We start from the raw sequence: 144179 nt of genomic DNA on the forward strand, positions 1-144179 counted from the left end.
TTGTTTTCAAATACAATATATGGAAAAATTACTCACTGATATAATCTCTCAAGTAGCCTACATAGTTATTAGAATCGTCTGTATTTTGATCACGTTAAAAAAAAATGAAAATGAAAATCAACATGGTAAACCCAAATATTTGAAGAATTATTTTAAGGAGAATAGATTAAATGTCATAACGTTTCATTAGATGAGCTCCAATCACTTGTAATGAGTGATGAGGGGGAAAGGAACTAAACAAGTACATTGGCAAGAATTACTCCGTTGTCGAACCTCAATTCTACTTTGAGTTCAAGAAGGACTTACAATTTTAACTTTGCAACATCTGAGGATCTCCTCAAGGTTATTCGCCCTCTTTTACGAGAACACACGAATGTTGAATAAGGTTTCTGAATATAATGGAATGCAGTAGAAAAGGAAGTTAACTACTAGAGTATGAAAAATAAAGAAAATATATGAGAAAAATAAAATTCATTCCTCAAACTACAAAAAAAAGGGCGAACTAGAAAATACACCGGATATTCATTACTAAGCAAACATATGCATGTTGTGTTTTTGTTTTGCATGAGTTCAATCAGATCTGAGTAATTGAACCAAAAGCAAAAAGTGTTGCAACTAATGCTGCTCTCCTCTACCTTATATGTTGTACTATGCCTAGAAATGGCCGAAATATCACACTTTAGCATTGTGTTTGTTGTAACTTATATCATTTGAGTTATTTTGATTTTTCTGTCAGTTAATATAATTCCAACAAAACTTATAGATAAGAAACTGTCGAGATATTGTACCACTTGGTACAAAGGAGTCATTGTCACCAGGTAGTAGGTATAAACGTTGTCAGACAAAACGTCAACCGACGGAATGTCTAACGGAAATTATTACATTTCAAAATACGAAAAAGAGTTTCTAAAACATTTCAACTCAGGCATTTCCTACCCTAGATATTTACCCACCACCCTGACATAAACTAACAGTTAGGAACCCTCACAACCCCCTATTTATACGTCGAAATTTGGGGCTATTTTGTGTACCGAATGGCCCCAAAATGCGATGAAACCTACAGCTGTTAATTAAATTATTTTTAAGGGAACCTCTCAATACCCCAAATTATTCCACAAAAATTAATAGTTATAACGTTAATTTACAGCATTTACACTGCAGGCATTTCCTACCCTCACGCTCCCATTCATACCCCGAAAGGTGGGATGTTTTCATGCATCACCGAGTCCCAAAAGGGATTAACCCCACCACCGTCAGATAAGTAACCTTCAAAGTCACCCAACACCACAATGTATATCCAGGAAGTTGAGGTATCTTTTGGGTACCACACAATATAAAAATAAAGGATTAAGGGAATAAAATAAGGATTGTGAGGAGGTCATAGTGGTTTCTTAACTAGTGGCGTTGGGGTTAATCCCATTTTGGACCAGGACGTACTCGAAAACAGCACCAACATTTTAGGGGTAAATAGGCATTGTGAGGGGCTGTTAGTGGTTGCTTAAATAGTGGCAGTGGGTTTCATTCTATTTTGGGGCACGACGGTTGCTGAAACTAGCCTAACATTGAGTTTTTATAAGGGGGTTGGGAGGGACTCTTCCTGGTAGTTTGTATAGAAGTGGTAGTTTGTATAGGAGTGGTAGTGTATATCGCAATAACATTTGGAGGAGCCCCTTATTTTATATTCTACGGTAGACTTTCTGTCGGTCGACGTTTTGTTTATTCGACCTTTTGTTAATTCAAAGTTTTGTCGGTCGACGTTCTGTCCGTTTACGTTTTGTCCACTCACTGTGTCACCAACAGTTGCAATTTCCTTCATAGTTTTTCCCCTCTTTTAATCAAAGATTCACAACAATAATATTTATTAGCCAGAGTAGGATCCTGAAGAGGGTTATGATAGTGAATTTATCCGATCTATAATTAATACTCATCAGTGATTTATACTATAAATCTTATTATACATATATGAATCTGCTATAATACAAAGAAACTTAATCAATCAACACCTTCAAAGGTAGAGTAAATTTTTTTTTTTTTAAATATGTCATTTGATCAAACCCCATTTTAATTTTCAAAAAAAGAGGAATTATTAATAAGAGCACATTTTTTTTGCAAGGTACCTACGTACACTTTTTATATAATATAAGCTCACTGGGATTGCAGTTTTTTTTACATCTCTACAAGTTGGGCATTAGCTATAAATTTAAATAATGTAGAACAACAAGGAGATTCTTGTACTTAACAAATAAAATACTTATGTTTTTATAATTTATTTGCGTCACCTTATTTATTGTTAAAGTTTTAAGACTCAGTCAATTTGAGGACTTTTAACGTTATAGTTTGAATTTTTAAAGAACAAAAAAAGCAATATATATACCTAATGGGACATTTCCTATAACTATACAGACATCAATTATGGACACAATTAGAATTTAACTGATTACTTTCATTCTAATTGTGTCTATAATTGATGTTTGTACACTTATAGACACAATTAGAATCAAACTGATTATTCCACTAATTGACTATATATTTAGAAAACCTTTGAAACATCCGCTGTTGGATATTTTTGAAAGAATATAGTTATACTTATCGCATTTAATTTTTTTTTCTACATAGATAGGAATGAACTAATACAATATCATATCTAGGTATGTGTATTTTTCAATTGGCAATTATAGAAAATTTTACAACATATCTCTATTTGCAAAATTTAATTTTAAAAACATTAAATTGAATGTGGTTAATTCTTTTTTTTTCTCCCTCTCCGCTCAATACAAGACTTACTTAGACTTGTCATCCATGAAATGATTGTTTTTCAAATGTATTTTCAATTTAAAAACAACAACATAACAAGGAAATTTTATTTTACTTTATTGCAAGACTACAAATGAAATTGATCAAGTCTCATAAGTGTTTTTTTAGTAATAAAAAAATGCAACCAAAAAAAAAGTAAAGTAAAGAAACACCTAACACCGGGCCGGCAAAAAGTTTTGGGACATGACTTTTATTGCATTTTGAGGGATTTTGGTTAATTTTATGCAAAAGTTTCAATAACAAAAAAGAACACCTTATTCTTTATCTTTAAAAAATTTTAGTTACCAAGTCTTTAGGATAAATATTAAGAAAAATGGAGCAAAAAAAGGTAGGAAGTGGCTCGTTCAGTCCGCGCCGAATTTAGCAGTTATGATATTGTAAACACCCTTAATTTCTGCAAAACCACCTCTGGGAGGTTCAAGGTTAAGGTCAACAATTGTAAAGGCATCAGTGATTGTCATAGATGTGGAAAGGCGATCAAATTAAAGCCTGGAATGGCAAAAAAATCTTTTTTGAAAATACCGAAGATGATGGACTTGGCAAAACAGGGGTTAGTTAGTGGTTCTACGGTGTCCAATGCCGTAAAAAGCTGATGGCTAGTCTCGCCGACATATTGAACGATCCTTGATCATTCAACAACAACAACAATTTTATCGGTACAAAAAGCGTTACAATAACCTAAGGTATCACGAAACCCGAATGTTGTTCTTCTCGGACGAGAAGACATTTACAGTGGATCCCGTGTACAATAGGAAAAATGATCGGGTTGTATGTTTTGGAAAAGTCAATCGTAACCTCCATGAAGTGTCCATTACCAACCATCCGGCCTCAGTACTTATACTCGGCATTGTTAGATACAGTTTGACTAGCAAAGATTATTTGATGATTTTACTAACAAAAGTGTTTGACTAGGATCGTAGGATCACAAAGCAATCAAACAAAGCCGATTATTGCTTTTGACAGGACGGAACTCCTATACATATGGGAAAAATCGTGCAGGATTGGATGGCAAAAAAAATTAAGTTCAGTCGGAAGTATTTCTGCCCACTGCAGAGACCCTGCCTGAAGCCCTATGAATAAAGTATTTGGTGACGAATTGAAAGTAAGGCCTGTACAAAACGTCACAGTAGTATTGAGTCCCTAAAGCAATTGGTTTTAGCATGTTGTATTTATCTTAATGTGGCCAAAAAATACGTTTTTTTTATTTACCTATATAAATTGGTGACTTTTACAATAAAATTAGACAATTCAAATCTAAAAATGTTCACATCAGTAGTTCTCAAACCGGTGGGGCAAGAACCTTTCTAATTAGTACATGAAAGCGTCACTAGAGGGAGTGGATAGGGGAATACAGCCCCATGACAAAAAAAATGTTTTAAATTATGGTTCTACTTGGAAATCATGATGTTGTCCAAGATGAAAAAATTGAAAACCTCTGATTTTGTAAATGATTGGAAGAAAATATCAGTAAGCATGGAGGAAAAATTACATCTAATGAGCAGAGAAGACAAATGAAATAAAAAGCAAGACTATGAAAATTCAAAAGTATATTAATTTTTGATAATTTTCTATTGCTCTACAATTTATATTAGAGAAATATTTAAATTATAAACTGTACGACCCGATATTTAAGCTTAATTATTATAAAAATATCCCACTAAATAAAAATTAAGCTATGGTACTTGGTACTCCCATATTTAATAAGAGGCGCTTTTTAACAGGAATAAAAAGCTTTAAAATAATAACAAGAGAAAAACTCAATCTCCCCTAAACTCAAATCCATTGTTCAATTTTGTTAATTATTTTTCTCTTCATTATATTGTGAATTAATTAAATACCAGAGAGACACTCGGGACTGAAGTTGGACTTGAGTCCATATTTTGAAGACTTGCAACTCGACATGATCCCACAATCAAAGACTTGAGATTTGACTTGGACTCTATAGCTAAAGTAGTGACTCAAAAGCTAGTATATACTGAACTCACAGAAAGCATAAACTCTATGGATCCGATATTATAATTATGGACTTGAAATGTTCTCAAAAAAATATGATTTCAGGGACTTGGACTAACATTATAAGGACTTTTTCCCCATTCTGCTGAATTCTATTCAACTTTCCACAAGGACTCAAGGAATGTCTACTTGAGTAACATTAGTTTTCAAGTAGCCTTTATTATTAAGACTCATAATATTTGCATACTACTGCATCTTTCAGGATCCTATGATTTTGACTTAAAATAATATCCTGTATTACAAAAAGAAAATATCGGATGTAATCAGCAGGTATTCTCTCTACTAGGATTATAGCATACTAATATTTTTATTTTATCTCGGATAAATATTGTAATAATAACGGAATTCCAATAAATCAAAGTTTTTTGACAGAAGATTTGAAACTATTCCTATTGAATTTACAAAAATTATAATCTAAAATGTGTATTTTTTCAAAACATTCTAAATTTATTATAGACATTACTTACTACTAAAATGGAATTTAATTTTCCGAGTTCGGTTCTTAAATAATTTTAGTCTTCCTTTGGTTATATATAAATTTTTAAATAGATAGTTGAAAATAAAATTTTATAATGTTTGATGAATTTTAACTTAAATAACGAGATCTTAATTAACGAATTGATCCTAATTTACAAATGAATAATGGAAACTTAAATAGAAAATGTTTTTTTCCTCCTTTACATATCTTACAAATGAATTATGGATATTTAATCTGGTTTAATGTCTTACTTTTTTACTTTTTGATTTAGCTGTTTGCTTGAAAAAGATAATTATTTTATTATTATCAATTAGTGAATAAAGAATTATGCTCTATTGTAAAAGTAAATAGTGGTCAAGTTTGGTTTCGATTTACAAAATTAAATATTATGGAATTGAATGCAAGAAATAAGGATTGTTATTTCAATTTTCCGACTTTTTATGTATAGAAAAAATTGATCTAGACTAAAATATAGAATAAAATTATTTTTACATCTCAATATAGATACTATATTAACAATAAAACAAAATTATTCATAAATTTAATAAGAAACAAAAATCAATATTTGGTTTATTAACAACTATAATTAATTATACGAGTATAACATAAATATAAACATATACTATTGTAATGGGTTCTTATCCATAACCAATTATTATGAATGCAGGAAGTAGACAACAAAAACCCTCAAACAAGAATAATCTTCTATTTTGTACAAATAAATTTATTGCACAATTTTTTGTATGTTTTTTTGCAAAGTGTGCAATATCCAAATATTTTTATTTCATTTTCAAATATTTACTGTGCAAATTACAACCATCACATAAAAGCACTTGTTTTTTATTCTTTGTGATTTAAACACATCTGGAAGTTCTAGATCTGGATCAAAAGATGTAGCTAAATCCGTATTTGTTCTATCATCCTTACATGATGTGCCTTATAATAGAATATAAGTAGATTTTAGAATTTTAAAAATAAAGCAACAGAAAATGATAATTTATACCTTCTAATAAATTACTCTAAGATGAGGAATAAGTATCTTGTATCAAATAATTTGTTGATAATGGTAAAATTGACTGACTATCTTTCAGGTTAAATTGATACATGTTGTAGGAGAGGAAGTTGACGAAGGAACAAAATCGTTATGGTTAGAAGTAGATGGAAACACAAAATCGTTATCTTAAGAAGAAGGAATATTAACTAATTTTGTGTCAGATAAGTTAGATTCGTTTTTATAGACTATAAGAAAAACTATTTTTTTTTTTTTTTTCATTACAATAAACCAAAGAAACGACATTTTTAATTAGATATTCCATTATTTCCTCCAGTAATATATTTTGATCAATATATATGCTCAGAATAGATAATGGCAAATATTTATAGGAATAGCTAGTGTTCTATCGGACCATTTTTTAACATGTACAACTCCAGGAAAAGCAGATGTGAAGGTAAATGAGTGAGAATTTTTTATTCCTTTTAGAGAGCAGAAATAATTCTGTAAAACTGTCTTCCATCTATACCACTTCTTGAATGATATCACACTAAATTTAGTAAATGCATTTTCAACTACTTTCACTAAATCTTCAACAAAATCAATTTTTTGCTGATTAAAGTATGATTTTGGAATGACACATTAGCTGTGGTCTGGCGAAAACTTTTTATTAGTCTTCAGCAAGAAAGTGAATAGAAATTTCATCAAATGCACCACAAATAAACATGTATGATCATAACAAATATGACAAACATCGCTGCACCTTCCCATTATACCCAACTAGGGACACACAGAGTTCCAATGATGAATTAAAGTTTGTCTATTGCAATATTTATCGTATCCTTGATCCAAACATGATTGTTTATATTTTTTATATACAACTTCTCTATTCCAAAGACTTGGGAAACGTATGACTATGAGATCATTATGAGATGGTACAAAAATACCATAATTCTTCATTAGGTTCTCCAGATATATTTGATACCTTCTCTCCTTTCATTTATATTTCGATTGTGCAGGTTATTAGATGGATTTCCAGTCAATTTATGATGTTTATGTCTGAAAACCTTCTTTAAATAATGAGTATATAGTCTCTGAACTGTACATCTCCAATAGCCAAAAGGAAAGAAAAGGTTGTCAGACAAACTCTACGTCCACTAATATGGAATTTGATCATTTGATCTCCCTTATTTATCCAGGTAGCAAAATGTCCTAACACATAGGCTTCATGACTCAAAGGAGAAATAGAAGACATTTCTAAGCATTTATCTTGCAGATAAGAAACGTCTTCGTGGCTAACCCAACTAAAACAAGAAGTTTTATTTACAAATGTATCCAAAGGTCCCAGAAAACCAGAACAACCATTTTTGAGGAACCTATTCATTCCTTGTCCTTCTTCAACATCCGCACCGCGAAATGCTACATTTTTATGTTTGGAAGGTCGGATCTCAGAGATAATATATAACTAATCAACAGAATGATAGCGTCAAAGAATTTAACATTATTATAAAGTAAGAGCTTCATTTCAGATAAGCTGGTTAAGATCTTAATAATACCAACATCAATATGAATTCATTCTCATAATACAATTTCCTCAATTTTCATCTGTGAAAGGCTTTATCGGTTTCACTGATGAATTAACCATTACTAAATATCCATTTAAATTAAACTAGAGAGTCTAAGCAATAATAACTTGGCATGTTTTTGTCAAATTTTGAGAAAAAGTTGTAATATTTATGGTTACAAGAATATCCTTCATTTCTAATAACAAAAATAGCTAGAAAAATATAAATCACCTTTTCTCCTTTCCTTCTATTTCTTTTGCATTATCATTTCTTCTTATCATCACACATTTAAACAACTATGTATCAAACATAATTTAGTCTTTGGGTTGAATATGTAATATGTGACGTCAGGGAAAATGCTGTAACCCAATTTCTCAAACATTCTTTGATTTTTTTTTAACAAATTATATTTTTATTAAGAAACCAGAATAAAAATTCAATTAATTATAAAGAAAATATTGATATTCTATATAAGAGGGGGTGTAATTTTTATGCGAATATATGATTCATTTTTGAGAACTGGCGTAGATTTTAATTATCTTATGAAATAGTTGATTAACATTATTTTAAATTTAGAATGTGGCAGAATTACAGAATATAAATTTATATAATATGTTATAATAACATATTATAAGGAGATGATTACAAAAACGAAAAATAATGATAAATTCAATAGTCCATTCATGTTCCTCACAATATATTTATTTTGTTTTAATCAAATTTTAATTTATTTTACTTTTAGGTTAATTTAAATTTGAGATAATAAAAAACTAAGGTGATTTCGATAATTAATACTGATAAAAGAAAGTATTTGATGATTTTTTTGTGTTTCAAAATATACATAAATATAATATACTTAAACAAGGGATCTTTGTAAAGAAAAACCACTGTTTTGTGATAAAAAAGGAAAAATGGTTGTTGCGTTTCCCATTTCATCTTTTGTGTTCATTAATTAATAGGTCGTTGTTAGTTATGCTAATTCAAAAATCCATATAATAACCATACCAATTTGAAGAATGTTTTGGAGGAGAGTAGCTTTGCTGTCATGACGTATTATTGGATCAGCTACAATCAATTGTGATAAGGGAGGAGAAGGAAATAAAATAGGACATTGGCAAGAATTACTCCGATGTAGATTTCAATACTTTCCTGAGCCCAACAAGAACTTACAATGATAACTCAACAATAAATTGATAAATGAAAGGTAGATCAAATATGATGGAGTATTATAAGTCTAAATAGACGCAAAATTAATTCAAGCCCTTATTATGAATCAATGTGCTTGTGATGAATGATGATTGATTATCACAGCAATCGATGAAACTTCAACTGTTAGTAGACATACAGTGCTAAATTCAAGCCGAATGTTTGTTGACCAACAAGACAATGGAAAATATAATACATCCCTCCAGATCTTTTATGGAACTTCCATAAAAACTGAAGAGTTCCATAAAGAAAAATATAATCAAATTTAAAAGACATTGAAGAACAATAAAAAATTTAAAGCATAGGTATATTTTATTAATATACATATATATAACAACTACAATTTAAATGTTTTGATCAAATACACGTTTCTTTCTTTTGTGACAGTGTCAACTACATTTTCACATCCTCCTTATATGTTTTTTTTTATCTCTATGGAAAAGAACAATAAGTACCGGTGCTAGGACTCACAGAACTATTCATCACTTGACCTAGAGAACTGCAGTCTCGATAGTTTTTTGGCCGATCCAACACGACTTGTAACTCTAAATAGGATGTATTGGGTCATTTTGAGAAAATTAATAAAACGTAATTACTCAGCGTTTACTACTACAGTTTGATTTTTTTCTCATTCTACATAGAGCCTGCAGTCTTCTCTTTCTGTTAACGTTAAATTCAAAGCATTAGAGTTTGTTTGATTACAATTTTCGAGGCCACTCGCTCTGGATCACTGGCTCCTCAAATCCATAAAAGATTTCGTGATTCGATGGCTTCCTAACCAATTTGAACTCCACACCTAGGCAAATTTCTTGTATTAGGGCGCTGCAATCCCTGAAATTATGTCTTATTATTTTTGGGTTTTTTTACCACATTCCTTGCAGATTGTCCATTTGTCCTTGAAAAGCCCTTCTGTAAAAAAGACCCGAGATGAGATACGGTATTTCGAGTGCATCTGTTATGGTGTAAGGATAGGATCCCAAACACGCTTGAGGAAGTCTTGTAGTATTTTGTTTCACTCGCAGCCACTTTAAATTTGTCTGTGTGGTCTTGCCAAGAGATGTTGTCCCTAATAGTAGATGCGGCCACTTTAAAGGACTCCCGTCTTCTTTCTTTTTTGGGTTGAATGAGTAATGCTGGAGTTGATTCTTCAGCAGCACCAATAGAAGAAGAACCCCTCTTGCATTTAACACATCTTCCACTGTCATTAACCGAAAATTATTATTCACTTTTTCAAGTAGATGTATGGTAATCAGCTCATTTCCAGCTTATAGTTAGCCAGTATGCTCATCGTGATTCAATCGGAACGCCATTCATTTTTCTCTGTAAATTATCTAGATACTTTTTACTTTCAGCTTCTAGTATCACCCTCTTCTACGGGAACCCTACATGAGGGCCCTCCTCCTCCAAGATAATAAAAGGAGATGCCCCTGTAATTTTAGGTCAACCACTCCTAAGCCTCCACGTTTCTGGGGAGGGAACAAGCGTTTTTGGGAGACGAACAAAATAAATTCCTTTCTTCCCCCAAGTATGGCACGATGTTTCATCATTAAGTATACATCTCAGGATGTAGTTTACTTATGGAATTACCAAATGATTCCAATATTTTATAGATTTTATTATATCGTAAGAACAACAAAGACGAAAGATTGCAACCTTGCTTGCTGCCGGAATTTCCACAAAAGCAGTTCTTACAGCCAAATATGGCTTACAAACAATATTCTACCGTGTCAAAGAGATTTCGGAAAAGCCCTCAGAAGTGGCCGTTTACAAAATTGACAACTGAGGCTCAAGTCAAAGTCTTTACAGAGCAGCCAAATCTTTCCATGTTTGAGATGGCCCTGGATGTCAAGGTCCACCGTGTTAAGGTGCATCAAAGAGACAGGTGGGGTCTCTCTATGAACGAAAGAAAGTACGGTTACTGTCAGTAGAGATAGTGAAAAAGTGACCCACCAGTTCAATTCCCGTTTCTTTTTGTGTTTGCTGAACTCTTGGCCTCAACAATAAACAGACCTGAATCCTCTGCATTTTAAGATTTGGTATCAAATAGAGTCCCAGACGGCAGAATCGACACCCAAATGTTGAGGCTATAAAGTCTTTCTCTGAGCAGGGAGCTGTCACGTCAGAAACCTACATTAAAAGAACTTATAGGAAATTCTACCACAACGTGAAAGCCATTATTACTATCTACAGTGGTCATATTCAACATTAATATCATAATTATAAATTATATTTATAAAATTGCTTTAGATATCAAATGTTATATTCATTCATTTTAGTCTCAAAACTTTTGTAGGACGCGATATACTCTCATTTCAATGTACTTTCTTATGTATAAATGTGCATTACATACTTCGATTGTTGAAGACAATTATTCTCCCCTCCCCTTTTTATTTTTTGCACAATATTGTCACAACAAAAGTAGACTTAAATCCGTAAATGGACCAACAAAATATATGGGTTTGTAAAATCTGTATATGTAGGTTTACTTATGTATTAGTAATAATTATGTTATATTCTCTAATCCTTTAGTTATTTATTCATTCATTCATTCATTATGTAAATTACGATTTAATAATTGCTCATTTATCATAATTAATAATTGAATATAATAATATGTAACTTTATAACAATGTTACAGTACCCGTATACATATATGTATAACGAAAAAGAATGCATGGGCGATCATTAAATGTCACGCGGACAATAATAAAAAATAATTGTTAATATAAATGTACGCTATTTCCTACTTGTTCATTATACATTTTTGTAGTACTCTATTGTAAATAATCGCCCTTTTTTCATTATCCTCACAAAGTAAAAAACAGATAGAAAGAATAATAACTTACTTATATATATATATATATATTAGGGCTGGTACGGTACTAGGCTGTACTGTGGCTCAGTTCGGTACATTTTTACTTTCGGTGCAGTACGCATTAACCTCTTAAATATTTTATTTCATATTTTTTTATTAATTAATAGATTTAGATAGTGAGGTATGATTTCAATCCATAAGCATCCTTTTGTAAAAGATATAATTGATGTTTTTGTTTATACAAAAAAAAAATAATGACTCACTAAATGATAAAATACATCTAAGTTGACGAAAATTCAGGGATATGGTGAGGAGATATTATATATATTTCCAAATGTTTCCCAGTTAGCTTCATGATACCTCACAACTAAAGGTACATTTGTATTAAATGAAATAATTTTTTCGGCAGCTGGCGATATTGTAACAGATAATCGGTTTTGTTAATTACCCGAGAATGTAGATACAATACTACTCATACTTATAATTACGGATGGTAAAATGGTCTAAATCCACATGAGTGTAAATAAAAAGAAAGAATAATTTGGTAACTTAAAGAGACTAAACATCTGCTGACTGAGATCACTATATAAACTATTATGCTCCTTGCTTGCTAATACGTTTGAATTTTTTAAAAGGGAAACATGATTTATAAAAACACTAATATGATGCAGTTTACCACAATATAATTTTCTTTTTTATGTATGATCACAGAGATATTGTCAATTTTCACATACATAGTAGGTATGCATTCATGTTTGAATTGTACACATTTCTGTTAGCTAGGTCATTGAATTCTAGACATGTGAAAAAATTATGCATGCAACATTGCTTGTTTATTTTATTTGCCCTCTTGAAGGTTTTGACTCTTTCTTTTCAACCAATCAAACCTTATATATTCCCCTCATATGGGACTCAAAATTATGCGTGATTATTCCAGGTCTCTAGATTCTATGACTAAGTTTATTTAGAATAGGTCATGTCGTATTTCGTATTCATTTTTATATTCCTAATGTAATTTTATGGAATACTATTAATAGTAATGTGAGATTTAAAGAATTTGCCTTTTTTTAAGCTAATTTTTTTTCTCTCAAATTCATATTTATAAAAAAATTGAAACTGGACCAAGACCGAATTTCCAAAGTTTCATCATAACAAGCTGGTCTTGCACAGGAATGATTTGAAGAATTAATTTAGGATCTGCCTCTACCTTGATCAAATAATTTTAGACCGAATTTTAACACAAGTAATCGAAACTGAAGTAGGACTTAATTAATTGAAATTATAAAGGTCTCAACCCGGTCTTGGTTTTTCAGACCGAGCCCAACACTAACGATATATATTTTTTTTTAATTGTGTGCATGCATGTTCATTTCATTTAAAAAAAATTAGCAACATTGTCTAGTTTATATCCATGTATAAAGTGACACAAAAAGACAAAAAATCCTTTTGTCCTTTAAAAAAAAAGAGTTTCATTATATTATTTTTTGCACAAAAAAAATCAGTGAGAGGAAAATTTATCGGTATTGTACATACACATATATATATATATTTTGTTATTTCCACAAGCGTGCGCTTAGCTTTGAAGATTTAATAGTTGACGATTTTTATATTTTTTTTCACATATATTTTTTCTATTTAGTAAAGATTAATTTATGTTCTCCTGTTGTTGGTATATGTATTTGAGAGTGTTATTATGACTTATTCTAAAGGATATGTCAAACTCTGCTACTTTGTAATACTATTACACTTGATGGAAGGAATTGAGTTGAGGGAAAAAAGTGGATGGGGAATTCGAGGAAAAGAATCGGAATATTATATCATAGCTCCAAGAACTATTCGTCCACATTCTATTTATAAGGTTTGATGTTTACACGTTTAATATTTTCCGTTTATATGTTCATATCATGTTTATCCAATATATAAACCTTGTATATCTAAACAAGGGGTTTATCCACAAGTGTAATACTGTTGAACGTGTGTTCGATGAAATCCATTTTTTTACTATATAAATGAATTGGTGATTTCTATTAATCACACGATTACTCTTAATTACATATTTTTGCGACTCTATACTACTTTTTAAAAAATATTTAAAGTGTTCTATCCTCAAATTGTTAAAATTAAAAAGAAAAAAAAATCAGAAAACCTTAAAATATTGAAGTTCAAAAACTAACTTTTTTTCAAAAAAAAAATCTTGCATATAGCATATTCCAAATTGAAGTCAAATCGATATATTTATAGGAATATACACATAGTAATCATTAAATGAGCAATGTTATCAAATCGTTTATTTATTTGAGCTAATTAAACTCTTACTATCTCCAAATCCAATAAATCTAATCTTTTTTTTAAAGTGGGATATGGATTTGATCTTGGTCTGATAATTTTTTTATCCAAATCAGAGAATATGATGTTTGAGATATTTAAAATCAAAAATATGGTCAAGATCAACCATACTTTTTTATAACAGAATATTTTGTTGCATAACTACATAGTTATCAAATGATGTATCGTAGGCATTCATCTGAAGAGTGGTTTATGAACTACAATTCAAAATGCAAGGGTCTTCAAGACGATTTTTGATCAGATTCTTCATGAAAAGAGGCTCATAACTTAAAACTGGATTGAATTCCAGATCTGAATTTCATTTTTGAGTTTCTTAATACTAGTTTATTTGAAATATTAAATTTTTTTCAAACCGGATAAAAAAAGAAATTGTATATATTCCTTGGAATGACCCATTTACAGTTTTGGAATTTTAAATCTGAGATGTCTTCCAAATACGAACGCTATGTGGCCATTTTGGTGTTCTTCTTTTGACTTTATGAAGCTGCCTTAATCAACAGTTTACGATGTTCCAAGGTTGTTTTTTTCTGGATCTGAAGCCTTTGGTCTACTATGTGATTTTAAAGAGAGAGTCCAATAAAGGTGAACATAACATTATTGACTACTTGCCGGCTTCCTTTCTCGAGGCAGTGGCCAATACCGACAAGGAATCCCTCATCAGGGGTGTGCCATGTTCAGGTTGGAGGCTGTTGTTGAAGCTGTAAGTGAGGTGTTCCAGTGATTGACGTCACCACGGATCCCTACATGAAAGAGTATAAGATTTGTTCATTGCTTAATTAATTGCGGAAAATAAATTGTAATTTACATTACCCTTAAATTTTTCGGCTTTTAAAATCTCCACATTGTATATATATATACTTATACTAATTATATCTTCAGAATAAATATGATTTGGTATGATTTATCACATTCTTCTCTTTTGTAAAATTAATTCGCCAATGTAATAATATAAATTATGGATTCATAAATTTTTGTATGATAAAAAAAAGAAAAACTATTTACATTCTACAGCTATATTCAAAAATGTCATCACTCCACATTTTCTTTCCTTCATAAAAATTGATCCCTAGCCTCGTCATGAAGGCTCAAATAAAACTCTTATGAGTAAATATAAATATAAATGAATCAACTTTTCCCATAATGATAGGTAAATATAAAAAACAGTTAATATCCTATTTAACTTACTTTTAAATCATCTATATTCGAATAATTTGTATTTTTGAGTTGCCTGAAGTTTTAACTCCCTAAAGAGCATGATTTTAAGAAAAAAAACCTTGTGTGGCTCCATCTTTCTTTATTAAAATGAAATATGCATAAAATCATATCAAAACTTTTTATTCAGTTGAATAAAATTTCGAACTAAAAAAATTAACTTTAACAATTAGAAATCTAAATGTGATAATTATATTTTACCTTGGTCTATTTTTACCCTATGAAACATCTCTTAGATTAGATATTTGCTTATTTCAGGTAGTAGTTTAATATTATAATAGTAAAATTATGTGCTTCAGTCTCAAATACATATGTATGTTTTGAAAATAGTTTGCCTCATAAAAAAAGACACATTTATCAACCATTTCTATATTTTGTTTAATAATAATAAAATTTTTAACGGAAACGGAGTTAAAAAAGTTAATTCTTACAGTAATCCCACGGTAAAAATAATTTGTTAAGTACATGGTCCATTTTTTGTACAAAGAATATAATAGTTAATTGATTTTAGTAAGCACGATTAGGAATTATGGATACTCAAAAACACTGGCTGTAATATTTGTAACAATGATAGATAATATGTTATTTAAAAAAAAAAGAGACTTTAGAATGAAAATTATAAATGAAGAGAGTCGGAACTGGTTGATAATCATAAATATGGGGGAAACTGAGTGAATTCGAACGATGGGGGACAACAAACACTAGATTTATTCCAAAACTATCCCGATTAAACCTGTCTGATCCAGTTTAAAATAGATATATGTAGGCTGATATTAAAATGCCTTTCGATAAAATATAATTATATTCCAGTCCGATATTATGTACACAAATGATTGGTTATAACTGTATCTATGTAAACACGGCCTAATGTTTAAATATTTTCCGAACAAAAAACCGATCCAATAATTTTTTTTTATTATTTCGATCTGATATTTTTCAAATAATTAGATTTGCCCGTATCTATGAAAGTATATATTTTGATTTGACGCAATTAGTTTCTTTCACTTGCCAACACCTTCATTTTCTAAGGAATTTTTTTTCTTTTTAAATCAAAACTAAATAATTATTAGTGGCGTTTTAGTAACAGGGCTTTTATTTGGCCCTCCGACTGGTTATTTTGTAGTTTTTAAGAACAAGTTGGTCAATCATCCTGTTCTACACCTTTTTGGTTAATAATTTATTTGAACGAAAAAACTCACTCGAAAGACGCAAATTTATTTTAACAAAAATATTTGAGTTATTTGTTACGGATACATCAATTTGATCCCAGTGTAATAATGTTAGCAAGTATCCCTAAAAGCATTTGTTTTGTCTTGTCACTATTGGTTCGTTAGTACTGTACTAGATCAAAAAGGCTGATTCATGAGAGACAATTTTCCAATTTCGAGCAGATATAACAGCCCACGTCTAGCTCAAACTTAACAAATGCACCGTCACTCATTTTGTGTGTATTGGTTTGTGTGTGAAATGGACTTGCAAAGATTATGAGGGAAGGTAGTTTTACCCCCTCCCTGTCATAAATTTTAGTCAGTTGTCCAAAATCTGATCAAAACAATGTGCAAGTCGACGAACTGACCAGGTGATATAGAGTGATAGCCGAGCATGTCAAGAAAAAACATGTTTGTCACATATTCAGTCAACATTTAGGAATGAGAAAGCTGTTCACGCGTTGGTTGCTGCTTTTGCTCTCGTTAACCAAAAATATGGACATTTCCAGCGCTCTGTTGGCGCAGTTTAGACGCAAAAAATCCGATTAATTACTATATATATAAAACTTGGAAACATCATTAAACGCCTGAAGCAAAAATACAGTCCAAATAGTATACTGCAATGAGGGAACTGGCTACAAAAAAAAGCAAAATGGTTCTTTCGGGTTGGAAAGAGATGGTAACGGTTTTTTGGGACAGTTATGAAGTTATTTTAGCTGATTATCCTCAAAAAGGAAAAACTGCTACAAGAGAATACTACGCATCATTACATGACAAGCAGAAGGCAGAAGATGCAGAAAAAGAAGATCCTTTTTCACCAAGACAAATAAATTAGTCTCACACCTTAGTGGTTGCCATCACGAATATCTGCATTTTACGTTTTGAACTGATTGACCATCTACGTTTTACACACCAGAACTAGCCCAAAGCAATTTATTTTTATTCATTCATCTAAAAATGCGCTTAGAGGACAAATATTTTCGTCAAATGAAGAGGTAATTTGTCAAAAATTATTTTGCTAAGAAAAATATAAAGTACTATTGGGACGGGTTAAAGAGATGGGAGAAGTTTGTAGAGTTTCTAGGATACTATGCTGAAAAATAAAAATTCCGATTTTCTTTTTTTTTATCTTTGTTAGGTGGAAACTTTTCAAATCACCTTCGTAAGTAGTTATTCATAAATGATATGACTTAAGACATGAAACTAACTTTTTAGCAAGAGACAACCTAATTATTTTTGTTTTTCAGATATTATAAAAAGACTTATTATATATATAATTATTAATTATATTTTAACTCTGCATAGTTAATATTTCTTAAAGAAATCCACGCTTCATTAAATGAGTCATTGGACCATCATGATATCTTTTGTTTAATAATCATAAATGTTTGCTATATTCTACAAAGTACCTTTTTATCTTGTAAATTCATAATAGATTGCTTTCAGAGTACGGGGAAAATTATTTAAGTATGAACAAAAACCATTAAATAAACATAACCAAACAAAAAAAAACATAAAGCTTCTAAAAGTATTGTAAAAATATATAAATTGCTTTGTATATTCGTATTATTAGCAAATATAGAATATGTAATTAGAAAGTAATTTTTTTTTAAATATTGAACTGATTATTTATAAGGAACTTGCACAAATTACATAGTTATTACAAATTATGATGCTCAAATAATTTTGAAATCCTTTTTAAATGGTAACATCTGTATTGTAGCCGTTTGTATTTTAGAATTTCATTAAACCTATTTGGTAATTTTTATATTTCTTAATAATTTCTAAAAATATGTTCATATTTTAAAGTTACAAGAGCATACCGCCAATGCTGATTATATTGGAGTATTTCCTTCACTGACTTTACCATTGAATTATTAACCCCAAAAAGACTCCAATTTGGGAGACTTAATTGTTGATAAAGTTATTAAACACTATATTCCCAAAATAAATAACTACTCCATATCTCATATTTAAGTTTACACTGAAGATTAGTTCGTAAAGATAGTGAGAACAAAATTAATTTTATTTCCAATGAATTGTAACTGACATTTACATTCTTATTCAATTTGGCCTCCCTTGGCTTCAAGAACAGCCTCTGCCCTCTTCCTGAAGGCTGCAAAACCTTACATATGTAGTCCTCTGACAAGTTAGCCCATGTGGTCTTGATGGCAACCTCCAAAGGTTTCAAAGACCCTTGAGGTGTGTTACAGGTAGCGCCCTTGTCTAGTGATCTAGGGATGGAATGATCCAAAAAATTAAGATTGGGCGAGCTGGGACCCCATATGATCTTGGACCAAAAAGCCTCAACGTTAATCTCCAGAAGTGTTTGGGTCTTTTGGCTTGTGTGACAGGGAACTACATCTTGTTGGAACAATATTTGAACCCCCTTGTATTCCATCTTGATCCAAGGAACTAAGTGTTTCTGAAGCAACGCAATCTAGACATCAGAGGTGATATAGCATTTTTAGTGATTTATAGCAAGGTGGTTTTTGAAAGGCATAATCCTGGCCTTTGTTCTTATTGCTCGGTAGCGACTTTGCCCACACTTTCTGCAGACTGTTTATTGGATTTAAATCGCTTTTTACTAGTAAATCCATACACAGCCGTCCGGCTGATCTTGAAGTCATGGGCAATCTCAGTTTGGGTCTTATAGCAAGCAAGCATTTTCTGCACAAAAACTCTTTAGGCTTCCATTTTGTTGTCTTTGAAAATACACCAAATATTTATAAATAAAATCAATTGCAAAGGATAATTAGAATATAACACAAATTTACTTTTGTAAAAAAAATTATCAAGTTATGAGCTGTGAGAATTGTTTAAATGTCAATTTTAATATGAAGCATGGAGTATTTCGAGCCCAAAATTTACCTTAATTGATCTATACGTCTCCCCTGAGAGTGAATATCGAAATTGATCAAACTAAGTACAGGCTTACAAACTTAGGCCTTCTTAAAAACAGATTAGATTCTTTGTCAAGAAACAATTTTTCTAAAAAAAAATATGTGAAAAACTACATGTACTAGATTTATAAAGGAAAAAAATCAAACGTTTGTACGAACATGGCGTTACCTCACTATCATACAAATTTACGGTGTATTTTACTGTCTCAGCTGATTATTTTTTCCTCTTATCAGTGTTGAATTTGACTTAACTGTAGTTGATCTTTAAACAATTCCTAACAGTTATTGACTAATAGTTGTTGAGGAACTACAAAGTGATTTTGGTCCCCTTTTCTGTTTCTGTTTGGAAGAAGAAAGATTGTAAGATCCAGTAAAAGTAAAAATGTGAGAAGTGTTTTTATTCTTCAGATAAAACGGCCGACTTCCAGAATGATGGCGTCACGTGAGTTAAATGCACATTGCTCATTCAAAGGCATTAGTCATGTAAGGCTGAATGTGTATTTAGATTATTTTTACGTAATTTAAGAAAGGCCACTTCAAACATTTTTCCTTACCTTATAATAAATTTTCTCAAATTGAATTTTTCTTCAACTTTTCAAAATGAGCTTCATGGAACTTGTTGGAAAAAGTATTGATCAATAAGATAATATTATTTTACATACATACATAAACACAAATATTTAGAACTATTAATTTTTTTATGGGTTATTTTTCCTTTGTATCTGTATTTTTTGCCTTCTGCAATTTTAATCCAAAGCAACTAATAACCCCGAAAATACCGTTTATAGTATTAGTATTGTTGAGCTATTGTACACTATTATATCGATAGATCAATTATTGAATTAAATGGTAATTTTCAATTAATAATTTTGCCAAAAAAGTAATGGAAAATATTATAAAATAAATTTGGGGATATGATTCATTATTAGTATATAAAAATAATGAAAATGTACTAAGGGAAATAACTTTTTGAAAGGTTTTTTTTATTCACTCACAACATTAAAGGGATTGACGATGTATATTTTTCATGATATCCATCACTCACAATTTTAAATGTATTTTCGTCTTACTTGAAATAAATATTTTTTTAAGCTAAAAAAAACAGATCAACCAAAAATGTCTGCATATTAGCGCAGAAACTCGGTCAGAGACAAAAAAAAATCTGTTCAGATTTAGGTAATTTTTTCTAAATCGATATTTTGGTCCAAACAGGTCAAAATCCGTAGACCGAAAAAAATTGAAAAATATTTTCTGAAAAAAAGATCATACGTATTTAAGTATTTTCCTATAAAAAGTAATTTTTTATTTTGTATGGCCGATCAAAATCAATTTTTTATGTAGACCGAATTAGTTCAGTCTGAAATAATTATCTTCATGTCTCCGACCGGTCTAAAATTTTTAGTCCGAAATGCAATATTACTACATATGAACTGTCCAAATAAGCTCAACTCATTCTCAAAACCTTGCATTAAAGAAACACTAATATAAATTATTTGGATACGAGCAACTTTTAATATAAAAAACCGACCATAATAGAAAATTTATCAAATTCACACATATTTATTTTTTCAAAAATAGTTGTAAGAGCATATTCCAGCTCTTTTTTTTTATTTATTATTCATATTATTTTTTATACACTACTCACAATATCTATAAATGTGGACATCATAATGTCATAATTGGGTTAAAAAACCTTACATTAAACTCTATCAGCAAACAAAAGGACTTATTTTATAGAAAAAATATGCCTCCAATTTAATTATGAACTAAGTAGATATAAAAAATGATAGACAATTCAAAAAAATAGTTTTCCATGCCCTTTAGACTAGAAAACCAACATTTTCGTTATCAAATCCGAATAAGAGCAACAAGGCATATATATTATAATTATACAATTAATTTGAACATGTATATTGTTTCATAGTAGACATATTTTGTCTGCACCTGATATCCGACTTAAGTGGGTTCCTTTATATTATAATTAAGAATTTAAATACTCTGTAGTACCCTGAAATCATGTGTATCGTACTGTAATAGTTGCACTGTACCGATTCATAGTTCAATATTGTAGTGTCCCAGTCCTAATATATATTATATTAATACTATATGTATACCGGGTGGTCCATTAGAATTGGAACACTTACTATTTCAATAATTAATCAAGGTTGAGTAATTGAAATTAATTAAATTTCTATAAATTAAAACATAGACAATTAGCTACAAAATAAAACAATTCTGAGCTCTCTAGCTTACCTACAAGTCGAGAAAATGGCACTTGAAAGTGATCGACGAATTTCCATTCGCACACTTTTAGTAGTTGGGTGTCTCCAGGACCACCGTCTACGCCGTAGTAAGTCCAAAACGTTGGAGAAAAAGAAGGGCTCAGTCAAAAAGGCCAAATTGGACCCAGAGGTCAATACCCTTAAGTCCATGAGGGTCCCTGCAAGAGTTATCAGGGTTTTACGCCAGATTGTCCAGAGAGCTATCAAAAAAGTGGGTGGAAAGAGCCTTGTGAGGATGAAAAGGCCACTTCCAACACCAACAATGAAAGGAACCCATCTCCTCCGTTGCAAAACTCTTTTGAATTAGTATTTTGAGTTCTTTTGAACAATTTTTTACACTTTTGGCCCCCTACACCTCCTCGACAACACATTTTGGGTGAATGTCGAAGAGAAAGCTTGATGTGTCTGTCATTCAAACACCAATGCTCTCAATGTCCCACTGTTGGCTTACCATGGCAGAGGACTACATTTGTAGCGTTGCCAGGCATCCAACACCGGCAGGAAGTAATCATTGGCGCTAAGGGCAGCTACATAATGATAAAAAAAGCTCTTACACACATTTATTTATAGTATTGATTTTGTTGAAACTCTATAGTTAATTAATAAATAATATCAAGTTGAAGCAGTACTAGTACATCTTGTTTATTTTTTTTCTTCCAAAAAGGATGCCAATTCGCTTGATTTCCAAAAAATCAAGCGATTGGCCGAAATACATTTTTATGTATGTTTTTTAAAAGTTGACCCACACACTTTTTTGCTATTACACAAGGGTCGAGAATACTCTAGTAATGGGTTAAGATTCATGTCAGGAGCACTTACTGCTCTTTAATGGTCCTGAAATAGTTCAACGATCTCATTGGATCTACTAGAAAGCAAGCCAATCATCTTAGAAAAGAGATGTCGTCAGGGATGCCCTTCGTCTCCACTTCTTTTCATAGGGCAATCAAAGAACTCCTTTTAGGTGTTACAAAGAGGTACAAAGGCTTTGGGATTAGCTTTGAAGGACCTCAGAATATTATTGATTTGTATGCAGAAGATGTAACTTTAACCGTAGAGGCGAATTCTGAGTATCAGCTAATTCCCAGAATAAAAGCCCTACTTAATTATTTTCGGAAGTTTCAAGAAAAAACAGGATTGGCTGTTAATAAATATAACACCTCCATTTTAGTTTTGGGCTCCTGGAAGCCTGAAGAGGATCTTAAAGTTGGAAGTTGCAAGGTTAGAAGAATGGTGGAAATTTTAGATCAAATGGAATAGCAGTGGTATTCATGAAGATAACTGGAACAAAATTCGGACCTCCGTCAACAAAAGAATTTCTTTTTGGAAAAGATTCAACCTTCAAAAAAGAGTTCACTTTTATAACAATTTGGTAATACCTTTAGTTTTATATAAGGCTACATTAAGTCCGCAACTAGCTGAAAAAGCTATTTTAGAAGAAGACAAATGGATTAATTCTTTGTTTTATAAGAATTATATCGAAGCCATGAAAAGACCTAAATCCCATATGGGTGGAGGAGTAGCCCAACTATCTCGTATTCTCCCGAAAATTTACTCCAAAATTTTTGATATCTCGAGTTTGGGGCTCAGCTCAGAGAATACATAATTTGGATACTTACCTTGAATTTAGAAATGACACAACCATTGATATAATTCGGCAAAATATAACTAAAAATTTATTTTTTAGAAATTTAGAGGACCCCTTAATTTTAGAAGAACGCGCAATCACACAACATATTTTAACTGTTCATAATTTAAATTCAGAAGAATTGCTCAACGATTGTGGAATAAGATTTCCACTTGTTAATTCTTCAAAATATTATTCAATGCCATGCCCGTGGCACGTTAAGATGATCCCCCTAAATTTTGATGCAACTGTGACTTGACTCTGGGAGCTGTATAGTAAGCGTTTGGGCCTCCCTATGGGATTAAATATACTAGGCCCTGCAAGGACTGTGGAAAAATATATAATAACACACTTCATGCGTTTGTGGACTACCCTCCATCCTAAAATATTTTGTATCTAAAAGGGCTGACGAATGGGAAAGAAAAATATGTTAAAGGTCTTGTTCTTTTTGGAATTTCAAAGAAGCAGGGTGGAACTTTTGAGGTAACCAAGGCTCTGGACTTCGCAATTCTTAATTGTAAAGCCCTCATCGCCAGCCCACTAATTAACTATCAGCCTATTTGGGAGGATGAGTTGAGAGGTATGTCTCTCTCAGAATGAAAATTCCTAAATCAGGATGTGAGTCATAGAATTTTGCAGAGGAAGAAATCTGGTACCTTCCATCAACTTCACGGAATCATCGAAGTATTTTAAAAAGGGTTTTAAAAAATTTTAACAAATATTTCTCATAATTTTTAATTTGCATGTTTACTGTTGTTTTTTCAAAGATTGATATTTAGTTGAAATTCTACCCTGGAGCATTAAGTATAAACTATAATGTTTATTCTTGTCATTTAGTACAAAAATTTTCTCCGGTTTATTTATATATATATGTTCTATATAATATATAAACCAAATAAAGAATGTTGAAAAAAAAAAAAATTTAAGTTAATATTTAAAAAAAATCCTATGTACTACTTTTGTTGAGTACTTAATACGTAGTGTCCTCTGATTTATACCATACAACACGGTGTTTCCTCGCAAACACAAAAACACCTTATGTATTTAGTAGTCCTCTCGCTTGATACGTCATGACTATTTCATAATTGCTTCTTTTTGATAAATACACTAAGTAATAAGTTATTTTATAATTATGCTCCGTTTCCAAAAGAACATGAATACAATTTCTTGTTGATTCATTGTCGTTTATATAATATATATTGGCCATTTTATTATTTATATGAAGAAAAATTGGAGGTTGTGTAGTACAATAAAGGTAACGACGTGACAAGAGTCAACTTATAAAAATGAAAAAAACAGCTGAAATGGAAATTAAAGTACATCTTTATTTATTTAAAAAAGCGAGCCGTGCTAAATATATTTCCACGCAATTTTGAAGAAAACCACGCTAACTCAACTGAAGTTGGAATCTTTATAATGAAAAATTTATGCAAACACATTTGGCACATCCTGTATTTACTTGGAAATATCAATGATTTTTTGTCATTTCGTCAATTAACCCCATATTTTATTTTGGCTTGTCATTCCATGTAACACATCATTAAAAAAAATATTTTAATGTGTTTGATTCAAATGACTGTGTCTTCTTTTTTTCTATTCCTTTTTGAAACCGAAAATATACCCGTGTACATTGTACATACACAAATATAAATATATGCAAATATTTGATATAAACATTCATAATTGTTTATTCATTCCCAGAAATATCCCGAAGGAACCACAAAATAAGACCCTTCATCAAATGTATGTATGTGCACTTAAAATGTTATTACACTCGTAAATCTTTTTAAAGATAGAGAAATAAATATGTACCATGTTTTTGGATTGTTGTATTTGTAGATAGATACTTGTCTTAAATGTTTTTTCTTTACTTGAAAATATTTATGAATATTGAATCAAACATCTTCGTAAAAAGTTCCTTGCGTACAGTCTGAGATAGAAACGCCGATGGGCCAAAAAAAATTGCCTATGACATTATTTTTATATAAAGATTCAATCATTCTTCAGCTTTTTTAGAGTATAAATAAAACAGACTTAACTTTAAGCCTTCTTTGGTGAAAAAAGTTATTCATAGCGAATGAAAATGGTGGAGTTTTAAACTTTGAATTTGTACATAAATATTTAATTAAGAATCAACCAATAGATCAGTGATTCCCAACCAGTGGGTCTTGAACCTAAATGAGGTCGTAAAACCAATACAATGGGCTTGCTAATTGATTTTGAGACGACTGTGAATATTATATTAAACAAGATATTGTACAAATTTAACTAATTGTCCTTGTTTTATTATCACCATAACACTAAATATATCAGTCCCCTAATCACTCAACTCAACGTCTGAGCCAGTGTTAAATATGTTTGCTGTGTTTAAGCCACTGCTGTTGCTCTTCCTACTATTATTGCCAAATTAGCCTATTTCCAGCTAATTTTAGGCAAGTTATGCAGAATGAAGGTGACTTTTTTTAAAAATTATTGGGTATTTTTATAAGAACAATACCTTGTCAATGGCGATCAATGCTGCTGGGCCGAAGTCAGAGAAGTTTTACAATATTATTGACTCAAAAGTATCAATAATTCCGTATGAAGCGTTCTAAGAGTCTCCTTTCTTTCATTTCTTTTAAAGTTTGACTTATTTTTTTAATTCAAATAACAATACACTTATGTTACACTATTTGTAAAACAAAAAAACCATGAAAATAAAGAAATGCAAATGGGCTTAAGGCTTCAAGTTACATTAGTAGAACAAATACATACTAGGTATAAAGTAGGTCATTTTACAATTTATAGTAAGTTTATTAAATAGAAGTCATTTATTTGATATACAAGTTCCTTCGACCAAAAAATTATTCCTCTAATATTATAAAACCACTTATAAAGCTTCATAATTATCCAAGGTTCGGTTCATGTCTCTGATATTTAGCAAGAGATTATCATTGGTTGTTTTCAACGTACTATGTACAATTCTATATTATATTCTTCTTCTTTTCTTGTATGTGTATACACAATGAACTTCATTCATAACGATCTGGTCTTGTCCAAATCGTAAAAATCATCTCAACCCATGGACATTCATAGTCAACTCTTTGAATAAATGCTCCAAGGGCAAAGGTGCCCTTGGAGGAATAGATTCCGAATGACTAGTTAGAAAGATGTTCTAAGAGTCTTCTTAATTACCTCAAACATCATGACGATAGGGTGACTTGCTTCTCCGATGAAGAATTTACGAAATGTATAGCTACTTCAAGAATAAATCATCTATAATTCATAGTCCCAATGTATGGCAGTTTCTTGTACAAAAAAAAGAATGTGTATATATAATATGTATAATATATTTTAAGAATTGTGCTCGTTTCTTGATTGATTGTTTTAAAAGAGGTTGCTATATTTGAAAGTTTGGGAACCTCTACCAAAGATCAAAACATAGTCATATACCATATCTAGGTGCAATAATTAAAATTATTAAATTGTTGTTTTGTAAGTTTAAGGCTTGGAGTGCTGATTCTATAAATTATAACTAGTGATGTAAATCCGGTGCTATTTTTAGCTGGCCTGTTAATTTGTAATTGCTAATATAAAGAAATAATTTTCTTTTCCTTAGTAGTTGTCATTATTATTTAATTCCTGAGTAGTAAACATCCTTTGCCAAATAGATACAATTATATTCAAAACCTGCTTGAATATTTGTGTGTGTTCATAAAAGACGGAGCCTAACCCTGAAGATTTTTTGCAGAGTTATAATTGTAAGTCCTTGTTAGACTCAGAGTAGAATTGGAGATAGACACCGGAGTAGTTCTAGCAAATGTCCTTCTTTATATCCTTTACTCCTTCCTCTCTTTTCACAGCTGATTGTAGCTGATGTAATGAAACGTCATGAGTATTATTCTTTCTCTTCAAACTGTGTGTGTTACCATATTGATATTCGGTTGTAATTTTTTTTAACATGTCCATTCTACACTGGATTTGCATCATTGACTATAACTTTCCCTTCGCCAAATAAAATTAAGTAGTGGTGTATTCCCCTAATATCTATTACCTACCCTAAAAACTAATTACTTTTCTTATATTCCAGTTAAGAGTGTCCAATGTTAAAAATTATTAGTTATGACATAGCATTTTTATACTCTTTATTAGGAAGCCAGACTACTATCACAGCGACGACTCATCAGTAGGTTAAAACTAACCTGTCTCGTGAAGGTCTAACCCCAGCTCAAGTTCTCTATTAGCAGGAGAACAACTCGACGAGTGGTAAATTCTATTTTGCAGTTATTGGAAGAGCAGACATTTCTCCTCCTCGCCCTGTACTGAAGGAAGAGGTCTCGCCAGCAGTTGCCCTTTTTCTCTACTTGAAGTTTCCGTCCTTACTGTGCTAGCTTCACTCACTAGTCCTCAGCTGGTCCTCACACACTGATTTATGTGATCAGATATTTTACATATCTTTCTGTCTAGGATTCGTTAGAAAAATAACATATTTTCATCATTTTGGTTAAAAATGTTAGATTTTACTGTTATAGCAAACTTCTTCTTTTTTTTTTTTAATTTAATTTTCAACATATACGTGAGGAATGTTCTGTCTATACTAGCCTTGCCTGAACGGCTCAGTCTGTGTAGCCCACCTCGCTACAAGCTTTACCAAAGCTATAACACCAAGTGGTTAAACGACTAGCTTTTTGTCCAGGGGGTGCCGATGTTAACATGAGCCACTTTATTAAAAATATTAATTCCCCCTTTTTATTGAATTTACAAAATAAATTCTACAAAGTAAAGGAAAATCTTATGTTCTCAAAGTTTTATAAATTCAAATCTTAAGATAGGGAATTTAGTCCGTATAAAACTATTACTTAATTTGGCAATTTTCTTTGCATATTTTGTCATTTTTCTAAACATATTCACAACATATTTTGCTTGAAAATGAACACATTTGTCCGACCTTTACTCATCATTTATAAGTATGCACTTCGACACTGCAAGACCTTTTATTGAATAATTGACTTTTTTTCCGGGGATTGGGAGTAGTTGCTTGTAATGCCCCTTATACCAGCCATGTCATTAGTCCTTTATTTAAATATGATAAGTAAACAGAGCCTCCCTTCTAGTCAAGTCATTTAATGATTTCATTGAGTTTATCGGAAAACAATTTCATAATTTGGTTCCAAAATAGTAGTTGAACTCTAAGCCATTGATAGAGAGTAGCATTTCAAAGAGCAGGAGGTCTGATTTTGTAGATAAAAGTGTATAACTACTATAGAGAGGAGAACCTTCAGTAATATAATACGATTAGTACAGAGAAAATGTTCTAAAATTATATTTCAAAATATTGATTATGCATTTTTTTTTAAATACATCAAAAGTTAGAGGGAGTTTGTCATCCAGGCCGAGATATTAACACAGCGACAATCTATTGAAGAATGAAAAAAGAAGAAAGAAAAAGATACCCCACCGTTTTTCCTCTTCTAAACTCAAAAACTTTAGCTTTTATCCACGTTTTTACCATCCCTAGTTATTAATAGCTCAATGCTTGACCATGGGGAGAGGGTGCAAAAATATGAACTTAAAATATTATTATATCTTCTACAGGGAGATATGGTGCACTTTACTTAAAAACTCAAGAGGAGAATAGTTCATGGGTAAAAGCCTAGGATATTCTGAAATGCCTGTCTGGAAATATATATTTGGGAGGGATTACTATAAACTATCATGTTTTTTTTTTTTTTTATAAAGAACACAATCCCTACTAATTAATACATTTTTCATATTGTATATAAATTTTTCAAGTATACAATTGAAATAAAGACCTGAAAAGAATTCGAGTGAATAGGAAAAAGTTTTATCGTATAATTATACCCAAATTTGTACAAATATTTGGCTGTATATTTTTGTTTATTAGCTTTAATATAAACGTTAATTAAACAATTCTACCAAATTTTCCTTTTTCAAAAATCTTTTAATTGCATATTCAATTCTAGTTGTACTTGGTCGACTGATAATGAATCCTTAATTAGTCATTTTGTGTCAAATCTGGTCTTTGAGAATCTTCCGTTTGATTATTTTTTTAGTATTTTTATAGCTTGAAGCTAATTTTTGTTTAAGAATAAAAGTCAGTAATCCATATAAAATTAGTTTTTTCTTTGTATAAAGTTATGTCAATTACAAATGTGTTATTACCAAAAATAAGCAATGATCCAATCCTAAGAAAATGCAATTTAAAAGATAAAAAACCACCTTATATTAAGAGTTTTATTTGTAAAGAAATAACACCTTGTTGTTTCAATTTGTTTTATGTCAAAGGAGTTTATTTGAAGCGTAAATAGTTAAGGTTTTATTTACAAGACTATAAATTACTTCTTTTTTTTTGTCCCGTGTTATTATTTATCATTCTTTAATGTATATTTTTGTATATCTTGAGCAATGTAGAGATTGGCAATTAATCATAATTACTCAAAGTTTTCATAGTACATAATTGAATAAGGATGAAACTTTGTTCAATTTGCTTGAAACAATTTGTTGTTCCCGGATTTTAAGGATTATTTTATATTTGTTTTTGTCGAATAACAAAAAACAAATAGATTTTTACTTTGTTGGTTTACAAATTGAATTTTATTGTATATAAAAGATTCAGACTCATTTTCAACATGAACAAAAGAAATAAATGGAAAAAAATAAAGTATAAAATGATAAAAAAAGATTTACAGTAAGAAAAATTGTTTTCAACATTTATGTATCCAGTTCTGATGCTTACTTATCATAATATTCCATGAAATGATTTTTTATATAGATAATTGTACATATAAGGAATCCGGACTCCTTAGGAAGATTAGAAATTCATTCGTCTATCTCAAACAATGGTGTAAAATTAACTGATTCAATACTCAAGGAAAATTCCCCATCTCATCTAGAAGAATTGATGATGAAAATACCAGGGCATATCAGGTTTGACTTATTTTCTAATCTTGTCTTTTCTTTTTTGGAAGATGTTTATCTGGACTCGATGGAGATATTGTGTTTATTTTGATAGGAAAAGAATAATGTTAGACCAAAGGCTATTGAAGAGAAGGAGTCAACTGTTGACTTTAGTCCTTTAAATTTATTGTTCATTATTTTTTGTGTGACGTTATAAAAGTGAAAAAAAAACTATTCTTTTAAATATAATTTTTTCTGTCAAAATGTTTAGAAATTAAATACATGACACCTTGCAACAATATTTTCGCCTGCAGGCTGAAATCCACATTTATAATTGTTATTTATGACGTAAAACACGAAAATGCCAATTAAAAATTTCAAACTTGACAGCTTTTGCCCTTAAAGCCTTCTTTTTATGTATATTTTTTTTATATGAAAGATCTATATAGATGAAAATCAAACTAAATAACTAATCGATATAAACATTTCAGCATTTATCAAAAAATTGAATCGCTTATTGTTTTATAACTAACATTGTAATTAATAAGTGGGTGAATACTAATCAATTATTTTGAATATGAAGCATCTATAAACTTGGTTTAATCCCCTTACATTTAAATTATTAACTACATAGTTAGTTATAAACTCATAAGCAATTCAATTTTTTTCCATAATATTTTAGTTAGATATGTATAACACAACTTAACCAGATTTTTTTATTAAATTTCGCAAAAAATATTAAAAAATAAATTTACTAAAAATCATTCAAAATCGACCTTTTTTATAGACAATCAAAACTGTACTTTTTATTGACAAGAAATCATTTTAAGTTGTAATATAAGGTTCATTTTTTAGTTTTAGGTATAATATAAAACAATTTTAAAAAATATTAGCTCCCAAATATTTTACAGGATTTTCGAAGGGATTGGCACATTTTGTAGGAATTGTATTCAAGATAACTTAATAAATTTTTTTATCCTTTAATTGCTGGAATGTGTTTTATCAATTTTTATTACAGGTAAATTTCCTCAATTTAGTTATTCAAAATCTTGATTTTTATAAAAAAGGCTTTAAAGTCCAAATTTTTTGGGTTTGAAAATTTTATAGGGCATTTTCGTGTGTTATGACTTAACTAACAATAATCATTGTGGGTTTTAGGCGGTGATTGAAAATGCTGTTGCATACTGTAATATATTAGAATAAAATAGGGCTCAAAGATATGGTGTTTACTATTTTTTAATTATTAAACTACAAATCTCTGTATTTTCCATATTTCTTTAGTTATAAGTTTTAATCTTGAAAAATTATTTTGACAAATTAAAAAAAAAAAAACTCATAACTTTCTACAAACGTATTTAATACATTTATTTGCAAGGAATTAGCAACGAAAATATGTCTAAATACAAATAGGGCATTAAGAATATATTATAAGAAGGACCTACTACTCAAGGTGGGAAAAAAGGAAAAAAAAATAACGTTGATATACTTACATGTATAAATGAAGAAAAAATAATTAATTATTTAAATTTGAGCACTGCAGCTAACAACTGTCTCCATTATGTGTCCAGCCCGTTTATCTAGTAGTCTTTGATTGAACATATCAAGTAATTGACTCTTATACTTACAATTAAATATTATATCCTTAGTTATTATCCCATTGAAAAAATGTAAAATGGTTATAATGAACACTTATTAGGATCTCCCATTGAGTTGATAAAATTTATGTATATTCATTACCCAAAGTGTATTTGTGGGAAAGCAGCAGATGGGTAATAATTTGTACTTATATTTGTACCTATACAAGTACACATCAGCTACAATTAGCAAGTAGAATAGTTGATAAGAACACCCACAAAACTGGAATATGTTTTCTTGTTGTTATACACAAAGGGTTCTAGGACAATTTGTGGAAAGTACCTTACATAGGCTGATAATATTTGGAAGAAAGGATATTTGGTCGAAAAATACTCTATAACCTTACAGAGGCGACAGCAACATTTTATATATATTTTTTATTTTTTTTTTTTTTTGGGGGGGGGAAATTTTGGAAAAAATTCCAAAATCCATAGCTACTTACAAAAAAAATTTCAAAAATTCAATTTTTATAAATTAAATCTTTCAGAAAAAAATTCAAATAATTTTTTTTCCTCTGCTGTATTATTTCCACAAATGACGAAAAAAAAATTTAGTAAAAAAACAATAATTTCTTAAATGATAATTTTTTGAAAACCATTTCAAAAATCCGTACCTACTAACAAAAAATTATATTTTTTGCAAAAAAATATCAATTCGTTTTTCAAATAATACATTTTTTGGAAAAAAAATTCAAAATTAATTTTTTTTTGCTCTGATGCATAATTTGGCCGAATCACGGGGAAAAAATCGAGTAAAAAGCAATCTTTCCTTAATTTGTGGGGCTACAGCCCCTCCAGCCCACACCTGCCGACGTCTTTGACTTACCATTATTATTTTTGGAGCATAGCATTACGTTACATGTGAAGAGTCATTCTTGCATTAACGGCTATGATGTGCTTAATTGGAAAATAGTGAATGTTAATCACCGTCTGGATGTGTCATAGTCAATTCTAGATATATTTTTGGTTTTTGTTTTTTCGACTAAATGTTATTAGGGTAAATTTCTTTCGACAAATGATTAATTTAGGAATGAATGTGTTGATAAATAAAGTTTTCTTTCTTCACAACATTTATTATATTTTAGGAATGAAACGCAGAATCAAACCCACTTGAAAGTCCAACTCTCATCCTCTTCCCTTGGAAAAAAGGAGTATTCAGCCCTTCTCAACTATACAAAAGAATTCCTATCCATTACCATTGAGTCAGACCGACTTATATATACCGGCGGGCAATCCATTCATTTGAGATGTATATTTACAGATTTGGACTTTAAACCCTACAAAGGACAAGGTAATATGTGGATAGTGGATCCAGAAGGGTTTATAGTCAGGCGATGGATCTCCAGATCTCTCAACTTAGGAGTACTTACTAATCATTTGACTTTGCCAGAGTATCCTAAGGTATGTATTAGATAAGTTAATATATAGCTATAAGCAGAATAAATGTGATAACTTTTTACCCAACCGATTGGTTGAATTTATTTTTTGAAAGTCTCTTTTTTATGTTTCATTTTTGTGATAAACTTTTGTAATGTAAGAGAATAATAAAATAAAGAAATCATTTTATCATTTTCTTATAAATAAAACTTTTCTAAAGTAGGAATTTGTTTTCTCCTTTATGTCATAAATAATATTATATAACTTTTTCTTAATAAGTATTAGAAATTTATTTGTTTTTAAGGTTGGATTTTGGAAGTGCATTGTCTCAGCTGAGAGTCAAATGTCTGAAATATCTTTCAAGGTAGAAAAGTATTATTCTCCTCCTTTGGAGGTCAGCGTTTCTTTACCTCCCTTTGTGGATCCTGGTAACCTGAATGGAATGCTTGAGGCAGAAGTCGAAGCTTCTTTTTTGACTGAGAGAATGAGTAAAGGAAACATTTACTTAAAGTGGATGGCCTCCGAAATTGATGACTCAACCCCTTTATTTGAGGATAAAGTAATTCTTTAAATCTTCTAAAGTGATATTTATCTATGTACTATACGAGATATATTCAAAAACAAACAGTTACTTTCTCATTTCTAATTCCAAATTCATGTATCATTCGATTCTCATATATGTCCACAACGTTTGCCAACTTATTTTTTGGGGGAGATAAAAAGGTTACACATCTTTCGGTGTCCTCTGCAATTATCTAATTTTAAATAAACAGAAACAAAAAGCCATTTAGGGGGAAATTCTTCAAAAACTTTTGAAAGATTGTTTATTCTTCAAAAATTTAGTAATTAATACGAAAAACTATTTTAGAAAAATAAAAAATCTTTGAAAAGTCTTCACAAAATTTTCCTAAAAATGCACTTTTTCTTTCCCTTTTTTCTTATGGTAGAAAATGGCAGAGCACACCAAAGACGTCTATTTTTTATTTTGTAAAAACAAAATAACAAAGCAAAATAATGCTGATATTGTCAGGCTACGTTGTAGACATGTGTACCAACATAATAAATAAATAAATTTCAGAATTGAATAAAATTTGGCGTTATAATTAGGAAATAACGGTTTTTTATTAATCAATATACGGTACGTCAGTAGTAATTATGCAATTTCGAATATTTTGTGTAGGTTAAATAAACTTTTATTATTTTTCCTCTTAACAATTTTTTTATAGTTGAATTTAAAATATGTTGCAACTTTTTAATTTTTCCTAATGATTAGAATTTACTTTAACAACTTTTCACAAATATAAAAGTTTTGCGATAATAAAACGATGTCAGGAAAATAGGTTTCTATTTAATTTATTCCATGTATTTTAATTCCTCGTAAATCAATTCCTGGATATTTTATCCCCATTATAAGAAAATATACTTTGTGACGTCATACGGTTTATATTCCTAAAACAAATTGACATAGTGAGTCATTTACGTTCAACACTGTACAGCGAGGGGTCATCCCTGGATTAGTAATGGGATACGTATAATATTTATGAAAGATAATATCTTATGTTATAAACGATTTCGAAATTTTGACATCAAAAGTATTTATAGTGGAGCAGCAATGGAATTTGTGGATATTGGTACCATAGGAAATATTACTCCATCGGCTATAATTGCTGATTGGTCGCATAACTAGGACTATATCCAAGGAGAAGCCAGGGGCGAGAATAATATTTTCCATTACGAGTTGACTAGCTTGAGATGACAGTTTTTTATTTATGAATTTTTTTATAAATTTAATGACTTTTTTTTCCAGTAAAAATTTGTAAATATTTTTTCAAAAAAGATAATTTATTTAACCTTTTTATTATTACTATAGATTTAGAAGTCACAAGTTTAGAGGACACAGGACCCACTTAAAAATAAACTATTGTTAAATTCAATCATTTAGAATGTTTTCAAAATTCTACAGATTTAGAAAAATAAAGTTTAAATTATGTTCATACTTATTTTTTTGGAGTAAAAGCATCTTTTAGGGCGGTCATAGCCTGTAAAGTCTAGTGTATTTACGGCATTACTGCTAATAATATTTCTGATTACAATTAATTTAAAAATATCTAAGCAAGTTGTTCGATCTACTGACCGTCTCCTTCAGGATCTCTCCTTGCAATGTATTACTTAACAACTACTAACTAGTTTAGAAATATAAACTGTATTATGTCAAAAAATATCCTTTCTCCAGATGGGAATGTAATTTTTGGGAATTAATTAATTAGAAAAGTATTCACCGATCACGAAGTAAAGCATAGATAAATATGAACAAAAATTTCATTATTGTCAAAAGTGTACTGGATTTGAACCTCAGAGAACAAAATGGATACCCCTTCAAGAAAGTGTTTTCCTATACAGCTCACTTCTCCCTAAAGGAGCCATAGTTTGGGTACTACCTTTATCAAAAATTGAAAGGGAATTTGGGACTTTAATCAATATTCAGGTGAGTTCATTCATGTATTGCACTCCTTGTCTGTTTCTACAAAATAGCCTTTTATTTATTGGAAGGTGCGTGCAGAAGTGACATATACAGACTATTTCTTTAATGGAACAGAGAAAGCCTTCGCAGAGACACGACTCCTTCCTTCAGATATTCTAATAAGGGGAGTATACAAGGATTTTGTGCCTGGAATGCCCTTTAGAATTCAATTCTTTGTCATTGATTCCATTACTAAAGAAAAATTGTCAGAGGAGGAGCTACTTCAAGGAACATTGAGCATCATTGTTGAGGTTGAATTTGAGGACTCTTCTTTTAAAAAAATACTTGGAGAGTTTTAGTATTGCCGATTATATATACATAATTTGTTATTCAACCTACAATTGAAAGTGTACGATTCATTTGATAGCACGTAATTTTATCAGAAGTATTCATTGTTTTGTTGGGATTTTTTTGCGGGGACTGTTACAGATTTGATTTTTTTAAATTAATAACGTATTCATCTTCTGATTGTTTTCATAACAAAATGTAGCATCAAAAATGCAATAAAATTATTTGCATATATATCATAAACACAAAATAAGCATTTGTCAAAAGTTTGAAACATCCTATAATTTGTACTCTGATAATTTTTTTAAATATTTATGGAATTTCCTGTCCTATTTTATTGATATTGATATTCTATCAGAAGCAACAATCAAATCATTCTCAAAATAGGATTAAAAACAAATAAAAAGTCCCTCAAATTTCATTGTTTACAAGGATCAAAAATATTAGTTTAGAGACAAGAAGGGAAGGAAACTTTCAAAAAAGACTTTTCCAATCATGCTGCATTGGCACAATAGTGTAGGATTTCCTTCTGGAAATCCTAGACCGGTCTGAAACAGTTGTGATTTTTGCTGGATCTAATTAATTCGGTACTTTAAAAAAAATCGATCCAGATTAGTTGGAAGGTAAAATTCCGTTTAGTACAGTCCCAAAAAATAGGTCTTATTTAAAATTCAGTCTTTACCGATTTTACGTATAATTCATTTATGATTTCATATGTATATGAAAATGGTATAATGACGTCATATGAATATAAAAGAGAGTTAGGTCGGAGAATCCCGTGGTCCTTCCTGGAGTACGGAACTCCAAAATCAAGCATTTCTTGAGATGTATGATCAAAATAAAAGTATATCCCTCCTTTGGTTCTAACTCTTGGAGAACAAAGAACCCCACTAAATCTGGTCTTAATGAATTAAAAATCATCATAGCACTTAGCAATTGTCAAATTAAAAGCAAAAATAAATTTATGACTTTGTTTAATGTAATGAAAGCATCGATGGAAAAATCCGTCCTTGGAGTGAGACCGAATAAAACGGTCTCTTAAGTGAGAAATAAAAAATTGGTCACTAAAGTGACACTGAAAAATATTGGTCCACGATCTGAGAGTGCAGTCCGGACCAAAAATTGTTTCAGTAAAAATCACTTAATAGCGAACCGAAAAAAAAATCGATTCTGGACCGAGTCTCATCACAAGTATTCCAGGCCTATATCAAAGGAAGGACACCCCAGTTTCTAGAGAAGATCAGGTTCATAATCCAGATTTCCTTTGGGGTTTGACAAATTTCGTATATTCTTTTTATTTATTGAAATTTTAAGTAAAAGACCAAAATTTGAGGTTTTTGATGACTTTTTTTTTTTTTAGAAAGACAATATATGTCATTATTACATAATCCCTCAGGTATTTAAATTTCAGTTGAGGGATGCAAGAATTGTTTGGAAGAACACGTCCTCTTGCTTTAGTACCGGCAATTATTGAGTAACTTCAACACTTTCGATTCTGTAAATTTTATCAAAAATAAAAGTCGCTAATCAATTTGGGTAACTTTTATTCACTCAGCGCTATACGAATCGATCCCTATTACAAATGACGGGAACAATATTTATTTCTTATTAAAAAATTAACTTACAAATTTATTAATAAAAGATATCGACATCTATGTCGTAAAATCTACCACAAAAGATTGAGGGATTACTTTGTTAAATGATTTTTTTCTTTATCAACAGCATATCAATTTATGTACATAATATTAGTAAAGCCTAAACACAAAATGAATATATAATCGGTGTAGATCTTAGTCTTTCATCTGATTCTCTATTCAAAGAGCATGACCCAGATTATGTTTTAACTAAGGAATATTACAAGGCTTTCATTGGCTCAGGAATCTACGATATGCACTTACAATGTACTCCCTCAAATGCAAAGTATATGCAAATTATTGCAACTTTTGAAACAGAGGATAAAAAAACTTTTTTCAATGAAACCGTTTCAAATGGAGGACATGATTCAGGTAAGGATCAAATAAAAATTTATACATTGAAATATTTGATAATAATGTAGCCTTTTAACTAATTTAACTATCAAATGTACAGATAAGTTATAATAATATTATTGTTTTATTAGAAACTCCAACTTATTTCCATTAAGATAATGAAAAATGGGAATTCCTAGCATTTTTTTTTGTTCTCAAGCAATGCAGATATTCATAAATTACAAATACAATAATTTGGCATTACTTAAATAAATAAAAATGTATAAATTTATGTATATACATAAAAAAATATATATTTATTGAATGGAAATTATAAACTGTTTCCTGCTAAAATACGATTCCTTAATGAGAATAATTTAATAACAAAAAAAAATGAATAATAAAAGGTTTATAATTTTTATTTCGTATTTACAACTTTCACATTGTCATCTTTATTGTATCTTGCAACCTTTACTTAAAATAAAAAAAAAGTTGGTGTTTACCTTATTCATCTTCCCAACTATGCAATTATTATTTTTAAATTGTCAGTAATTGTTCACAAGATAACAAAAACTTATTGAAATTCAACTAATAAATACTCAAAATGCTAAAAGAAGCGTATATAAGTAGACAAATTGACAGCTAACAATCAAATTCCATGTCATTGTTTATATTACTACCGTAACTCCGTGTTTTTAAACTATTCCACAAAGAGATAACAATGATATACTTCACTTAATAATACTACATTAAAAAAATAGAAAGAGTTTTGATTATATATATATATATATACAAAAAAAATCCTGTTCCCAGACATTACTTTTGGGCCCGTCTATAAATTACGTTATAAAATAAGGTTTTGGCAAAAAAAAATTGAATAAAAATTTAGGAAAAAAAGTACAACCAACCAGATGTAGCTTTAAACATTACAACATTTATTAGATATTGGAACCCAAGATCTATTGAGGCGTTAATCTTAGATGTCTGATACATAATATATCTCCCAAGTGTCGAGTGATATGTAAATTTATTTTTATCCAAGAATAAATGGCGAATTTTTGGTATTTCAATCAATTAAAAAATTGTTAAAAATGTCAACCATAGAGATCCTGGATCTTGAGATAATAAAAAAAGTATACCATTATGTTTCAGAATGTTGACAGCATATCTACATAGTATTTTATGATGAGATACATTGCTTTGCTCTAATTTAGAGTGAGTCACTGTTCCTGAAATAAAGGTATACTACTTTAATCATTATTTATTAATACCTAATGACCCCACTTTTTAAACTAGGTCCCTCAAAGGTCAAGCAATAATTTATCACTATGTATATCTTTGAATAAAAAATTTTCACAGAAGTGCCAAGAACATAGCATAAAGTGAAATAAAATCTTAATTTAAAAGCGCCCTCAAGACACCCTGGCACTTGGTTTCCTTTAATTGTAACCAAAAATTTAATAGAACATATATTAAATTACCCAATACGATAGTGATTCGCCAATCTTCATTGCTCATAGAATGCTGCCACTGTCAAATACCCTCCTTCTAAAAAAGTTCCTATGCCTGCGGAAACCAACTGACTAATGATGTATTGAATATTCTGACATGCATTCGCAGATTATTTGTATTTAAGAAATATAGTCAAATCGGTAAGCAAATAAATATTTGGTTAAAAATAACTTTTTTCATACACAAATCTTTTACTACGTAAATTACTTTGCATAAAAGCAGAATAAACTAATTAAAATTGGGATAAGAGCTATTTTTTTTTTTTTTTGTATCAATTTAATTGCTATTTGTGAACTAGCACATGGCGTACCCTTACATTCCTTCATAACAAGGTTTTCTTTTTTGAGAAAAAGTCATCAAATAGATTTTATTTTCCATTCCCCTTCAAACACCATACAAAAAATATGTAAACTGGTGTCACTGACATTTTTTTTATTATTGGAAAAAGTAGCTAAAAGTATGGAAACATTAATGCCAAAATATTGGTAGCGGGTCAAAACAACCCCAAAAAAAATGTCAACCCACCTTTGGTTATTTGGATGATTTTTGGCACACAAGCTCAAATTTATGAGCTAATTAAGTGCACGAAATTTCAGCAAATTATTAGTCGTTCATTTGAAATAGACACTCAATTTTAGCGTCACTTTAATGTCTTATTTCGAGGCGCTACTGTATAATTTTTTGGCTAAAAAATATTACCTCTTGAAAGATAGAACTTGACTATTTTGAAGTGTAAGGATTCTAAAAATGAAGTCAAAAATAGTATATTTAAATGTCTCATGTCCTTAATTATGATTTTTTTTTAAATTGAAATATCCCAGCATGTACTTGATCAAGAATATAAAAAATTGCCCAAGTCTTACGATAATAAAACTTTGACAATGTGTTTTACATATATAGAGGTATCACTGTGCTAAAAATTAGATTAGTTTTTTCATCATAGCTTTCAGGGCGGGATCTCAAAGTTAGGTTACTTTTCTGAGAAAATTATATCCTTTTTATGTACGTGTTGAGTACTGATGGTTATTTAAACACCTCATTATTCAAACTAGTTTGGAAATTAAATAACTATATACGAATTTATATACTTTTTTAAATTATTATTATTTTTTTTCGCTAACGACACTCATGATAATCTAGATAATATCTTGTTTTTATTCATCTTTGAATATGAAGTACTTTTAAAATGAATATTTGTACAGCGTTATTTATTGAATTTAATTTAAAACAATGGCCTACTTTGCATGTTTCTTTTTCTTTCTTCTTTTCATCCTTCATTATAATCTGCCCACTTATGTGAAGGGATATATTTGCTGTATTGGGAGGGTTTTATATGATAATTGTCATACAGAAACTTGTGTGAAAAAATGTGGTTTCAAAAGTGCATATATATTCAATGAAGAACCCCTTGAGATTTTACAAATGAGAAGTAATGTAAACGTGTGCATCCATCATGAGCACGCATTCTTAAAGAGATATGCTGGTAAGGAGAGAAGTTGTTGTGACCCTTTTGGAAAATATAGCAAGAAGAAAAGGAAAGGTCCAGAATGTTTGAGAGACATTTTACTGGATCTGTCAAAAAGACTGCAGCAATCTAAGATTGTAACTATCCATGGTCAAAAATTCTATCCAAACTGCCGGAGCTTGTGTAAAGAATACACATTATAATGATACAGAAACATTAATGGATAGTGATCAAAATTGACGCAATAATTGTGACTTTACTCATGAGGATGTTTAGAAAGAACAATTGAATGAAACACTGAAAGAATTGGAACTCTCTCCTCTGAAGCTTTATCAGGTACCACAACATTCCCGGGTCATTAAAGGGAAGATGAAATCAGAACAGGTGAAAAATAAGATCACTAAAAAGAAGAATTTTCAAACTAATGAGTTTGCAAGTCGAAAGTCCTCCTAGTACCAACAGAAGATATTACTACTGATTTAAAAACCTATGACAATAATTTCCAGTTTAAGGAAAAATATTAAAAAAATGATTTGTTTAATCATAGAATAAATGAATACATCAAATCGAAGAGAGCCCATTCAATTACATATTAAGACGGGTACCCCTTTTATGGTCTGCTGAAAGGTTATAAAGACATTCCCAAATGTGACTAACCACATGGTCCGCAAGTAATGGCAATTGTTGAATGAAAAAGGTATTTTTGCAGCTCAAAAGGAAAAGAAAGGAAAGCAGCTCCCAGTAACAACAATGACACTAGTGAAAAATTTCTATTACAACGATGATTACAGTAGGATTATGCCAGGCAAAAAGGATACAGTCAGTTTCTCAAGGAATGTATATGAGCAAAAAAAGAATCATTCTTTGTCATTTGAAGGAATTTTATGCTGAATTCTGCACTATGCACCCTGATATCTCTATTATTTCCCCAAATTTTGTAGTCTCCTTCTAAAATGGTGCATATTGATAGGTTCATCTGGGTCACATGCTGTTTGTGTGCGTACATATCATCAAAAAACGAATTTTTAGTTAATTCTGGAAAGATAGGGCAGAGTCTTTGTGATCTTACAGAAATGATAGCTTTCAGTAGAGAGTCTCGCTAATGTATTCATTAGCGAAGTCATGAGAGGGACTATAAATTTTAAAAATTATTTTCTACTTAAAAACCTTCAGTATGTCCTTTACTACTCTGATAGGTGTGCGGGTCAGTAAAAGAACTTTAAACATTTTTTGTACCTTGGCCACCATTTTGATGACTTTGGTGTAGGATGTTCCTGGTCATTCTTTGCCACAAGTCACAGAAAGTCACCTTGTGATGGAATTGATGGAACTATGAAATAATTATAGTCTGCAGCGATCATTACAAGATCAAATACTTGACCCAATTAGTTTCTTCAACTTCTTCAGAGATAAGATAAAAGGTATGTTTATCTAGATACAAGGGATGTGGATCATGTCCGAGAAAAAATGAAGGAGCGGTATAAGGATACAAAGATCATTCCAGGTACAAGGAGTTTCACTATTTTCAGCCTATCCCTGGCAGCCCAAAATAGGTGTCAAAAGACTTTCAGAAGAATCTGAGTACTGTATTGAGTTTGATTTTACTTGTCCACCTTCAGTTTTGTAAGTAAAAATATCCCAATTATGAAAGTAGAATTTGGATTAGTGTAATTACCGATGAAGACTACGGAAACAAAGACGTAAAAATAAAGTTTTACGATTCTTATTTTCCATCTCCCTCTTATCATGGGCTTCCTAGGACTTATGTCTGTTGGGTTCACAATACAAATGTTATATATGTGATAAGAACAAGAGAAAGAGGACGACAGTACCGAATCTCAAAAAATGACGAACAAAGTATTTTTAAATTATATCAAGCTTTATAAACATGTAATGGTATATACTATTATCTAGTCATATTTTTTGTTAATTTGTCAACTTCTAATCAATATTATAAGTGACTGCTGTTCAGTTTTCTTTTTCAAGTCTATTTAAATCATAAAATAAGTTTAAGATATAAAAAACACGTACGTAAAATCAACAAAATTTCTTTAGAAAAGTAAGTAACATAAGTTTGAGCTTGTGTACCAAAAATCATCCAGATCTGAGAGGTTCGGGTGACGTGCCCTCGGCGATTTGACATAAAATGAATACTGGTCCATATACGCTCTCTAAATATATGTATTTTTAATAATTCTGTATATTATTTTATCTTGCCTATAATTATTAGGTATTGACATTCAAAAAAGTGCATAAAACTAATGCCCATATATTTTTATCACGCTTAAATATATCATGGATAAAGAGTTTCAATTTTTTTATGTACATAACTTGATATTACCCATAAAATTTTATTACATAACTCTTCTTCATTCCATAAAAAAAGGTCTACAAATTTATATAAGTAGCGCGATTATGGACGTTCTCGTAGGAAATTACATCGTCTTCCATGTAAAGACAAATTTTTACTTAACTCATTATAATTGGATGATTATGAGTAAGGACATTATACTTAAAAGTGGCTCTGAATCCGTGGGACTTCAGGAAAGTAAGATTTCATCTACTTTTAGTTTGGTAGTCTCTTCACAAATGGTTCCCTCCTTTCATATGATTGTTTATACACTTCAAGGCATTGATTTAATATCAGGTTTGGTGGTATTTATAAAATTAATCTTAATATATCCTACATGTATGTCACGTTTTTAGATTTCTTAAAGGTGGATGTCAACCCAATGGGCAATGATTTAGCTCATTTTCAATTTTCTCAAATAAAGGATCATGGAATGTGGACTGTTGAGGCAGCTTGTAAAGGAATTCCCGGTTCTATCTTTATGGTGTCTTCCATGAGAAAGAAAAGCTTTGATAATGGACAAGGAAGAAATATCATAACCAAAGAAAGTTACTTGAAAAACTTTGAGAGAATTCTTACGTTTAATGATCCAAGAGATAATTTAATTATCATGGATATAACGGATCAAGAAATTAGGCACTCATATCTATCCAAGTTTAACGAACCTTTAACAGATAACTGTAATGATAATTACTATTTATCCAGGTAGATAAGAGAGAACAATTAAAAGGCAATCATGGCTAACGAGTTCATTCTAGAGAAAATCGTTATAATGATTTTTATGATTCTGGAGATGGAAATTGGGGATATAAGTCTTTGAATATAGATCACGATGGTGAATTTTTTGTTAATCTGGATATTCCAGAGAGCCCTGATGATTGGATCTTTCTCATAACAAGTATAAGTCCAAATGGTGAAGTCACATTTTTACAAAAAAAGTTTTAGTACAGAGAGGCCGATTGACTTTTATTGTGAAGCTCCTGAATGGATACGAAGAGGAGAAAACTTTGGGGTTCGTTGTATGGTTCATAATAGGTAAGAAAAGGTAAAAAAGGTTCACCATACAAAAAGTTAATACGTTCATTAATGTAAAAGAATGATGGGCAATGAGGAAGTGGTTCTGAAATTACTTGGATCGGATAACTACAGATTTGTTGAGGTTGAAGCTTTTGGCTTTGTGAAGAGTTTCTCTCCAAGAATGAGTGGTGGAGAAAGACATCATCTCATTTTTGTCAGACCAGGTGAAAGCTTCGAAGTTAACTTTCCTATTGCTCCAGAAATTGAAAGTGGGACATTATCTGTCGAAATTCATATGTCAACCCAAGTAGAATAGGTTCAATAACTTAAATAAATGAATATATTTACTAATAGTTCTTAATAATTATTTTAGCTCATGCTTGTGAGTCAAGTGGTTAATGTTTTGATAGAACCCGAAGGAAGCCCCGTTTTAAGACATACATCATTCATGTTAGACCTGAAAAACAGAGGCAAAGTCTACAAATTTGCAAAAATTGTTGTCGATGAAAGCCCCATAATTCCTTATGAAGTTTATAGACGCTTCATTTATGGCTCCGCGAAAGGAACCCTCACAATAAGTGGGGACGTTGTGGGACCCATATTCCCTCAAGACACACCTGTTAGTTCCTCCATTTTATTTCCAGAAGGGAGATCCTACAGAATTCCAACAAAAGGGGCTGAAGTTCATTTATTTAATTTGGGTGCAAATGCTCTTCAACTTCACTATATAAGGTTGACCAATCAAGCCTCCAAGTTGGATAGCTCTTTAATATCCGACATATTTGAAACAATGAATTTAGAATTTTTGGGGGTTTTAAGATATTATAGTGCTCATGGATGGATTAGCACTCATGATTCATCGGATCCATCCGTTTATTTAACAGCATGGGCTCTGTATGTCTTTCATCATGTGGTTTTTCACGATTGGGAAGAATATATTTATTTAGACAAAAACGTAAAAGAAACACATGATCCCTGATAAATAAGTTAACTATAATTTCCTTTCTGATAGATCATGGCTTCATCTATACTATGGCTAGTTAATTATCAAACATACAGAGGAGATTTTATTGAATATTTGTCATTTTTCCCACTCTCCCCATGGCCAAACTTTCATCTGACAGCTTTTGTTCTTATTGCACTAGAGAAAACCTGTTTTCTTCTTAGTGGCAATGAAAGGAGAATATGTTTTATTGCACGATCAAAAGCACAAAATGTAATTGAGGAAAATTTACAGTTCATAAATGATGTGACAGATTTGGCAATCTGCTCATATGCCCTTGTTCTTTCCAAGTCGGATTTATCCACCAGAGCTTACGAAAAGTTGAAATTAAAGGCCATTGTGACAAATGGTAATATTTATTGGAGTCCACATCCCATAACACCCAACGTAGTTAAAAATGAATTCAACCGGCCTTTTATGGAAGCAAAGATTTGCCAAGATCAAGATGCAGGAGCCGTCCAATCAACAAGTTATGCACTTTTGACTTCTCTTTTGATCGCAGGTATGTAACTCTTATTAAATATGGATGTGTTTTTGTTTAAAAATTTAATATTAAATGAAAATAGGGATTTAGCAATTCTAAATACATATTATTAAGAACAAAACGGAAAAGGAGAGGAAGGAAATGTCTTCCATTTTATTCATACATATTAATATCTATCATGATTTTGAAAAAAAAATATATCTAATTGATCATAATGAAGTATAATGAAGGGGTCTTAGCTATTAACATATGTATATTAAGAAGATTAATGCTTTAATTATTCATCATTCTAAATGGAATCCCTTTTTAAGGATCGTCAAATTTTACAAATAATAAAAATATTTTCAAAACATGAACATTATATGTGGTGAGTTAATATAAATAAGAATCAAGAAAAGGAAATCTTCAATTATTATTTTTACTTCATAGAATCAGACCACTCAATATTTCATAGATACTTTTTGGGGTCTATTATAGACTTTGTATTCAAATTTCTGCTAAGATTTAATTTAACCAAGAATGTAAACTATAGTGAAACCTACGTTTGACTCACAAAACTTAATTTGACAAGGATATGACCCCTTTCACGTAAAATTTATCAATTTATAATTATTCAATTGTGAAAATGAGCTTTTGCTACTTTAAGGGCAATTTCTGGGGCATCTAAAGGAAGTAGTTGCTATTTAAGAAATAACAATAATTTTTTTGAGTAATAAGAATAGAATCCAGACTGATTTCATGTAGCTTGCTTTTGTGTTGTCAGATAATATATATTATGTATTTAGGTTCTGGTATAATGACAGAGCAGGATCGAATAATCAAGTGGTTAAATACAATGAGACAGAGTTCAGGAGGATTCATTTCATTTGTGGATACAATCATTGCTCTCGATGGACTCATCCAATATTCTTATAATTCAAGAATGAAGGTAAAAACTCCAAAAACCTTTGATTCGATGTCATCCTATGTGTATTATTACAGATGCGGAAAAAGTTCAAAATATAATTTTATTAGATTAATTTGTGTTTTTATCAAAAACTAAAAAATAATATAGGAATTGTTTTTATTATGAAAAAAAAATTATATTGGGTGCATTTGATGCAAAAGCAAACTAGTTTAATGCATCCTTACACTTTTGCAACAATGGAAGAAATTAATATTTTTTTGAGCTTTTCAATGGTTTTATGTACAGAAGTGTGTATGAAGAGTCAGGTTGAATTTCAAAATAGTATAATTTTTTTTAGATATTTATATCATTCTGTTTGAAGCCTGTTATCATTGATTGACCTTATTCTTACTTTATTTAACTCACAAAATACATATTGATTAGTCCTAAAAAATTTAAGTTTTGTCCTAAATCTTAGGGACGCGTCGGAATTTGACATCGTTTCTTAGAGTAATCTTTGCAAATTAGTGTCATTATATACAGAAACACATTTAAAGGGCACTTTTTCAAGGGCCTTTTCCTGACTGGAGGCCCGTACCGAATGATTTTTCATTTTTTTATTTTTTAGTAAAATTAAAATAATCCCACCTCAGACTTAATGAGACTCTTTGCTCAAAATTTTCCAATATAAATTTTTTTATACCAAATATTATATTTATTTTCTTTTTAAAAAAAAGATCATTGCAACAAAAGAGTCCAACATTTTTTTATTCTAAGCAAGCGGAATTATTTATTTTAAAAATAAAACGAGCCCCTCAGGCCTCGCTCACCTTAAATTGAGCTCTGAGCATATATATCATCCAGTGATAGAATAATCAATCCCTATCCCCATCAACACGGCCTTGTATCACTAGCATACATATTTATACAGTATTTTGATGTTGGCTATCACTTTTTTTCTTCTTTTCCCCTTAGAAGTTTTATGATTGACTGAATTCCAATTAGCTCTTGTTAAGTTTGTTAGGATAACTTATAACAATTACTATATAATAATTCCACATTTGAGAAGAATTGGCTAACCCTTCCAATTGATTGTAGGCCTTTGTTGATCTGTTATTTTTGTAGCAAAGGTGAATTGCTACAATAAAGGTAACGGCGTCCCAAGTATCTAATATTTATACAAAATGATAAATATTTCAATTAAACTAAAATAAAGGATAATGGCAAACTATTATTGTTCATCACCAACAGTTTTAATCAATGAACTCGACTGTTAAATCGAGGTACTTAATATTAGTGAAAATGACGCTTTGTACATAAAGGATGCTTCACAATTTAGTACTTTTTCAAAGGTTGATATCAGGGACGGGACTATTTTAAGTCACATATTAAGGACAGATAGCCTTAATATTTATGGATTAAAATATTGATAAAATTTTTTAAAATGTATCTAAATTGTAAAATATAAGCGTTATTTATTTTACACAGGACGTTACGAATCTGAAAATTAATGTAGATCTTCCACAAAGTAATATCAGCAAAGAAATTACCATTCAAAGTAGCAATATTCACATAACACACATGTAAGTCAATAATCCATATCATATCTTTTTTTTTTAATAAGCACCAAGTCAATATGAACCCGTAATTAGGAAATATTTTTTTGATGGAATCCCTCTTTCGGAATACAAGTTTAAAATGCGGATTTGACTCACTCTTTATATGTATTTTTCTTTTTTATCATTACAGAATAGACATTCCTAATGTGTATGGTCATGTAAATTTCTTCGCAAAGGGCTCAGGACAAGCAGTCGCGCAGCTTAATGTCGAATATGGAGTAGATTTTGAACCTTTCACGGTAAGTTACGCATATATTCTAAGTTTACAGAGTAGGGCTTAACAGTGACGTAACAACAGAGGACACTAAGTGACCATGTTCCCTATTTAAAATAAACATATAAGCATTTAATTATCTCCCCTCTACTACAAAATTGGCATTGAAATGTTAGATAATTCAAGGCCTTTTATCTTGGAATTCCGGATGTTTATGGGCTCAGTCTTAGTGGTGTGTGAGTCCTAACTTATTTGGTACAGTCCATTCCAGTCTTCAAACCACTCCAATAAGTCATTGGGAGAGATCTATAATACCATTGGTTCTTCAGACAAGTTTAAAAAGAAAAAGTTGAGTTGAGTCTCGAAACTTTTTAATGGCCTGTTTTTATAAAAGGCCAAAATTGGATTTTTTTTTTTTTTTAAACATTTATATCAGAATAAATAAATAAAATAATCTCAAACTAGTCAACTCTGAGAAAAAATCATAACCAGGACCTTGGTCAATTCTAGAATTTGGAGTGTTCCTCCATGGATATAACTTTGTTTACGGTAGTAGGTCTCTACTGGTTGTTGGAGCTTTAGTAGTTTACTAAATTGTTAGAATGCCACTCTCTCTAGCAATAGGTACTATACAAGGGAATCATTATTAATATGGGGTTTACCATGACATTGTATATTTAATGTATTGATTATTAGTTAATTATATAATATAATATAGTTGTGATAAGATAATAAGTCATCATTATTGGATTGTTTTAAACATAACACCGAAATGGGCTATTTGTGGCCAATAGCAATGCCGATTTTTGTGAATAAACCCCTTATAACCGATCAATTGGTAAATTGTTTAACAAATTTATCAATGAAAATCGTTAAATAAGCCTTATAAAAGTTTAAGTATGGACAGTCTTTACTTTGCCCCTTTGATATTTTTCCTCTTTACCTTTTTTTATCCTGTTAATTTTGTAACCTTGGATTCATTGTTATATAGAACACAAAAGTTTTTGTTTTGCTTTATTAATTGTTGATATCCCATGCCTGGGATTTATAGATTCTTATTCTCTTTACAAAAAAAAAAAAAAAAAAAAAAAAGATCAGACAATGTTAAAAAAATCATAAAAATTCTGACAGCTAAAGTAATGAAAATTACATCGACCATGAGATACAAAGAGATTCATTGCGGGTAAGAAAGAAATAGGCACTTTCAAAATGACAACTCCTACCACGTCTGGGTTTTCAAAGGGTATGATATTATATGACCTTTTCATCCCGTCTAAAAATATTGTTAACTTTGTTTTTCATATAAAGTATTATTTTTTTATGTAAGAAAATATAAATAAAATTGACAATTTTGTAGGATTACCAATGACAGGATTATACTTTTTCACAAATAGTATTATTACAATTGTACTTGATATACTGACTACGAATCTGTTATTAGTTTTCGAGAATTAAATAACTTATGACAGGATATATAATTTGGTGACTAATTTTGATGAATTTTTAATATAAAAGAAATTTAATAACTTTTTTTTTTGTCGACTCATTTAGAGGTAAAATAGATAGATAATTTTTTTACATTTGAACTTTATCTATGTCACAATGAGTTTAAATCATGAGGAAAAATATTTATATATACATTAATGTATTGATTAATATTATAAAATTTATGACAAAAGCGATGTAGACCTATCATATAATTATTAAACACTAAAATACATTTAATGAAACAATTCCATTGGTTTGTCGATATATCTGTTGAACTTTATAGTACAGATATTTATATAACTATGTCTCTACATTGACATCTTTTTAATACCTACTTTTTAAAACTTATTTCTTCTTAATTTAAAAGGTTCTAATTCAGTTCAATTTTCAATAGATGAATAGAAACATGACTACAAAAATATACAACCACATATATTTTTTTTAAATTTGGTCTATAATTTATGGTCTAACATAATGTTGTGGACTATTTTTTAAGTATTTTCACACATTAATGACAAATATGTTTATTCCATGCAAAAAAAAAAAATAATAATACTTATGCTTTATTAAAACTATAAGATAGAAAATTAATTTTTGAAAATGAAAGAAAAAGATAGATTTCAGGGCAGGCCTAAGGTCATTGCAACTTAAATTGCCACAGTGTCCCCTCCAATTCCATTATACCATGTTTGGGATAGATTTTTGTATTAAAAATATTATAAAGAACCATTGAAAAAAAGACTATATAGAAAAGGTAATTTGAGAAGAAAAATGATATGAAAATCAATGAAGATTCAAAATGAAAAGAGGACATTTACCCTTGCCCCAGATCCCGTTCACGCTAAAACCGGACTTGATCCCAGTTATCGTCATTATCCCTATACAGATTCCTATTTGTACTCATCGCAATCCCTTTCGCATAGGCTCCCGCAATAGTTAAGATCGTCCAGAATGGGATGATCAAATAACCTCTGAGGAGGCACACATCAGAAAAGTTAAGAAGCACTCAGATACATTTAAAACTAAAGAATTTAAATTTACATTAAGGAATGCGTCTGATAGATTGATGGATATTTGGTTTTCACCATTTTTGTATAAGTGAATAATGGAGTTTTTTTTTAAGAACCCACGTGGGAAAATTTACTTTTATAATATGTTTGAACTTTTTATTTTCTTCTGTTTATATTGAAATATTCTTAATCATTTTTTTTATACTTATAGGTGGGTTCCCTTTTAGAACAAAAAGTTATTAAAAGTAGGATCGAACAAGTTGGCCTTTATTAATAATTATTGATCCTTTTAATGTGAATATATACATTGATAAAACTAAGAATTGCTTAGAAAATTGGGTTTTTTAGTTTGATACTTTCTGATGTGATGTTTTCATCTTAAATATTTCCATATCACATTAATAAATTAAAAAAATCAATGTAGTCACCTTGACAATTTAAAGAATGTTTTGGGAGGAAAGCAGATTAGGTATAATGATGTCTCATTGAATCAGCTACAAGCAGTCGTGAGAGGAAGAAAATAACCACAAATCACACTCCGTAGAACATATTGGCTGGAATTACTCTAATGTCGATACTTAACACAACTCCGAGTCCAACAAGGATTTACACTTATAAATAGTGATGAAAATTGGATGTATCTTTTTAGCTTACCCGTTTTATGGAGTCGGTAATCTGATGAATGAATTTTATTTTCATCAGCTGTTGGCATTACTATGTAACTTCCTTTTCTACTACATTCAATTATATTCAAACCCTTATTGAACATTCGTGTGTGCTCGTAAAAGAGGGCGAATAACCTTGAAGATTTGTTGCAGAGTTATAATTGTAAGTACATGTTGAACTCAAAGTAGAATTGAGGTTCGACAACGGAGTAATTCTTGCCAATGTACTTATTTATTTCCTTCTTCCTCTCCCTCCTCGTCACAGTTGCTTGTAGCTGATCTAGTGAAACGACATGACATAATATAAGCCACTCTCCTCCCAAACATTCTTCAAATTGTCAGGGTGACCATTTTGATTTTAGGGTTTTTAACATGCCCTAAATACACAGGATTCGTATTACTACTTATAACTCCCAAGCAAACCCTCATTGTTACTTTTAACTTTTTATGAGCACAAGCACTAATTATTAGCTATTATTTAGATGTTTAGTCTTCAATAATTAAATAATAATGACAAAAGCTTTTGAACATAAAACATCTGTACCATATTAACAACTAAAATTTGAGCTCTGATTGAGAAGTATTACTCGTGACACATCACTTTTAAGCGGGATAAAGGGAATAAATACGACGTAGCTTTAAAATATACGCGTTTGACGTCCCTAGTATGTAACTAATGAAGATGAAAACATTTTTTGTCACAAAGTATGAAACTTGAAATAAAAAATACCGGATTTTCTAAGCAATGAATTAGTTTTATCAAGTAATATAATACATATTACATTGACACTCATGGGAGTAAAATCTGTCAAATGAGTTCAAATTGTTGGATGTTCCTTTTTAAAAAATCATTTAGTGGTCATAGTATCCAAGATTATTATGAAATAGAAAAAATTATCTTTTAAAATATGACAAGGAAAACGATAAAATACTAATTTTAATTATATAAGTAAGGCTCCAATCCATAAGCAATGCCAGTAATTAAGTTCTTGGAGAATAAAATTGTTTCTGGTCTACTCCAACATACGTTATACGAATTTATAATTTTTGGGGCTATATAAACTCCATTGAATCAACTTTTCCACGAACATAAATCTTTTATTACAAAATATATGCTACTTTGGATAACAGAAAAATCCGAATAGGTTTAACTTTTTGTTTTAAAAAAGACAGTTTCTCGTATTTAGATTTAAATATATATGTGAGGAATTATACAAACTGTGAATTTAGTAAGAGCCATTAAAGTTTTCATTTTTAATTTCAGTTGAGTGTGTCAGCCCTGAGAATATTTGAAGTTAATTTTTTTTAAAATCATCATTAAATGTTTATATACAAAAATTACATAGAAAAAGTGTAAAAATTATATATAATTAATTCAATTTATAAATTCTAAAAAGTATCATCTTATACAAAAAAATTAGAAATTGATAACAAATGTTTTATACAAGTCGCAATTTCCAAATTTATCTCATACCTAGTGATGGTGAAATTGATAATCCTGATATATCGATGTGCAATGGTCCATGAGACAATTTATAAAATATATATGATACACACTACATGATTAGTTAAGTAAAAACTATCAAAATCCTCGTGAGAATACATTTTTTTGAAGTATATTTTAGTAATCTGTGAGATATTTTAGTGTGCTTAATTATTATTTCTTTCTATTTTGAAAATTCTAACGTATTAGTGAACAAGAAACACTATAGGTTTATAATTATCTCTGTCGGCAGATTTGTAGAAGTTGCCAACATTTACTTTTATTGTTGATTTATATTCACATATTTTTATATATTCACGTCCTTAGACATAATACACTAAAATTATAATTTGTATAATTCACATTGAGCTTTTTTATTCACACGCAACCTCGATTTGAAAAAGGTAAAGGAAACATTTGTAGAAAATATTGCGGCTAGCCTTATGTATTTTTCCTCTTGCCAATCGTTCATTATTATATATTTGATTATATACATTGAATTGATATTTTTATCAATAGAATAATGAAATACTGTTTCATTTTAGTTTTTAATTTTCTGGTAGAAGATTTATTGAATAAGGAATGCAAGGTTACGTTTCAAAAGTTCCGAAATCAAAAAGAATTAAGTTTATATGACTAAATTAGTCATTAATACTAAACAACTACATTGAATATGAAGTATATTTAAACTGAAGTTAAGCTCCTTGCCTCTAAAATAAAAATTACTTTTTTAGTCGATTACTCATATAATCGACTTAATGAAGTATAAGCGTCGTTTACTTATAATCTATTCTTTACCCAAGGATCTAGAGTGGCGCCGTCTTGAGGCAAAAATAGAGCTCCTTGACTGATAATATTATTTTTAATCAAACAAAAATGTACTCAAGGATATTTATATGTAATAACATCAAATCTTGCTTCCGACAATATAAAAGGATGTTCCATTAAGGAAATTATGACATTTTATTATGTGACCATGAGACACAATTTAAGTATTCAGTGAGTTGATACAATTTGACTGAATTGAGTGAAAGGTATTTTCGTTTGCAAAAAAAAAAAATATTTTTAATTGTCGTGAAAAAGTCATTAAAAAGTTATATTGATTCAACTTAAGAGCCACCGGCTATATACGTCTAGTACTCTCTGATTCATATAATAATACAGTACAAAAATAAAATTGGTAGTGTAATATAATACAGGAAGCACTGTATAAAATTAATGAAGTCTTGCAGGAATTTAATTCAAATCATATTAAAAAAGAAAAAAAGCGGGAAGTACTTTATATAAAAAATTTTTAAAAAGAATGTGACTTTAAATGAGATTTAGCTACGAACTAAAGTACTTCCTGGCTCATCAAATGACATATATTTTTTCTCAATCTGTTATTATTATTTATTTTTATTCTTGAGGATTGGGTGAGTATCTACGAGCGAGAGTGCTCAGGTAATACCAAAGATTGATTGGGGTGTTATCTTCTATATTATTAAAGAAAAATTTACATGTTTGTCGATGCCTAATAACTCCGGGCAATACTGGGTATTATCGCTGGTTATTTGATGTTTTCATATATTTATTGTCTAATCGTAAGTTTAAAATTGTATTTGGGGTACAAGAAAATAAATTAAAAAGTAATACCCCTTTACAATAATTTATGGCGCCCCAAAATACATGCAGACACACCAATTTGCTGAGAATATATATTTTTTAGACTTTGCTCGTCCTCCATTATATTTAATTTTGTAGTTTTATAACAAGACTTTATGGAAAATCTAGCGGAATTTTATTCATTTAAGTATACTGCATTTAGAAAGTGTAAATTCTTCATTTAAAAAGCAAATATGTTTTATTGTAACTTGCACAAAATTACAATTAGTATACAGCACAAAGAGCAAAAAAACTCACCTTGTGTTTTTTTTTTTTTTTTCATATTAGCTCATGTTATTTATGGGGCATTATGTAGTTTTTCTCAAAAACTGCCATGAAAATAGAAGAAATTTGCCAAATTAAGATACAAACCTATTTATTCTCATAGTAGCTAGTCTTAAGGGATATATCAATATGTATGAATTGTACAACAAGAATGTTGTTGATTTATGATACAATTATACCTTTCCTTTTGCATGCATATATATTTTATATATTTTTTTGGAGCTTTCAAAAATAAAACTTCAATGAATTTTTCCATTATCTAATAAAAAAGTTATTTAAAATATTGCAGTATCTACTTAATTATAGATAGTATGCAGATCATAGTTTTTATTCATGTGCAAAAGACCAAATACAACAAATTTTAATACGTTATTGTATGAGGAACTGTAACATATCAATGAAATTTTACTAATTCATGTAGTAACAGAGCTGTTCTCCAGCTCTTTTACTACACAGTCTACCCCCAGTCTATTGGGTATGACAGTTGACATACTCTAGCAGTCTCTGTGTATATCACCTACATTCCTAGAATGCTTTGGGTGAGTTGATATTACTCCTGTTTAACACTTTGCTCCCTTTATTGTATCTTGCAATCTTTCCTACAAAAAATCAACGTTCATCAGAATGAAAAGAGGAACCGAAACATAAAAATCTACAGCCGACAATAAAAATAAAAAGTATATTATGTACGTTTTTGTGAAATAGTGATACTCACTTTAAATCTTTCATTTCTGAAGTCACAGTTTTATTAAACTCAAGTCCAAATAGTTAGTAAGAGTGCTCAGCTCTGATTTTATCATTGTCAAAATTAAAATTTGATCATGTGAAAAGAAATATGGCGCTTAAATAGTCATTCAAAATAATTTTTGCGAGTCGAGTCTTAATCAAATCTGAATCTTATAACTTCAAGTCTGGGTCGAGTCAGGAGTCCTTTCACTTCGAGTCCTAGTTGTATCTAAAATTGTAGCTTAATTAAACTTAATTGCAACTTGATGCCAAGTCCAAAGATATGTATGTCTAATAAAGACCTATCATACGGGGCGTTTTTAAATCATGAAAACTTAAACAAACAAATAATATTACACTAAAACTAACAGTATTGATCTTTGCAAATATAACTATATAGCTATTGTCTACATTATGTAAAACAAAGTGAAAAAATGATGGAATTGCATATTTTTAATACATATTAGGATTAGATATATATATATCTATATAGAGAAAGAGATTTTTGAAAGAAAGTAATGGTTTAAATACTTGAATTGATCAGTTTCATTTTTACAATCAAAAGCACTGCAGTCGTTCTTAATTAAAAAATGGTTACTTTCTTATAAAATTTGGTTTGTTAGACCAACAAGATGACTACCATAAAAAATGATGACGTCAAATGAAAACGCTCTATTCATATTTTTATTATCTCATATGTTTTGAAAATTAACGTCATCAAAGGACATGTTGTTGCTCGTTATAACCATATAGTTTTTGATATCATCAAATGCAAGGTTAATCGAAATACAAGGTTAGAACCTCATATAATCGGGCTTGTTAGAATTTTAATTTGATGTATCGTATAGACTGCTTGGCAAGATAGACAGATTTTGGCAATGCACGCAACCACTCATAGTCTATGACCTCACTATTGCTAGAATTTTCAATTTAATTTATAGCACAGACTGCTTGGCAAGAAATACAGATTTTGAGAAAACATGCAACCATTAATACACTATAACGTTAGTAATAAAACCGTGGTGGAAATCAAACATCAGTCGTACACGCGTTATGGTATAACCTTGTATTTTTGTTGACCTTGATCAAATGGTGGATTTCTCAAAAATACACGTTGGTACTTTTTTTTGACAACTCTGGTAACATTAATTTTTAAAAAATCAATGTTTCCTGTTATTTTATTAGAACACATATTATTAGATACATAGTAACTATACTATTATTATATAAATGAAAATTAATTGGTTATTGTCAGTGTAGAAATGAAAATTAATTGGTTATTGTCAGTGTAGAAATGAAAATGGACCGCATAAAATCCCTTTAGTGATACGGCAAGGCTTCAATAATCACGTTTTTCGTAATTTAGTCATACCACTACAAGTTTCGGATTCCCACTCTGTATATTGACTGTTTTATTCTTTCAATATTTCTTTAGTTATTCATTGATGATAAATAATTTATTAATAGGCTAAAGATAGATATTTACAAAGAGGTTGATTCTTAAAAGTTAGAGAGGGGAAGGGGGACACAAAATGAATGTAATTATTCTCCTAGCTAAATCCCTCTAATATTATTTCTTTATCTTAGATATTGCACCTTATGACGAGTAAGGGAAACATATTGATGCACAATTCATCTCATAATATCTACCGTCCTGCAACGTTTACAAGTTGAAATACTTAAAATTGCTAGAAAGTGTCTTATAGCTCCTTAAAAAAATATATAAGTTTTTTTTGCGCCAATAAATCTAGTTTAAATTATGATTGATAAAAAAATTACTTAATAACACCTCAAACCTAAAAATATATTTTGACATTTGGTGATACAAATAAAACCGATTCAGGTCAGCACAACACTAATATTTAAAAAATATGTTTTAATCATTTATAAATTAAACTTTATCTTCTTCTTTTCAGGATAAATCTCCTAAAGATTACTTTCATCTCACAATTAAAGAAAATTACTCAGGGCGAAATAAATCAGAGATTGAAATAGAAAGGCAAGTCGATTTATTATACAAACTAGCGACATTTTTTTCTATGAGTACCCATTCTACACATTTATATATGTTTCCAGCTGTTTTAAATGGACGTTGACTAATGAATCCAATGCTTCAGGTCCCGCCATGCTAGTTGTTGATATTCCGACAGGCTATATAATGAATCAGCCGGAGGCAAACATGTTGGTAAGAAAGCGTGTTGTGCCTGAAATAGTGGATGCTGATGTTACAAAGAGTGGAAGAACGATTTGGTACTTTAGTCATATTTCGTCAAAACTTCGTTGTTTTAGTCATTCGGTTGGTTCATATTGAAGCCCTTGATATAAATTATAATTTTACAAGCTAATTTTTCTGTTATTTTAATGGTAGGTGAGAAGATATTTCCCCGTTTCGAATCATACTCGAACGCGTCAAGCCATAATTATTGAAACAATAAATCCCGAAAGATTTTTTATTCGCACATTCAATTCAACCTCCCTTCATGTTTTAAGCATTTGTGAAGTTTGTGGGTCATATCAGTGCCCTTATTGTCCCACTTATAGTGGATGGAAAAGGAAACAAGACTTTTTATATTTATTTAAACTGTTGCCGATTTTTAGTTTATTAATTAATTATATATAACTTTGTTTGACTTGTGCTATTTTAGCAACTTTTATCATTTTTTAAATATCGAAGGAACAGGATCCTATTCTACAGCTTACAAAATAAATAAATAATTACTCTTATAATTTTAAAGACTCACAAGAACATGAGGACGACGTTAATTATCCGACTAATTTGAAAATTTACAATATTTATATTTTAAATTTTTTTGTCAGCTATTGATTAGTATACTTTCCTCTTGTGTTTTGAATATTGATTTGCTGAATTCCAATTTATTCTTGTTATTCTGTAAACATATTCCTACTGCTACTGTAGAAATAGATACAAATATTCAAACAGTTTGGGAAAATGACAACATTAGCTAACTACTTCGAGTCAGTTTCAATTCTGTTCTATGTTTTTTTAGAAAATGTTGAAACACAATAGTGATTACAGATACAATATTTACCAAAAAACAATTAGTATATTCTTTATGATTTATGAATGGACAAAATATAGATATATATTTCAAATGTTCATTTAATTAGTCAGATGAAGTTACACGTATAAGTAAAGATTATAGTATTACATTTACTCCATCTGATTTAGAAATCTTCATAGAAGTCCATATACATAAAATACATTTCCTTCTCTAGGAAAGAACAGGGTGCAAAACTACGCACATTGATTTCAAGAGAATCATTTCTCTAGAGTGTGTTGTCCATTGAGCTACTTTGTTCCTTCAAAAAAGATTTTTTTTTTGTTTTTAAAACAAAAAACAGTTTGTCTTATTCTTCTTCAGAAGATAATTTCAAAACTAATCATTGTATACATACCGTACTCAATACAAGACCTTCTCTCCTCAAGAATAATAAAATAATAATAGAAGTTTGAGATTTTTTTTTTAATATAATTTGATAAACTTTGACCTTTTTTCTAAAACTAACCTAAAGTTACATTCTTTTTTTTCAAATTTATAGCAAGTATTTTAGCCTTTTTTCTGTTTTAATATGAATTGAAATAAACGCCTGAAAGAGTTGAATCCTTTATAGATACTAGCATTTCATATTCTGTACAACTCTTTTAGTATATGCTGTAAATGTTGATGAATTATCATATACATCAGAGAGCAATATTATTTTGTGTTCCCTGTATAATATACTCATTTTTTTCGTTATTATGTATAGGTATATATTGTACATTCAGGGAGCTCCTAAACGCCTTTTAGACTTTATAAATATTACAACGTTGTTATTTCTTACATAAAAAATGCCTTTTTTCAAACATCCAAACTTACATTCATACATAAAGTTATACTTTGCTTTATAAACATATATATGGAAGAAGAATTGTCCCAGCTCCATCTATGTGAGTAACAAACACCTATATTTTTTATTAAATAATATTATCATTCAGGGAGTTGTCCTATTTTACCGCATTTGTCGCTTTGTTTACAAACAAATATAAATAAACAACGCTCATACCTCATTGTTTAAGTATCTAGCGAGACATTAATGTTTGAAGTCAAAGAGTAGCTATGCTGTATGTGGAAAACGGGTATGTATGCTAGTTGAGACTACTAGAGAGACTAAAGAACAGCAACTGAACTTTAAATGTTGAAATGATTGGAAATTTTAAGAGGATCAAGAATCAAATAATGAATATTTTTGGTAAAAAAAGAAATTCTACACCTACCACTTTCATTTTCTAATCTCTCTTCCTTTTTTTACATCTCTATTTCTACATCAAGGACTTCACAGTCTCCCTTACAGTCAGTCCCTGCCACATTCACAGCACGAAGGATGAAATAATTCGTTGGCCTCGAAACAACCCAATCGCAGTTTTTTCGAATAAGAGTTGATAATATCTCTTCAAACAAAATTGTACGAAAGAATAACGAGAAATAAGAATTATAACATAATAATGACAGCTGATGTTCTTTCAATGATCCAATTTCATATCATCCTAATTATGTATTTCTTCATTATTTTTAATTTAAGAGGTTCCTGTGGGATAAAAGTTATAAAACTGTTGTTCATGAGGTCCCTTTGGTAGTACGTTGAGAAGAACCATAAATAGGTTAAATTTCTGCAATTTCATATAGAGTTTGGTCATAATGGTTGTACATTAAGATTTTAACATTTTTCTATGTAGTAACACAATATAAAAAATTGAGAACCACCGCTGTAGAATATACAAAGATACTATGTATGCACTTTCTAATTTAAAGGAGCTGACTTTATGTATTTATCAATTCAATAATATATTAATAGATCTTCGCTTGCTTGAAGATGCCTAAACTTCATTTATCTAGCTTCTTTTGATTTGATTTTTATCTTTTCTTTTAGAAAGAACAGGGTTGCGAGTGGACAAATAAGCTCGTAAAGAGAAGTTCTTGACATAGAAAAAGAAAGAGAGAGAGAAAAGGGGAAAAAGAAAATATAAATGAAAAAAAGGAAAGTGAAGTATATTGTTTTAATCTTCTCAAAAAAAAGATACATCACATGTAGACGTACAAGCCTAGAAATAAGCTAATAAGCCGTAAAGTTTTTTACTTCTTTTTGCCTTATGAGTGAACACGTCGTTACTTTTATTGTGTCACACAACCTTTCCTCCAAAAAGAAACAGAAAAAAGGGTCGAAATCATCTAGTAGTTAGCTAAATAAGTCAACCATGCCAACTGCTATTTATTATTTAGTACTCCCGAGACTATCATTCCCATCACAATTTTTAAAATGAATTACATATACATACATATCTATATTCCATATATTTGAATTATATTTAATATTTTATTCGATACGGTATGATAGAATTGTTTATTCATATTTTATAAAAAGCGTAGCTTTACATTTGTATTTCAATATGATAGTCAAAATTTCTTCATAAAAATGATTAATGACAAGGGATCAACGCAAAATTGTATTCTTGTCCTTTTGGAAACGGAGCATAACTCTGTATAACTTATTACTTCACTTATTTATCAAAAATAATACATTATAAAAATAGCCAGGACGTATCAAGTGAGACTAGGGAATCGACAATTGGCAAAAAAATGCATAGAATAATTTTCTGTTAGCAAGGTAACGCCATTTGGTCGATTTGAGTTGTTGGGCTGTGAACAATTCCCAACAATTACAATTTGGAAAAGTAAAGCTATTGAGATGAGTCAAGTAATTTTTTGGAAACATGAGATTAAAAGAACTTAAAAATTCGAAAAATTATTACTTTTAGCTTTTTTTAACCTTGATCTAGTCTTAGACGGTAAAAAAAAGACGAATTCTATTATTCCATAAGAGTTCCTCTTTTTTATCGAAACTTGGAAGGCTGCGTGATTAATAAATTGGTAAAAACGACTAATATCTTAACATTAATATATTTAAGAAAATATTCAAATAATTTTGGATTTTTAAATAATAATACCTTATTTAAAAGAATTTGCTAAATACTACTAACTAATTTTGTGCCTTTTTTTTTTTTTTTTTTTTTGGTCTTTTTTTGCAGAAGAGGTTGGGAGGTACAACAAAAGTAACAAACGTATAATGACAGATTCTGTCTCTAACAAGATGACTGACTTCCCAGAATGATGATCTCACATGAAAACACTATTATACATATTGAAATCAAAATGTGATTAGATACTTTTTAGATGTTGTTCAATTTAATTTGACTAAAAGTATAATATTACATCAACTAGAATGGCATATAAAGCATGGTATATAATAGGAAAAAAAAGTATAATTGAAATGACAGTCACAATATTTTACATACAGTAGTAAATGAAAGGAGAAAGTGGAAATCTGGAAAGGTAAATAAGACATTTGGGAGTATTGTTCTATTTTTGTATTATGTCAAATTGAGTGAAGTCAATAGTGTGACACTAATCAATTGGTATATTTTTAATTAAACCAATCAACGTTCAAGCCAGTGATAAGGAGAAAAAGAAAAAGGAGAAAAATCAACAGCTGACAACAAAATACGCCGTATATATTTTTCTTAGCGAGTTCAAGATAATCAGTGACAAGGCAGGTCAGTCATCCTTTTTTTAACCTCGCCAGGCAGATAAGACGTCAAGGCGATAAATAAAAGTGTTCCCTTGCTTAATTAAACATAATATAGTCAGCTGTTTCTGTTTACAAGTTCATTAATTATATTTATATATCCAGATATTTTATTCATATAACGTCACAGAATCGGTGGTGTGTAACAATAAAACTTTCATGAAAATAGCGTCTCTGACATACCTTGTCTCTAAGTACCTTGAGCGAGGTAACGCTATGACACATATCCTAAAACTTGCATAAATACTCTCCTTATTGTACCTCTCAACTTCTCATTCAAAAAGAAACAGAAAAAGGCCCAAAATCAGTTGGTGGTTTGCCCAATTCTTCTCAACTATAATATTATTATTCAATTATTGAAGGAAATTGTTCAATAAGCAAAAATAACAAGAGCTAAATCGAATTCAACCAATCGACGTTGAGAACACTGATAAGAGGAAAATTAATTTAAAAAAATGGAGAGCTTACCAAAAAATACAGTATAAAATTTTTATTAATGAGGTAACACCATCTATCACAATATATTGATTTAAATTCCATTCACAAAAATTATAAATTTTGAACCCACTTCCATTGTCATCTTTATTGTGTTTGGCAACCTTTTCCCTCAAAAGAAACAGGGAGGGAAACCCATAAGTAGTTGGTAGTTAGGCCATTCTTCCTAACTATGGTAATTACTCGGAATTTTTCACACCTTAACGGGAGCTAATTCAAAATAAACCAATCAATGTGCAGAACACTCATAAGGGGAAAGACTGTAGAAAAATTTACAACTAATGACAAAATCCCTTTTAGTTCAATAACCAAACAAAAATTTCAAATTTGTTAAAACTAAATTTGTGTTTTATTGATATACAAAAAAAAAAAAATTAATTAATACTTTCCAATTAGAATTTCACTCCACTCTATCAATAGAGTTTTTTCACTGACGTCATAAATTACATCATAATTGAAAGAGACGTTGATATTTTTAATACATAAAATGTACAAATTTCCCATAAACCTTGATAAAGCCCCATCTAATGGTTTAATTAATATAAAACGACTAAACACCTGGATTGAATACTACTTGATGCCAATGATAAACACGGATATTTGAAGTAAATCAAAGTAATATCTATCGAAAATCATTAAAAATGGTTAGATCTTTTTTTTAATCGATTGGGAAAGAGAAAAGAAGGATAGTTAAAGAAAAATATTTTATTCTTTCCATTATATAAGTTAATTTGTATCAACAACATACGGAAATAACATTGTATAACGATGTAATAGTATATTTTTAATACATTTTAGGGTTATATAAATAATAAAATAAGGCAAATGAGCAATAAAAAATTTATAGACCGTGAGGTTTAAGTCCTTTGATTTGATACTCACATTTTGACATCCAATAGTTTACCATTTTTCTTAATATTAATGAAAAAGGGTATTCTTTATTATAATACTTGTTTTTTGAAAAAAATATTTCACAAACTGGTACATTACTGAAACTAAAAATATTTGGTACTGGTTAGGGGGTAATAAGCTGAAAAAATATTTTAGTAATGATACATTGCTAAAAAAAGAGGTTGAGAATCCTGGTTTAGGCCCCCAACATGGACAACATCAAAGTTGTGATGTCAAAAGAAACGCTAAACAGTAATTCTATATACTTTGTTGAATATAATATCTTAAGTTTCAGGTAAAAATATTATAATGTTTTGTTTTGTTTTTACATTTACGAAACCTGTTTTTGTACGTAGCTGAACAAAATAAACCTAGGGACATATACTATGTTGCGAGAATCTTTCCTAATCCCTTGTGGATAATATCCATAATAATTTAAGAATATCATTGTTAAGTTTTTGTTTAAGATGTTTAAAGGCTTACTTAAAGGATATAACAAGACATATCATTTATCTATCTGGATCATTTCATTTTATATTTCCATAAATGGGATTTGTATATAATTCAAACATTAAAGTTGCTTATTTTAATATTAATAAAAAATACAGACTGTTGAAAAATAAAAATAAAAACACGTGATCTGATCTTTTTACAAATATCTGATAATATAGCAATATCAGTTGTTTACTGTTCACTCTTGAAGGATGACTAAGGTAAGTTAATAGTATGGGTATATTTATAATTTACCTTCTTTTTTAAAATATAATTTAGCCAGTTTTATATTCGTATTTCCGAAGTTCCTGTTCCTGGAGAGTCAGAATCGGTGCGTTCTACAAATTAATGTTATAAACTCACAAAAACTCCTTCTTCCATTCTTTCAAATTTAGCTCTAAATTTAAAAGGCGTAGAGTTCGAAACAGAGCCCGTGCATTTAATTAAGGATGGAGGTGAACAACACAAAGAGGACTATAAAGAAAAAAATCCAATGGCTCAAGTTCCAACTTTAGGCATTGATGGGATCTACCTAACTCAATCTGTTGCCATAATGGAGTTCCTTGAAGAAAAGTATCCAAATGCAAATAGACTTCTTCCAAAAGATGTTCATGATAGAGCTCGTGTAAGGGAATTAACAGAGGTAATTGCCTCAGGGATTCAGCCCATTCAAAACTTGAATGTAATGCAAAAATATAGCACTGAAACGGATAAAAGAATGGAGTGGTCAAAGCATTGGATCACAAGAGGATTTGAAGGTAATGTTTGAATGCAATATCTGTAAATTTTTATCGAGATATGCAAAAAAAAAATCATTGGTATTTTTATTCAGAGATATTCTTAAACTCATGAATGATCATTATTATTATTTATTATTCACGAATGTAGCCGTTGAAAAGTTGCTCTCAAAATATTCGGGAAAGTTCTGTGTTGGTGATGAAGTATCCATGGCGGACTGTTGTTTGATACCCCAAGTATACAATGCCAATAGGTAAAACATTATCTTGTATGGGATATTTGCTTATCAAAATTTACTATGCAGGTTCAAGGTAGAAATGGACCAATTCCCAAATGTTCTACGTATTTGTGATGAATTGGAAGCCATTGAGGCATTTAAAAAGGCGCATCCTTCTGTGCAACCAGATTGTCCTCCAAATCTATAGGATTGTTATATAAATAATTAATTCATAGATTACATTTGTGGAATTTGTCTTCAAAATAAAGAAACTAACTGTCAAACACTAAACATCCATATGGTTGTAATTGTATACGACTAAGAGTAATTAATATCAGTAAATCGTTTATTATTTTCTAGTTGTGGTATAATAATATTACGCAACAACTTTTACTTAACATCGCTAAACCTAGTATAGTCTATGCGTACGAAAAGTAGTGGGCAAATGATATAATTTAATTATAAAACTAGTCCTTTTAATCACTAGTTTTTGATTGATGCATTGATTTCATTTTGATCAATTACTATTAATCATGCATGACTTATTTCAACTATAATGATCAATCAGTAGGGTAGACCGGGGATAGTTACAACAATCCCTTTTCCTTGCATAACCAAAAAGCTATAGTCACAAAGTTGAAAATTATAATTATATAATACAATGAAGATGACTGTGATAAACGTTTAATTGCTTTGTCCACTTTCTTTCGAGATATTGGATAAAAACTGATTTTGAGCTGTAAAAGTTTTTTGTTTTTTTTTATAGGAATAATACTTTGATAATAATGTAGTCAGTTTTTATTGTTTACTTTAATTTATATCAATTGAGTTATTGATTCTTTTCCGGTCACGAGTAGGGTTTTTACTAAAAACTCTGTGGTTTCAACTATTGAGAGAGAAAAGAGGACAAGACTGAAGACGGGTTAGATTGTAAGGCCTGTTGAGACTGTAATTTCAAAAAAAAAATGTAAAAACACGTTTCTAGCCTATAGAACGGCTGGAAAGTACCCAGTATGTGAATATCCTTGGAACTAAGGCCATAACACCCCAAATTTGAGGAAATACAATGGCCTAGCATTTCTTCATAAGGATTGTTAATCACTGTTCAGACCAGATATATATTTGGGGGAGGGGGGTTGTGAGGGGCTTTTAATTATTTTTTCAAGTTTTGGCGGTAAGTTGCATACCGTTTTGGTACTGACAGTACCCGAAAACATCCCTAACATTCGGGGTACAATTGGGGGATAGTGGGGGCCTCTTAGTAGTTTCTTCAAGTATCGGCGGTGGGTTGCATCCCATTTTTGGGACCCAGTTGTACCCGAAAACACCCCCAACATTCGAGCTACAATTGGAGGGATGTAAGGGGCTCCTAGTAGTTACTTAAGTATATCCGGTACTCGAAAACACACCCAATATTTGGGGTATAAAATGACAATTCATAAATTATATGCCCCGTTTCCTCATAAATTTATACGAAATGGTTTTATACTAAATTGTTTTTATACGAAATGTCCTTATACGAATTGTCCATACACCGTACGCCACTTATAATTACATATATAAGATAAACAAATAAAACATTTACAGAAACAGAACATAGTTAATAATAAAATTAAAAAGATTTTTTTTTTTACTATTTACTGTGATTGATAATTAAAGTATGTCATGAAATTACACAAAAAAACAAAACATAAATAAATATAATATATTTATAAGTATACAGTACGAGTATATTCTATAAAAATGGTGAGTAACAAGTCTCCTCCATAGTGTTTGAATCTGAATAAATGATGTGAACTGAATATTGAAACGAATAATATATTACAAGCATGTTAATTAATTCAACAACATGCTATACTATAATATTTAATCAAATAATATTAAAATCGCATGTTTTATAATAGAAATATAGATCGATAAACACTTACCTAAAATGTTTACTTTTAGTGTCAAAAATTTCAATGTAGAAATTCTCTATAACTTTGCTGCAATTCAAATGAAGACTTATGAGAATTCAATCTGTACAATAAATCCAAATAGTGATATTTTATAACTAATTTGACATATTACTTGAGTGATATTTATTCTTGATCAATTAAGACAAATCATCTTTCTATATAAGATAGGGGTACAAACATTGATGAATTTCGAAACATCACATCACATCAAACTTTCATTATCATCCCCCCTGCATCTTTGGAACAGGCAGGCTCATACTAGTAAACGTTACATATTTTGATTAAAAAATTTAAAGGGAATATCAATTTAAACTAAAAATATACATTAACAACGTATAAGCCTCATTTATTCATATATTTAGGCGAAATATCCCTAGGGCAAAATTGCGTTAAGGCGAAGTGGTTTAAGGCAAAATAGTTTAGAGCAAAAATATCGTTCCCGTATAAGAATTCCTTTGTCCTATCAACAGTATTTTTTTAGAAGCAAAATCAATAAGGCATGAGAGAAATAATTAAAATATATTACCCGCAAGGCTGTGTGACAGTTGTAGTTTGTAGTAAAAAAAGACCCATGCAGAGATGAATTTTCACAGCACCCTCAATGTGACTAACATACACCTATAATTTTTATTAAATAATAAAAAAACTCTCTGTCACTTTGTTTACTAACTAAAAAGTAAATAACGTACAAGCCCCATTGAAAATAATTAAATCTTCTAACTACATTAAAAACACTAGTTGAGAATACACCTATAAATCTAAATATGAAACCAATTTTGCTTTCGTTAAGGAGAAGCTTATATTTTGGAACATAAAATATGATGTATGTAGTAGCCTCAATATATATTCAAAGTGTGATCATTTTGCTTACGGTTATCAAGGCATTTTATTTATTCATATTTTCTATCATGATAAATAAATAAGCTAAACATAAAAATCGGGAACATCTCTCATAGCTTCTGCACTAGCAAATATAAATTTGTATTGAACTGCAATATTTTTATGACCAAAAATATTTGTATTGAAAAAACTCTTATCATAGTACTTATAAATACCAAAGATATTAGTGCATTAATATTTGAGTATGTATCAATAGCCATTTTATTGGAATTGGCATTCAATTATGTGTACTCCTTTTTATAATTTAATTATTCTAGATTCTACTATTAATAGTAGTGGTTCTTAACCCTTTTTCGTATAATTTATTTTTTGTGTCATTCAATCAATCATACAGATTTATTTTCTTCCTCACTAAGAAAAAATTATTTAAGGAATACTCTAGATGTGGAACGCGCACTCTTTTGTTGTTACCTTCCTTTTTGACCAACTAAAAGCTATTTTTTCTATTTGTAGAATAGTATTAAATGAAACATATTATTGAATTAAATAATATTTATTAGTGATGGGACAATTACACAAAAATTCCCGATGCAGAGTCCGATTCTTTAATGTTTTAAAAATATCAATTTGCTTTAAATTTCTAAGAATTACAATTGATAACATAAATACCTACCTTTAATTAATTTAAATGATATTTATAGCTATGTACTGCGAGCTGAATTTTGCAGCATGAGTATTTACAAGTTTAAAAAAAAACACTCGAGGAATTACTCGAGCAATACTCGGTACTCGCTTGAATAATCGTTACTCACTCTAACACTTTTGCTCGCTTAAAAACTTATCAGACAAAAAATCATATTTTTTTAAGAATTATTGAAACTTGTAATTTAAAAATTATTTACTAATTTATTTTCCAAGATTCCCTTAAAGATTAATTAAATCATGATAATAAGTGTGACTCAACAGCTTATATAGTCTACACATCAATATTTTTATATAGTCTTGATATAAATTATAAGCAATATATGTTTTTTTGTGGTACTGATGCTTATAATTATGAATGCATATGATAATAAGTAGAAACATAAAAGTTTTTAGACGGTTAATATTTTTTTTTTTTTTAATATTCATCCTTACAGAGGGAAAATTGATTTTTTTAAATTTATTGAATACGAATACATATTAAAATTTTAACCAGTTAATTCATTTCAAGTTGTAACTACTATTTAATCAAAGAAGATAATGATAGTTAGTAAAATAATATTTCAGTACTGAAATGTTGCAAGTACTAGAGGAATGGGGATTATGTTTGAGCTTAAATCCCCAGGTATATGCCAAATGAATTACTAGATAGTAAATTGAAAATCAAATTTGACCATTCAAATTTATATTTAAAAGCGGCCCCTCCCTCATGTATTTAGAAATATTGATTTATTAATTATCATTCAACTATATTAATGCAGACGAATTTGTCGTATGTCTATTGGTCTGAGAAGGAATTTTGAATGTGTGCTTCATTAACTACGTAATTCGAAGCAATATCGATTACTCCCACTAGTCTAAAAAAAATTAAATAAAAGTAACTTTTCAAACAAACTAGGATATAAGAATACACATTGCACAAAAGACAACCAGTTTCTAAATAGTGTTGCCTATGGGACAACATAAATTCTAAATTTGAAAGAGAAAGGAAGTCAATCTTGGAAGATTTACATTTATAAATGGTCTCCAAAAAGAAAAACAGAGAATCCCAAGTTTTGACGGGTTCTGAGCTTTTGTCAAATTTTGCAAAGGCGAGCTCTCCTAAATCCCTTTACAAAACTTATTCCCCTAAAATAACAATATCTGCATTGACTGCATGTGTTTAGAATATATTTGTTGACGTTTAGCTTGTGTTCAATTTGTTTCTTCTCAGTTTTCGAGGATTTATTATTTTATTACAGTATTTATAAAATGATTAGACTCAAGTAACACATTCACATGGTCGTTTTTTATATCTTGACGGATATATTTAATAATTTTTTAATAACTTAAAAAAGTAATAAATAGTTCAATACCAGTAATAAATAATAATACATAAGAATCGAAATTGGAAATTAAACAGTATTGTCCCGATGTCAATTCCAGAAAAAACACTTGATTCTCGATTTCGATTAATCGTCCTATCACTATTATTTATCAAAAAACTAGCGGTAATACCAACATTACCCAGAGTAATTAGGAAAATTTATAATCAAATTTTGCTTTAACAATATAGAAGATAACTCCCCGAGAAATCGTCAGTGTTCATCTCCGTTTTTCATGAGCACCCTCGTACGTAACTACTTAATCCTCATATCAGAATCATGTGTGTTTTGTCCTCAAGAATGAAATAATAAGAAGAGTTTGAGAAAAAAAAATATAATGGGATGAATGATAAATACTTTAGTCTTTAGAGCGTTTATTGTAATATAGCAGTATTTATATTTCATTCAAATCTTATCATATCTTATCATAATCATCTGTTCTGATTTAAGCTCTGTCAGTGATGTATATACCAAATGTATTAACTGGAGTGTTACTTGGAGAATGCCTATAAATGTAAATAAATGTGTCCTGCTTTCTAAAATCGAGTTTATCCAAGCAAGTCTTAAGGTGGTAGATGATTACTTAGACTTATGAATTTACGTTTCTCGCGATCTGAAATTTAAGAACTATATACACTACATAATAGGGAAGGCCAATCGAAACTTGGGAATTATTAAAAGAAGCTTCAAAACTCGTGACCCTTCGTTTATAGTAAAACTTTATGTCTTCCCGATTTTAATGTACGGATCGGATATCTAGAGTCCTTCAAGAAACTGATTGAATAAGTCATTAGAAAAGGTGGAAGCTAGGCTTAGATCATTTTTTCCATCATTGGTAGATAATGAGAACTAAGAATGCAAAATCAAAAGACTAGGCCTCATCACTTTGTCTCATAGACGTGCTATTAAAAATATAATTACACTCCACTGAATTTTAAACAAAAATATAAACATCCTCCACCCTGGATATTAAATAAAGGCTATTTCTTCCACAAAACAAGACTTTCCACTCACAATAACATCTACCAACCAAAACCAAAGATTGACATCGTTAAGCATAGTTTGTACTACAGATCGACAAGTCTTCAAAATACATTATCTTTTTACTTTTATTAAGAATGATAATTTTTATATTTTATAAGCATTAAATATAATTCGACCTTTAAAGTTTTTGTTTATCGCCGCTGGGCGAAATAAATTAAATAAAAATATACTGAAAATGCACATGAATTTTACTCCATATGAGACGAATAATAAATAATAAAAAAAGCAGAAACAGTGCCCTTGTTATGAATGCACACGCCTGCAATATTTCATTTATCAAAAATATTTAGATGATGTACATCAGGGAGCACTATATATACTATACAGTCTAACCTGACGACACGTTCTATACTACACACATACGCCCGCAATATTTTATTAATACGGCTATATTATTATTTCTTTGATCAAAATATGTTTAAGATAAATATCATGAAGAACTATATACAGTGAACCCAGGTACTAGTTTTCATATATTCAGAAATCCATACAGAACGACAAACTTTTCTTAATTAATATAGATAATATGCATAAAATAAATCCAAAAAAATATTTCAATTATTTAAAACATCCATAACAGGATTGTTTCAATTCAATTTTCTTTTTCATTTCAAAGCTATACTACTCTATAAAAATAATACTCCTTAGTTTGTCAAAAAAAAGGAAGAGAAACAAGAGTACCTATTCAATTTGATAATGTTTCTTGGATTGCCTAATTACGGGTAAGTAAATAAATTAAGTAATTAACGACTTATTAGTAAAAGTTATATGTATATATTTTTAGATTATTCTATGACCAACATTGGCTTGCTAAAATAGACTCAAGATTAAGTACTTTTGGCTTTGTTAGATATACAAGACTGCAAAAACTTGGTTTAAAGGTTCTCAAGTCACTATAGCAGTACATAAAATGTCAGTGAATGACTTTTACAATTTAAAAATTATTAAAGGACTTGTTATAATATCTCATTTCCTGAATATTTTGTTCAAGGGTCCTTTTTTATATACATTGAAAATTTTTTTTTTTCTGTCTATTCAAGTTGTCATTTTTCATCAATAGTTTGAGGGCTTTAAATCCTAAGTATAGAAGAATAAATGTTTCTATTTTTTGATGATTTTTATCAATTTATTGGTGTATATGTAACCAGTGGAAGAGTGGCATGAATTTTACTGGAGAGGGTCTGTATAAATTTTAGGGTAGGAGGTCTAATTTTAAGCTAAAATGCTTATTTTGTTAATATAATGCAATTCTTCCTAGCAATTTAATATTATAATATTTTATATATATCTACATATATGATAGGAATAAAGATTTTTAAAAAATAGCAATCCAACACTACAGATTTATAAATATCTATTTTATTTTAAATTTAGCTCTTTGTTGGAAGATTTTCGAATCTTTCATTGATAAAAAAAAAAGGAATTCCATATTTTCTTTCAATTTGGCGGTCTATCATAATATTATTTTACTTTTTCTTTTTTTTCCTTTTTTTATCAAAATTTAAAAAATATAGAGGGTTGATCTTATCTAGTGTTGAACATTTTATTACTTTCAATCCGGAATGACATTGATGCAAAATCACAGATGATGACAACAAGAAATCTTATCTCTGAACAAAGCAAGCTGAGGCAGTTGGAAAGAGTAATGAAAATTTCTCTAGGCTAACTAAAATCAGGCAAATTTTTGCTCTTTTCTGATGATTTTTTTTTTTACCGTTGATGCCACTGTGAATAAGCAGAACAGCCGCTACAACACAACCAAACATCTAGACAATGTCTCAACTTCAATAGGGCATGTCTTCAGAACAAAAAATCCAGTGGCCTGCACAGGTGAAGTCTGCCCTCCCATTTTTGTGGAGAGGAAAGGAGTGGCTCAATGGAGATACTTACATCTAACTTCTGTATAAGAAAGTTTTACCTTGGCCCAGAATAAAGTTTGGAGCCAACTTTGTTTTCAATCAAGACGGTGCTCCGTTTCATTCCGCCACTAAGACCCAGGGCTTGCTGAGAGATAACTTTCCGAACTTTTGGGATCTCAACATGTGGCCTCCCTGATCTCCAGACGCAAACCCCTTGGACTACTGGTCTGAAGAAGAGGGTTTATGCTACTCCTCATAGGAGTGTCTAGTCTCTAGAGACTTCCATCAAGAAGGAGTGAACCAAGCACGTGTTTGACTACATAGTCAAGGTCTACAAGAGATTTAGGCTTCTTTTTGAGACAATTATTATAGTTGAGGTGTCAAATATTTAATCAAAGTTGTGCCAGCCACTATTTTCAGATTATTTTGTAAAATTCATGTCCTCACAAGATCTCTAGTTTAAATTTTACTCTTGAAAAAATAAAATGTATTTATACCTGCTTCAATGCATTTTATCGATTATTTAAACCTGATCCAAATGTTGAAGATAGTGTTGAGTTCAAAATCGCCTAATACAAATGAGGAATCGTAGAAGTGCTCCACCAATGTTTCCGACTAATAGAGCTTGGTTTATATATACATATGAAGGATGTCTAATTTTAGCTTACTACCCAGGTGAACTGTTTTTAGTACGCGTCCTTTAGACCATGACAAAGGCTTCAAATCAGAACAACACTAAAATTTTGAGAGGTTAAAAGAACATTTTAAGAACTTTTAATTATCGTAAAACCAAAATTTTATCATGGATGAGTTGACTGACATGCTCAATGGTCACAACCTCAACCGTTCCACAATAATATTGTGTTGATATTGAGTAAAGCATTACATAATAGATATTCTATTTCAAAACACCAGCCACCATTGTAGGATGTTGATAGGATTTTTTTTTTTATATACAACAGAAGTGTTCATATTTTTCCTTTGCATTATTTGAAGTTTAATGAGAACCTTCATACTTAATAATAGTATTCATTGACTAAGTTTGATATACTAAATTTATCATTATAGCAAGATGTAGATCAATGTTAGAAATAATCAGCATAATTATGAGTATTGAAAACTACTTTTTGATTTTTTTTTAAATTATAATGTTTTCCTCATCTTGAAAGACTTGGAAAGTTCAAATACCAAAACAAATAAAAATTGGTTCTAGAACTACTTCACTTGTTTGGAGTTGTCATAATAAGAACAAGCAACTTTATTTATACCTTATTATTTTATATAAAGCAAAGTTTATCTGTATATATGTATGAATCTTTGAACCAAATGAAGGCATTTTTTATCTAAGACATAACAATGTAGTCGTATTAATAAATATAGTAGTCGTTTAGCATGCCACATCTACGGATTATACAAGATGCAGTGTATATAGTGATCCCTGGTGTATATGATGTACATATTTTTGATCCAAGAAGTAACAATGTAGTCGTATTAACGAAATATTGCAGGCGTGTACAATGTGTATGTAGCACTGTTTCTGTTTGTTTTTGTTATTCTCTTTTATGTAGCTCATAATTCATATGTATTGTCAGTACATGTAAAGATTTGAATAAAATATAAACACTAGTATGTAAAAATGAATTAACTCTTGCAGGGTATTGTATAAAGCATTGAGAGAGCACTGTTTTTGTTAGTGAGCATACTAGAAATTAAAGTACTCGTCAGTCATCATATCTTCTTTTTTTTTTAAATCTCAAACTGATATTATTATACTTCCATTCTTGAGGTGTGAACACAATATGGATTAATATTCTTCACTAAATAATACTGTTGTCACCTTTTTTGTATTTCCCGAACTTTTTTTGGAAAGAAACAGAAAAAAGATCCAAAGCCAATTCTTTCCAAAGAGAGAATTTATATTCAATCATTGTCCACAGTTTCACAAGAGACAATTCGACATCCATTTATCAACGTTCAGAGAACTAACTAGGTGGGAGATGGAACAGAGACATCGACAACTGACGGAAAAAGAATGTATAAATTATTATGTTAGTGAGGTAACACCGTTATAGGAGGTAACTGTTTCCAAGTCTACAAGAGTTCATTCGGAGAATTCGCCCAACCAAAGCGAGAAACACTAATAAGTGAAAATAAAATTAGCAAATAGACAGCTGACATTTATGACTATACATTTTGTTTTTTTCCAATCTAACTTATTCAAAAATAATATCCACAAGGTACTTAAATGATCGATAATAAAAAAGATTTTAATTAATCAAAGTCTTGTGACCTTGTTTTCATTTAAAAAAGAGAAAGACTTATGTAAATAAGCATGGATACATTCACGAAACTATATTAAGACTAGTAATAAATAAAGGAACATTTAGTGGTAGAAAATAAGTATTGGAGCAAATGAATGCTATCACTATAAATTATCTGTAATAATCCAGTTAAAACTTTAATACTTTGTGCTCCAGGCAGTTGCAAAAAACTAAGGAGTCATCTTTCTTTTCTCTTTTCAAAAAAGATTTTTTTTTTTTTTTTACGAATACATTTTCGCCAATTATATAAATTCTAAAAAGGGAAATATACAATATTATATGTAGATGTTTCTACTTCATCATATAAAACGAGTAAGATAAATTTGCACTTATCAAAATTACAATAAAATTACTGGACATCAATTATCATGAGAGCAAAAAGAAGACCACTAGTAGAAGGGAGCGCTCTTTTAGCATTTTTCTCTTTCGCTCTGTCTCACATGGTTTGTAAAAAGGAAAAAAAAAGGAAATGTAAGGAAATACTTTCTTTTGCTTCAGCCGAAAACTTCTGTCAAAAAAAAAAGAAAGCAAAAGGGGAACTAGTTGTAGGGTGCTCTTGTTATATCTTATATATATATATATTCAACTAGATTCTCAAAAAAAGAAGAGGAAAAGGGTCTCCTCATTCCTTCCATCTATGTATGTAAGAAATGAATAAGACAAATGTGAGAGGGACACAATAGTTTTCACATTGTAGATTAGAGGACTGAATGAAAGGGAAACAATTGAATACAACATTGGTAAGAGCTGAGGAGTAGAGCTCTTTTAAGAAGTGCTTCAAACCTCCTACATATATTATTATTCAAACACTTTACCAATAGTTATTAATTTATATCATAAATAAATAAAAAGTGAACTAACTGGTGGATCAATAACCATAGTGTCTATTATTAGCCTAAAGAAAAAATAGCAAATATTGATGATCCAGAAAATATCAAAAGTGCCATCCAGAGGTGGATTGAACTGACTTTTGCCACAGATATTCCGTCTTTTAAAATACATACATTATAATCCTATAATGGATATGCGAATGATGTGGTATATTGAGCCATGACTGGAGCTCATACAAACTGGACTCCTGATCCCGCCGTGGGTCACTTGCTCCACACACTTCGCCGGTTCAGGAGATTGTCGGATGCAGATGAAGAAGAGGAATTCCTTGAGAGTATTCTTCAATGTCGAGAGCTAAATGCTCTCGTAAAGGCTCACAACGTCATACTTTTTTGCAATCAGGAGCAATGTCCAGTCGTTTCCAACGGCTGTCAAATTGCTGGAGATGTGATGGAGGATATTCGTCCCTATGCTCTAATGATTGAAGAATGTCGTGAGCTCTATGGGCTCTTGACTACACCCCATGTCAAAGTAATTCATTTGAATCAAGGAGAAAAAGTCCGAAATTATATTTATTTATATATTTCTTCCAGAATCTACTTCTTTCCCACGATACCATTGCACAGAGAGATTATTTGCCTAAGCTGTGCAACGTTCCTTATGAAGTGGACGAAGATGAAGATACCATCAAAATGGTTCAGCTTATTAAAAGCAACGATCCTTTAGTAAGGCTTCATTCATACCCATGATTTTCGCATCTTAATCATCTACTTATACATAAATATATCTATAATTACAGGGCGATCAAAAAAGCACAGAGCCCATTGTGGTAAGTTTTGATTTTCTATATATGTTTTATCATAACTTGTTTTTTAATGAAAGCTCTAACAGTACATAACTGCATCAATAGGCTACATCACACATGTAGAACATACTACGACTATAGATACGTGACAGTATCTAATGATTTTATAAAATTTATGAGCAGCCATTTCTTTTTTTTTAAAGATGAGTTTTTATATCTCAACTACAATTAATTTGTATCCTTTATTAAGAATTTACAACATTAGAGATATTTTATCGATTAATGGTTTTTTTCTGCATTTTATATTTGATACTTATATTAGTATTAACCTATGCAATAAATGTTTTAAATGTTTTTTGATTTAGTTTAATTTATGTCCTACTAAAATCAGTAGATGCCTTAATAGTACTTTATTTAAAGAATAAGTATTTATCCTGTAGATTTCATTTAGAAATCTACATGTTAATGCAGATTTGTAAATGAAATCTACTTCGTATCTTTAAAAAAAATCGTGTTTTGAGGATATTCATATCTCAAGTTATTACCATAAATGTACAGTCAAACCTGTATTCACTGTTCAGGCAAGAGAAACTGAAAGAGCCGTCCCTTAGGGAAGACGACCTCTTTAACTAGGTTTCTAATTTTCTAAGAATTATAAATTTAAAAACTGGAGATAGCCGCTTAGTACGGAAACACAATTAAAAAGGGTGGTCGTTAGATCAGGAGGACTGTATAGATTATTATCAGAAGTAACCGTCATTGCTCTGAGTTATTAAGCGTCGATGAATAAACAAACTTTGCTAGATTTGCTTTATTAATATAGAAGATGACTCCTTTAGAAATCTGAAGTGCTACTCTACGTTTTTAATAAGTACACTCACACAAAAGGTTTATAGAAATACAAAGTTATACCATAACGCATGTACAACTGATGTTTAACTTCCACCACGCTTTAATATTGAACTCATAGTAGATGAATGGTTCCGTGTTTTGTCAAAATCTGCTTATCTTGCCCAGCAGTTGGTACAATACATCAGATTGAAAATTCTAGCAAGCCCACTGACATGATGGGCTAACCTTGACTCACACCTAATTACTCATCATTTATATGTTCTCTCCTCCAGAATAAAATAATAATAATAGCAGCTTAAAAACATTACCGAGGTTACCCACAACAACAAAACTTGCACGCTAAAAATTGCTTAGAAGATTCAACCCTAAATATATGTATTGCCTTTTGTTTAATATGACGCACTGAACTTTAGCTACACACACTAACGCATCATCTAGAGTAACATTCATTATTCTTTTTAAGTACTTCCACTTTCTTTTCTTTTTTAATAAGACACGCTGAGCTATAGATACAAACTCTTGTTGTTAAAAATGGGTCATCGTCAGACAATCAAACCAACAGACAGACAAACTTTGGTTTGATAATATGGATACACCTAGTATCCAAATAACTAAAAAATTGCCCTCCTTAGTACAATTTCAAACGTTCAAGACTTCTTAGTATAAATTCAAACTCTTTATATCTGTAAACATCATTAAATTATGAATATATTGTGTGTCATACTTTAACTAATAAGTAATTATTAATACATTTTATAAATGTTTCACTATTAAAAAGTAATTTTAATACAATGTACATATTTTTAATATAGATTATTTCGTCACATTGATGTTTTTTTTTTTGCGCGTGACAAACTGGAAACACATTTTATCTCTTTATTAAAAAAACATCATCTAGCAAAATAAAAAATATCCTTTAACTCAAATACATATTTATGTATACCACAACAGTCAAATCTGGTCTAACAGTTACCTGATTTATGTGTGGCATCACAATAACTACCCATATACAGTTCCCGCGTAGGAATTTCATAGCATTAAAATAACTGTATTAAGCGTGTCTCTAAAATCCAAAAACAGCGTTCACGCAAATTTATAGATGAACCTGATTTTCACTTTATTAAATGTACAGAGACTGTTGAGTACAAGACAAAAAAAGAAGTGACCTGTTACAGGCTTATACTGCCAATGTCGGGCACAACAATAAATCCGAAAAAATCTTAATTTTCGTTTGTGGTATAAATGAGATATTTTTGAAAAATATTTTGCTAAAAAAATTATTTGATATATGATTTTTTTTTCTCTTTACTTGAAGCAATACATTAATTTAATCTTTTCTCCAATAGCCTTAGTCTCCCACTTAATATTATGAGGCTATAAAAATCAAATTCTAATCACTAATTACTTCATATGAGATTACCTAAGCCACAATGCAATTTGACCTTCAACCCATTAAAAATATAATTATCATACCTACTTTTTTGGCTCTCCTGTAAGTATCAATTAAAGTCAGATACATTGTTCTGCCTGAAAAGGGTATGAGGTACCCTCTCTTATGAGTTGATAAATATTAAATATGTATCCATACATCGAGGGTTGTATTCAAATTGTAGAAACTCAAAAATTACAAATATTAGTGTTATTGCATATATGTAATCCTAGAAGTCCTAGATTTAATGGCAATACTTAAATACAGATAAATTCATACTGTTGAAATGAGTTTTAGTGATCCATGTTATAGTAAAAATTAGAAAACACCATTATTCATGATGAAATAATGGATTTTCTAACCTTAATCATGAGTAGTAAATATTTGAGTTACGACAGTTTGGCACTCACCCTATGGTCTATGAATGAATTTGTTTCTGCATTTCTGTCCTTCCCTCACTATCTATCTGAGAACAAATTTTATCCCATTACTTGCCCTAACGTTACAACACAGATTTGACTGTGTATGTAAATAAGTGGCTTTCATAAAGAACATGAAACAATTTTTATACAGATTCGACAAGGAGGAAAAATATTTTGTATTTTTCCCTTCATTTTATTTTTGTGAAATATCATTACGAGTACATACACATGTATATAATATTTATTTATTTGAAAATGTACTTTTTTAAAGTCCTGTTTGTGACATGAATTAAATCCCTGATCTCATAAATAATAAAAAGCAACTGCTTTGAAGTCAGCTTTTGAAGACGTTATTTTGTGCATTTGAAATTTTTTTTTTAAATTTTAGGTTAAATGTCTTGACTCTTGATTAGAATTAAAGACGGAAATAAATGGATAAAGTGTTGTGAAAAGAGGGGGGAAGAGAAAATCCTAGGAATGTTATTGAATCTTAAATAACTTAATATTAAGTGACGGAAAAAGTAATTTCATATTTCCTGCCCTTTTTTTCAACTAAGTATATCTTGTTCAATATTGGTCACATCGGATCATACGATAAAGTGTTGTAAAAGTGTGGAAGTATAATACAAACACTTTTGGGACAGTATTGCACTTGACGAGTGAAGTCGTGAATTATCGTGCGTCGAGTATGGAGATCTCAAATGAAGGAATTCGCTAAATTTTGCATTTTTACTCCTGAAAGGGAAAAACACCTCGAAAGTGACTACGAAAATTTGGAATGTATACGAGGCAAATAATATTTTAGTTCTTGTTGCACAACAGTGGTTCAAACCATTTTTTTCAATCATTTTTATCCTCTACTGTGAACAACTCGACCGTTTGAAGCTGGTGATCGAACAGAAGCGGCCAGCTTCGGTGAATAGGAGACAACAAGAAATCATCAAGACATCGCCCAGCCGCACACATCATTGATCACGCGCCTGAAGCTCCGGGACCTCGGATGGGAAGTTGTTATGCATCTAACCTTCAGTACACGTACCTGGTGTATGTCCGAGTTTTTACCAATAGAGACAAGGGCCTCTACATATAGGGCATTACGAAGTTGAATTCTCTATGGCAACCAGTTATCAAACAGGTCAACGCATACTTGCCTTAAATCAGATGATTGCATGTAACACTTCTTATAAAACATTGAAATTAAGCGAAAAATACAAAATGACTTTGTTCCCAACCTTGTGATTTCTATAACGTGCAGACTCTTTAAAGATGTGTTTTAGCAGTCTACTTTTATGGTTACTGTATTTATGTATTTTTATTAAATTATATTTTGGATTCGAGTCAAAACGATCAAAGAGTTTTTAATTTATGTTTCGTGTTGAGTTTGTGTTTGTATACCAATATTTGAGTTCCAGTTTTTTGGGTTCTCTCTTTTAATACATTAACGATAGTAAAAATTTTGAGGAATACTTGAATTTTTGATTATTTGAGTTCAAATACAGTCAAATTGTCGGTTTTATAAACGCTGTATTGTTTAAGATTCTAGTAATACTCGAATCTAATTAAATGATAAATGAATTTAAATTACTGTCACTAAACTAAAATTATAATCTTTTCTTAGGGGGCTACAATCAAAGCGGAAGAAGCAACTGGCAGAATACTTATTGCCCGCGTCATGCATGGTGGAGCAGCTGATCGATCAGGGCTAATATCAGTTGGAGATGAAATTATTGAAGTAAACGGTATCAATGTGGAGGGGAAATCTCCAAATGACGTACTCAGAATCTTGGTATATATATATTTTTTTTTTTTAAGAATTATTATTTACTACATATTTTTAATTTGTATGAATTAGCAAATGGCTCAAAACACAATAACGTTCAAGTTAATACCCAATGAAAATCGGCAAATGTGCCGTGAATCTCGAATTCGTTTAAGGGCTCTTTTTGACTATGATCCTAGTGATGACAAGTATATTCCTTGTAAAGAGGCAGGTCTTCCTTTTGTCAAAGGAGAAATAATTCATATAGTGAGTCAAGATGATCCATACTGGTGGCAAGCAAGGAAAGAACAAGATCGGAATATGAGAGCAGGTCTTATTCCCAGTCGTGCACTTCAAGAAAGACGAATCGTGCAAGAAAGAAACGAAATTTCAAAAGAAGATCAAGGTAGGTTTTTATTAGCAGTTGCAGAATCCTAAAACACTATTACATCAATCACGCTCCTGTGTCTTCCTTTTACCTCATTGTCCATCACTCCACCTTTACTCCAGGTGTTCCTGCTTCCCTCATTTGTGGTGGTTTATTCTCCAACTCTTCATCCAATAATTATAATACAATGCCTGATCCCTCTAGTTATACCCTATGCACTGGCAATGAGCTTTCTATGAACGGAAAAATTAAAAAAGTAATTTATGATTTAACAGAAAATGAGGAATTTGATAAGGATGAAATTGCTACATATGAAGAAGTTGCGAGACTATTTCCTAGACCTGGATCATATAGGCCTATTGTATTAATTGGACCACCGGGAGTGGGTCGAAATGAACTTAAAAGAAGAATCATTGCTTTAGATCCAGATAGACATAAAGCAACAGTTCCACGTACGTACTTAGTCTTGGAATTATTGGGTCAAACGTTATTAATTAATCATCTCTATTTTACAAATTTTGAGAGGTTAAGAGTCAACTTTTTACAGTTTTTCTTTGAACAATGTTGTACAAGATATAGTTAGCTGTCGATTACTAATAAAAACATTGTCCTAGTTGCCACCATTAGCACACAGTACGAGAAGAGAATTGATATAGCAGCACTCCTCCGCACGTAATTGTCCCAGAAGACCATCAGGGAGCAGACTGGGGTCTCGACGAAAATGATTTACAATGCCTTCCATGCATGTAGTGTGTACTTCTTGTACTGTGTGCTCATGTTAGCGACAACTACAATGTTTTTCTTTGCCATTGAAAGCTAATTATATATTCTACAAAAATGATTGTAGGAAAATTGTAAAAAAAAACCTCTTAATTTCTTAAAATTTACATAATAGAGATGAGTAAACAATGACGGTTGGCCCTGTAGTTTTAATTTCCATATCCTCATTTCATCTCCTTCTTTTTATTCAGATACTTCCAGGCCAAAAAAACCGGGTGAAGTGCATGGCACGGACTACTATTTTACAACAAGAGATCAAATGCAAGTTGATATTAATTTAGGCAAGTTCATAGAACATGGAGAGTATCGTGGAAATTTGTATGGTACTTCAACTGATGGGATACGAGATCTTATTCATGCTGGAATCCAACCTATCATTTGCCCCCATTATCAGGTAAAGACATTCCTTCAGTTTTTATATAAGAGCCGTTATTATACTTCTTTACATATATAGGCTTTAAAGATGTTGAGAACTGCGGAATTAAAGCCCTTCATTATATATATTGAAGCCCCTCCTTTTGAAAGATTGAAAGAAACAAGGCATCAAGCATACGCACGCTCCACTTTTGATGAAACTAGTTCTAGGGCCTTTACGGTAAATATGTTTACGTATTAGTTAATTAAAATATATGTATGAAACGTTGTCTACGGGACTGAGATTATTGAGACATTCTTTGTTGTAATCAATGGCAGAGTGGCGCAATTTTCACAAGAGAGGCCAGGCGTAAGTTTTAGTGCCCAACAATTTACAAAAGTAGTTAAGTAGTGCTTAATTTCTTTGATAATTTCACCTATTTATTTAAAAAATCGAGTGTTTTTTTTTCAAATGACCTTTGTAAATAATTTTCCCCCCTAATATGACATCCCTCAAACTTTTCTCGTAGTACCCCGAGCCCCCCTACCACTCGGCCGAAATTATAAAAAAAAGATTTTCTCATATTACATATTTCCCTAGGATGAGGAATTCGTCACCATGATTCGTTTAGGACAAAAAGTAGAATCGCATTATGGACACTGGATTGATTTGACTATAGTGAATGAAGATCTGAATGAGGCATTTGAGCAATTAGTCAAGGCAATTCGGAGATTAGATCAAGATGCACATTGGGTTCCTGTGTCTTGGGTGCAATGAGTTATTAAGTATATCATTTGGACATGGATGTTATCTACCGCATATCAATCGCTACTTGGCATAATTACAGCAACTAAAACTAACATCTATTTAATTAATTCAGAGTTCCCTTTCAAAGAAAAAATAATGTGATTTGCAAAAAGGTTTTTTTTTTTTTTAATTTCAGTTCAAGCTAAAATATTTATATTTACTAACATATGCGCTTTATTATGTGTTCATGACATTTTCCTTCTCCAATTCAAGAACATAGGTACTATACAATGTTGATGATAAAAAACATGTAATTTTCAAAGCTTCTCAAGAAAGTAAACCCCTCCCCCCCATTTTCTGAAAGGATCACCTATACATAGAGGAATAATTTGTCAATAATAGCTCATTAATGCATTAATTACTACAGAAACAAAAATCGGCTTTTTACCCAAAGAAAAAGAAGAAACATATTCAATATTATGCCACACACTACTACAGAGTAATTAAATATTATATCCTTTTTAGAGAATAAAAATTTTAAGGTTCATTGTTGTATTTTTTATTGATAATAATATTTCATATTCTTATGAGTTAATTAATTATTTCAATTTTATATACTATTTTAACATACTATATATATAATTATTATGAATACATTTAAAAAAATCAATTCTTTCCAATATTTTGTTGTTTCTTAAAAATATTTTTTCTATCATTATTTTTGTATGATTTTATCCCTATAAACATACAAGATATACATATGTACATAGTCATATTATACATATAATATATCATTGTCTTCAACTTAGAAATGAATACAATCGTATAGATGCTCTCATTTATTTATTAATTAATTATTATTGACTACTAATGCTTGTTCCAGATCTTGACGCTTAATTAATTTTTAACTAAAAAACTTTGCTTCATTTCAAAATAATATAGTAAGGAGGTTTCCTGTTTGCTTTCAAGCCTGCTATATAATTACTCTCAGATTATTATTTTTTAAGCATCATAATGTATTAAAAAGACCCCCGTCAATCATTTAAGCTTCACGCATGTGATTAAACTTAATTTCTATTATAGGGATGAGTTGGAAAAAAAATCAAATAAAAGAGTCAGATCTGTATTATTTCATTATCTTGTTGTGAATTGTTCTTATTCTTTCCGACTAGATCACTCATATATTCAATATCAGGGCCGTCCGCAGGGGGTAGGTTGGAGGGGATGTAGCTCCCCCTCCCAAATTAAGGAATTGTTGCTTTTTACTTGAATTTTTTTTTCAAAAAAATTAAATTTTTGTCGATAGCTACGGATTATTGAATTTTTTTTTATTTTCAAAAATTTAATAATTGAAATTTTTTCCCCAAAAATTAATTTTAGAAATTAATTTGAAAAAAAAAATTAAATTTTCTGTGTGTAATTTTTGGAAACTTTTTCCCCAAAAATTTAATTTTTGAATTTTTGTGAATGGCTATGGAATTTTCAATTTTTTTTTCGAAAAAATTCCAAAAACCCCTCCCAAAATATAATCTTGTGGACGCCTCTGAATATTCAACCTATATTCAAAGAAAGGCACTCCAAATTCTAGGAGGGACTGTGACCAGGAATTTTCATTGCAGTTAACTAAGTTCATATACCATTCTTATATATTTATTCATGAAATTTTTAATGAACTGAAAAGTAATTGCTTAGTGCAGGCAAACTTTTAAAGCAAGTTTCGTAATTTGGAACCATTCAAAAGTTGAAAATAGAGGACAAAAGATACAATTTACGTCTTGACGGTAAAGGGTAGCCATTAATTCTCAGGTATAGAAGGAGGGAAGGACTCCTTCACCGAAGGACATAAATGTTAGGAAAACATTCATATATTATGTACAAGCATACACATATAATTAAACTCATCAAGAGAGGATCTATAAAGGTGGCTTCAATAAAGTCCTTGTACTCATTCAGTACACATAATTTCTCCTTTTTTTGTTGTTATTATTGCACTTCACATTGAAATTTATTTATTTTTGAAAATAAAAAAGTTACTACATTAGGAAAATAATAATAAAAAAAAGGAAGAAGAAATGTATGCTAAATTCTGCGTAGGCACTTCAGTGAAACCACCTTTAGATCTATAGCTAGTGACTCCTCCCAAGGTTAATAGAAATACAAGGTTATACCATAACGCGTGCACGACTGATGTTCGACTTCCATCACGCTTTTAATATTGACGTCATAGTAGGTGAGTGGTTGCATGTTTTGTCAAAATCTGTTTTTCTTGCCCAGTAGTCTGTACGATACATTAAATTGAAAGTTCTAGTAATAGTGACGTCATAGACAATGACTGGTTGTGTATTTTGTCAAAATCTGCTTGTCTTGTCCAGCAGTCGGTACAATACATCATATTGAAAATTCCAGCAAGCCCGATTGCATGATGGTCTAACCTTGTATTTCTATTAACCTTGACTCCTCCTTTGTTTTGTACTCAACCGTTCAAGGAAAGAACTTCATTTTGAAGCCTTTGGTCTATGCAAGGTAATTAGAAATACAAAGTATGTCAATTACGCATATTTGGACTGATGTGTGTCTTCCACCATGCGTTTTCCTTTATCAATGGAGCGTGACGCTATAGTCGATATACTATTAAATTCATTGATTGAATTCACGGATACTTATGAAGTGATTGATCTTAATAATTAAGGCTAAAATGTTTGTCAGTTTTTTAAACTAAATATTCCTTAAAAATAAAATATTATACAGGGAAATTATCTATATTTGAAAGTCTAAAAAATTTATAAATTACTTCAAAACTTGCAATAAACATAAATTGGAGTAGGATTAAAAGTTGATATTTAATTGAGTCATCTTCTTTTTTCCTAGCTAATTTATATTTTATACAGCTCTTATTCAATTTATTAATATATTTTTGTCGAATAAATGTTCTAATACTTATAAATTTTTGATAACTTCATGAGGTTCATTAGGGTATTTAATATGAATAATTTTTATGAGTCTATCCATAACAAAGGGTTTAGTTTCTACATAGTTGCCATGGAATTTATTAAATTCATCTTCTATTTTCTTTGAAAAGTTTATAAATTATTTAGATGGTTAAATTAATCCCCCCATCCCCTAGAGTTTTTAGACATGGACTAGGAGGAACAATAAGATATGAGATATGGATTCCTAATGTTGGGAATTTGGGGAGGAGATTTTTGGCCGCATACCCTACAACGTATATAAATCCCTCTTCCTGGTAGATGATTTTGTTAGGATTGGAATACTTGCAAAATCTCCTACATTGTAGTTTTCACTTTTATCTTCACTACCAGATTCTGGGTCCTTGTATTCTTCTTGTTCTAAAAAAAATGTAAAAATCAAAATCTTCAATGTCTTTGAAAGTGTCCTCTGTTATAGATTCATGATTTTCTCTTAAATATTTTTCATCGAATATACCCTCTGTGACTTGTTGAATCATGGAATGAGACTTATCGTCATTTGGAAAATTAACTGGAGCATTTTCAACAATAATTTTTTCAGAGCCACTGATTACAATAATACGTAATTGATCTATTGATTCAATAACATTAGGATGAGAGTTAGTTCGTCGAAGATATCTAATTTTGGAAAAAAAGGTTTTCAAGGCAATCTTGATTTAGGCGAGATGTCAATACATAGGGAAGCTGAAAATCATTTTTTAAATCTTCATACGACGCCATCATAGACTTTGTTGAAATAAGTATACCTTTCTGGTAAGGCTTTAAGATAGATGACTTGGATTGGATAATTTGACTATTTTGATTTCTTTAAATTTGTTTCATTTTTCCTACCACATTTATCATTGAAAGAAGAATTCTCCTTTGCTCCTCCAAATTTACCTCATAACCATAACCAAAACTTTTATTTATTATAGGTTCACAACTGCTCGTGACTTCAAACCATTTATCTACAAGTTCGATGAAATCAGCAAATTTTTGTTTAGATTGATCTTCCTCATTTAAAAGTCAAAAGGCACTAGCTTCTGTATGAATAAACAATTCAGTGACTGGCCGAACCCGTAGTCTGGCATTTCCACCTACAGGTAAATGATCAAAACTTAATTTATGACATATTCGAAGCTCCTCAATATCCTTATCTAATATTTTTCTAATTGTATCGATTAAAATTAGAGTTCCATCCTCTAATTGAAAGCCCTGATCAATGAAATGATTTCTTAGTAACTTCAGTAAGTGAGGGACATCTACACTCATATATACGTTCATCTTTGTTGAATGGATTGGAAAAGTATGTTTTATCAGTAGAAAATCCTAATTCTGTCCAAAGGGAGACATTTTTAGGTCCCATATCAGAAACCATTTCAATAATACGAATTCCATTATTTTCCAATTCTAAAATAACATTGAAAAGTAGCTCCTTTGTTACGAGACAATCATAGTCGAAGAAAATGGGTTGCTTCCTAGGACTTATCAATCCACAAATTAATATAACCTGAATTCGAGACATATAATAAGAATAGTAGTATTTATCTGCGAAAAATAAAATATTATATAGAAATAGTATCGATATAAATTTTTATGATTTCTGGAAAAATCCTTGTATTTTTTTGAATGATTAGACGATTAAATTTATGACTAATTAGAGAAAAATACCTTTTATTTTTTAAATGGTCGTAATACCAGCAAATATATTGTACTACTTGACTATAATTTTTATTGATTAATTGTTACTGAACATCATTGAAGCAAATGTTTAAAAAAACAAAAACTAGTACATATTTATATATTGTAATTTAAAGTTATGTCATGGATTACTTTAGTAATTCAAGGTTAAGTATACATAACAGAAAAAATGCAAAAATACCCACAAACTTAACTCAATTTGTGTTCCGATATGAAAAGTTCCACATACATTCGGCCACGATATGAAGTAATTTTTTATGTAAACATACAAAAATAATGCTCAGATCCACGACTTTATTAGCCTTTTTTAACTAAGGCCTTCAATATTATACATAGATCTAACTAATTGGAATATCAAACATATAAATACAAAGGGGTATACCAAATAAATCATTATAAATTTAAAAGCAACAAAATGTTTCTGCGCGTTTTTCAATATATTCGATGAAATGATAACTGTTTTGTTGGTTATGTAAATGTTTAGGAGTTGATGATTGAATCACACAGATTAACAATGAATCCCTGGAGTTATAAAGTGGAACTTCTTATTCGTTGACATCATCATGGATTGATAAGCTGGACGGAGCTTGAAGCATGATCACATATTAATGTATAAATTCACACAAATGTCAACCGGATAAATCCAAGTTTTATTGCGGGACTCCATCGCCAGTCACTATATAAATAGAGGTATACTAAGGTTAATAGAAATACAAAGTTATACCATAACGAGTGTACGACTGATGTTTGAATTCCACCATGCTTTTAATATTGACGTCATAGTAAATGAGTGCTTGCATGTTCTGTCAAAATCTGTTTTTCTTGCCCAGCAGTCGCGTTAGTACGATACATTAAATTGAACATTCTGGCAACAGTGACGTCATAGGCTGTATTCGATACAATAGATCAGATTGAAAATTCTAGCAAGCCTGATTACATGATGGGCTAACCTTGTATTTCTATTAACCTTGAGGTATACTAGGAAAACTTATGCATTTAATATAATAGTAATTTATTACTAATTAGTATTAAAATGATGACTAAACAATATTATATTATGCACTCTTCACATCGACTCTGACCTCAGAAAAATAATCCTTCTATTTAGGTTGAAGAGCGGTAGGTACAGACTACAGTACACCAGTTTAAAAGGAGGGCTGGCCCGATGTATGTTATTGGCATACCTTGTACTTCTAGTTACCTTAGGTCTATATAAGTTTAAAAAAGTAATCGTTGAAGCAGGTTCATCAATGCAGGGTAGTTTCATTATATTTAAACAAATTTTCAAACAATTTCATACCCACTTTACTTTTGCATAGAGTATCATTAAATATGATCACCTAAAAAAAAAAAATTTAAATTGGCCAAATGGTTAGCAAGATATGGCCCTTTTTAAAATCTTAATCACTGGGTAGTGCTCACATATTGAAAAACTTTAATAACTGATTTTAGAGGTAATAGTTATAATAAAAGTATACTTTTGGTAACAAATTATATATTTTTCGGAGTGAGGAGCTTGAATTTGATGTTATAATCATTGTAAAATTAAGGAGAAGAATTGATTTTCAATGTTTTTATGTTTCAAGGGTCATATCTTTGGGACCCAATTTGAGGATTAAGAATTGCACGAAATTTTGCAGAGATAATATTTTTGATTTTTTCAAGAGTTCCATATTCCACTAAAAATGTATTTATGTTAGTTAATTCCTTCAACTTTAATTCAACCAAGCAAATTTAATGTTAATTTAATATAAAAAAATTGAAAATCATTCCATTTCCTTAGTTTTATACTAATTATACCATCAAATTCAAGCTCGTCACCCCGAAAAACATATAATTTGATACCAAAATCATACTTTTACCATAAATATGACCTCTAAAATCAAATATTAAAGTTTTTCAATATGTGAGGGCCACATAGTGGTAAAGTTTTTAATAAGGTTCATATCTCGCTAACTGGTTGGCTGATTTCAAAATTATTATTTTGGAAGTGTAAATTTAACCACATATATGCCATTTAAAAATATTTTTTTTACATAATTCAACCATAAGTATATTGCATTTGCTGAAATATAATGGAAATACCCCTCAAGGTTAATAGCCATCATGTAATCGGGCTTGCTAGAATTTTTAATTTGATACGTCATACCGACTGCTGGCAAGACAGACAGATATGACGTCATCTGGTATAACAGCGGTACTCTAACACTCACAGTCAAGGAAGGCGATATATAGCTACTCTTGGTAACCGTTATACTCTTTGACGTCACCGTGACTGCTGGCGGGGGATTGATTTATACAATTTTTTATTTATGAAATTCCTGCACGGGAACTAGATAGGGGTTCTTATTGTAGTGACACACTTAAAATCTGGTGACTGTTAGATCAGGTTTGACTGCATATCTCAAACCCAAAATCTGAAATTATTATTTTGTTGAGAAGACAAAATTATGTTATTATCACCCCCTCAGTAGTCACAAATGTAGGGGCCACATTTAATGATTAATCATTGTTAAGCATAATAGTTGAGGATGTAGTCAACATTCTGCAGTTGTTTTAGTATAATTATGTTTATATATATATCTATACTTAAATTGAAGGGAGGGGTACTATCATCGTTTTAGAGGGAGACAACTCCCTTATGCCCCCATCATAGTTATGAGGCTGAGTACTGCAAGAGTGTTTAGTGGCGTAAGAGAGTGGCATTAAGGAGTACAATATGACATAATCCCAAAATAATAAGACTATAAGTCCATGGAATTCCATGATAGAAGGCATCGAACTATCAAGCGTAAAAATTACATTTTTTTAGAAGGAGGGAGAGAGGCCCCGGTAATTTTGCATAGTCTTTACATTTTTAGTTACACAATAATCCCAAACACTTTAGTTAATTAGTTCCCGGATATAAAAGACTATTTGAGAATGTGAATGCTACAAATTACGTTTAATTACTTTCTAATGTCATAATTGGATTTTCTTTACTACTTAAATAGGACCTTGTTCATTGAAAACCCGTACTATCACAAACACCGGACGACTATATTTTGATTTCCAAAAAAAGACGCGTGGTCAAATCAGTAGTAGCTTAGGTCGCGCGTGTTCATATTTTGAATATTAAAAAAATTAAAGAATATATTTATATTCTACAATTTTTTGATCTAGTTATTACTTTATTTTTTTAATTTGATTTGAATTTGAATTCAAATCTACCAACTCCACAGAAAAACAGGATATATTAAAAAGATCTACGAAAGACAGGATACAATATAAAAATAGAACATTTGAGGGGGGAAAGAGGACAATTGGTCACACTAGACTAAACAAAGTATTGCTCTGTTCACAAATGTAATGTCAATTTGTGAGCACAGCAATACCCTATACCACGATATACTACATTTGAAATACGTACTGCACGAAAGAGGAGAGATTAATGGAAAAATTAATTCCTTTAAATAGCTTCTATGTTCATTTCAAAAGTATCCGTGATAAACTGAAACATTTTTTCTAGATCCTCAATTTTTTAAGTATAAAACCCCTCCTCAGATAGTCCTTCATAAAGAAAAATGAAAGCGAATTATAGTGTATTTAGTAAAATTGTAAGCATTTTATAAGATATTTATGTGCATAGTCCATGCATATTATGACAAATCGACTAAAACATAACTTTTTTGAGTTGCTTCAATGGGTAATTTTATCTTTATATAAGGAAAAGAAAAATATATTATGTTCTTTCCATTTAACTTCATTCTGTTATATTTGCATACATACATATAATATAATGAAAGGATATTTGAGTACCACGAGACTTTAGATTCATAAACATCAATATATTTGAAGGGCTTTATATATGTAAAGGTATATAGGATTTACTCTAAGAAAGCATACTTGTTTAGATGTACATATTTGCATGACGAGAGAGAAAAAAAGTGGAATCAACTCCAAGAAACAATTGGAAAAAATATAATTTGTATTATATTGTAAAGGTGGAAGATCACACTGTTTTAAACCAACCTATCCAACTCAGTAATAAGTAATTTTAGTGAGATTGATATTACGATGTAATAATGATTAATGTAATATGTTGTGTACAAGTGGGGACGAAAAAAAAAGAGATGCCTGATTTTAACTGAAGGATTTACAATACTTGGGATAATACAATAATTGAATATTCATATGGGTGATCGATATGATTAGATTTTTGATTATTTTAATAAAAATGACAAAAAGAATAAGTATTGTGGAGAACATTATTTAGCACAAATACCCTGCGTTATATTACTTATAAATACATATTAAGCGTGTAATTTAAATAGTTCAAAATGAAATGATAGTATCAATGTATAGTAGGTATTTGACACTTGATGAAATTAAATATTACATTTTAAGACAAACAAATTGTACTATCTACTTATACAAGTTGCAACTTGTACAGACATCGCATCTTGAACACAACATAAGTATATGTATATCAATGAGTAAGCCCTTTAGAGTACTTATAGCTTTATAAGTTATAATTATAACATATAAAAAGAAGAGCATCGACCTTGAAATGAGGACCACTACTACGGGCGTGTGTTGATCGCTGCTTTGATGGAAAATACAAAAGAAGCTGATTTGAAATTGTCTGTAAAAATAAGGAAAGAGCCCTTTTAGTTATGCCCCATATTACGATAGAGGTCGCTGGTGATGGAAGGGATCAATAGTATGTAGTAAGAAGAAGAATGATTATTTGAAATAGAAGAAGAAAAAGGAGCGAAGTGAGTGAGTGTTTTTGTATGTACAGAAAGAAGAGAAGGAGCAATACTAAGTAATTACAAAGCAGAGCTGCGCGCGCTGAGCTGAGCTGAAGGGATCGTAGAAGGAGAGAAGAGAAGAGAAGTGAGTGCAGAGTGAGTGAGTGAAGAGACACCACAACTTTCAACTACGTAGCCCAGAGGATAGAGAAGAACTGGGATTGATTGGAGAGGACTTGTGATGCTTGTTTCTTAGTTGGATGGACAAGTCCTAGACGAAGAAGTGGTGGAGATTGAGGGTAGTAGGGTGGACTGTCGAGGAGGTCCTTGCTGACGAAGATGCCTGTGTGTAAAGCGGAAGCGCACCGTGCTCTGGAACTCCTTGAAGACTATTACTCCCGCTTGGACGAGACAAAGGAAAAGGAGTTGAAGGCGGCCATCGAGCGGGTGATCAAGATCTTCAAGTCGCGTCTGTTCCAGGCCCTGCTGGACATTCAGGAGTTTTATGAGCTGACGCTCATGGATGAGGACAAGTCCAACTCTCTGAAAGCCTCTGAAGCCTTAGACATGGCGCAGCGGTGGGAAGTGCGGAAAGGGCCCTTTGGATATGAGGACAAGACTTGTGAAGTGGGTGGCTCGAGTGTGGATCCTCAGCACCATGTCCTCATGAAGGAAGTCTTTGCCAAAAAGAACCTTTTGGAGTCCATGTTCGAGTATGAAGAGATTTGTTTGGACAGAGGCACCTCTGGCTTGGGCTTCAGCATCGCTGGAGGCATCGACAACCCTCACGTGCGAAATGATACGTCAATTTTTATTACGAAACTAATTCCAGGAGGAGCTGCTGCGGTGGATAAGCGCCTTCATGTGAACGATATAATTCTGAAAGTGAACGATGTGAATGTGGTGAATGTGTCTCACAGTGTGGCTGTTGAAGCCCTCAAGCGAGCTGGAAATCGCGTTATTTTACAAGTGAAACGCCAGCGTCCCGAGGCTGAGCGTCTACATAATGGAGGGGATCATCTGGAAGTCGAGCTCTTTAAGGGAAATAAAGGGCTAGGGTTCACAATTGCCGGAGGAATCGGGAATCAACATATCCCTGGCGATAATGGTATTTACGTTACCAAAATTATGGAAGGAGGAGCGGCTCATTATGATAGCCGGATCTCAGTAGGGGATAGACTAGTTGCAGTTAAAAATCTTCCGGACGGAGATTTTTATTTAGAAAATTGTACCCATGAAGAAGCAGTAACAGCACTTAAAAAGTGTAGAGACAAAGTATCTTTGATTGTAGCAAAAACAGATACTCCCTATCCATCGTCTCCCACTCTAGGAGAAATGAACCCTCTACCCACACCCTTCATTGGTGTTGGAAGGAATGAAGAGGAAGAAGCCATTTTACCTCAAGTAACTCCTCGTAATGTTACTTTAATGAAGGGCCCTGCTGGGTTAGGCTTTAATATTGTTGGAGGAGAAGACGGGGAAGGGATTTTTGTCTCCTTTATTTTATCTGGGGGCTCCGCTGATGTAAGCCGTGCTGTGCGAAGAGGTGATAAAATTATTTCCGTCAATGGAGTCGATTTGTCTAATGCTACTCACGAAGAGGCTGCTGTAGCCTTAAAAAATGCTGGGAATACTGTGCATTTGACACTTTGCTATCGTCCAGATGAATATGAAAAATTTGAAGCCAAGATACATTCCCTTAAAAATCACATTATGTCTGGTAGTATGTTAAGAATGTCTGAAAAACGTAGTTTATTTGTTAGATCCCTATTTGACTATGACCCTGGAGCTGATGAAGGTGTTCCAGGAAAAGGTCTTCACTTTAGTTTTGGAGATATACTTTACGTAACAAACGCCTCAGACGAGGATTGGTGGCAAGCTAAACGAATAGATGCTAATGGTAAAGAACTTGAATTAGGTATAATTCCTAGCAAATCTCGATGGGAGAAGAAAATGAAATCACGGGATAGGAATGTGCATTGGAGTTCTAAATCTAAAGTGAACTCCAAAAGGCCATCGATCAACAAAAGATTGCCATTTATGAAAAGTAGAGAAGAAGATAGCGATGGCGGTGGAGATAGTGGAAGTTTGGCAAGTACAACGGATAATAAGGATCCTGAAGAGCCTCAAGTTACCTCCTATGAACTGGTTCAACAAATAGAGATTGAATATACAAGACCTGTTATTGTTCTTGGTCCGTTGAAGGACCGTATAAATGACGATTTAATTTCTGAGTATCCTGATCAGTTTGGTTCATGTGTTCCTCACACTACCCGCCCTAAAAGGGACTTTGAAATGGATGGTCGGGATTATCACTTTGTTCATTCTCGAGAGTCCATGGAAGCTGATATTCAGAATCATAAATTTATCGAGGCGGGGCAGTACAATGATAATTTGTACGGAACCTCTGTCGCTTCTGTCAAAGAAGTCGCTGAGAAACGGAAACATTGTATCCTGGACGTGAGTGGAAATGCCATCAAGCGTCTACAAGCAGCTCGTCTATATCCCATTGCCATATTTGTCAAACCCAAGGATCCCGCCTTCATAATGAATGTCAATAGGATATCTGAAGAACAGGCAGACAAGAGTTTCAATAGAGCTTCCCGCTTAGAAAACGATTTCTTAGAATATTTCACATCCATAGTTCAAGGTAATAGTTACGAAGAGATCTATGAAAAAGTTAAAGTTGTTATTCAAACACATTCCAAAAATTGCATATGGGTTCCGGCTAATGAAATGTTCTAATAATAATGTTTCCTCCTCTTTTTATTTATTATCATCACTTTTTCCAATTTTTTTTTTTTTTTCGTGTATTGTTTCCGAGTACATGGTTGAATTTTCTTTCCCTTTTTTTCTGATGACGATGATGACATAAGTCTTTTACTGTAATATTTACTTTAAAAAATCTTGTTATTTCTCAACGAAGTTTAAGTGTCAAATACATTGTTATATTGAATCTCAATAATAATAACATTAATATTAATAATAAAGATATAAACAACTATTTAGGATTACGCTTGTTGTTAATTAATCTAATTATATTAATATTCCTTTTCCTGGTTGATCCTTGATATTTAGTGCTCAACAAAGTACATAGGAAAGTATGTACAATTAAGTATATAGTTATTGCTTCAGTGACATCTATGGGGCGCGGAGTGAGCGAGTTTAAGGCGAGCAAGGTGTCTATTTTTATCCTCTCCTTAAGATATAGACTTTCTCTATTATGGAGGTACTGTAGTAGTAGTAGTAGTAGTTGTATTTCAAACTTGTTACCTATCATGGGTCAAAAAGGAAGCAAGGATCGCCTGAGTAAACAGGACCTCGATTTCTTAAAGACAAGTACTCGATACGACGAAAACACCATCAAAGAGTGGTATAAGGGATTTAAATGTGATTGTCCTGATGGAAAGCTCACTCCTGACTCCTTTATGCAAATATACAGCAAGTGCTTTCCAAGTGGGAACGCCAACGAGTTTTGCGATCATGTTTTTCGAACCTTTGATACCGACAAAAATGGATTCATCGACTTTAAGGAATTCCTTTTAGCCATTGACGTCACATCCTCTGGGTGTCCTGAAGAAAAACTCAATTGGGCGTTCAGGTATGGAGATTTTCCCCATAATTACTTACCTTCTCTTACTCGTTGTAAACATTGTATTCCTGTTTGACTTGCTGTTTCATTAGCATGTATGATGTGGACGGGAACGGTCATATTGATCTCGCAGAAATGACTAAGATAGTTAAATCCATTTACAACATGATGGGTCCTAATCAAGTTAACATGGATAACTTTGAAACCCCTGAGGCGAGAGCCGAAGGAATCTTCAAGAGAATGGATGTTAATGCAGATGGAAGAGTCACTAGACAAGAGTTTGTTCGATGTTGTCTAGAAGACCAAAAATTGATTGAGCTTCTTACTCCTCGCGCCTCTTAAATATTTAATATACCTACAAAACATAGCCATTCGATAACAAACCTACCATTATTATGATTATTACAACATATGTTTGTAATACTTTGATATATAATATTTATGTATATTCACACAATTCGCTTAAAAAACAACCAAACAATTCAAGCAACCTTCTACTCAAAAAATAATGTACAGTTATTGTTGTATGTAATAAAAATCTTTTCCTATAATATATTATGTCATTTCTAGGAAATAAAATAAGTCTGTGATTCTTTATTCGATGAATGCTATTTCATTATTAATGTATAATCTACTTATTTACACATACATAGGACATGACTCTAGGTTAGGTATGTGCAATGTTTTCATTATTTAATGGCAAAGGAAAAAAAACTAACAAGTAAACTGAGAAAGACTTGGCCCTTTTATAAAAAAAAATTAAGTGTGTATGTATATAGTTTGCACATAAACACAACAAACTTTCCCAATAATAATAGTAATACATTAGCCTTTTTCATAGCCGTATATATAAGTTATATCATACACTATATACATCCATTATGTTTAGTTAATATAGTTACTACTACTTTCTCGAACGCGTGACAGAAGAATTTGTTTTTATGCGTTCTCGAATTGTATCTCATTTTTCAATCTGTCCAATTATTATGTCCGTATTATATGCCTACGTTTTGCTTGCTTACTTATAAATAAATATTAGGTAGCTCTCTTCTAACCAACTATGTAGTAGGCACATGATGGTATAAATATTAGGGCTCCCTTTTATTGGATAAACTCCCTCATTACTTAAGAAGGAGTATGCAAACAGTAAAAATCATATCCCCCTCGCTTCATTGTCCCTGTTTCTCCTGTTGGTTTTAATGCATATTTATATATGTATACACTCTTCTTTTCGCACCTCGCAAAAACCATTTTGTAAATATATATGTACACACACGCATTTTGTAGACTAGGAAGAAGCGTTGGAATTTTTGGAGAAAGGCTAACGAAGGATTTTCTCTACTTCCCTCCTTTTAATAAATAGTTTGAACCAAAAAAAAAAAAAAGATATTACTTTAAATTTTTCCATTTTATACAATCGACGTTCAATTGAATATAATCATTTCATGCATACACATATGCCTTTCTAAATACATATGAATTTCGACATAATATTTACATACGATACATATTTCTATATCATTTACTAACATTTCCTTCTAATACTTTTTTTTACTCTACATATGTAAAAAATGTTTCACTTGGTAAATTTTATTTATATTTATGTTATAAATGGATGGATTTAGTCATGAGTTCATAATTAATTATTTAGGAACTGGAATACTCTGTTCGGGACTGGCCTTATACCAATGCAGCTGCAGTAGGCCTAGCTTTGAAATAGATACCCGTAAGAATAATAAAAGACGACGGATTTTAAGAAGAAATTTTTTTTCTAAAGAAACAATAGAAATGACAAATTTCATTTTAAGAAAAGGTCATTAAAAATAAGTGGGAAATTTTTTTTTCTCTTAAAATAACCATTTGAAATTACTTTTCTAAAAAATTAGATTCTAAATTAAATTCCTGACCATCCCTATCCAAATTGGGTGAGGACCCCATGCAATCAGTTTCTCAGAGGACTCCGTAATAGTTCAGGCCGGCCCTTACTTCATTTAGCACAGATTCGATCTGTCCAGATTTAACTGAGTACAATTTTCGAAGCATTGTTGCAGCTTAAGAAATCATGAGCCCGCTCAATAGGTCTCTCATTTTTTCTAGAAGAATATATATAAAGTTCTTCATATATATTCTGTACATTTTCCATATAATGCAAATGAGCTAAAGAGTCATTTTAAATCTCGAGTGTACTGCTGCTCATTTTTTAAATTAGTTCCCCCTCTAATACATGTATTTCGAGTGCCGCTCACTATTGTAAAAATAATACTATGTAATTAGTTGGTGGCACAGACACGCCTAGGCTTCCGATTAACCTTGCCCTCGATCCCCATAATTTAAAGTTACTCTGCTATAAGAATACCTTATGTATCTAATAGTCACACTATTATATATTCATGGAACTCATTAATGACAGAACTGTTTGGAGTATTGTTGTAAGGAACTTAAATCAAATGTAATATGTTTTTAGAATGAGTAGCTCAGACTCACAAATAATAATTGATGACTCTCCTTCTAAATCACATTGTCAAAGAATTAATTTATTCAAATCGTGCCTTTGCACAAATGAAAATAAATATTATCCGATGTCCACAAAATTTTTAGCCTTGAAAATATCCCCGTTCTATTAGGTGTTTCCTTATTGTTTTGCAAATCTATGCCTTACATATATATTGTAGAGTTGATGGATGTGTAATACTATAAATATGGAAAGTTTGTTCCCTAATAATATGTGATGAAATCAAATGTTAAATAACGTCGTTTGGCATTAGCACCTTTGCCTTTGTATTAGTTCTCGTGGTCAATCGACTCTCTTTAACAATATGTCTCTACCTAAATAATTATATGTTCTACGTACATATTTTGATTGACTTGACCACACGTACGGATGTCAATAATGAAATCAATGATAGTGATTTGTAATATTTTGTTTGTATTTCACTGACTGCTTGCTACTTGGGGACATATACAAATTTAATGGGTGTATTAAAAATTGAAAACACATGACCCTTTGTTGCAAATATGAATAAAAATAAATGGGAACTATTCTAAGAATTCAAAATTTATCCCAAAATTGTATCTTTCATAGATAACTTTTTCTTTTTAGTTACAAATATTATATACAAATAATACACATTTTCTAAACATGTTATGACTATGTAGAAAAAGTAGTGGTAGATTCGAGTTCTACTCGATCTCCAAAAATAATCGTCTGCAGCAAGGTTAATTGAAATATTTATATTAACCTTGGTCTGCAGTAAAGGACTTTAGGCAAAGAGTGAACACTCAAGGCAAGGAAGGTAGGGTTTAGTTGTTCTCAACTCTGATTGGCTTAAAATTAGAAACTGCTACATGTTCCTCCAGCTAGGCGGGCAGCGTGTGTGGGGGGGGGGGAGTGAGTCTCCGGCCCCCTAGTGAAAAGAGAAGAATAGCCCTTATTCTTATGTGTTAGAAACATAGTTTTCCTTATTTTTAGATTGAATTGTTTATTTTTCCCTTGACCGCTCTTTCCTTGAGTCCTTTAGTCTGCAGAGTAGAGTAGACAATTTTCTGAAAATTACTCGAACTCGCCGACATATTATTTGAAAAACTCGACTAAACTCGAACTCGAATGATAAAAACTGGAAATATTCGAGTATAGATTGAACAATTCAAAAAGAGGAGTTGGATCAATTTCTACAACTGATTTCAGGGGCGTTCGTAGGGTAGGCACTGTAGGAGCTGTACACCCCCCTCCCCTCCCACCCAAATAAAAAAAAATTGTATTGGTATTAATTCTATATTACATAAAATGGGAAAACATGGATAAATTTATTTTGAAGGATTTATTTTCTAAGAAAACAAGCCCCCACCCTGAAATATAATCCTGCGGACTCCACTGGATTTCTAAACGATCACATGATCTATTGAAGTGGCAGAACAGTAAACGAAAAAATGTATTTCCAAACTTTTTTGAACAAGCCATGAAATAATTATCCATTCCAGCAACTTCGATGCTGAGGGAGAGGGTCTTCTTCACTAATGGGTAAATATATGTATTTATACATATATGGAAAATAAAAAATGCTTTCCTTTTATGCAAATAAATATTTTATGAAATGATTAACATTATTATAATATACATAATTGACTGCTTTAATGAAGTAGTCAAACTGACTTAATAGTTGAGTTTTATCAATTCAATAAAAAAATATTTTTCTTTCCCTAATCCCTCTGCTAAAACTTGACCGAGTTCGACAGTTATAACTCGAATCCAACACTAATAAAAAGTAGTCTTTTGGGTCAAAATATCCAAATTAAAAATATATAGAAAAAACCCCAAAAACTTGGCATTAAAAAAATATATTTATTATTCAAATTATGTAATTGGGTAATTTCTTAAATATAACAGGCGACAACATCATTAGTTAGTTCATCATGATTCATTCTTATTTACTAGTTGAAGGATGAAACATGGAAACCTTAGGAAAGAAGACTTGCTTTAATATCAAAAATATATATTATATTCATGTACGTTAGTGTGTTTCTATACAAAAGGACTACATGTAAAAGAGTAATCATGACTAAGTAATGAAGTTTCATTCCCATTGATTAATCTGTTTCATTGACTCAGAAAACAAGACTGAATGAATTTCAGCCTAAATTTTAGTTTTCATTATAATACAATATATATATATAATATAACATATTATATTGTTATTGAGTTATATAATTTATTCCATTATATAACAGAATAATTAAACAGAAGAAAAATACCATCATTGACGTCTCGAGGAATCGATTTTTACCTTCTTTCAGGACCGACAAGTGGGACTAGACTGGACCACAGTCAACGGTCCTAAATAAGGTCCAACACAACACTTTACCGCTAATATACGAGTATATATAAAATAAAACAATTTATATAAGTAATTGTATTATGGAATTGATAATTTTTGGAGCTAACCCTCCCCAAATGATGAAAGCTAGAAAATCCCCTAATATACACCTTTTCATTTTTCCACAGAGGATAAGAGCCTTTTCTTAATATAAAATATTTGTTCATTTTTACTCCACTCCGAATGACGAGTTTTCAAAAGGCTCTCCAAATTTGTGTTCTACTTTTTTTCAAACTCATTGCATAAATAATCTAATTAACGACTCTAAAATTCCAAAGGGGGTACCCCCACAACCACCCGTGGCACCTAGAAAATTATATAGCATACATTGTACCTATATTACTTTCATACATCATATTTATGAAATTGTTCTAGTCACAGCATTCTGCACAGTCCTAAAGACTACCTGTCATTTGCCTTTTCTGTCAGTACTAAAACTGATTATAAAAAGAAGAAATAAAGTTTAGTGACGTCGTTAAGGATTTTACTTATTCAGTTTTAGGACTGAACTGGAGAAGACTACTGTTTTAGTCCTAAATAAGGATTGACACAACACTATTTGACCCCACGAGTCACCATTGGGTTTAATAATTATATATTTGTGATGGTGTATTTCACATTTTTTAATGCATTTAATTTTCTTTATGTATGTTATCATGGGCTTCCGCAGGGGGTGGGCTGGAGGGGGTGTATTCCCCCCTCAAATTAAGGAATTTTTTTCTTAACTAGAAAGTTTGAAATTGTTTACAAAAAATTTAATTTTTTTAATATTTTTACAAAAAAATTAATTTTTTGAGAATTGCTATAGATTATTGAAATTTTTTGGAAAGCAAATTAATATTTAAAATTTTTTTTCCAAAAATTAAATTTTTTGTAAACAGCTGGGGATTTTTGAATTTTTTTCCAGAAAATTTGGTATTTTAAATGTAACTGATCAAATTTCTTGATTTTTTTTTTTAAAAAAATTCCAAAAACCAAGCCCTCCCTTCTCACCCTATATAATCCTGCGGACGCCCCTGGTTATCTGTCCTACTCCTTTATAATTAGAAAATAAAGTATTAAATCTCGAGACCCTTCATTTCTGTTGGAGGAAAGGAGATTTGGGATAGGATTGATATTTGGGTACAAGAAGCTGGAACATATGGTCTACCTTTAAGGAACACCCTAATGTACAGCACACGTACGATTAAGGATTATATTGATATGTTTATAGACGAAAGTTTTATTCATACTTAATACTATAATACATATTATGTATAAGTAACGTGGCTTATGTTATTATATAAAATGTATAACGAACACAATATCTAAATTGACACTTATGAATGTATTGAATTTCTAGTTGAAAGTAAATGATGGAACCAAATATGTATACTGAGTCTCTTATAATATTATGTTTATAAAGTCATATGCATACGTGCATACATATTATTTAGATACGTTTCAGCAATCCGAAAGTAAATTATTCTCTTTTTTTCCAAAAAAATAAAAACATTATGCATAAATTAAAGCCTTCATATTGCTAGGATATTTTTTTCCTTTAAAAAAAGTCATGTTCAAATTTGAATACAGTTTGTGCAATTGATGAAGTTTCAAATGGTGTATATTTATTAATTTTTAATTACAATGAATTACTCCGAATAGGATTTTCCTTTTTTTTAAGAGTAAAAAAGTCTAATGGCTAGTGATGTAAATCGTGTAGATTTTTTAGCTGGGTCTTTTTTTGGAATTGGTAATCTGAAGAATGAATTTTCTTTTCTATAGCTGTTGTCCTAATTATTATTTAAGTCCTTGAGTAGTGAACTTATTTTCCTACTACATTCAATTATAATTAAAACAAAACCTGATTAAACATTTCTTGTGTGCACTTAAAAGAGGATTAGTTGCGGATTTATAATTGTAATCCCCTGTTAGACTCAATGTAGAATTGAGGATCGACATTGGAGTCATTCTTGCCAATGTCTTTGTTTATTTCCTCCCTCGTCACAGCTAATGACAGCTTAGTTGCGCTGTTCTCAAATTCTCTGATCTAAAAATTGATAGGGTTAATTTTCGATATCTTTTTTTACATGCCCAAAATACACACGATTTTCATAACTATTAATTGCCATACTATATTCAACTGACAACTATAGACTGATTGAAGGTGTAGTTGTTGCGTATATCTAGATAAATAGCTGCTAGTAGGGTATAGGTTATGGTTATTGGTATATAGATGTTTTTATTTTCCTTAAAAGTTTAATTTATTGTAACAAAACATAACATTAGACATCCTACTTGCGACAATTGACTGTAAAATAAATTTGTTTTCTCTCTCTTTTTTTCCACATAGTCACTTTAACTTTCTCTGTGACTGGTTGATGTACAAGAATGGCCTCTAGGGCCATTTCTATCCAATCTATCTAACCAATTTTCAATTTTTTATAGGATTTCAAATTGTAAATACAAAGAGGAAGTCGAAATTTTCATCGAAAAATTCAAATTACTCAGTCCCTGTTGAATAAATATAGTAAATATTTGCATTACTGAAGTTAAGAGGAAAAGTTAAATCAAATAAAGTTTAAATTGACTTCAAATCTATTTTTTAATGCTTAATATACCTAGCAGTAAATAGGGTTATGTACAGGCTTGTTGTCGTTTACCTTTTTTAATCGTTTAGTTCACTTTAAGCGTTCTTCGTTTATCTTTCATGGACGATGATTATCAACAATCCTAGTTAAGTATATATATATCAGTGGATTCTCTGCATAAGTCCTTAACATGACCAAGGCATAATGCAGATCTTTAACAAAAAGGAAAAGCTCATTGGAACTTGACATATTTTCAGTGTTTAAGAGTTTTTATTTAAGATTTGTTTCCTTAAACTGTGCAAATAATCACGTTTCAAAAACTGCATATCTTCATCTCTGCTGCCAAATGGTTTCACAACAATTTATTTTATTATAATTTTTCAATACAGACTAAAGAAATTTCAGAAATAATATAATAATTTTTAAAATTTGTCATAGCACATAATCTGTTACTTTCATTTTTTCCTTTTCTAAGGGGAGGAAAATAATTTACAGCATTTGCAATGATTTTATCAACTTTGTAACTATGGAATTCCTATGGTAATTCAATACTTTTTTTAAAATCAATCTTTAAATAGCTCTTTTCACATGAATTTTCAGGGAAGGTATTTTGTAGCAGGCATCATTTTTTTGTGATATGCTATGTTCATTTTTTGACTCGCGTTATTGTTAAGAGTGGGATTTTTGTAGAGAAATATTGCATATTTAGTCTCCTTGCGCTCTACAAAAGACCCATTCCTTCTCATTTTTTGATCGAATATGTGTCAATGAGTGAAAATAATTTAGATGCATGTTTTTTTGTTTCATTATTATTTCAACCGTCATCTCTCAAACGAGCTAATTGTGATTGGTACTCTGAGACAGGAGAGGACAAGCTTCTCCGGATTTTTCATGTTATTCCAATTTCTGCCCCTCCCCCTTATTGTCGTTACAAGAACTTTTTTTTGAGGGGGGTTATAAATTTTGACACTTTGTTATGAAATGTATTTCGAAGTTTGAGAGCAATAAAGAACTGTGATTTCGAAAAGAAAAAAAATGACGAATATAATTTCTTTTTTTGGATAAATATATTAAAATGTTGAAAACAACTTTACAAAACAAGATATTTTAAAATTTATCAACATAATTTTTGTTCGGGGGGGAGTTTATTATATTGTTATTTACTACCATCTAAAGCATTATAGCCTATTTATAAGGACTAAGTGCCACATAAAACGTGTTTTAGGACTACATACGGCCCAATGGTCAGAGATTGCACTCTACATGAGTTCAGTATTGGTAGCGATGTGAAAATTGTCAAAATTCTTATGAATGTAAATAAAAAAGAAAAATATATGTCGGCAGGTTTGATTGACGACATACTTACTGACAAAAATCTCTATAAGATCTATAGTCATCCTTACTCCCTAATAAGTCATACGTTTGAATTTTCAAAATGGGGAGAAATAATAGGGAACCAAGTATTTCTTTTTTTTTAATGCATGCTCATGAAGATTTTGACGATTTTCACATCCCTAGGTACCGGATAATGATATTATCGTCTGTATTATATACTACCTTCCATGAAAATCACTGCATTCTACAAAAATATTCATTAACTCCGCGAACGAAGTTTTATATGTTTTAGCTCCTGTTTCTTTGTTACGTCACCAGGATTACTGCTAAAGTTAAGGATCGATTTTGATCAAAATTGGTACGAAGATTATACATGTTCATAGTTAGAGGCCATTAAATTTTGAGATGTCAAGGTAACACAAAACGTAAAAAAGTGCATGATCGACCATAACTTTGGAACAAATTGAGATACATAGCTAAATTTTATTTTAGGGGTAGGTTTTGCACTCTACAGAGTGCCCACTCTAGTTGGTTCTTAAATTATTCCAAGGCTTTCTGTAACTTATTTAAGGGGAAATGTCAAAGTTCCAACTGGTGATCAGTAAATTACTAGAGTCCTTCATGAAAAGTTGTCATCGAATAGAGTAGAAAATATCTATATATGCTTTTAAATGCACTTAACTTACATACTTTATTATGGAATTCAGGCATGCGTATCGATGTAAATTGAAATTAGTGTAAATTTTATAGCATCTATAAAAAATAAAGTGTAATTCGATTACTTTTTTTTCCATCCTTTGAAAGTGTTACAATCTATAATCGTGTATACTACGTATATACATTTCACATACATACTATGAATGTCAGAATGTATATGTTATATCAATATGCTTTTTCCATGATTCTCAACTTACATTGCGAGTAGTAAGCCAATTTTTTTATTTGATACATATTATTTTATAGAATATATAAGAAGGGAAATAAATAAGAATATGATATTTAGAAATATCTAAAAAACTGACTTTATTAGATAATAATAATAATTAAATTAATAATAGTAGTAATAACTTTTTTTTTTTAATATGATACAAGTTATTATTAAAACGCCCATTCACTTGAGGTAATTCAACTATAAAAGAACATACAGGAACAATAAAAAATCAACAATTGTTTTGCGTGGTTGTTTCATCCATGTCCAATATTCAAACACACGATTACATATACAAAAAAAAATATTTTGTCACTTTTATAAAGGTCCATAAATAAAGGTGTAATTTCACCAGTTAATGAGATTCTTTAAAGGAACACGATAAGACAAGAGTACTGAGAAGTTGACTTTGAAAATATGACTTAAAATTGAGATCACTTGTTTACTATTTTTTTTTGTTTGTTTGGTTTTTATGCAACTTTTTTTAGTTTATTTATGTTTTTTTGCACAATCACATTAATTGAGCTATAAAATATTTGTTTCCGTTTTTGGTTTGCTTAAAATGGTCCAATATCATTATCTATAAGCACAAAAGAAAGGAGAAGAAGTATTTGAATGATTAATTAATTATTATTGTACATATGAAGAACTTAAAAGATGTTTACCTGAACCCAAGGAAGACAGAGACCCGGCAGTGCTTCCACCTCCTTCATATGCGTAATTGCGGAGGTCATCAAAAGGTGGAGCACTCGGATCATTATCTGCTCTGCTTTTATGATCTTCTATGAAAGATTCTACGTTTGAATTTGCGACTGGCTTACTAACATCTGTAAAAAATTATAATAGAAACAAGAATATAGATACCTAATTAAGTACATATAAAGAGACTCCACTAAGGATCCAAGGTTTGGTTGGTAGAGGGTTTGTGAATGAGTAAACATAATGTAAGTATATGTTTTCCCCCATTATAATTCAAACTGTCTTATCGCCTCTTTCCTTTGAGTCTCTTTGAATACATATATGAAAAAAGACAACGTACAACTAGATTTTGCCCTTGGCAAAGAATGATGACCTGCCCCTGCAGCAATCACAGTAGCACCACTTTTGGCAGCGTGTGCATGATGCGGCTGTGAAGGATCAGACGGTACTGGAATCTGAAGTGGCGTTATGTCAAAGGCTGTCATATCATCCTCACCACCGCCTTCATCCTCATAATTGATTATGTTTTCCCGTACATCATCATCTGGATTGGGATACTTAATTTGAGCTTCTCTTCGTCGATTGTACACAACAAAAACTAAGACTAGAACTAAAGGAAGAGTTTGAACATTAGAATTATCATGGTAATTAAAATATTGAGAAATAAGAAAAGAAAAAAAAAAGAAGATGCGTGCCATGCGTACATAAAAATACATATATCAAATTAAATTGAGGCTTAGAAATTAGAAAACCAAATTAAAAAAAAAATTATATATTATTTGTTTCATGATAATAATAGGAAGACCATAACTTACTTAAAAGAGCTCCCAAAACAAATGCGAGCATAATAATGAAATCAGTTCCACCAAAAATGAGGGACGTGACCTCTATCTGACAAAGGTTTCCTTCATAACCGAGAGGACAAATGCAAAAATCTTGCTGGTCAATGTGGCACTTACCACCATTCTCGCAATTACATTTCTTTTCCTCCATGCACTCGGTAAATCCGATTCTTGTCTCACCAGATCGGCAACTAATTTACGTGAAACGAAAACAACAAACAAACAAAATGATAAAACTAATAAATAATAAGCTACAACTAAATTAAAATAACATACAAATACTTAAATAAAAAAAAATAAAAAATTTAAAAAGCGGAAAAATTAGTCTTGTATTTTTTTTTTTTTAATAAAAGAGAAGAAATAATTAAAGAACCCCAAAACATACCAAAAAAAATAAACAAACTAGGTATTTAAAGAAAGATTTGAGCAACTTAGTATTGGCGCCTCTTATGAATGAATGATCATGCCCATCAAAAAGGTGAAGCAGGATTTACTTACTCAAAATGGACAATAGGCACAAGAGTATTATTGCCAGAGCCCCCATACTGAGGCGAAGAATTTGCTCTTCTTGCATTAGTTCACAATTGCTCCCAGAAAATCCGCTTGGACAATGACAAATGTATCGTTCTGCTGTATCACGATTGACACATTGTCCATTATTTTGGCAAGGATTATCGAGACATTCATTTCGGTCAACACAGCTCTTACCATCAGGTGTTACACGTTGTCCTCGAGGGCATCTGATATTAGTAGGAAAATTAGTTTAATAAATAGAAAGGACAGAGGAAATAAGAACATTAAAACCACAAAAGTAGTATCCCAATTAGATTAGATTTAGTAGGGAAAAATATTATAGAGTTCGACAGAAATATAAAAGCATAAAATGAAATTCAAATTATGATATCATAGGAACAATGCACTACATAATTTAATTTAATGATGGTCAATTCTTCACAGAACCATTGGAACTCGGAGTAAGGGTAAGGATAAGTATTTGCTCTCCCTTCCCTTATTTAATAATGTTAATTTGCCCTCTAATAAAGTTTTTATGCTATAAATTGTATATGCTCCTGTTTCTATATTATACAGAAGTATGTATAATATGAAAAAAAAGAAAAAGGAAACAGTATTATTAGTTCTTAGTTTACAAAATACAGGGATGTCCAACCTTTTTTTCATATTTAATGAGTTAAATTATACATTTAAGTAGTGTTGTGTCAGTCCTTGTTTATTCGGTTCAGTCTAGTCTTAGGAACGGTCCTTCGAACTATTAGTACTAGAACTGATTATAAATAAAATTCAGAAGGAATGAAGTTTAGTGACGTCATCAAAGACCGAATTTAATAAGTTTTAGGACTAATATGCAGGACTGAACCGGACTGAGCCTGAACTAGACGGGACTGCAGTATTAAGTCCTAAATAAGGACCGACACAACACTACATTTAAGTACATTATTTTAATTTTAAATGTACTTACATTTAAAATTAAAAAGTCCAAAACAAAACCAACTGAATTTTTAATAACAAGTAATATATAGAAATACTCCATTCTGTCCGTGTTTTTCATTTCAAAACTCTTTCAATAATAAAATCCAGCAATGATTTGCGAAAAGTATTAACTTTTAGTTCATAGCACTGACAGGCCCAAATAATCCGGACAGTCTGCTGAGCTAATTACCCAGACTATTTGGGGTATTACTGTACAAAAAAAAAATATTTTTTTTTTCACAGCATGAAATTATAATTTGAGCGAGCCTCATAAAAAGGGACCAACATGCCTCAGGTTGGAAGTCCCTGATCTAATAAAAGTACATTAATTAAAGAATGATTCAGAATCTAAGACATTTCAGTATATTTTCTTATTTAATCCATAATATGTATGTACTTATCTATTGTTTTTCATCAATAAACTCTTTCGTCATATTTTTGAAAATTTTAAAACGATTTGAGGACATATTTCTCAAAGAAGGTGCTACACTTAAAAACCATTCCAAGATAGGACTATACTCCTTTGGATTACTTTTTAACAAAGTTACAATTTCAAACAGAAAATTAAATAATTTATCAGAATTATTTAATACATTGATATTATGTGAAGGAGATGTCTCAGAGTTGGCATTTGTAGTGGTAACCAGCAGCTGATTTTCCTCTGAAATATCAAAAGGCGGTTCCGAAGATTCAAAGGAATAATAATCAATAGAACTTGGAGTGAACGAATCATTTTTTTCATTTAGAGAATCCCCTTGAATAATGGGCGCAACTGATGGCCCCATAATTGGTGCTACAGTAGCTTTTGTATCAAGTTCTCCATGCACAGCACTGGCATTAAAATATGTAAATTAGATTTCAAATAAATTATTTTCATTAGCAATGATAAAAAGTAAAAACATGGATCTTTCAAAAAAAAAAAAAAAATACGATTCCTTTAAAAAAACCCTACATATACAAATTACTTTAATACTGAAATACTCACGAGCACTCATATTCCATCCACAAGTCCACACATACAAATGGTTTCGGACAAATTACATTTGCACAAGGATTATTTGATGGGCAATTTCTTTGAAGATTTCTAGCCATAGTGGCTTGTCCCCATTGAGTTCCATTAAGTGCAGGTGGTAGTGGAAGGTGCTTCCCTTCAAGACGGATATCGTCCATACAACCTTTAGCATAATCAGAGTATACCTCAAATGTGCGAACCCCAGTATATTCAGCTTTTCCACCGGCATAAACACCTTCCTGCTTGTCAACCGTCATCAACTGATGGCCATCAAATATGAACGAATCATTATATCTGCGGCTCTCTCCTCCATCCAACGTTAAAATGGCAGCCGAACCATATCTTGCCACTTTAACAGTATGCCATTGGCCATCATCAACATAAATCGAAGAGAGCCAAATTTCTTTTTCCTCGGTTCTCAAAGAGTTTAAGTTATAGCGAAATCTTAATTTGCTTTCCTGAATCTATAATCAATTTGATAAATTATTGTTAAATAAATAATACTGGTCATAAAAACAAGTTACCTCAAGGATTCCATATTCTCGATTATGTTGATCCGAAACTCTGAACAATTCTCCATGCTCCTCCCTTGTACGAAATCTTAATTGAATTTCTGTAGCAAAACTGTCAGGTTCAAAACTAAGTGCATATTTAACATAACTTTGAGGATCAAATGTACTCGGCATAGTTTCATGTGAGCAAAACTGTCCTGTCCAGCCCGGGTTACATTTACAAGTAGGATGTTTCAAGGAACCGACACAGTGTCCATGCTCTCCACATCGTGAACCAGGGTAATTATCATTACATGCCTTTTCCACTGGAATACATCCTGGTTTGGAATATCTGAATAATCCAGGCTCAGCAAGATCGTAGAGTTTGGAATTGTGAATGATATTTCGTATGCAGCCATCAAAAGGTTTTCCAAGAGGCGTGTGACTCCATTTATAATGAAGAGGATCAAATTGTTCAGCAGCCATACCTCCAATTTGTAATGGCGTATTGACGTTCAAATACTCATTGAATGGAGGAACATCCCCTTTAACTTGACAACTACTATCATCAAACTCAGTAGGAGATCCATCTTCATGTTCTACTACAACCGAAGAACGGCAGAAATCTAACACCATACGCACTTGCTCACGATCCCAAAATATATCTATTCGATGCCAACTTCCATCATCTAATCGAGTTTTGGTAGGTTCGATTCTAAGCTCTAGTGTTCCTGAACCAAAGTCAACCAAGAGCCTCGGATGAGCTTTAACTAATTCAAGAGATATAAAATCTGATATTAATTGTTCTTCGGGTTCTGGAGGAACAATGGGACCATTGTAAAGCAGAACTCCATCTGGTTTTCTAGTTAAAAATTCAATTGAGAGATGAGATTGCTCACATAATTCTAATGGAGGATACCAGGCCCATCCTTTTCCCCAAAAGGTTCTTGTAGTTTGTTGGCATCTTGGACCTTCATAGCCTCTTGGGCATTGGCAACGAACTCCCCATCTTCCTTCTAAACACCGACCTCCATTATAGCATACATGAGTTAGACAACTTTCGGCTTTTTCAAAATTTCTAGCTCCACAAACACATTCGGCAACTACCTCAACCCTAACACCAACTAAAGCAGTCTTATTGGAATTTACAGTATATGGTAAGTTGGATATATCTAATGAATTTGTACAACTTCCTTCACAATTTTCATTTTCATACAAACATTCATCAATTCCAACCATGGTTATATTTATTCCAAGTTCTGATTCAAATTCTTCTCTGTGACGCAAAAGAATACCATTAAGTTTAACTGGTTTATAATATGCGGATCCTCGAACCGAAAATCTAACATCCGTAGTTTCTGGATATTTTGAATGAATCATGACACTAAAAACGTCAATATCGTCTATTTGAACTTGCTCAGGTAAGACTGAAGCCAATTTTTCTTTAAAAAGCTGAAGTTTACTCTTCACTACTTTTTGTTCCTTCCAAATGCGCACAAAGTCTTCATCAGTGAGACCCACAATTCTAAATGATCCTGAATTAATTACCGCTTCGTGCGATATTTCTTTGACTACTACTGTTACATTAGCAGGTACATCAGTTTGAGTGTGTTTACGGTCGTAGACTTTGAATCTCAGAACGTAGCGGCCCTCAAGTATTCCATGTTTCATTGTAATAAGACCCGTTTCTTTGTTAAGAGAAAAGTAGGGATACTGAGGCTTTCCATCACTCCAGCTGAATGTTTTGTCGGGCAAGTCCCAATCATCTCGATCATAAACATAAACTGAACCAATTCCACTCGATGGAGCCTGGCCCTAAAATTTGACATAAATTTATAATAGTTGTTGTCAACTATGAAAATATAGTAATGAAAATGAATATATATATATATACATACACATATATATTTATATATATGTATATTGATTGGAAATACATTATACTGTATATCTAAGATGAGAAATGATTGTATTGCTTTACCATATAGTTATAAACCATAATATCCTTGGACCCAGGTTGCATTTTATTGTCATTAGAATCACCTATCACCACAGTTAGAGTAGAAGTTCCAGACATGGATGGGTTTCCGCTATCCTTAATGACGATAGGAACTAGGTACTCCTTTTGCGTTTCACGGTCAAATGATCGCAAAGAAGATACAACAGCCATTCCATCACCATTAGCACCCTCTGAAAAATTTGATAGTTGAAAGTATTAATAAAGCTAACGCTAGAAATAAAGGACTACTCTTACTTGGATCATGCTCCACTTTGAAGGATGCTCTAATGATATCTTCTGCATTAGGATCCATTCGAAATGTAAAAGAAGGTCCATTGCCTTTGGATCGATCGTCATCATCAGTAGCGAGCACTTCAACAACTTTACGAGGAGCACTATGCTCAGGTAGAACAGGTCGATAATTCTTTAAGAACCGAGGAGCATTATCATTGATATCATGAACAATAACCGTGAGCGTTGCAGTAGCAGTTTTGGGTGGATCTCCGTCATCAATGGCCAAAATTTTAATTTGATGGGCTGGAGATGTTTCACGATCAAGTTGCCTTTGAATCGAGACTGTGCCATCTTTAGCTATAGAGAATTGTCTTCTCCTATCAGATGATCTGTCAATTGAATAAGTGACCCTACTATGTCCACCTTGATCTGGATCAGAAGCTCTGAACCGCTCAAGTGATTTTCCTACTCGGGCGTTTTCTCTGACCAAAGATTCGATATTTGATTTTTCAAACACTGGCTTATTGTCATTTATGTCCCTCAATTTGACAACGACCCATGAGTACGCAACATGATACTTATCGTTATCATTATCTTCTCCTTTGTCATTGACTTGAATTCGAAATCTAAAACCCTGTCGCTGAAGTTGATCCTCAAAGTCGAGTGACTGAACAACTTTCAATGATCCGGTACCGTCATTATTACGAACCATAGTAAACTTATCTGCACCAAACCCACTCGATTCAATTACTTTATAATGAAATTTATTGCTTTCATCTTCATCATGAACTGTAACTGTCAGTATAGGAGCATCAGGGAGTAAATTTCCATCTATTTCATCCACTTCAGTCATCCACTCGTCTTTTGTAAAACTAGGCGGCATATCATTGATATCTTTGACTCGTATGGAGGCTGTTCCAGTACCTTTGAGCCCGCCCCCATCCATTGCTACTATTTGAATAGAATAATCAGGGGTTTTTTCACGATCCAAGCAACACACTGCGGTTTTTATTACTCCGGTTTCTTCTTCAATTTCAAAAATAGGAGTTCCAGTATTCTCATCGATAACATTTTTCTCAATAGAATATTTTAGTTTTGCATTAGTTCCTTCGTCAACATCATCAAAGTCAGTTGCTGTCATCGTCATAACCATCATACCAGCAGTTCCATTTTCCGTTACATTGCCATAATATACTCCATGAGTGAATAACGGTGCATTATCATTGATGTCTTTCAAATTAACTTGTACATCCGCATAGCCAACCAGGCCACTTCCTCCATCATCTTGAGCAAAAACTGTGAATCTCCATTGAGGTCTACCACTAGGCTCATCTCGATCTAATTGCTGGATTGTAAAAAGATCAAGTGAAAGTATTCCGTTTACTGAATAAGAATCACTCAGAAATAGATACCTTGAGTACAAAAATTTCTCCTGTTGTTCGATTGATATCGAATTTAGATTGATCCGGTTGATCGGCATCAATTCCTTGACCAGTGAGAAAATAAACAATGTTATGCTCCCTATCTTTATCTCCATCCGTAGCAGTAACCTAATAAAGAATTATTATAATCAATGAGCCTTACTTGCATGCAGGAGCCGTAAAAAATTAGATATAAGCTAAATGAAAAATACAAAACAAATGACTACTTACAAATGGTCCATCAAACTGATTGGTTTTAATAGTGAACAACAAAATAAAAAAATAGCTCTATCAACATCTAAACTTGCCTGTAAGATTGCTTTTTTAGGATTACAGGTTTCTTCTGAAATAGTGGTAACATAATGATCTTCAGAAAACACTGGAGGTAGATCATTTTTGTCTCGTATATGAATTACAATTGTAGATTCTACTTCATGCATACTATCAGATGCAGCGAAAGTTAATGTATACTAAAAATCAAATCACAAAACAAACAAATGATTAAAAATAAAACTACAATGAGACAAACGAAACATACAAAATAATAAAATAAAAATGCATGCACTTATGAATAGAGGTGAGTTTGGAATATCATCCGAAAATAAATTATATATAAAAAAAAAAAAAAAACATAACGCAAAAAAAAAAATATAAAAGCTAAAAAAATCAAAAAATCCCGACAGTCTAAATTGAGCAAGCTTGTTTAAGCCATGGATTTAATAAATCAAAAAATCAAAATGAAATCAAGGACCAAACTAAAAATAATAAACCAAATTATTACTAGCTACGATTAAGAACTAAACATTCTTCATGCTTTTAAACAAAAGCTTAACCTGAAGAACACGTTTGGGTAAATTTCTATCATCTTCTTCAGTAATTTGAGTTTCATAAGTTGGCCGGTCAAATACTGGAGGGTTATCATTTACATCATTCACATGAATGACAATAGTAGTGTAATTTTCATTCAAATTATCCGATGCCACAAGTCTTAGTTCGTACTAAAAACATTGAAAATGAAAAGTTTGACACTCTGTTAAGATCATTAAAAAAATGATTCAACGAATAAAATTAACATTTTTGGGATGAAACAATTACTTCATGACTCTGAAAATTTAATGTCTTTTTCTTACTCGTTTCCTGGTTTCATAATCTAATGGTCCTGCAACATATATTGCACCCGTCATATTTTTCACAGCAAACGCTCCTCCAAAGTTACCACGAGTAATTTCGTATCGAATTCGAGAAGCTATAAAAATAATTTAAATCGGATATTGCGCCACGAAAGATTATTTAAACTAAAAACTTACATTCATCTTTGTCATTTGCTGTTACAGTTAACACTGTATGCTGAATATCTTCATTTTCGTCAACTTCAGCCTCATATAAATGTTTATCGAAATAAGGAGGATTGTCATTTTTATCAGCAATACCAATACGTATAAATTTATTAACTGAAAAAAACAAACTTTTGTTAATAAGTATCTTCAATATGTTCAATATTAGCACATATTGCAAATGACTAACCCGAATTAGGTTGTCCTCCAGAGTTTGGTCTAGCAGAAGGTGCTCCGTCTCTAGCTTCAACTTCCAAAGCGTAAGCACCTTGGGATTCCCTATCAAAAATAACCTTTGTTGCAACCTCACCAGTCTGGCTATTAATCTTAAAATAGTTTTTCCCGTCACTATTTTCAACAATGTAATAGTACACCTTAAAAAATGACACGGTTTGCGTAATAAAAAAACACATCACACATAGGATCAAAAGGTCTCACTTGATTATTAGGAAAAGTGCCGTCCTTATCTATGGCGTTTACTCGAGTAACGATTGTTCCAATAGGTTCACCCTCAAGAACAGTTTCCTGCTCTCTCTCAGTAAAAAGAGGGATTTCATCATTCACGTCCTCTAATACAATGAATATTGTAGCTTCACTAGCTAATTGTTGGGCTCCATTGTTCTAAATTAAATATTTGGTATTAAATAAGGAAAAATCCCTAGGTACCTAATAATAATACTTACTTCTACACGAATGGTCAAATTATACTCTTTTATTCTTTCATAATCAAGAGGGTGATTAACTTTTACATCAGCGTAGGTCCAACCATTTTGCTGCCGTTGTTGCAAATAGAAAGTATCAAACTTATTTGTTTGATCTGTGGAACCCCTTATCAAGCGATAAAATACTGTTGGATTATCCTCAATTCCAGAACTAGTATAAAAAGAAAACAAATAAAACAATACTCACAATTTTATGAGCTTATTCTTCCATTGGAGTTGTAAATTTATATAATTTGCATATCACTTACAACTACAATAGAAACATAATATTTGAGTTTATCTACAAAGGATCAAGACAAATCATAGGAAATAAATTGTAGATTGATTCTGCTTTTGCAAATTATAGTTTTCAAGTTCTTTCTTTTTCCTTTTAGATAAACCTTTTTTAGGGATAGAAGCCACAGACAAAAACAGATGAAATAATGTATTTAATTTAAGTTTAAGCTTCTATCAATTTATGTAAATACTAAAACAAAGTTGACATAATATAATATACGTAATAAAATCAAACTACACACTTATCAAACACTATATACAAAAGAAAAACTCACAGTATATGAATGTTTTAATATAAGTATCCCTGAAATAAAAAGGTTTATTAAATCTAAATACTTCAAACTACAAAATTTAAATAAAAATCAACATTAATTATTTAAAAAAAGGCAAAAAAATCACAATGACATAAGTTATAATAAAGCGTAATAGCTTTGCAAATACAATATCTGTTGTTTCAACTTTATTGATCAGCAAAGATGAATAATTTAGTTATATATTTTAAAATATATACCAAAATAATTTTGAAGCCATTTTCATGTCATTTTTAATGAAAATTGCAATTAAACATTATCAATAATAATAATAGAGCCCGACAGATAGATCGGCAAGTCTACAAAATTGTCCAAAGTTGCCGATTAATTATTACCAAGAAGATTTACCTAAAAATACACAATCTGACTTTTTTAAATAAAAAAAAACTCAATCAACAAATTTTTGTTCCATCAAAACATAACAAATTAAGTATTTTTTCATTTTTTTTCTCTAAACTATTGAAAATTCAAAAAGCAGACATTTAAAAAAGTATTACTTATCCCACAATGGAGTAATATTTTTGACCCTGACAATCAATATAATATTGGATAATGTGACCTCATTTTTAACTGTCATAATTTTTCTTTATGAGTTTTTGAAAATTAATGATATATTATCTACATAATTCTAGATTTTAATTTCTTAATATCTCAGCAAGGATCGATCAATTTTACTTCGATGAATAGAGTAATTACTAGTGCCTGGTTTTGGTTTGAAAATCCTAGACCAGTGGTTAAAACCTTTATAATTATTATGAGATCGAATTGTGTTTGTCCAATTTGGACCTAAATATCAATCCAGATCGTTACCGAAGTGGGAAAAAAAATTATGGACAAAGTACACGGGGATTTTTTTTCGTTTCAATTCAACCTGCGTAGGTTCGATATTCTCGATCGCTCCTAGAAAAGGAAATATACATTAGTTATATGGAAATAAAGAATATAACTAGATCAGATGGAGTAATTGGAACACTATATTTTTTTTTAAATCAGTTCAACTCCATCTGACTAATGAAAGTAACATAAAGAAGAAAAAAAGCTAGAATGGGCACTTAGTAGAGCGAAAAACCTCAACCTAAAATCAAATTGAGTTATGAATCTCATTTTGTTCCAAAGTTATGGTCGATTATGCATTTTTTTTACGTTTTGTGTTAGCTTGACCTCTCAAAATTATATGGCCTTTTACTGTGACCATATATTCTCTTGAAACAAGTTGGATCAAAATCTATCCAACACTTTTGCCTTAATCCTGGTGACTAACAAACAAACAGAAGCAAAATATAACTTTTCTGCGGGGGTAGAAATCGGTATCAAATAAAGAGTCTTAACACAAGTAATTATATAGTTGGCGAAATGGCCATGCTTGGGCGCTTTTGCTTGATTATAATTTTTAATGAGAAATTTGAAGGTAAAAAATTATACCGGTTAATCAGTTTTTAGCTCCCAAATAATTAATCGGTGTCGGCCCTCAAAAAATTTCATATCGGTCGAGCCCTAAATTATGTGTACAAACTTAAAATCTAAATGAATACAAAATACTGAAATTACATACATTAATACGATCTACGACTACTTACAATAAAAAAACCAAAAAAACAACATCCGAACTACTTAATAATAAGTAAATGATAGTATGAAATATAATGTGATAACGAAGAAATATTAGATATATAAAAACAAACTACAGAATATAAAAATACAATTAATTGCATGACACAGAAACCTCAAGTCATTCATAAAAATCAATTAAGAGTCGTATCTTATTTATCTTAAGGATGGTAAATAAGTGACAAACTTAGAGATTTGAAGGTAAATATTAAATAATGTGTAGTATAATAATGTTTTATAATGATGTAGAGTTTAAATCCCAAAGCTACGACTAGATACAATTAATATACAGCATAATATTAAAATTAACTACAAGATTACAAAATTGCTATTTCAACTTCAGTGCACTGTCGTGTAGTCTAGTCAAGTATTATGTACATAGATAATTTCTATGAGTACGTATGTACATAAGGTGAGAATTCTTGGATTGGATTTTTTTTTCGAAACTTCAAACGTTCCTTAAAAAAAAGGATTACATCTTTTATAGTTAAAGAGTCAAGACTGGCTGAAATTGAATAGCGTTGAAAAGGAAGGAGCAAACCCATTATTGATATTAATTAATTAAAATTAATAGGAATATTATTTAACTACAAAGCACTCCCAAACTGGACAAAATAAACAAGAAAGGAAATCGTCAAACCGTGCAAAGAACACTTTGTTAATACACCCAAATATTTGCGGTATAATTTTTTTTTTTTTTTTTTTCAATTTCCAAATAGACAGACCTTGCTTTCACAGTAGTAACAGTTTCACCAATTGCTGTATTTTCTTTGACATAAATGGGTCCGTAAACAGCTTGATCCCAAACTGGCGGTTTATTGGATCGATCAACTACATCAATTTGTACTTCAACTGTTCTAGAACGAGGAGATGAACCCCTATCCTCAGCAATTGCTTCCAATTTATAGGATTCTCGCTAAATGTGTATGAAGGTGAATAATGGGTGACAGTCAAAATTAGTGCATTTCCAAATGTTAGATAAATACAATGTTAACCATACATATTAGTTAAATACATAAAAGAAATCAACTCTTATAAAATATGGGTATGCAAATGTTATCATGAAATACAACGGATATTAATACAAACTTATAATCTAAAGTTCCGTTAGTAATAGGTAATATATATATAATTATATCATAAAACTTAAGTCTAAATTATTTAGAGTACAAACCTTGCCCTCACAGTGGTGACTATTTCACCTGGGGGCGCATTCTCTCTCACATAAACAGGACCATAAGTTTGCTGCTCCCAAATTGGAGGATTGTTATTTCGATCAACTACATCAAGTTCAACATCCACATCAGCATGTAAAGGAGGAGCTCCCATATCTGAGGCTTGAACACGTATACGAAAAGTTGCTCGCTAAACCAAATAAGGCGGTTAGATTTTTTTTTTCAGGAAAAAAAGATAATAATTGAGTTTGTTCCTCTCTGAACATCTTTTGAAATGATTTGATCTTATGTACTAGGAACTTCAAGTCAACTAAACTTAGTGCTGATACCTAAAAGTCGCATATATGTAGGTAGATGGTACACTTTTAACAGCGTTCCTTAAAAATAAGACATTTAGGAAGACGAATTGGCCGATAAATACCGAGCGCGAATAAGTATTAAAAGAAAATATTATCCTAGATTTACAAATAATTCTATCTACAAACATAAAGAAATAATTAAAATAATAGGTACGAGGAATCAAAACTACAGTACGCTGTCTAATGAATCTTCTATTAAATGTTAAACATTTTGACAGGAGCCCTTTATAACAAAATGGTAAATAAGTAAAAAAATATATTGTTCATTCCATCAGAAATTTACACTTAAATTTTTATAATTCTCAGATTTGAATAAAATTTGGTATTCCAAACCATTGGGATTTAAACAAACGAGTTGTGAGCTCCTTTTCAACATGAATTTGATATAAAATCATCTTGAATACATTGAGTTTGGATTTGTAGTTAGCAAATCCCGTAACTGATGGATTCATAGATGATATTATACTCATCATTGATTAGTCATTGACCTATGCAACTATTTTTTTTTAAATTCCAAAATATTCTTAACCCTGACCACATTTTTTGACCTTAAAAATCTCAAACATCAAATCCTCTGATTTGTATTTAAAAAATTATCAGAATAAAGTTAGACGAATATCTTCCTCTATAAGTTATATTTGAGTTGTCTATGGTTAAACATATTTTTTTATAAAATAACTTTAAAGAATTTGTTTGAGTAGCTCAATAGTTATCCAATAAGGTATTATACTCATTCATCAGTTGTGAAGTTTACTAATTAAAATCCAAACGCAAGGGTCTTCAAGACGATTTTGATCAAATTCATTATGAAAAGGAGCTCAGAACGGAATTTAATTTTTGAGTTTCCTGATAATAAGTGATTTGAAATGCCAAATTGTATTCAAATCATAGAATAAAATAAATTCGAGTTTAAATTTCGAATGGACCATTTTTTTAAATAATTGATGTGATATTCGATTAACTTATAAGTAAAGCTTGTTACTTGTTTCCTAATGTTTAGCCATAAAGAATATTTTAAGTTAATATTAATGGAATTAAATTTTTAATATAAATAACTTTTTGAGGGGGGAGGTGGTTAAATAAAAAAGTGTATTGCTCTTTTAGTTGGAATAATCTTGCTCCATGACTAGTTACAATTGAATAAAAAAGTGGAATGAGTAATACACGTACATTTTTGTGTGAAAAAGAGAAGGAAATTGTAAATTTTTTGACACTCAAGCTAAATACAAAAAACTAATCAAATCAGTAATGAACTTACGTCGAGTGGTTTTCTCAGATAAATCCAACCAGACTCTGGTTGAATATCAAAATAGTCTAAATCAGCAGGATCAAAGGGTGCTGTGAGACTATATATTATTGCTCCATTATTGTCTGCATCTTCATCCGAAGCAGATACCCTTAAAATATTGGTTCCTACATTCGTATCCTGTTTTACGTTTTCGACGTATTTCTATAAATAATACATTGGCATAAAAAACCCGAACAAGTATTGATTTATTAATAAAGCACCTGTCTGTCAAACAATGGAGGATTATCATTGACATCCGTTATTTCTACTGTAAAGGAACATACTCCTTCAAGTGAGGGCTCTCCAGAATCAACAGCTTTAACCGTCACGCTCACAAATTTTCCATCCTCCCCTTCTCGATCAAACACTTTATTCGTAAACAGTTCCCCAGTTTCTTCATTTACATTAAATTTCGTACCCTTTTGATTGGGCTGTTGAACAATTGAATAACGAACTTGTCCATTTACACCTTTATCTTTATCAACTGCATTGACTTTTATCACAGGGGCTCCATTCGGGGCTGATTCTTCAATTTTGGGGGCATACGAAGAACAATCTTGGAATATAGGCTTGTTGTCATTGACATCAGTTATGAATACAACCACAACAGCAGTAGAAGTATGAAGGGAAGCTTGATCTACAGTCATCCCAGACTCAATACAGCATTTTCCATCATCCATCGCAGTAACATTTAGTTCGTATTTATCCCGATCTAATTTGATATCCCCAGAAATCAATCGTATAACACCAGTATTTTCTTCGATACGAAAGAGTCCCGATTGAGTCATTCCGCCAACAAATCCAAACGTAACTCCATCACCGTCCTTATCTGAGGCAACAACAGTTGTAACTAAAGTATTAGGACCGGCATTCTCGTCGACATTTGGAGTGTAAACTTGTTGTGAAAATTTAGGTTCTTCGTCATTTTTGTTTTCAGTATAAATCCTAACCGTTGCGGTTCCTGTTCTAGGAGGTTCGCCCTTATCTTTTGCTGTGACTATGAATTCATAATTTGCATTGTTACTATCAGCATCTAAACGTAAGTTATTGGAAATGACTCCATTAGAACTAACCATAAAATGGTCATCAGATACATAATATTCAATATTAGCATTTGTGCCAGAATCTGAGTCTGAGGATTTGACCTGAAGAATGGAAGACCCAATGGGAATGTCCTCATGTACATTATGGGCTTGATAGTCTGGAAGCTCAAATTTTGGAGCATTATCATTGACATCAGATACCCTGATCGTCAATTCAACTGAAGTAGAAAAACCTCCAGAATCTTCAGTTGCGGTTACCAACAATTGATAAATATGAGGTTGTCTCAAATCCTCAAAATCTAATTCTTTTGCTAATTTTACAATTCCAGAAGATGGTCCTATATTAAAGGTTCCTGCTCCTTGTCCCTGAGCTTTAAGAGTGTAACGTATTTCTCTTTCTGCAAAGGATTTGGCCTTTACAGAAATAATATCTGAGTCTTTCTTTTGGCTTTCTGGGATTTCAGCTTCATAGGAAGGCATATAAAATTGAGGAGGCCTTTTCCCACCAACAATGGAAAGTCTTTCTTCTGGAGTAGATTGAAACCGACGGCCATTACGCCCATTTTGATCTTCGGCTTTAACATAAAGAACATACTCCATATCCAATTGAAATGGTTCACTACCCCTAGACCTCACAATACCAGATCTTTCATCAACTTCAAAACGACCACCTGTTCTATCTCTTACGAGAAAATAATGAAGATTGTGATCTGTATCAGGATCTTTTGCTTGCAAAGTGAAAACTGGTGTGTTTGGTAATGCATTAAGTTTCACTACAGCTTGCATAGGAAGAGGCCGATTAATAAAGTAAGGTGGCTCATCATTGACATCCTTCACCTTAATGATCACTCTTTGATTATCCGTATCTAAACAATGACAAGACAAAAAGTGGATTGAAATATAAATGTAATAAAACTATACTTCAGAGAAAATCATTACACGCTCACAAATGATATATGTTAGGTATGAAACTAGCAATAAATATTATATGTACTTTGGTATGCATACATCTACTAATAACCACTCAAACTTTTTATATTAAGATAAACAAAAAAAAAAAGTGAAAATTATAGAACAATTAACTTACAATGCAATCCTCTCCATTCTTGAATTTGATAAGCATGAAAATAATACAATAATAATAAGGACTAAATATTATGTCAAAGCATAAATATGTAGCATCAATTAATCAAAAAGATATGGTTATTTTTAAGTACATACAGTAGAACTATTGGGATATTAAAAAGTTGTATAGGTACAAGATAAGTACATAATATGCATAAATACATTATTATTCATATGTAACTAAACATTTTAAAGCAATATTATATGCAGTAAAAAATCGAATTTACATATAAAAAAAGTGTTCTTACCGTTATGACCAGAGCCTCCAACATTAGTAATAATAACCCAGAAGTCGATATTCTTTTCTCTTCCTAATTCTTCATAGTCCCACTTTTTCTTAACACGAACTGCTCCATTTGGTTCGACAGTTACCCAAGGATTTTCGTCTCTAATTTTAAAAGTTTCATGCTCAGATTCCTTCTCAAGCTGAAACACAATTTTCCCCTCTGGTTCACCGTCAGCTTCTGTAAATTCGGCTCTTTTAGTAGGACGGACAGCCCTTGTAACCCGTCGCTTCACTCTTTTACGTTGCTTTAAGGCTTTAACCCGATGTTGGAACTTTTTTTCTTTGTGAGTAATTATAAGTACACGAGCAGAGGCAAAGCGTTCGGTATGATACTTTTGATATGCAAGGACGGGAAGAGAGATAGTACTATCTTGGAGAAGATCAGGACGCGTAACGAGAATTTCCCCTGATAATGGAACTAATAAACAACACTTGACATTTGCATCAGCAAAACGATAGAGGATTGTATCTCCGTCAGCATCAAGAGCGTGGATGCTTCCAATTAATGTATTTGGTCTCATATCTTTCCTAAAGTTGAAGGTATATGTGGACCTTTCAAAAATAGGTATATGATCATCCTCATTCTGGACATGGATCTCAAGGAGTGCTGCATCGCTATTACTATTATTATGGAATGATAAACGAAGTCTATATAATGGTTGTCTTTCGTAGTCTAGGGATTTGGTGGATATGAGGGAAAGCGTGAGATCTGAGGGATGAAATATGACATCGAAAGGTGGAGGATTGTTGCTCAAGTCCAAATCCGTGAGTTGGAATGGAGTATGTAAAGGACTTGAGAGAAGAGGCAAGGGACGGAGGAGTGCGGGAGTTCCCGGAGGATCGTTTTCTTGAATATATCCCACATAGTGATGATGGAAGAGTGAAGGGATTTTCCGAACTGAAAGGGACACTTTCTCTTCAGAGCCATTGTTTCGAAGACAGAGTCCAACTTCGGAATAGTGAGAGAGGTTTCCCTGTCCAAGAACGAGGCTCACTCCATGGTCCATAAAAACAAGTCCAGGAGGCTCTGAAATTAGTTCATGCCGGTATTTAGGAACGGAGAATCGATGAAGAACATCTCCAGGCTGGGCTGAGGCTGACACTTGAATAGGATCTGAGGCCTTTGTCAAGGAAAAGCAGCAGAGGGACAACAAGGCTAAGGAGTCCACTACTAACAACAGGGAGATTCGCTTCCTCTTCATCCTCACTCTCATTCCTTCTTGGCGCCAAGGAACTCTAATATAACATCATGCACTTTTCCGCTTTTCCAATCCCTTATTATTAAGTCCCGGAATTCCAAATCCGATTTTCAATAACACAACTAATAATAACAAAACACAAAAGTCTCTTTTCACTCAAGAAAAATAAAATAATAGTATTGTAAGTATTTTTCTTTTTCTGCTTCTTTCCAAGTTATGAGCAGCACTGATAGTCTACAAACTACAGCTTCAGCTAGCAGCTCTGAGTGGAGTTGCCGAGCAGGAAAGAGAGAGCGAGGAGCTTCTATTTTCTCTTTCATTTCTCCCAAAGAGCGGCCCAACTCTCATCATTCCCCAAAAAACAGGCCACACTTTATTGACTTTTTTTTTAATGTTCACTCCTAGCGCCCTCTACATTGACTTTCATTTCTCTAATTTTCTCTCTCCAATTTACCTCTACTTTTTGAATTGGAATTACCATCATGGAAATGTACACTTTTCATTCCTTTCTTATTCATTTTGAACCTTAAGGTTAACCTATTTAATCTCTAATCAAATAACTTTCTTTGCATGATGCTTATTCGCATCTATACATATGTAGCCCGTCAACACAAAAAAAAGCTAGAATGATTTTTCTCAAAATAGAGTGTGGATTATATTTGTATTATTCGACCTATTATCCTCAATTTCTATCAACAAATTATTCATAATAACCCTTTGTAGATGCTGCAAAGGGTACTTAAAGTAGTCTAAATTGATTGTTACAATCAAAAAAATAAACCAGAAAGGGATAAATTTTATTTGAAAAGGCCAGATCAGTGCTAATATCAGTCTTTTAAATCAAATAAAGGGTATAAACCATACCAAGAATTTGTGAGTATATTAAATGATCCCACAAATTAGAATACAAAGCCTATAATTAATTCAAATACGTCTATGACATATTGCGGTATATATGAAGTAAAAAAAAAGATGGGGATTTTTACCTTTGCTTTATTTTTGTTCAAGATCGTTTTTATGTTGATACACTACATATCATAGAAAATTCATTCAAAAACAAAACAAAAAACTAATGATATATATTTTATATTAAAGTATTTTTAGATATGTGTTACATTCGAATAGTAGGGATTTAGTAATTTAAAATGTATATAACTGAAAATATTATATTATACAAGGCTTACATACTTATCTTAAAGTAGATGCTAATATATGAATAATTAGACACAAAATTTACGTCCTAATTGGAACTAATTAAACTTCAATCACAAAGATTATTAAGTATACTGCTTCATAAAACACTTGCTAATATAAAAACGAAAAAATAAATTGTTGCTTTTTTTGGGTTATAACGTATTGATTATAACGTCTGTTTAAAATATGTTTTATTTGTAAAGACATACTTATGTTTTTGCAATATTAATAAGCGAAACTGGAATAGTTTATTAGTCCAAATCTTTAGTCATTTTATTCAAAAGATTAAAAAAAAGTTTAATCGTTCCAAAAAACTTATGTGAATTGATCTATCATCTGTGTCACAAAAGCTCACCGTGAGGAAAATTAGTTAAAGATTACCTATTACAAAAGTCAAATATAATTATCCGACTTGTGTTCAAAAAGTAAGGTGACTTTTCAAATTTCGTGGAAAGGAACATTTGGTAGAGTCGATTTTTTTTTTTTTTATGTTAGTACACTCGCAATGAATAAATATATTTTCTGTTTCAGCTATATCATATATATAGTTTGTTTGTGAGAGGCATAACGGTTATACGTATTTTGCGCGTTCGGCGATTTTTTGCTATCTCGATTGGACTTTGGTTTCGATATCATAACAATATGATTCGTCACCAGTTATGGACCTTTTGAGAAAATCAGGATCATCATTGATGTTTGTCAACAGTTCATGAGCAATGCTCATGCGACGATTCTTTTGGTCAAAATTAAGCCGTTTCTGAACAAACTTCGCTGACACTCGGCTCATGCCCAAAAACGTTCAAAAAAAATTATGGCACGAGCCAACCGAAATGTCAATATTCTCAGCAACTTCTATGATAGTCATTTTCTTCACTCCTGCAACGTTTTCATCTGTTCTTGACAGGATTGGATATCCAGAGCGAGGCTCGTCATTGGTATCTTCACGAACAACTTGGAAGAGTTTGTACCACTTTAAACATTTTTTTATTACTCAGAACACTTTTACCGTACATGTCACTGTCAACATTTCAAGTGTTTCGGAGCACTTAATTAAATTTTTTACTCAAAATTTAATGCAAAGTCTTTGATCCACATTTTTTCAATAGCAAAAAATCGCCGAACATGCAAATTACTTCTAACCTTTATACCTCTCACAAAAAAACTATACGTTTAAAAATAGCTAATTCCAATTCAACCAATCAACGTTCAGAACACATGTAACGAGAAAATAGGCAGAAAAAAACTCCGTGAGATATGTTTTATTGTTTATTGATATTGTTTAATATGCCGCGCTTTAATTACACATGCTCGTTGTTATTATCTTAAATCAATTAGTCAACTAGTTCTAATATATGAACCGAACACTAATGAATGAGGCTTCCACGGAAAAAAATAATTCTAAAATTCTAAAAAATTGCAAACACAGATACTAAAGGACTAACTATTAAACAATATTTTTAGTATATCTTTCGAGCATTAAGATATATAAGACCTTTTTACAATCAACTCTTTATATGCCTATTAAAAAGTACCAAGATTTTTTTTTTCTCTCGAAATCTTAATTATCTTTCTTAAATCCAATAAAAATTTAAAAATGAGTTATGGTCAAACTTCCAGATAAACTTTGCTTTTTTAATTAGTCATTCCATGATAATTTTTACTAGGAAAAGGATGTGACTAAAATTTATTATATGGGTTTTTAAAAGTAGATTAGCTCAGAAATGAAATTTTGAATCTGTAGTTCAATCCAACAATTTTGAAGTCTTAAAAATGAACAAATTAGCATTTTGATGAATTTTTGATTAGCGATATCTCTTAAACAAAAACAATTATTATAAAGTTTGACATATCATTGAAAAGATATTATTTAGTTTAAAAATACTGTTGGAGTATATATTTTTTTTTATGAAAAAAATAAAAATGAATAAAAAATAAACCATGACTTTATTTATTTACTTTAAAATTTTCAAGGTATATAGTGTTTGATTTTTTTTAAATTTCAACCATAGAGAGGTAAAAACCTTATAATTAAAAAAACAAATAAACTGTAGACTGGAAAACTCATAGTCTTAGGAATAATGGTGTGATTGATAACAATCATAACTTTATTTAAAAAGTTAAAAAAAGTTTTATCGAACACAATCTTTTATATCAAAATATAATAAATGTACAAAAATACTATATAAATAATGTTATGATTTTATAAATCATTAACATTATTCCTATATCTGTGAATGTTCCACTCTACTAATCATTCACTTATCCAAAATTCATCAAAATGCTAATTTCTAACTCTTTAAGACCTTTGAGATCATTTGGATATTTGTCAAATCCGTTTCCTTGTGAAAAATTTTCATGGGATAATCCTAATATAGATTAATTAATTTCGAAATATTAACACCTCCTTTCCCCTAAAGCAAAGTGTCCTTTTTTGACAATCAAAAAAAGTTAGTCTAATTTATGTAAAATTGAAACAATAACTAATGGCGGTTTTAAGGAGGGGGTATTTAGATTGTAATAAATAGAAGCCTTGCACATATCTTTTAATATTTAATAAAAATGTTATTGAAAAAAAAGGAAATGTCCTTTTTTTTTTTTAATATATTCAACAATTTTATTTGAAAATAAATAAAATTTTAATTTCTAAAAAAAGTGAGGATTCGAAATCATTTTCTGTAAAAAAGATTCAAAAATTTATAGCAAAATAGTTCCTATGTCCCTTTTATCTAAAGGACTCAAGCGAAAGAGTGGGCACTCCGTAGAAGAAGACCTTCTCTTTGGTGATTGGCTTAAAATTGTCAGCTGCCATAAGATCTATTTTAAAGGTCTTGACGGGAATTTATGTACTGTTTTATGGGCTTAATTTAATTATTTAACATAATTAGCCAATACTTATTAATTGCAATATATTTTTCATATTGTTAACGTGTAGTCTATTGTATTGTAAGTATAAGCTAATTATATTCGATAATCATTTAATATTATAATATTATTTTGTCATGATGACTTTCCTGACACAAGTGAATATGAAATTGATCTTATATTGATGATGATTCTACGTAGACCCGTTATATAGTGTTGTATGTATGTATAAATATTATTAAATTATCCCCTACAGAGAGACACTCCTATGTAGAAAGAATCACCTGAGCATTCCATCTGAATGCAAAAACAACTTTGCATGAGTGTTTTCAACTTGGATTTTTTTTTTACCATGAAATAATATATTAGTATTATATTCTATCTTACATAAATCAAAAAAATAAATCATAGGTTGCATAGGAAAATTATAATGTGAATATATTATTTGCAAGCGGCACTATACAAATATGCATTAAAATAATTGTAATATAGAACTACTTCATATTTATCAAAAGATTCCCAAGGGACGCATAATTGAAAAAGATAATTGAACATTTTTTTTTCTTTCAATTTCTCTATCCTAATTTCCATGATGTTAAAACTTATCGCAAGTTATACATAATATTGTAACAGTGCAGTGAATTTAGTTCAAGTCTTTAATCAACGGAAGGGGGCCTGATCCCACGTATTTTTTGACAAATTTTTCATTTGGGAGGGGGATACCCCCCTGCGGACGCCCCTGATCAATGTTGAGTCGTTCATAGTGACTCCAATCCAAAGTAGTGGATAATTCAAAATTATCCACCACCTTGCTCCAATCAGACTCCTCCAATAAATAAACACTGTAAATTATATTATACGGAATTGAATTTTTGGTTAACTTATGAACGCTTCAAAATTTTGTAAATAGAAGGATAAAATTAGATTTATTATGAACTTGTAAGGCTATCTATATTTGTTAAACGGTTCCGGTATTTACCACTTTTACAGATCCATAGCAATTCGGAACTCAGATAAAATTTTATCACCCTGGCGATATATATTGTATTTTCTTTATATATTCTATATTGGAATAAAAGCACAATATTCGAGACCGATAAGCAATATATTGCAGTTTCCGTACCGGTTCAAGAACCGCTAGAACTGCAAGACCCCTAAGTTTGGCTTATTATTCCTAGAGGTAATAACTATAGAGTATTAATAATATAATACTGTATTATATATTTAGGTAGGCTATATCAGGGTAGGTAACAAAAAAAGAAAATAATAAAAGATGTGTTGCGTGATTATTTTGGTATGCTAGGTACCGAAATATTTACCTCTTGTTTTTAAAAATAATCATATATGCTTTAACACAGTAGAATTAAAAATAAAGTATATTTTTACCCTTATGTCTATAACATTATTAAAGAAAATTTATGAAGAAAAAAAATCTTGCATAAAGTGTAATATGAAACAGCATTCATTTTCTTTTTTCAAATACATATAATCCTATAATGAAGCAATTGCATATTATCACTATTGATTTCAAAAATTGATATTTATCTGTGAGGAAATATTTCCTACATTATTATATGGTATGCAGTATGTATATAATCGTGAGAAGGATCATGTTTCAAAGTGAATTTTAATTACATCAATATTAGTAGTATACAACCACGGGTTGTAATTGTTTAGATGAAAAACATCCCATTTTAGCCCTTAGCTTTCTAATTATGTCATACGTCCTCATATTGCTTTCCTTTGATCGTCACAAACAGTCAAGGTAAGAAGAGGGTTTCTCGAAATATCTTTATTCCAACCCATTTAAAGAGTAATTATTATCATGTATTTAATAGCGATATGTTAAATACATGATCTAAATACACTCTGAATATCGTAATGGATCAACACTAATCAGTTAGACTTCAAGACATTGAGATAAAATAGATTAGTGTGTTTTTTATTACATATCAGCTGACTCTAAAAAAGAAGGAATCATGGAATTTATTTTCAAGACGAAGGAGGCAAAGTATTACAACTATTTTAGCATGTGGTGTAGTTACTTGTTCATCTATGTAAAAAGGCATTCGCTAAATTAACCTTATAAGAAAACCTTTCAAAGTGAACGCACGTGAAGAAAATACAAAATACAGTTATATTAGATTTAGTAATTTCAAAAAATAAAATCGTTATGGATATTCCGATTCGTGAAACGCTTCTACTTTTTATGCTATTTTATTCGAACAACAATGTCGCTGGATCATCCTCTTCCAATCAAAGTAAGTAACAGATGACATTTACATATTATTATGTATTTCAAGAATAAGGCTCAGGTCCAAAACATTGACGAATGAGTCTTCCGACTGACAACTCTCTAATTGTTTTGATTCAAAATCAGTCTTCTTTTTGGCCCTTAAAACTATTTCATCTGCAGTCAATTATGTATAATATTAAATATAATATGGCATATGCACTTGTTTTATAGGTATTGTGATATCTTTTGAAGACCGACTCGAAATCATTGATGGAGAATCCACAAACGTGATTGAATCTTTCTCCTTATCTCCAACAGTTAACTATATTGTGAGTATAACCTCAGATGGACATAAATTATTTTTAAGCGACTATCGGGATGAGGGAACAACTATCTTCGAAGTTAGTCTTGGAAAAAAATTACAAATCCTTCCTTTGGTTGAACGTAAGATATTTTTTTATCATAAATCCTTCTAAGATCAATTAATTGAAAATATCTTTTCGCTTTTAAGAAAATTCCCTGAATATGGCCGAAGGAATTGCATTTGATTCAAAGAGCAAAAAGCTATATTTCTCAGACTCCAGAAAACGTCAAATATCTTCAATTTTATTGACGAAAGAAAAAAAACTTCAGAATGTCATAACGATGGATTCGCCACACGGAAAACTTAGGGATGTTGCAATTGATTCATGCAATCGCCGTTTATATTGGGTCAACTGGGATTCCAACCGACCAAGAATTGAATTTTTGAATTTAGATCTCAACTCCTACAATTCATCAGCGACTCAGATTTTTATTGATTCCAATTTATCAAAACCTAGAAGTTTAATCTATGATTATTGGGATCTTAGATTATACTGGATTGATACAGATGAAAATCATAAATATAAAATAGAGCGAGCATTTTCTGATTCGAGTGGAAGGACAGTTGTTTGCAAGGGAAATGATAATTCTCCTTATGACATAACTGTTACTGAGAATCATATTTTTTGGTCTGATTGGATGAACATGGTAATTTGGCGAGCTCATAAATTTGGTGATAAATGTGAACTTACAGCTGTGAAACATTTGAAGTCGTCTAGGCCCATGGGGATCGCATCTCTTTCATTTCCTAATAAGTGCATTGAAAAAGAGTCTGTGATCAAGTATTCCACCGAGTTAGTTGAAGAAACAAATGATAACATTATGAAACCTTCAACAGTGACTATGTCCTCGGAAATATGCCAAAATTACTGCATACATGGAAATTGCAGTCTGTCTGCAATTAACTTTCCAATTTGTCATTGCCAATTTGGTTATAGTGGATCTCGCTGTCAAAATGATCTCTGTCATAACTATTGCTTGAATAAGGGAATATGTCGCTTTCCTACATCAAATAAAGGCAAGCCAATTTGTCAGTGTATTGGTGAATTTAATGGAGCACGATGTCAGTTTGATATGTAAGTACTACCCTGTAGGTATTTTAATAAGATCATCTAAATTTAAAGGAGGATCAATGCAAATACTCAATTAAGTGTTTAGATTTTATTTATTTGTTAACTTGTTCAGCATGCCTAGATTTCATTTTCTTTGCGACGCCATTCTTTCAAAATGGCGCAAGGACAAATTTGCATGAGTGTATATTAGTAAGTACATGGATTGCTTTAATGTACAAACTTAAGCGTTTAGTTCAAAAAGTAAAATAATATTTTCTTCCTGATATAATATTTTCTTATATCGCAATAGTTAACAATTAAAAATACTACAAAAGTAGTCAGAAATTAAAGTAACCTCTAAGTAAAATTAATTGTAAAAATGAATTTATATATTCACAGTTAAGGTATTCATTCAGAATTAATCGGAATTTGAAAGCATAATTGCATGCTTTAAATTTCAGGTCTAAGGATCGAAATAATGTTCAACAGATTAAAGAATCTCCAACTTCCAAGGTTTTCCTCTATGGATTTGTTCTAACTTCATCATCTACGGGATTATTACTCCTGTTGCTCACTGCTATTACTGTCAGAACATATAGGGAGAAAAAAGGAGTGTATGTAAGACAAAAAAATAGTTTATCAGAAAAATTTATTGATACTCCAGAGCCACCAAAGTCAGAAATATGTATTGGAAAGACGACAAATTGTTCTTCTTTTGTGGACATTGAAGATTGTTGCCAAATGACTTTATGTGACACAGTAATATTTTTATAATTTTTGCTTTATATTTTTTATATTATGACGATTATTTATTTACAGCCTTGTGTTGAGGCCACATTTCGTAAGCCAAGACGAAGAGGGTTAAGCCACGGTGATGACGATAAAGCAGTTCTTCTGGATAATGATTCGCTCGTTAACAAAGAAGAAAACCTTTTTTAAAACTATGATTCTCAAGAAATCGTACGGTAACCCTTAGGCAATATGTGCTTTATATACATGAGAGGAGAGATTCCTTCATTCCAGCTAAAAACATTGTAGTAGTTAAACCAAAGCATTCATTGATTATTTATTTTCCAAGATACATAATTGGATAGTAATTTTGAAATTGAACCGAGTTGATTTTCACTCACAAATATTCAAGGTTCAATGATATTTATAAATACCTCCTATTTGTGATACGAAGAACCTGATGACCTTGATATATTATATATTCGAAAAAGGAAAAATCACGGTTTCATTATGAAGTACATAATACTCCAAATGTGATACATATAATGTGTTATCTTTCAACGCCTTCCGCCCATGTCTTCAATCTGTAAGCATATTTTGTAGTCCGCAATGCTACTTTCTCACCATGAAGACAAACCAAATAATATACTACACATCATTGATTTTTCAAGAAAGAAAAACAATAAGATAGTTTAAGTAAACCATCATCATTAGTACCTACTGAAAAACTGACAGACATGGACTTGTAGCAATTCTACTTTCTATTAACAAAAATTCAATATTTTTCAGCAAGTTTGAATTTAATTTAATGGATAATATTTTTTAAAGCAAGTATTGATACTTTGTTTATTACTTATATGCGATTGACTACGTAACCAGATCATCATCGTACGTGTTGGTGAGGAATGTTGATTTAACCAAATTTACCCCTTTCTTTTTATATATACAAGTACCATAATTTATACATTTTGTTCTTTTTCATGAAAAAATTTATATATTCAATGACGGGTGATGTTCTCGTTTTAAGAAAACAGAAATACTTGTCCATTGCAATTCATTCAGTCGAAATACATAGTATTACTTTTATAGTCATAAGTATATAAATATATATATTTATAGTAGAATAAAGACGAATAATTAATTATTTAATCTGTTCATTCATATATGTGTTATGCATGTTCACTCCTAAAATAGTCTACATGAACTAGGTTACTGTATTAATGTCATATAGTATTAAAACCTATAAACCAATATCAGTAATAGATCTGTCATTTATAGAGTAAAAAAGAAGAACAGTAATCATATTGATCGGTCTATTAATGTTGAGTCATCCGTAGTTCCTCCAACCATATCCAATTATAAAACCGTGATTACGGTACTGACATGCATATATTGCGCAAAGCCAATGAAGTGAATCTTGACATTGTTTATCATAAATAGTAATTTTTCGAAAAAGTTGTATTAATATTTTCTAACCATTGCATTATAATCTAAAAGTATATATTTAGCAAAAAGTTATTAGATACCTTCAGTTTATAATTTCTCCCTTTTTCCAAAATTTCATGGGCAATGAAATTGCATAGATCCGTTTATTAGGTACATACAGTGCCAAAAATTCTCAAAATTGGGGCATTAGACTCACTAATGAATGTAGCCTGTGTTATATTACTATATATCTACTGGTATGATTCAAGTATAATACGTAATTATAAATATATTGTTTTTTGTAGTTCTAATTTGTGTAAATGCATTCAAAGAAGTTACAAAAAGAGGTCATTGAACACAAGACACTTTATATATTAGTAAAATGATGAATAAGGAACTTAACACTTAATCAGCTGGATAGGATCCAACGGTTTTAATTCCTTTGATGATAATTATAATGAAAAAAAACTGTTCTTGAAAGTTGTTTTCATGTATCAACTCTTAGCAAGAAGTTATATCGGTGCTTAGAACAAGTACTACTATTTTTGTATATATTTATATAACCCATTAGTCGCTCCTATTTTGACATCATAATATGACATTTAAACGATTTAATAACGTACGCGTAGGAGTGAATTAAATGGTGTGCAATAATTGCATAGAAAAATATCATCATAATATCTAAATCAATTTGATCTTTATTTTCATAGATCAAGGATGACAACAACATTAATACAAAAACAAGTTAATTTTGGCAACAACTAATATTAAAAGCTTTCAATTCTGTTAATTAGAACAAAAAATATATAAGTATGTATGTATGTATCAATTAAAATAAGAATAGAGCGTTTTTCTGACATCATACATTACTACATATTTGAAGGAAACGCCATTTTGAGAGCTTAAAGTTGAAATTTTTACTAAATAAAATATTGATGAAACAAGAATAAAAAACGATTTTACAGGGCAAATATATAATACAATTTTTGATAGACTGTAAAGTTTATGTCCTTTTATCGATTAGTCCCATTTAGACATCGATAGTTATTATCCACAATTATCCTTAATATTATTGAAAAAAGGGTTTTCATTGTTAAAAACACTTATTTGTTTAGGCCTCCAAAATTCCGTGCTGACGTCACGTGAAAACGCTCTATAGTAAATATATGGGAAAATACATAGGCATATTAATATAAATATATAATCATGTGAAACCTAAGCTGGTTTGTTCTCTGATTTCCATAAAATTACTAAGATAAATTAATCATGATTTTTGATTACTATCGCATTGTGCTCCTGAAGTTCGAGTGCTTTTCTATAAAACTCTTGAGGATTCGCAGTATTCCATTGTAAGAGGAGCTCTTCTCTCAACGATGGATCAACATGGTTAATAATAGACATTTTCTTCAAGTCTCCTTCAAGGTCTTTAATGTTTTTCAATAACATGTCTGCTCTTGAACAGACATTGGAGAGATTCAAGTTTTCTTCTTCTGTGCATAGATGAAGTAAATCTTTTAAGTCTTCGAAACCGTTCTGTGGTGCCGGATCAAGGGATAGATAATTATTCTGAGATCGATGATGATAAAGCGAAGAGAAAAACTCTCGTAATGTTCTTTTTCGAGAATGTGTTTCCTTTAAAGGTTTATAGCGAAAAAAATTATTGTTGAAAGAGGGGAGAAGATTAAATTTACTCTCGCTAAATAATTCAAATTTCTTCATTTTTAAATTAGCTAATGAATGATGATAATATTCTTTCCACGTCAAAATATAATTCGAAGACAAATGTATGAAACAAGTTAATACTTTCACACGTCGTCACTCGTTACCTTTATTATATCACGCAAACTTTCCTTCAAAAAGAGACAGAAAAAAGGCCCGAAATCATCTGGTAGTTAGCCAAATAAGTCAATCCCACCAAACTGCTATTTATCTCTAATATACTCCCAGACTATCATTATCATATTATATCTTCATCATTTTTTAAATGAATTTCATATTATTAAAATCTACATAGTATTTTGTTCGGTACTGTATTGTAATATTGCTTAGTAATATTTTATTAAAAGTGAAGTTATCCATTAGTAATTGTGTATCGATAGCCAAACCTTCTTTATAGAAATAATAAAATGGCTAATATATTATATAAACGACAAAGAATCAGCAAGAAATTGTAATCCTGTTCTTTTGAAAACGGAGCATATGTATGGAGAATAACGTATTACTTTGTGTGTTTATCAAAAAGAATAAATTATGAAATAGCCATGACGTATCAAGGGAGAAGAGGATAATCGACAGCTGCCAACAAAAGATATTGGGTATTTTTTCGTGTTAGTGATGTAACGCCGTAATTCATTCTCGGATCCTGTTCATTCTTTCGAATTCTCCCTTCTGGGAAATCCAGTGTTCCAAGTCAGAGAGTGGCAGACGGGAGTTACTAATAAGTGATGACTCATATTGATTGCTCATTACTCATTAGTGTTGCAGTTTTCATATCTTGATTTTAAAGCTTAGAGTTATGAAGTTTAATAATACATTGTACCTGCTTGAATGTATGTAGTTTCTTTTAGTTTATATGATCAAATCTGAGAGGAGAGCAGTTATTTATATAATTATAATCAAGAACAGAACATGAAAACCCCAAAAAAACCAATTTCTTATTCAAATCCTTATCATTTATGTTTCAACTTTCAAGATATTATTAAAAATTGCGAATTCATATTCTAGAATAAGAATTACGTTAATGTTTCCAATCTTGCCTACTATTAATAATATATTACAACTGAGTAAGTACATATCTTTTGTTCACGATTTAATTTATATTTATTCATATTCCTGGTTCCAATAATAAAATTTTGTTTTTTTATGATATGCGCGTCAATGGCCCCTCGAAAACAGATTGGTCAGAAATCAAAGGGTGAACTCCAGTGTATTTCATTGTCTTTATTTTAATTTTAAAACGTTTGTATTTACTATGTCCAGGGGCGATTTCATTTTTTGTTACGTTTTTGTTTTGTTTTTGGGGCTGATAACACAGGGGAATACAAATTTTTACCAATAAAATTATGCCAAGAATATAATTGATCTTTGAGCACAAAATCCAAATCTAATCTCTTAGTTTTTCTCTGGGTAGTCAGGTTTCAGAAAGATTTGAGATTATAGTAATTCTAGATTATTATCGTTCAGAGACATTTTTCATCTTCAAGACAATCACCAAATTGAAGTAAGATGAATAAACTGATGTATAAAGGTCTTTTCGGATTATAAAAGTTTTTTTATTGATTCTGTATCCTCTTCTGAACTAATTTTTAGGCTGAAAAATGATGAAAAACGACACTGTTCTTGAGAACATTATAACATATTCATCATTCATAGTGATAAGGAGTAACATAGCTCATATCATAGAAAAATATTCCATGTTTTATTCAAAAAAATAACTATTTAAAAAATAAGGATCTCCAAGGACTTAAGTTCGATTTGGTATTTTTTGAGTGATTCCAATTTTTGGGCAAATCGACAAAATTATTTTAATATTGTATATGATTTCAATGTCCTCATAATGACGTCAAAGCCTGTAATAATTAATAATAATGTAAATATTATAACATAATACTGCACTTCGCACAAATTCTAATAAAATAATTATTAATTAGGTATATTTTGAATATTTAAAATGATCTACTCATGAATGGATCTCTTCTTTGTTTATATCCTGGAATTCCCTTTCCCAATGAACGAGTCCACTCTACTTTTTTATGAAGCCTTATAGTTTTTCTCGGATGGATTTTCGTCCCGTCGTCCCTTGTAGAATACTGAGTTCTGAATAAGAATAATTTCATCTCTTGAGATGGATGATCAAGTTAGAAGTATCTTCCTTTGGTCCTAATTCTTGGAGAACAAAAAAGTCTACTTTTTCAGGTATTAATGAATGAAGAAGGGTCTTAGGCTTTAAAAAATGTCAAAGTAAAATTGTATTTAAATTTCAAATTATTGTATATTTTAGTTTTATGGCTATAACTGCACATTGTTGTAGTACCTAATTAATAGTAGATTTCACATCTAGAGCATTTTATCTGAAACTGAACGTAAATGGATCCTGCCATAGTTTCAAAAGTTGAATATATTCATTGTTCTATAGTGATGAATAGATTCCCACCAAAGGAAAGAGTCGACTCTACTCTAGTATGAAGCTTAGTTGTGTTCGGTTTTCTTCTTCGGCTAAATTTTCATCCTGTTATACTCTCTTAGATATTGGAATTCGAGCATTTCTTGTTTAGGATAAAGTATCTCGGGTCTCATCTTTTGTCCTAATTCATAAAGAAATTTTCGTCTTTAATTAATGAAGATCAATCGAAGCAAATGAAAAACACTTTTATATTTATAATTTGTCCCTCCATTTACTCAAATATTTTTGCATGTTATTTTTAATATATTTAAATTTTATAATTGTTGCTTATGTATAATATTCATGTTCGGATAACACCTAATATTTTACTTAATTATAGTTACATATATCACATAAAGTCTTTTATTTTATTCAATTACAATTGTAGTGTCTCGAAGAGGATGTATGACTTGATATTTACTAATTCAGCATACATATTTTATCACTCACTAATAAATGTAACTTTTAACTTATTAATAATATTTTTATTTTGAGTTAATAGGTAAGAAAAAATTATAATATGAAGACAAAGATATCTCAGATACACTAAAAACAACAGAAAATATAACTTAGAAAAGAGTAGATATATTTTAAAATACATATATGTATAAAAAAAAAAATATTTACAATATTTATTTAAGAATTTAAAATAAAAATTAGAACATTGTAGTTTTTAAATTTAAGAGGAGATAATATAAATAGCCCGACCTTAAACAGAACCCGGGGGGGGTCTATTAAAATAGATCACTAGTACCATCTCAGTACGAGATGCCAACCTTAAGCGTGCTAAGTTGACTAGAGTAACAAATCCAATAGCTAATGGGGAAGTTATGTCATTCATGACTTATGGTCTTAATTGTCCTGCCATGGATAGGCAATCCCAACATCCCCTCAACCTAACCCACAACGAATTTATTGGGTACACAACAGTGCAACTCTTCACAGACATACATAAATAAATAATCAAAATATATACATAAGAAGAGAAGTTGACACAACAAAAAAGGTGGAGATAAGTCTTGGACATAACTTAATTAAATAAATTTGGCTTCAAGGGTTAAATGCCGGGAGGCCCAGCAAGCGTTACTGGGCAGACAAATCACGGAAAAAAGGAGGAGGGAAAACGGTCAAGAAAACCGAAAAACCAAAAGTTTCAAATACGAAAACAAAAAACAATAGAAATAATTTTTTTTCGTAAATGAAGAATTACTTTTTATATGTTTATGACGGGGAAAATAATATCCAAAAAACAACAACAACAACATGCATCCATATGCTCAAAAATGTAAAAGTAAGCAAATAAGTGTCATTTAAAAATCCCCAAATATAACATTGGAGAAGACATGCAGACGAAGAAAAAAGTAGAATAAAGTATTCCTCCGCAAAACCAGTCCAAAGAGAGAAGTATGTCAAACTTTGATATGTAGAGATAATTCTTTGAGTGCAACTTTAAGCACGTGAGCCGAGCGAAAAACATCCGTTTATCATGAGGCATACCATGTGATGTCGTTTAAGACATAAAACTATAGTATAGTCCATTTAATATCCATTACCTAGCTAATTGGATAGTAGAATTAAAATTTGGGGATGGAGTATGAGTTCGTGGATTTTATTGAGTCGCCTTTTTATAGGATGATAGAGGGGACTAACCACGTTGAATATGGATGAAGTATACTTAATCAGTTTTTCTTAAGTCAGTCGTTAATTGTACCAGGATCATACAGACGATCCGGAGTATAATATGTAATGTCTTAAAAATATATATATGTCTTAAAATATTTCAAAGTTTTGAGAAAAAGGTCACGGAGGTCACTAATTCGCTAGAGGAAAATAAGGTGATCCCAGCTTGCATTAAGGGTGAAACTTATCCCCCTTCCCCCCGTTGTATGCCAATATTAATTAAATGGTCAAAAGTAGGCTTTAAAAATGCCTGAATGCCATGATTATCACTTATTATAATAGCTCGATAATTCAAGGGCATCCAGTTAGGTTATATAAGAATATTCTCAACTTTCTACTAAGAATATCAAATTAACATAAAAAAAAACAAAGCTGCGTTAATGTTGACTCAAGAGTTCAATAAAAAACACTATGGGGAGCAAATCATTAATTAACACAGGTAAAATTCCATACTGTTCAAATTTAAAGGGGGCCTATCCAAGTGGATTGGTTGGTTTTTAGAGGCCGCTTCTCTGTTGCAAGTGGGAGCCTGTTTAGTACGTCTGAGATGCCCGGGATTTAAAACAAGATCTACTTAGTAAGTTAAAAATGATCGAAAAGGCTGAAAATGGCTCAATACGCTCGTGAAAAAAGTTATGAGTCGTATAGAGTCAGCTATGACTTATGAGTGAAAAGATCTATTCATGATGAGTAGAGAATTTTAATATTCAAAATATACCTAGTTAATTTATTTGAGTTTGTGTGAAGCGGTATTATGTTATTATATTTATATTATCATTACAGGCTTTGACGTCATTATGAGGACATTGAAATTGTAAAAAATATTAAGATAATTTTGTCGATTTGCCAGTTCACCCCCCTAAAAGATGAGATAACTGACAAAATACCAAATCGAACTAAAGTCCTTGGAAATCCTTATTTTTTAAACTAACGATGGAATATTTTTCTATAATATGAGCTATGTATGCTACTCCTTATCACTATGAAGGATCAATAACTAATAAGTTATAATGGTCTCAAGAAGAGTGTCGTTTTTCATCCTTTTTCAGCCTAAAAATTAGTTTAGAAGAGGATACAGAATCAATAAAAACACTTTTATAATCGTAAAATACCTTTTTATTTAAGTTTTATTCATCTTACTTCAATTTGGGGATTGTCTTGATGATGAAAAATGTCTCTGAACGATAATAGTCTCGAATTACTATAATCTTAAATATTTATGACACCTGACGACCCAGAGAATAATTGAGATCAGTTTTGGATTTTGCACTCAAAAATAACTTATATTCTTAGCTTAGTTTTATTGGTGGTAATTTTGCCCCTCTAATTGTTCCCCTGTGTTATCTACGATGGTCGTTTGAAAGGTCCGTGCAAAGTCAGAGAGATGGCACACTGGGTCGTATCGAGATTGTGTTGATTTAGAAGAGGCTTTTTGTTGTAAGAACACACACCAACTTTAAGATAGATCTGTAAATTACTTTCTATTTGGTATTATTTTGAATCGAGGAAGTGGAGTGATTTTCAAAAAATAAACGGATAAGAATTTCATGGGTTGATTAAAAACTACTTTTTGAAAGGCAAAACGCCTCAATGGACTAATAACAAGCTTGTTAAACATTATGGGGACTTGGATTTAAACAGTCTATAAGTAGTTTCAAAATTTTCGGAGTGGCCATGGTAAAAGTGACGCTGAACGTTCTGGACGCCCTGTTGAGGTTACTACTCCAAAAATCAGTGATCAAATCCCTGATATGGTGATGGATGACAGACGAGTGAAGTCCATGAGACTGCTAGTGTTGTAAGCATCTCGAGATGACAGCCTATTTCCATTAACTTTACGACCACAACTGCTGAGGTGTGAGCTGGTACATTGTCGTGATGGAAAATGACTTTTTTGAGGGCCAATCGTGGCATTTTTCTTGCAGCTCAGTTTTTAAACGGTCCAATAACGATGAATAATTTGCACTTGTAATAGTTTTAACCTTTTCCAGATAGTCGATGAGGATTATTTCTTGCAAATCCAAAAGACAGTCGCATTAATCCTTCCGACCGATACCGAAATACACCAATCTGGCTAAAAGTTGGTGTTTCTTCTTCCAAGAGATGCTAATAACTAAACATGCTTCGATACGTGTCAGTGGTACCATATCTGGGACTTTGCATGGGGTTTTCAGACGAGCCTCGTATATTTATATACATATATACTAGCAGTAGTACCCAGCATTGCTCCGAGTAATTAGGCGAAGACTAAGAGACAAACTTTGCATAAATAATATAGAAAATAACTTCTAAAGAAATCCCCAATTTTACTCTCCGTTTTTCATAAGCACACTCTCACGTAACTATAGATGTTTCCTCCTCAAGAATGAAATAATAATAAAACAGTTTTGGAAAAAAAATTAAACTTGATGTTATGGCTGATGAGCCTAGGAGTACTTTAGTTCCTATACGGCTACATAACAGGGACTTGGATACACACTCTTAATGCTACATGCAAAACACCTGGGAGATTTCGTTATTATGACTTAATTGTTATTTAATAGATCAAAAATGTGTTTTTTTTTCATTCAAAGATACATACAGATAAACTTTGCTGTATTAATATAAATTTATGGATAAAAATGGTGTTTATTTGACTCAAAAGGTAAACAAATTTCACTCCTTCAACATACATACAATAACATACTAGCTCTCTTCTGTCCCAAAATTGATTAACTATAACCTTAAATAAATACATTTTTTGTATTAACGGAAGATGAATTGTATTATCCAATAATTCATATCCAATTATTTCCTTCATAAATAAAATGGTTCAATCGTTTATATTTTAAAAATAAGCGTTACAGTTTAAGGATTAAATAAATACAAATGGATCGAGTATTAAACGTGCTCTATAAGAGTTTTATAGTTTTAAATTTGATCGAAGATATCTTTTTTGAATTTTA

At 30.9% G+C, this 144179-nt stretch overlaps 8 protein-coding genes and 2 long non-coding RNA genes across 26 annotated transcripts in view; 6 read left to right on the forward strand and 4 right to left on the reverse strand.

Moving 5' to 3' along the window:
- Positions 1 to 13505: 13505 nt before the first annotated feature.
- Positions 13506 to 58726, forward strand: LOC121117602 (CD109 antigen). Its single transcript, XM_071888116.1, has 20 exons — positions 13506 to 13740; positions 30230 to 30384; positions 33074 to 33389; positions 33670 to 33924; positions 35701 to 35850; positions 35916 to 36184; positions 36254 to 36256; positions 37939 to 38180; positions 43505 to 43765; positions 43825 to 44173; positions 44227 to 44412; positions 44558 to 44792; positions 44859 to 45440; positions 45498 to 45990; positions 46758 to 46900; positions 48347 to 48441; positions 48608 to 48716; positions 57909 to 57991; positions 58069 to 58288; positions 58361 to 58726. The coding sequence occupies exons 1-20, from the start codon at positions 13576 to 13578 to the stop codon at positions 58610 to 58612; spliced, it is 4563 nt and encodes a 1520-aa protein (XP_071744217.1). The 5' UTR covers positions 13506 to 13575; the 3' UTR covers positions 58613 to 58726.
- Positions 58727 to 64399: 5673 nt separating this feature from the next.
- On the forward strand, positions 64400 to 65758 carry LOC121117657 (probable maleylacetoacetate isomerase 2). Its single transcript, XM_040712108.2, has 5 exons — positions 64400 to 64733; positions 64792 to 64843; positions 64908 to 65270; positions 65401 to 65503; positions 65555 to 65758. Exons 1-5 carry the CDS (start codon positions 64725 to 64727, stop codon positions 65673 to 65675), a joined length of 648 nt encoding a protein of 215 aa, XP_040568042.1. The 5' UTR covers positions 64400 to 64724; the 3' UTR covers positions 65676 to 65758.
- A 492-nt stretch (positions 65759 to 66250) lies between these two features.
- On the reverse strand, positions 66251 to 67489 carry LOC139905510 (uncharacterized). The gene is made up of 2 exons (XR_011780343.1): positions 67396 to 67489; positions 66251 to 67264 (listed from the first exon to the last, which is right to left on the reverse strand). It is a non-coding gene; the product is annotated as an uncharacterized lncRNA (long non-coding RNA).
- An 8654-nt stretch (positions 67490 to 76143) lies between these two features.
- metro (membrane palmitoylated protein 7-like protein metro) lies at positions 76144 to 84761 on the forward strand. Of its 2 annotated transcripts, none has more exons than XM_040712906.2 (9): positions 76144 to 76917; positions 76980 to 77111; positions 77186 to 77215; positions 81513 to 81680; positions 81747 to 82059; positions 82164 to 82493; positions 83013 to 83215; positions 83276 to 83416; positions 83777 to 84761. In XM_040712906.2, the coding sequence occupies exons 1-9, from the start codon at positions 76606 to 76608 to the stop codon at positions 83951 to 83953; spliced, it is 1806 nt and encodes a 601-aa protein (XP_040568840.1). In that variant the 5' UTR covers positions 76144 to 76605; the 3' UTR covers positions 83954 to 84761. The 2 variants fall into 2 exon arrangements, with proteins under 2 accessions (XP_040568840.1, XP_040568841.1); XM_040712907.2 differs by having other exon boundaries at positions 82317 to 82493.
- Positions 84762 to 88867: 4106 nt separating this feature from the next.
- LOC139905269 (uncharacterized) lies at positions 88868 to 89453 on the reverse strand. The gene is made up of 2 exons (XR_011779916.1): positions 89315 to 89453; positions 88868 to 89266 (listed from the first exon to the last, which is right to left on the reverse strand). It is a non-coding gene; the product is annotated as an uncharacterized lncRNA (long non-coding RNA).
- Positions 89454 to 93662: 4209 nt separating this feature from the next.
- Positions 93663 to 96327, forward strand: LOC121117666 (disks large 1 tumor suppressor protein). The gene has a single exon (XM_040712120.2). It carries the CDS (start codon positions 93663 to 93665, stop codon positions 96066 to 96068), a length of 2406 nt encoding a protein of 801 aa, XP_040568054.1. The 3' UTR covers positions 96069 to 96327.
- Positions 96328 to 96464: 137 nt separating this feature from the next.
- On the forward strand, positions 96465 to 97512 carry LOC121117667 (neuronal calcium sensor 2). The gene is made up of 2 exons (XM_040712121.2): positions 96465 to 96924; positions 97008 to 97512. The coding sequence occupies exons 1-2, from the start codon at positions 96467 to 96469 to the stop codon at positions 97255 to 97257; spliced, it is 708 nt and encodes a 235-aa protein (XP_040568055.1). The 5' UTR covers positions 96465 to 96466; the 3' UTR covers positions 97258 to 97512.
- Positions 97513 to 106689: 9177 nt separating this feature from the next.
- CadN (neural cadherin) lies at positions 106690 to 125800 on the reverse strand. 15 transcript variants are annotated; one of them, XR_011780347.1, is made up of 21 exons: positions 124295 to 125799; positions 124009 to 124026; positions 122100 to 123787; positions 121849 to 122040; positions 119782 to 119972; positions 116823 to 117012; positions 116578 to 116760; positions 116330 to 116513; positions 116113 to 116256; positions 115936 to 116051; positions 115639 to 115803; positions 114797 to 114934; positions 113406 to 114729; positions 113133 to 113341; positions 111185 to 112966; positions 110634 to 111124; positions 108659 to 108900; positions 108134 to 108351; positions 107659 to 107928; positions 107285 to 107446; positions 106690 to 107199 (listed from the first exon to the last, which is right to left on the reverse strand). XR_011780347.1 is itself a non-coding variant. In XM_071888884.1 (20 exons), the coding sequence occupies exons 1-20, from the start codon at positions 125544 to 125546 to the stop codon at positions 107177 to 107179; spliced, it is 8961 nt and encodes a 2986-aa protein (XP_071744985.1). In that variant the 5' UTR covers positions 125547 to 125799; the 3' UTR covers positions 106690 to 107176. The 15 variants fall into 15 exon arrangements, 9 of the variants coding, with proteins under 9 accessions (XP_071744985.1, XP_071744987.1, XP_040568058.1 ...); XR_011780348.1 differs by lacking the exons at positions 115639 to 115803; positions 119782 to 119972 and adding exons at positions 115114 to 115275; positions 120231 to 120421; XR_011780344.1 differs by having other exon boundaries at positions 107165 to 107199; positions 108659 to 110479.
- A 5512-nt stretch (positions 125801 to 131312) lies between these two features.
- Positions 131313 to 135111, forward strand: cue (Protein cueball). 2 transcript variants are annotated; one of them, XM_071888889.1, is made up of 6 exons: positions 131313 to 131352; positions 131426 to 131848; positions 132055 to 132267; positions 132335 to 133262; positions 133700 to 133997; positions 134058 to 135111. In XM_071888889.1, the coding sequence occupies exons 2-6, from the start codon at positions 131761 to 131763 to the stop codon at positions 134175 to 134177; spliced, it is 1647 nt and encodes a 548-aa protein (XP_071744990.1). In that variant the 5' UTR covers positions 131313 to 131352; positions 131426 to 131760; the 3' UTR covers positions 134178 to 135111. The 2 variants fall into 2 exon arrangements, with proteins under 2 accessions (XP_071744990.1, XP_071744991.1); XM_071888890.1 differs by having other exon boundaries at positions 131316 to 131352; positions 131544 to 131848.
- An 8926-nt stretch (positions 135112 to 144037) lies between these two features.
- The window catches only part of LOC121117672 (facilitated trehalose transporter Tret1), a 3068-nt gene continuing 2926 nt past the window's right edge, over positions 144038 to 144179 (reverse strand). Inside the window, exon 5 of the mRNA XM_040712130.2 lies at positions 144038 to 144179. This exon is cut by the window's right edge and continues 238 nt beyond it. Coding sequence (XP_040568064.1) covers positions 144137 to 144179 — 43 coding nt within the window. The 3' untranslated portion in view covers positions 144038 to 144136.

Source organism: Lepeophtheirus salmonis, chromosome 5, assembly GCF_016086655.4.
Source record: "Lepeophtheirus salmonis chromosome 5, UVic_Lsal_1.4, whole genome shotgun sequence".
NCBI classification, from domain to species: domain Eukaryota; kingdom Metazoa; phylum Arthropoda; class Copepoda; order Siphonostomatoida; family Caligidae; genus Lepeophtheirus; species Lepeophtheirus salmonis.

Bases quoted from the DNA above. Each gene is read 5' to 3' on its own strand.
- cue (XM_071888889.1), top strand. From the start codon at position 131,761: ATGGATATTCCGATTCGTGAAACGCTTCTACTTTTTATGCTATTTTAT. The intron at 131,849-132,054 runs GTAAGTAACAGA...CTTGTTTTATAG, and splicing joins ATCATCCTCTTCCAATCAAA to GTATTGTGATATCTTTTGAA. The intron at 132,268-132,334 runs GTAAGATATTTT...TTCGCTTTTAAG, and splicing joins AATCCTTCCTTTGGTTGAAC to AAAATTCCCTGAATATGGCC.
- LOC121117667 (XM_040712121.2), top strand. From the start codon at position 96,467: ATGGGGCGCGGAGTGAGCGAGTTTAAGGCGAGCAAGGTGTCTATTTTT. The intron at 96,925-97,007 runs GTATGGAGATTT...CTGTTTCATTAG, and splicing joins AAACTCAATTGGGCGTTCAG to CATGTATGATGTGGACGGGA.
- metro (XM_040712906.2), top strand. From the start codon at position 76,606: ATGACTGGAGCTCATACAAACTGGACTCCTGATCCCGCCGTGGGTCAC. The intron at 76,918-76,979 runs GTAATTCATTTG...TATTTCTTCCAG, and splicing joins TGACTACACCCCATGTCAAA to AATCTACTTCTTTCCCACGA. The intron at 77,112-77,185 runs GTAAGGCTTCAT...CTATAATTACAG, and splicing joins TTAAAAGCAACGATCCTTTA to GGCGATCAAAAAAGCACAGA.
- LOC121117666 (XM_040712120.2), top strand. From the start codon at position 93,663: ATGCCTGTGTGTAAAGCGGAAGCGCACCGTGCTCTGGAACTCCTTGAA.
- LOC121117657 (XM_040712108.2), top strand. The intron at 65,271-65,400 runs GTAATGTTTGAA...TCACGAATGTAG, and splicing joins GATCACAAGAGGATTTGAAG to CCGTTGAAAAGTTGCTCTCA. The intron at 65,504-65,554 runs GTAAAACATTAT...TTTACTATGCAG, and splicing joins CAAGTATACAATGCCAATAG to GTTCAAGGTAGAAATGGACC.
- CadN (XM_040712124.2), bottom strand. From the start codon at position 125,546: ATGAGAGTGAGGATGAAGAGGAAGCGAATCTCCCTGTTGTTAGTAGTG. The intron at 116,761-116,822 runs GTAAGTATTATT...TATTTAATTTAG, and splicing joins ATTTGACCATTCGTGTAGAA to AACAATGGAGCCCAACAATT. The intron at 108,901-110,633 runs GTGAGTATTTCA...TACTAATATCAG, and splicing joins TGGATGGAATATGAGTGCTC to ATGCCCTCGAGGACAACGTG.
- LOC121117602 (XM_071888116.1), top strand. From the start codon at position 13,576: ATGACTTATTCTAAAGGATATGTCAAACTCTGCTACTTTGTAATACTA. The intron at 33,925-35,700 runs GTAATTCTTTAA...TATTGTCAAAAG, and splicing joins CCCCTTTATTTGAGGATAAA to TGTACTGGATTTGAACCTCA. The intron at 48,717-57,908 runs GTAAGTTACGCA...TCTTCTTTTCAG, and splicing joins TAGATTTTGAACCTTTCACG to GATAAATCTCCTAAAGATTA.